Source organism: Pleurodeles waltl, chromosome 2_2 (genome assembly GCF_031143425.1).
Source record: "Pleurodeles waltl isolate 20211129_DDA chromosome 2_2, aPleWal1.hap1.20221129, whole genome shotgun sequence".
Taxonomy (NCBI): Eukaryota; Metazoa; Chordata; class Amphibia; order Caudata; family Salamandridae; genus Pleurodeles; species Pleurodeles waltl.
Window position 1 is genome coordinate 989,721,296 of NC_090439.1, and position 144,179 is coordinate 989,865,474.

Here is a 144,179-nt window from a genome sequence, read left to right on the forward strand (position 1 = left end):
TGAAAGGATGTAAACATTTGGTCCAGAAGGCATGGTTGAGGAAGTGAGTGCAAGAGCTGTTAACGGGGGAGGCAAATGGTGGCATACTAGCAAAGGTGTGCCCGCTCCCAGCATCAAGGATTCCCACGCTAGTTCTAATATTTGCAACAGACACCCCCAAAGAACTAAAGTCTCCCTTATAGGGCACTGGGGGGTCGAAAAGAAAGAATTTCAGATTACGTTAGGAACCAGCTTGGATAAGGGACTATTTCTAATGAATCGCCTCTTTTTAAGTCATCTATTGTTTGCTTTTAGCGCTTACCAGTGTTGTTTGCTTATGTTAGTAATTGCAGTATGGTTGTTATATTTATTTTTTTAATTTAGTGTGTTGTGGAAGGAAGGAAATATGTTATCCTGTGCCAACATGTTGCTCACGCTGCAGCTTACAGTTGGGGTCCGCTGCTCCACTGCCATTTTATGTGACGGAAACTCCCAGTGACTGAACAGAATAAATACTGAGCTTCATACCGCATCCTGTCGGATTTGAATAAGATACACCCCATCTCAAGTACGCGCATACCCCAGTGTTCTATAATTTTCCCATTGGGTTGGTGATGTGTGGACCTTTGCCTGTTTACGGCCCACAAAGAACAGCAGGCCTGTGTCCTGCAGTTGCTCTGTGCCTGGGGAAGATGCGCTCCATGGTGAGCTGAGGGGGAATCAGTCTGCTATTGGCCTGACAAGGCCAGGTGTCTGGTTGTCCAGCGCCGGATATTTCTTTCAGATGAGGATCACTGTATTAACTGGATTACTCACCCCTCCTCCTCCATTTCAAAGGCAATACCATGTCCGGTCTCCCCCGCCTGGCTTGGAGTTGGGAGTTCCACCTCGACTTTGGCTGCAGTGTCCTGTAGTATTCCCAAGGATCAAAGTTAGGGGCTTTGTTTCTCAGTCTCTTGACAAAAACCTTGAGAATCTTGATAGAGAGATTGCCTTACATCAATATACAGAGGACACTCCGGTCAGCCTGAAGATCACCACTATGAAATGACATCTGTATTTTAAACAAGCATTGGCAAAGTCAATAGGTCTCGCCTATCCAAGAGCTATTGGCTGCGCCAATGTGTTTTAGCCATGTTGTACACCGGCATGGATGCTGTTCAGCAAGGCTAAATTTTAGTGATTATAGAGGAGAGTCACATGGATTGTCGTAGAGTCGAGTGGCAAAAAGTGGAGTAGAGTGTTGTAGATTGAAAGTGGCAGAGAGTATCATATATTGGAGTGGCATAATGTGCCATACACCAGAGTGGCATAGAGTAGAGTGGACTAGTGTAAAGTGAATTGGTGTAGAGCACTGCAGAGAATAGTGGCATAACATGCAGTGGCATTGAGTGCAGTGGCATTGAATTCAGCAGCATACAATGCAGCATCATAGAATACAGTGGTGTAGATTAGATTAGTACATAGTAAAGTAGAGTGGCACAGAGTAAAGTGGCATAAAGGACAGTGGCATAGAGTAGAGTGGTGCAGAGTAGAGTGCCATTGATCTGAGTGATGCAGAGGAAAGTGGCACAGAGTAGAGTCGAGTAGCATAGAATGCAGTGGTGTAGAGTGTAGAGTTGATTCAAGTGGCATAGAGTGGTGCAGATTAGAGTAGCCTAGAGTGAGGCAGAGTAGAGTATTGTGTCGTAGAGTGCAGTGGCATAACATGCAGTGGTGTAGAATGCAGTAGCATAGAGTGGAGTAGTGCAGAGTAGAGTGGTGTGGAGTTCAATGGCGGAGAGTGCTGTGTTGCAGAGTGCAGTGGTGTAGAGTGGAGTATAGTGGCATAGAGAGCAGTGGCATAGAGTACAGTGATGCGGAGTAGGGTGCAGTGGCATAGAGAGCAGTGACAGAGTACAGTTGTGTATGGTGAATTGATGTAGAGTGGAGTGGTTAAGAGTAGAGTGGCAGAGAGTGCAGTGACATAGAGTGGAGCAGTGCAGAGTAGGTGTGGCATACAGTGCAGTGCCATAGAGTAGATTGTTTCAGAGTAGAATCAAGTGGCATAGAATGGAATGGTGCAGAGTGCAGTTGTGTAGAGTGGCATAGAGTGTAATGGCGTAAAGTGGTGTAGAGTCGAGTGACATAGAGTGCAGTGGTGCATAGTATATTCGAGGGGCATACAGTGTATTGGCATAGAGTCCAGTGGGATAGATTAAAGTGTTGCAGAGTGGCGTACAGTGGCATAGCGTGGGGTTGTGCAGAGTAGATTGGTGTGCCCTAAACTGGAGTGGTGTAGAGTGCAGTGGTGAAGAGTACAGTGTTGCAGAGTCCCAAACAGTGGATTGGCACAGAGTAGATTGGTACAGAGTTGAGAGGCATAGTGTGAAGTGGCATAGAGTGGAGTGGTGCAGAGTGCAGTGGTGTGAAGTGGTGTAAAGTGGAGTGGTGCAGAATAGCATGCAGTGGTGTGGAGTGGTGCAGAGTAGAGTGGAGTGGCGTAGAGCAGAATATGCATGATATGGTTGCACACTGCCATTACAGACAACACATTTTCAATTGAAATGACCATTACATTTGCACAGCATCTGTATTACTAATAATACTACAAAGTGCACAAATGAAAATGTGTGGAAATTGCATTCACCTAGTGTAATGATTTTCTTTTGATCATATTAAACTACTTGTTTCCAACACACCGGCAATAACAAAAAACGTGCTTCAATTGTGTTCCTATTTCTGATATATTCTGAAATAACTTAAATATTGTCATGTGCTAGAAAACATCTTTCCCACCCCCAGTATAGAGCAAGATTGTCACATAAATCCTTTCACTTTGAAGTCAGAGAAAGAAAAGTAAACAAGTGCCCACAGAGGAGAGCGCCTCACATTTGACCTCGATCTTTGAATGGACAGCAAATGATCTGACAAGATCAGAAGAAGATTTAACAGCCTGTTTACAGAAAGGGAGTTCGTGGAATAATTCAGTTAATCCAGTTTAGGCAACGGGGTAGACAAACTGAGCCTGGGCAGCCTAAAGAAAATAAAGCCAGCAAATAGAAAGCCATAAAATGTGAGTTACAAGCCACAGAGCCAATGGTAATCAACGAGTGATCAACTTTCTAAAAGCCCCCAAGATGTATTTAGCAAACCAGACAGCTATCCTGTCTGATAGGCTGCGACCTAAAAATACCTATCAAATCTACTAGAATGAATGTCATTGAAACTCCTAAAGCAGAACTGAAAGACAACAGGACACATACTGATCAGTCAGCGGCATGAAACTAAAGTTATTAAGTTGATCAATAATGGATCCAAGTTTTCTCTCTTGCTTACCAACACCATGAGTTAAATCTCATGGCATGTTTAAAGCATCACATCTGTTCATGTATCATATTTATCAAGTAGCATGTAAATCCAAGGTCACATTGCATGCAGTCAAAAAAAAATTACTCCCTTTTTAAGGCTAATGATTTTCAGTAGGTTGTGCAGGAATTCATTTGATCTAAAATTCACAATGGAAACTCTACTAACTCCAGTAAAGGCGGCCACACACTCTGCAGCAAGGCCTCTCTCTGCTGCTGAAAAAGTACAACGACATCAGTCTGGTCTTAAAAACCTGCCCTGGCTCCATTGGAAATCAGGATTACGTTTACACTGGCTTGCATACCGTACCAAGCAAAACAACCAGAATACCGCCATTCTGACATTTACTTTTTTTGGTGCGAACAAGAATCGAATGAGCTTGCAATATACTGTACAGAAGACAGATTTTAACTTTTTTTCCTGGTTTGCGCATTTGGAAGGCCCCGCCAGTCAAAAATCACCTTACCAAGTACCTTGTGGCCTCCGGGGATTAAAGCTGAAAATCAAGGTGTTTGAGCTCTAAACAATGTTTCCTCTGGTCTCTTAAGAATACTTTTGGCTGAGCAGCCGAAGATGCTTCACTAGAGCTACCGTCCCCTGAGCGCCGCCCTCCACCCCTGTTTGACCTTGTCACCCCCCTCAGCTCACGCCCCTCACTTTTGTTTGCTCCTCTGAAGCAACTGTGTAATGTTATAAAGTTATTGACGATGATGTATTCGTTTTCTATGTAGATCTTCATTTATTACTTTGCACTGCACGTGCAACCTTTGGGTGGAGAGTGCTTTATAAAAACTAAAAACAAATAATGACGTAATCCTTCATTCCTGGGGCAGGTGCATTGAAGACCTCCTTCCAGCCCCAAATAAAGCCTTCAGGGGTACTTAGCTTACAAGGCACCTGCTGCAGTCCTCAAAAACGAATGGACACATCCATACACACCTTCGGGGAAATAGTCTAACGGAATGAATATAAACATCTTGCAGATAATGTCTGAAATACATGTGTTTAACCCTTTGTTTTAACCAGAACAAACATAAAATAGGTGAATAAAAGGAAGGGTAGATGTGGGAGACACCAAAGGCCTGGCATCGGGAGCATAATAGGGGACATTATAGGGGACATTATAGGGGACATTACAGGGGACATGGCTCATTTGGAGACACAGGCTAGATGGGACGCAGATGATGAAAGGCGTCCAATAGTGCCCGAAAGTGCGACAGACAACATGTGTCAGACATGGGAGGTCAATGGCTCACAAGGCTAGCGTGTTTATTGTCTTACCCCATAAAACATATGATAAAAAGCAATTTATAAATACATCCATCCAATACATCCAACACATATACGCTCAACAATTATATACAATGTGCAAAATATGCGATACACAAGCTGATTTACAGGGAGGGCAACTTGTCAATTAAAAAAGAAGCCCCAATCGTTTCTGATGCATTCATATGGAAAATCAGAATTTGACTAGTCCACACACAATTTCTGTACTTATGTCAGACCTAAGTATTTGTAAAGCTAGTTCGTAGGGCCTTAACCCCAGAATGGACGCATCCATTTCAGTTTTGCTGTTTAATAAATAGGATAAAAGACATATTTGAGGTTTTCCTTTGGATTACCACATGTCTTGCCCCACCTATTGCTACCCATTCCATCCCTCACCTGTCAGTAAAACTATTAAGGAGTAGAGTTCCAAGTCTAAACCTAATGTATGACGTTTTAGCGCTGTGCAGGACTATTTCGTCTAAGTATGTTGCAAAAGAGGGGGCTACTTTAATATCTACAATTATATTCAAGTGGCTACCGGTTTTTGTGTTTATTTGCCATTTTTCCACGACATAGAGCCAGTAGGTAATTTTTATGATATCCTTTCAGCCTGGTTAATAGAACTGCTAATGCAGTTTATAATCCCTAAACCCATCTCCTTCGATCCATTCCTATAGGATCCTAACTCTGTTGTTTACAGCCTGGTTCAATACTGAAAAGACACTCCGGTGTCGTTGCTTGTTCTACAAAATATGCTTTTATTTCCAAGTATAAGTAATACATCCAACCCTGGCAGGCTCCTTCACCAACTGCCCTTCCAACCGCTCCCAACATTCTGAGTCCTTCATCACATCACTAGGCAACAGCTAGTTCCCACATTCTACTACAATACAACACATCTCCCCCTTTTACCCATCACAAAATAACATTAAGCCTAAATGAACTACAATATAATGCATTATGCAAATAAATTTATCATATTAAAAACCTACAAATAATGAGCAAAATAAACTATACAAATTTATCAATTTAACAACCTACAAATAATGACCTAAACCTATTGAATTATAATTATCTATTATCCTTTAATTAAAACACGCCTTTATCATTATTTATTATAAGACCTCTCACGTTACATAGTCATTCAAACGTACTGGTCTTTTCACCAATCTTCTTTTCTTACCTTCCTCTTTATTCACCTCTCCATACGTAGCACCATTCCTCATCCCACACCACTTCCGCACTTCTGCTTCATTACACTTCGTAATCTTACTTGTATTCCATCTCCTCCCGTCCTCCAACTCCACACTATAATTATTCACCTTCACCACACGCTTAGGTGTCGACCATTTGGACAAACCCTTTTTCGCTTTGTCCCACACCCTCGTCCTCACCCAATCCCCGATCTCTAACTTTCCTCTCTTCCAACCTTCCTTGTTCCTCTCATCATATGCTTCCTGCTTTTCCCTCACTCGCCTCAACATTTCTTCTTCATCCACAATTCCTCTTCCCGCTTTGCCCATCCACCCAGGCACAGCTTTGGTACACGGCTTCCTACCCTTCAACAAAACAAATGGGGTCTTCAATGTGAGGGAATGTGGGGTAGTGCGATAATTCCACAAAAGATTCTTTATTTCCTTCCTCCAATTCAAACCATTTTGCATAGACAATTGTATATTCTCATTCAGCACCCTATTGAATCTTTCAACTAATCCATTCTCCCTGGGATGTGCTAAAGCTGTTCTAATATGCCTTACCCCACACTTTTCTACATAATCACCAAACTCACTAGATGTAAACTGTGGACCATTGTCCGTCACAACCACCTCTGGATACCCTTCTCTCCTCCACACTTCTTCGCAAAACTCTACTATCACACTTGACTTTACGTCCTTCACCACACTTACCTCAGGCCACTTGGAATGATAATCTACCATTACTACAACAAAAACCTTGCCTTCCGTGCCTAACAAAAAGGGACCACATATGTCCATCCCCACCTTCTGCCACTGCTTGTCCGGGAATGGAAATGGAACCACAGGTGTCTTTTCTCCCACATGAGATTTATCACTGCATGCACATTCCCCACAGTTCCTAACAAATCTCTCTACATCTCGGTCCATCTCGGGCCACCAAAAATCTTCCCTCACCTTTCTCTTCATTCCAGACATTCCACCATGACCCTCATGCAAAATTCCCAGTAATCTTCCTCTCAATTTGTGCGGAACAATCAATCTGTTACCACGTCTCAACAAACCATCCAGATTAGACAATTCTGACCACACACACTTGAAGTTCGCTATCTGATTTTTATACCCTTCCAACTCGGACCAATGCATTCCCAAATTTTCCTTCAACGCTTGCAATTCCATATCCTCATCAATTGACTTTCGCCATAGTTCCTCATTAATCGCACCCATCCTTACATCTTGGATGCTTGCAATCAACCATTCTTCTTCTTTTTCGTCCGCATGACACTCAATTGGTAATCTGGATAAGCAATCTGCATTCACGTTCTTCACCCCCGGCACATAACACATCGTAAAATCATACTCCTGCAGACTGTATACCCATTTCGCTATTCTGGAAGATGCTCGACACGCACCTTTCATTGTAAATACATCAATCAACGGTTTATGGTCTGTTCTCAGTTCAAATTTCCTTCCCCATACATAGTTCCTAAAGTATCTGACGCACCACCAACAGGCAAGGGCTTCTTTCTCAATAGCAGAGTATGTCGCTTCGGCTCCCTTCAGTGTCCTTGAAGCAAATGCAACTACACGTTCCTTTCCTTTGTGTAATTGTATCAATACTGCTCACAGACCGTGCATACTCGCATCAGTAGATACAATAGTATGATCACTTGTTACAAAAGGTTTCAGTTCTACTGCATTGATGATACACAACTTCAAAGCAGAATACGCTTGTTAACACTCCTTAGACCATTCAAATTTTACATTTTTTTTCATCATATGATGCAATGGTTGAGCAACATCTGTAAAGTTTTTCACAAATTTTGCATAATATTCCGCTAAACCTAGAAAGGATCTTAGCTGGTCTTTGTTCGATGGACTTGGTGCTTTCTCGATTGCTTCCAGTAAGTTCGTTTTTGGTTTTATACCATTCCCCGATACTGTATGACCCAGATACTCAACACTTCTACATTCAAACTTACACTTCTTCATTTCTACTGTTAAACCTGCCTCCTCTAATACGGAACATACCTTCCTCATTTCTACATTATGTTCCTCCACATTTTCTGCCCACACTAATACATCATCTTGGAAGAATTTTACATTATCAATATCTCCTAATAAATTTTGCATGATTCTCTGGAACACCGCCGAAGCCGATGCCAATCCAAATGGCATGCGTATAAATCTGAACGCCCCTTCCGGAGTTATAAAAGATGTTAGATGTCTTGAATCTGGATGTAACATGATCTGGTGGTAAGCATTTGAAAGATCAAGCGTAGAAAAAATCTCGCCACCCTGGATACTAGCCAGCAATTCGTTAATGTTTGGTATTGGGTGCCTATCTATCCAAATGTTTTCATTAAGATCCCTTAAGTCCACACACATACGAATTTTGCCATTCGGTTTGCGTGCCAAAACCACTGGACTCAGCCATTCTGAAGACTCAACTTCTTCTATTGCTCTCATTTCCAACAATCTTTTCAATTCATTCCTCAAAGCTTCCTTTAACACTACAGGAACAGCTCTTACTTAATGCACCTTGGGTACAGCTCCTTCCTTCAGTACAATTTTATGTTGGAATCTTCGCAAACATCCTAATTTCTCACCAAACAACATAGGGAATTCCATCTTCCACTTGTCCGACTTCTCATCTACTCTCTCCACCGTTAACACTTGCTCTTCCGCATTCGGATTTAGTATAATACCCAAAAATTTCTGTTCGCCCCAACCTAATAAACACTTTCCACTTTCCACCACATAAATATCACATGAGATTATTTTCCTTTTGAATTCTATTTCTCCTCGAAAGTAACCAATTACAGGTATTCTGTTTCCTCCAGAACCCATCAAATTCACTTTAGCTTCAAACAATTTCACCTCACCCATTCTCACCCAAGTCATTTTATCAAATAATGTATGCGGGGAACATGAATCCGCCCACATACTTACTGGTATTCCATTCACTTCCACCACACATTTGGGTGGTCTGTAGTCATTACTCCCTAGCATCAACACATCACCATCTTCAGCATCTTCAGCTGTACCATCCAAGGTTACACCTTGCAGCATCAGCACTTCCACCCGTTCGTCTGTGTCGCCTCCCTCCAACGAAATTCCCTCACTCAAACAATTCACAGTCTTCTTGTCCCCTTCTTTCTTTTGATTACATACTTTAGAAAAGTGTCCAATTTTGTTACATCTGAAACATTTGCTGTTCCTAGCTGGACAATTCGTCGCAAATGCTAAATGTTTTATGCTACCACACCTATAACATTTCTTTTTTCCAGCTTTTGTACTATCTCTTTCACACTTAATTTTGTCTACTTCTTGGACAGTTATGCCAGTTTCATCCACATTTCTTTTCTCCAATTCCCTGATGTATTTAGACGTTGCTTCTATACGTCTTGCTGCAGACAATGCCTCATCTAATGATGGATCCCTTAAAGACAATAACTTTTCTTGAATTTTCCTATCCTTAGTACGACTTATTAACTGATCACGTATTATCTCTTCGTGCAAATCCTTAAATCTACACGTGTTGGCCAGTGATCGTAGTGCACATACATACTGATCAATCGTTTCATTTGGCGATTGAATTCTCGAAAAAAATCTATGCCTTTCTACAACTATGCTAAATTTTCTACAGTAATGCTCTTCTAATGCCGTCATAGTTCTTACATAAATATCATCATTTTCATCCTCTTCATCCAAGCCATTACCATTTACCTCCAACCCCTCGTTACTGGGTAATGCTTTCAATACTTTCCTTCCCTCCACACCTAAATTATGTTTAAGTAAAGCTAATTTTCTTTTAGCAGTAAAAATGGCCCCACCCAGCGCTTCCAAATACGTTTCGAATGCTTCACGCCAATCCTCCCAAGGCATACTTGGTTCACCAGGCAAACTCAAAAATGTTGGAGGTGGCATTATTGACTGCATGTTTCTCTCCACACCACTTAACTTTCCTTATTATCACGTTCAAACTGAAACAATAATAAATAAATAAAGTTATATACTGTTCAGTGTCCTTAACATATAACTATATGAAGCACAGTATATGGTTATATCCTTCCTTCTTCTGCCGCGTTTAAAAGAAAGGAAAAATCATTCACATCAGGTTATTTTGATGTGCCTTCTCGAATTTGTTTCTTTACCACTACTCAACGTCCGCTTTCTGCTGATTTTCCCTTTTATTGTTGCCCTGGAAACGCTGGATGCAACATGCCACTCCAAAATCCGCTTTTCCGCTGTATTTCCTTTTACAGTTGTCCTGGAGACGCTGGACGCAGGGGACGCTCACGTGCCGTCTCCTCCCGTTGCCCTGGAAACGCTGTAAATAATACGGCGTGAAGATGCTAGATGAGAGCGCTAACGTGCCCACGTCACCGCGTGCATTCTCACCGGGACAGTTGTCCTGGAAACGCTGAACGCAGGGGCTCACGTGCCGTCTCCTCCCGTTTGCCCTGGAAACTTTACTAAAGAAACCAGGAACGCTGCACTTATGAACAACTTCTTTATTCCAGTTCAGATGTACACATCCAACCCTGGCAGGTCTCAGCAGCAACTGACCCCACCTCACATTCTAACTCAGCATTCTACACGTTGCTAAGCACAAATAGAACCTAACTAAATCCCACTATACAACATGCACGTTTCTGCATTCCGTCATCGATTTGGCACATTTCTGCTTTACCGTACCGTTCCTTCAACTGCTCCGCTCCTCTCCGCCCGAGCCACCCTGTTCACTGTACCTTCAAATAGTTGTTTGGCAGATGAAAAATTGTCCTTCCACACGGCCGGTTCACGTTGAAACGCAGCATAAACAAAATCCAAATTGGTCGTCCACCTACATTCACTACGACACTTCTGCAGCAAGTTTATCAGCACCACCAGGGTTGATTAATTGAGCCATCCTCGTCGCCACTGAAAAGACACTCCGGTGTCGTTGCTTGTTCTACAAAATATGCTTTTATTTCCAAGTATAAGTAATACATCCAACCCTGGCAGGCTCCTTCACCAACTGCCCTTCCAACCGCTCCCAACATTCTGAGTCCTTCATCACATCACTAGGCAACAGCTAGTTCCCACATTCTACTACAATACAACACATACATTAATAGTCTAAGAACTGCCAGCTTCTCTATTCTTTTAACAGAGATGTCAAAATAAAGTGGATCAAACAGGAGTACTCTGCAGCAGGGGCGTAGGAGACAATAAAGTTCTGGGGGGGACAGGGACAGCCTTGGGGACTTTCAATCAACCCTATACAAATCGCTCGTTGTTTACGAACTGCAGGCTCCGATAAATATACACAATCATATATATTGGAAGTGAAATAGGGAGAAAGGAAGGCATGTTTTCACAGTCTGAAAGTATCTTTTATTGCTATTTATATTCACAAAGTAATTAGCTCAAATGTGAAAATAACATGTTGATTAACCTTGCATCTTCATGCACCAAGCAAATCAAGGTAGGAGGGTAAAAAGGAAGAACATACCCTTTGCGCCCCATACCCATCATGCCGTTCGCCTCATGCCAATTGGAACTGCACTGGAGAGATCAAAAGCGATTAGGTACAACAGTTGTAAACTGTGCTCGGAAACCATAGTTCTAATAACACTTCTACTCCTGTGTGTGATCTTGGGCAGCTCAGCTCCACATCAGTCATAACTAGGAGCATTTCAACTGAAGACGCTCTTGGAGTTACAGGCAATATAAACATGGATTCTCTAATCTCTGTATAAACTGCAGTCACTAATTTCTTTGGAAACGGCTGTTTGTGATGCACCAGGTCACAGCGTGTAAAGAAAAGACATTCACTGATTATAAAGAAAAGACATCAGAAAAGGACTATTACAAGGTTATTACAGTCGAGCTCTGACGTCACAATGCCTTCTGTCAGAGCTAGCAGCCAAGGTAGAAGGTAGAACAGGTCACAGAGCATAATTAATAAAGCTGTTTAAAGCAAAAAATGGAATGCTGCTTTTCTTTCTTCTGCTCTACGTTAATAGCTTGGAATGACAGAAGCTATGCACTAAGATTTTAAGTGGTTTGTGGGAAAGTTGGGGGCGTGACCATGTATTATATGGGGTCAAATACCCCCTGTGTACATAAGAATATTACAAGTCATCTTAAAGTTCATACCTTAGAAAAAAAGCATTGGCAAAGCCAATAGGTCTCGCCTTTGCCAATGTGTTTTAGCCATGCTGTACACTAGTGAGACTACTATTCAGCATGGCCCAAAGTTAATGGCATAAAGGAGAATGATGTGTCATCGACTGGTGTGGCATAGTATCATGGATTAAGTAGAGTGTCCTAGAATGGAGCAGTAAACTTAACTTTAAAGGAACAGGGGTCCCTTGAAAAAATGCAACACCACTCCCGTAAACAATGATATTAAAGTAGTATGCAAATGGAATGTTTTATGCATTTATTCAATCAAAATATAAAAGATCAAATGTAGTGGGAAAACATCAACAGGGGAAATCGAGAAAGACTGGTATTCGGGCATTACACAAGTTATCTGGATGACCCAATGTCACCAATTACAAGAAAAATGTAAAAAGTAACCTATATAGTACAGTGGTTTGGAGGAGGCTGGCCTGGTTTGTAGTGGGTACCTATGGTACGTACACCTTATACCACGTCCAGTTATCCCTTATTAGTGAAATGTAGGCAGTGTCTAGACGCCAGGCTCTCTAGGGGTGGCTGTAGCCAAGGCTTATCTAGGAGACATGCAAAGCTCATGCAATACCACTGTAGTCACACAGTACTCACACACATGAAAGAAAATACTCAGTGTTACAAAAATAAAGGTACTTTATTTTAGTGACACAAATGCCAAAAATACCATAGAGACTATACTCCCTTAGGAGGTGAGTAATACACCAATTATATACACTAGTATGCAGCAATAGCAATAAAAACAGTTAGAAAACAGTGCAATTAGTGAAAATCATAATGGTTAGAAATGGGCCTATGGGAAACACAAACTATGTACTATGGAATGTCGGTTTCCCACCTAGGCAAGTGTGGTGTGTAGAGGGGCGCTGGGAGTATTAGAAAACACCAAAGGTAAGTAATAGAACCCACCTCAGAGCCCAGGAAAGCAGGAGTAAAGCACAGTAACTTTCCTAGAACACACAAGAACACGAGAAAGACGATAATGCAAGAACCAGAAGATACTTCAAGACACAAAGGGTGGATTCCTGGACCTAAAGACCTGTGGAAGAATGGGACTAAGTCCAAGAAGCACAGAAGAGTCCAGGGAGGACAGGAGCCCCTGCTAATCCGAATCAAGGTGCAAAAGAAGAACCACTGGTGAAGAACAACAGTCAGTACTGCACCCAAGAAGATGGATGCGGGTTTGTGCAGATGATATCCCACACCGGATGGATGATTGCAGTCTGGTTTGCATCGCTGGATTCCACCAACAAGCCTTGGCACAGGCAAAGCTCATGGTTAGCGGAAAATGGCACTGCCCAGGACCAGGAGGGACCTGGTGGACTCTACCCAGGAGGAGGACTCAGAGGGGGCTCTCAGGAACTCAGAGAGCCCACAGAATACCAGCAAACGCACACAGGAGTCACCCAGCACGGGGACAAAGGAGTTGCAAAAGGAGGCCCACGCAGCAGAAAAACAAAGGATCCCACGCCGCCAGAGAACCACTCAGGAAGCTGTGCATCTCAGGAAGGAGTGCTGGGGGCCGGAGCTACATTGTGCACAAAGGATTTCATAGAAGGATGCCACACGCCTTGGCAACTGAAAAACACATGGTGCACGGGGTACTGTCTTGCGTGAGAAGGCAAGCTCTTACCTCCACCAAAGTTGGAAAGTAGGACGTCAGGACCATCGGGACCACTTCAGTCTACCACCCGTGATGCAGGATGCATGCAACTCGTCAGGAGAGGGGACCCATGCAGATGGTCATCGTTGTAGAGAGGTGCCTGCTGAAGCAGGGGAGTGACTCCTTCACTCCAAGGGAGATTCGTTCATTCTTCTGGTGCAGACTGAAGACAGGCTGTCCTCTGAGGATGCACAACCGGGAAACAGCTGCAGTTGCTGGCAGGAGCTGAAGTTACAATGTTGCAGAAGTCGTCTTTGCTTCGTTGTTGCAGTTTGTGGAGTTCCTGGAGGGTCCAGATGCAGTTTCTTCGGTGAGAAGGTGAAGTAAAGGATGCAGAGATTCCTGCTGGAGTCTTGCAATTTGAATTTGAAGAACCTCCCAAAGGAGAGACCCTAAATAGCCCTGAAAGGGGGATTAGTCAGCTAAACAGGTAAGCACCTATCAGGGAACTGCTCTGATACCACCTGCTGGCACTGGCCACTCAGATGCTCCCAGAGTTCGCTGCCAACTTGGAATCCAAGATGGCAAAACCCAGGGACCCTCTGGAGGAGCTCTGAGCACCACACCTGGGATGGTGATGGACAGGGGAGTGGTCACTCCCCTTCCTTTGTCCAGTTTCGTGCCAGAGCAGGGACTGGGGGAACCTGAACTGGTGTAGACTGGATTATGTAAGGAGGGCACCAAGTTTGCCCTTCAAAGCATTTCCAGTGGCCTGTGGAAGGAAGCTACCCCTTCCAAACCTATTTCCAAAGGGAGAGGATGTAACACCCCTCCCCCAAAGGAAATCCTTTGTTCTGCCTTCCTGGGCTTGAGCTTCTCAAGCAACAGGAGGGCAGAAACCAGTCTGAGAGGTGGCAGCAGCTGGGGCTGCCTGGAAAACCTCAGAAGGCTGGAATGGCAATACTGGGGGTCCTCTAAGGAGCCCCACAGAGTGCATGAAATCATGCAACCAATGCTTGCAAAAGCCTTGGGGTATGATTCCAACATGTTTGATACCAAACATACCTATGTTCGGAGTTACCATTATGTAACTGGGAATAGGGAGTGACCTATTTCCAGCACACGTGTAAAATGGCATCCCAACACTCCTGAAATCTGGGAAAATGGTCCTGGAGTTGGTGGGGGCACCTCTGCTAGTGCAGGGGTGCCCTCACACACAGGTACTCTGCACCCTGCACTCAGGGATGGAGGGCCTGCTATAGGGGTGACTTATAAGTGACCTGGTGCAGTGTAACTGGCAGTGAAAGGGTGCATGCACCTTTTCACGCAGGCTGCAATGGCAGTCCTGCAGAAGCCTTTGCATGGGCTCCCTATGGGTGGCAAAAGAAATGCTGCGGCCCATAGGGAACCCCTGGAACCCCAATGCTCTGGGTACCCAAGTACCATATAATAGGGACTTATAAGGGGGCACCAGTATGCCAATCTTGGGTGAAATACTGGGTTACCAGTATGCAACAACTATAATTTAAGGGAGAGAGCATAACTACTGGGGTCCTGATTAGCATGATCCCAGTAGACACACTCAAACACACTGGCAAACAAGCCAAATGTGGGGGTAACCAAGCTAGAAAGAGGCTACTTTCCTACAAGGTTAGCATCTACAATAATGATTTACATGCTTTTATAAACCGACTTTTACATGAATTACTCAAATAGTGAATCAAGAAGTCATTAGCTCATAGTACCTATGCTTATGCCAACTTATGTACAATATCACAAATTCAAGTCAAGGTACTTTGGCCGACGATATTTCAATCCCCTAGACAAGTATCAGGATCATCCTACGCCTTCGTTAAGCTTGAGTAAAAAAAGGGTTACAGAGTGCTTGTAACCAAAACGGTGAAGATAAATCTGACTCACGTTTCATATGAGTGACAAGGCAATCAATGGAGATCTGAATCTCTAATCAAGCGCCAATGCCATAAAGTATTAGTAGAGTGGAGTAGTGTCACAGTGTAATAGAGTGTCAAAGTGGAGTGGCAGAGTGTCATAGAGTGCAAAGACATAAATAAGAGTGAACTGGAGTATAGTGAAATAAAGTAACATGAACTAGCATAGAGAAAGTTGGGTAGAGTGTTGTTGAGCATAGTATATTGTTGTATAGTGGAGTGGCATAGAGGGTTGTGCAGTGGCATTGAGTAGAGTATCGTAGATTGAAATGGCATAGAGTGGGGTGGAGTGGCGTATAGGGAGTTGTGTAGGGAGTTACAGAGTGGAGAAAATGTTAGAGTTTAATGCAATAGAGTTTCAGAGTCTAGTATCATGGAGTGTAATGTCAGAGTGAAGTGTCATAGAGTGGAGTTGGGTGGTCTAGAGTGAAGTGGCATAGAGTACAGTGGTGCAAAGTAGATTGGTGTAGAGTGTGGTGGTATCGAGTGCATTGGTTTTGAGTAAAGTGGTGTAGAGTGCATTGACGAAGACTGCACTGGTTTAGCGTACAGTGCAGTAGCGTAGAGTGGTGAAGAGTAGAGGGGAGCAGAGTGGAGTGGCACAACATAGATTGCAGTGGTTCAGAGTGATGTGTCATAGAGTGATGCTGTGCATGGCAGAGTGGAGTGGTGCAAAGTAGAGTAGACTGGTGTAGAGTGCAGTGATGCAGAGTAGAGTGGCATAGAGTGTAGTGGCATATAGTACGTTGGTGTAGAGTGCAGTAGAGTGGCATATAGCTGAGCGGTGCAGAGTAGAGAGCCGTGGTGCAGAGTAGAGAGGAGTATAGTTCAGTGGCATAAAGGGCAGTGGTGTAGAGTAGAGTGGCATAGAATGCATTGGTGTAGAGTGCAGTGATGTAGAGTGATGCAGAGTAGAGAAGAGTGGCTTAGAGTACAGTGGTGCAGAGTAGAATAGAGTTGCATAGAGTGCCGTGGCATAGAGTAGATTGCGGCAGAGTGCAGTATAGTGGTGAAGAGTGGATTGTTGCAGAGTGGAGCATAGTGATGTAGAGTGCAGTAGCATAGAGCGGTGCAGAGCAGATTGGAGTGGCGCAGGGTACATTGGAGTGGTGCAGGGTAGATTAGACTGGCATAGCATAGAGTGGAGTTGCGTAGATTGCAGTGGCATAGAGGAGATGCTTTCAAAGTAGAGTGAAGTGCCTACAGTGGAGTGGTGTAGAGTAGAGTAGATTCGAGTGCCGTGGTGCAGAAAAGAGTGCAGTGGGACAGAGTACAGTGGCATTGAATGCAGTGGTCCAGAGTAGAGTGGTGTGGAGTTCAGTGGCAGAGTGCAATGTTGCAGATTAGAGGGTCGCAGAGTACACTGGTGTATTGTAGAGTGGCATAGAGGGCAGTCGCCTAGAGTGCTGTGGCGCAGAGTACAGTGGTATTGAAAGCAGTGGAATAGAGTGCTGTGGTGCAGAGTAGATTGCCATAGAGTGCAGTGGCATAGAGTGCATTGGTTTTGAGTAAAGTGGTGAAGAGTGCACTGGCAGAGTGCAGGGGTGTAGTGTACAATGGTTAGAGTAGAATAGCATAGATTGCAGTGGCGTAGTGTAGAGTGCTGCAGAGTAGAGTGATGTAGAGTGGAGTGGTAAAACATAGATTGCAGTGGCGTAGAATAGCACAGAGTGGAGAAAACTGGTGTAGGGTGCAGTGGCATAGGGTAGATTGTTTCAGAGTACAGTGAAGAAAAGATAGAGAAAAGATAATATACTTCAATATGTTGAAGTATGCAATGATAACAACAACATAAATAATAATGCTAGGCATAATGGCCCAAAATGAAATATGGCTTCTCCCTGTTAGCCATGCTATAATCAAGCCCTTCATTATCTAGATAAAAAAGCATTAAACATAAATCTTAGAAAAATATACCCTTCTAATAGCTAAATTGGTGTGTGAAAAGGTAAAATCCGGGCCCAATTTCGACTTCACTGTTTCACCAACTGGTGTGATCTTAGTCAAATACAAATATTGTATTTCACAGAGTCTCCTTTCTAGCCTGCAGCCATCAGGCTGAGTGGGACTCTGTTTCCTCTTTAGATCTTCCTCATTGTCTTGCAGCTCCTCTTGAAGGCGTCCTGCAGTGCCCCTCTTCAAGGCGGCAGGTGATGCAGACAGTAATTATCCAAAACTTTTCTCCTCCTCGTGCCCTTTGTTCTTATGAGCACCCTTAATGCCCACAGCTGTGAACAGGACAAACAAAAGGCAGAGGGCGCAGGGGGCCTCCTGACTCACCTTCATTCTGTTACCATCAGATTGGAGGATGGTCAGTACAGGGTTATTATAAGTAGCGCTTTTGTGCGCTAATGGCCCTCTGATAATAGATGTAAAAGGGGAAATTATTTTGTCCCCTTGTCCCCCCCACCTTCGTCCCCCGTGTCCCCCACCCTCCAAAATCTGGGGGGGATACATCCCCCACGTCCCCCACACTTCCTACGCCCATGCTCTGCAGTAAAACTAAGTAGGGATCTAACAAAATGTTTTTTTCCTTACGGTGAGCACTTGCCATTGCCCCACAGAGGGCTGCCGATTAAACTCTTGCTCTATAAACCTCAAGTGTTGGAGATATTGATTGAGATGTTGTAGAGCTATACAATCTCATGACGGCAGAGGCTCTATGAAGCATTGTTACACCGCTTCTCTCAACATGGGGAGACTAAGTCAATGCATTGTTGACCCTAATGCCCAAATAATCAAAATTGTAGACTTCTTCAAGCACGATATCCCTAATTCTCAAGATATTATGGAAGGTCTAATCTGGGGCATAACTTCAGAGGGAGGGTGTGTTACACACCCCTAATAAGGAAAATGTCACTTACCAGTAGACATCTGTTCGTGGCATGTAGTGCTGTAGATTCACATGCTGTACATAAGCTTTCCATCTAGTGTTCGGTTCAGAGTGGTACAACTTGCTTTTGTACGAAGAAGCTTTTTGAGTCCCGGATCGAGTGACTCCTCCTCTTGGTAATACTGCACATGGGCATTGAGTCCTTTGTTAGATTTTTTCTCCACAGGCAGGAGAGTGAAGTAGTGAAATAGGGAGTAGAACAGAAAAAATGTCCATGCATTGTATCTACCTATGTACAATATTTACATATTGTAGGAAGCTGGCCTGGTGTGTGGTGGGTACCTATGGTACTTACACCTTATACCAGGTCCAGGTATGCCCTCTCAGTGAAGTGTAGGCAGTATCTAGAAGCCGGACTCTCTAGAGGTAGCTGTGGGTGAACAGCCAAGGTTTATCTAGGAGACATGCAAAGCTCATGCAATACCACTACAGTCACAGACTACTTACACACAAGAAAGAAAATACTTTGAACAAAATTAAAGGTACTTTATTTTTGGAACACAGTATCAGAAAATACTAGAGACGCAACCCTCCAATAGGTAAATACTCTCTCTCTCTCTCTCTATATATATATATATATATATATATATATATATATATATATATATATATATATATATACATATATATATATATATATATATATATATATACACACACACACACTTATAAACAGTAAGAGGCATAAAAAGGTTGGAAAATAGTGTAAAATAGCAATAAGCAATAGTAGCCCTAGGGGGAGCCTAAACCATTTACTAAGAAAGTGGAATGCGAACACAGGGCCCCCTCCTAGGTAAGTAAATCATGTAGAGGGGAGCTGGGAGTACTAGGAAACCACACTGGTAAGGGATGCAGTACTCCCCAGCGACCAGGAATGCAGGAGTAAAACACTGGATTTCCCTAAAACCACCCCAAAGGATGAAAAGAAGAAAAAGAAGACACCCAGAGCAGGCTGCAAGAGATCAGTAATGGATTATTGAAGATGGAGAGAGGGGAACAAGTCCAGAAGTGTCTGTGGAGTCCAGGGGGAGTAGGAGATACTACCCACCCAGAGATACCTTTTGGAGTTGGTCGACGTTAAAGGAAGACAGGTCAGCACTGCAGCACAGAAGCTGGAGAAGAGTTCCTGATGCGTGCAAAAGGGTGTCCCATGCTGGAAGCTGGATTGAAGATGGGTGTCGGATTTCCACCAACAAGCCTTGGCAAAAGGCAAATTCGGGGTTGGAGTAAAAGAGGTGCTGCCGGGGACCAGCAAGATCCAGGAGGACTCTACCCAGGACGGGGAGTCACAAGAGACCCTCCATGTTGCAGAAGGCCCACATGAGCAGAGGCAGCACCCACAGGCGTCCCACAGGACAGAGAGACAGAAGTTGCTGAAGCAACCCATGCAGCACCACAGATGTTGCTCCCACGTTGCTGGAGAATCACACAGAGGCCCAGGAGTTGCAGGAGGGAGTGCTTAGGGCTGGAGCTACACGTTGCCTGAAGTTCCCCTTGGAGGTGAAGTAAACAAGCCTTGGCAGCTGCAAAGGGTGCGTGCATAGGGTACTGTCTTGCGTGGAATGGAAAGGACTTACCACCACCAAAGTGCGACAGCTGGTGGAGAAGATCAAGGGGACCCCTCTGGACCACCACCTGTGATGCAGGACCCACACCACTCAGGATGAGGGGAGATCCACGGAGGCAGTCATCGTTGCAGCCAGGTACCTGCGGATGCAGGGGAGTGATGACTTCCCCCCCAAGGGAGATTACTTCTTCTTCTTCTTCTTGTGCAGGCTGAAGAGTTGCAGTATTCTGAGGATGCACGGCCGGGGAAATGTTGCAAAGCAGGCAGGAATTCTGGATACAATGCTGCAGAAGAGTCTTTCTCATGGATCTGCAGCTTGTAGGTTCCTGGAGGGTCCAGTCCCAGTTTCAAAGGCCAGAAGTCAAAGCAGAGGTTGCAGAAGAGTCCTGCTGGAATCTTGCAAGCTGAATCTGAGGACCCATCCCAGAGGAAGATCTTCTAAAGCCCAAAGAGGAGGCTTGGTCACCTAACCAGGTAACTACCTATCAGAGGGTGCTTCTGATGTCACCTGCCAGGCCTGGCCACTCAGATGCTCACAGAGTTGCCTGCCAACCTCGGAAACAAGATGGCAGAACCCAGGGACCCTCTGGAGGAGCTCTGGGCCCCACCCTTGGGGTGGTGATGGACAGGGGAGTGGTCCCTCCCCTTTCCATTGTCCATTTTCACACCAGTGCTGGGACTGGGTGTCCCTGAACCGGTGTGGACTAGTTTATGCATGGAGGGCACCAAATGTGTCCTTTAGAGCAAACCAGTGGCTTGGGGAGGCTACCTCTCCCAAGCCACTCACACCTATTTCCAAACGGAGAGGGTGTTACCTCCCTCTCGCAAAGTTAATCCTTTATTCTGCCTTCCTGGGCTCGATCAGCTCAAGCAGCAAGAGGGCAGAAAGCTGTCTGAGGGGTGGCAGCAGCTGGGCTGCCTGGAAAACCCTATATGAATGGTGGTAGCAATGCTGGGGGTCCTCTAAGGAGCCCACAGAATGCATGGAATCATACTTCCAATACTTGCAACAGTATTGGGGTATGATTCCAACATGTTTGATACCAAACATGCCCAGGTTCAGAGTTACCATTATGTAGCTGGACATATAAAATGGAATCCCCACACTCACAAAGTCCAGTAAAATGGGACTGGAGTTTGTGGGGTAACCTCTGCTAGTGCAGGGGTGCCCTCACACAAAGGTGCCTGCACCCTGCCTGCTGAGCTGAGAGGGCCTACCATAGGGGTGACTTACAGTGACCTGGTGCAGTGACCTGTAGTGAAACCAGGTTCGTGCACACAGACTGTAATGGCATACCTGCAGAGCCCTTTGCATGGGCTCCCTATGGGTGGCAGAATAATTGCTACAGCCCATAGGGATCTCCTCAAACAACAATGCCCTGGGTACCTAAGTTTCATATACTAGGGACTTATATGGGGGGACCAGTATGCCAATTGTGGGAAGAAAAGGTTACTAGCAACCAAATTTAGAGGAGAGAGCATAATCACTGGGGTCCTGGATAGCAGGATCCCAGTGAACACAGTCAAACACACTGACAAGAGGCAGAAAATTGGGGTAACCATGCCAAGAAAGAGGGCACTTTCCTACACATATTAATAAATTGCAACATCCACACACGTCCGGGGAGGAGGTAGGGCACATGTGAATCTACATCCCTACATGCCACAAACAGATGTCTACTGGTAAATAAAATGTTCTGTTCTATGGCATGTGTGGCTGTAGAAACACATGCTGTGCATAGACTGTAAGGCAGTCCCTCCATGAAGCAGTGCTAGTGTGTAGGAGTTGCAATTGTTTGAAAGAGTGTTTTGAGTACTGCTTGTCCAACGTTTGCTTGTTGATGTGCAAATACATCTACACAATAACGTTTTGTAAAGGTATGTGGTATAGACCATGTGGCTGCTGTACAGATATCTGCTATAGGTATGTTACCTAAAAATGCCATAGATGCACCTTTCTTCCTAGTTGAGTGCGCTCAAGGTGGTACAGGTAATTGTCATATGGCTTTACTATAGCAAGTTTGAATACACTTGACTATTCATCTAGCTATACTTGCTTTAGATATAGGCTCTCCTTTATGGGGCATTGAGAAAGCCACAAAAAGTTGTTTTGTTTTCCTAAAGTATTTGGTTCTATCAATATAATACATAAGAGCTCTTTTAATAGCAAGAGTGTATAGAGCCCTTTCTGCCACAGAATCTGGTTGGAGAAGGAAAACTGATAATTCTAGTGACTGATTGATATGAAATTGTGAAATAACTTTTGGAAGGAATTTTGGATTCTTTCTTAATACAGTTTTTTCCTTATGAATTTGGAAGAAAGGTTCTTCCAAAGTTAAACCCTGGAGCTTCCTAACACATCTAATGGAAGTGATAGCGACTAAAATAGCTACTTTCCATGAGAGGAATTGCAAGGAACAGGAGCGAAGTGGCTCAAAAGGGGAAGCCATGAGCCTTGTGAGGTCAATGTTAAGATTACAGGGTGGCGCTGGAGGAATCCTTGGTGGAATGATTCTTTTAAGTCCTTCCATATATGCTTTGATAACTGGAATTCTAAACAAAGACATATGCTGTCTGTTTTGAAGATATGCAGCTATGGCTGCCAAATGTAGACAAATGGACGTGTAAGCAAGATTTGCTTTTTGTAAAAGTAGTAAATAACAGACACTCTCTGGTACTGTTGGCTTCAAAGGGTCAATGTTTTGAGTCTGGCAATAGCAAGCAAAACGTTTCCATTTTGCCACGTAAAATTGTCTAGTGGTAGGTTTACATGCTTGTTTAAGAATATTCATACATTCTGGTGTTAGTTATAAATACCCAAATTCTGTGACCTCAGAAGCCATATCGCTAGGTTGAGCGATTTGGGATCTGGATGTATTATTTGTCCCTGATTTTGTATTAGAAGGTCTGGTGTGTTGGGGAGCTTCTAATGTGTAACTACTGAGAGTGTTGTGAATCATAATTGACGTGTTCATGTAGGAGCTACCAGGATCATGATGAGGGAAGATTATTTGAGCTTCCGAACCAGAAAAGGAATGAGTGGGAGAGGGGGAAAAGCATAAGCAAATATCCCTGACCATCTCATCCATAGAGCATTGCCTTTGGGCTGAGGGTGCAGATACCTGGAGGCGAAGTTTTGGCATTTTGTGTTTTGAGGTGCAGCAAATAGGGATATTTGAGGTGTTCCTCACCTTTGAAAGTATTGGTGGAGAACTTGTGGGTGGAGTTCCCATTTGTGGTTTGTTGCTGCATCCTGCTGAGTAGGTCTGCAAAGTGAATGTCTATCCCTGGGAGATATTGTGCCACTATGTGAATGTGGTGATGAATTTCCCATTTCCATATTGTTTGTGCAAGATGGGATAGTTGCTGGGATTGTGTCCCCCCCCCGTATTTGAAGATAGTACATGGCAGTCATGTTGTCTCTACGTATCAACACTACCTTGTGGTGCAATTGTTGAAGGAACACTTTCATTGCTAGGAAGACTGCTCGCAGATCCAGGTAACAGATGTGCAAGGACTGCTGAGTGGTGTCCAATAGCCCCTGAACTGTGAGGTTGTGGACATGAGCTCCCCAACCGGTATTTGAGGCGTCTGTCTTGAGAGTGACCATAGGCACTGGGTCTAAAAAGACAGCCCTTTCATAAGGTTTGTGGTATACCACCAACGCAGAGAGCGATAAGTCTGATGTTGTAACATTAGATCTTCCAGTTCACCCTGTGCTTGAGACCATTGACAAAAGAGGCACTGTTGAAGGGGACGCACAAGGAGTCTAGCATGAGGTACGATGGCAAGGCAAGATGCCATCATCCTTAACAATCGCATAACAGTCCTTACTGTGTATGTATGGTTCTCTGTTAATGTAGCAATCATTGTTTGAAAGGCTTGAATTCAGGCTGAGCTGGGAAATGCTAGTACTAATTGTGTATTGAGAATCACTCCTAGGTAGTGCTGTATCTGGAGAGGGTGAAGATGTGATTTGAGGTAATTGATAGTGAACTCAAGAGAGAGTGTAGGAGACAAATTGTGAGTTGAGTGTGTCGTTGACACTGTGTGAGTGAATTGGCTTTGATGAGACAATCATCCAGGTAAGGGAAGACATGAATTTGTTGCTTTCTGAGATGTGCTGCGACTACTGCAAGACATTTTGTGAATACTCTGGGAGTGGTTAAGACACAGAATGGTAATACCTTGAATTGGTAATGTTTTCCTGCAACTACAAATCTTAGGTATTTGCGGTGTGCCGGATGAACGAGAATGTGAAAATAAGTGTCCTTTAGGTCTAACGCTGTCATGAAATTGCCTTGCTGAAGAGGGGGTATAACATCCTGAAGAGTGACCATATGGAAGAGTTCTGAGAGGATGTCATAATTTAAGGGTCTGAGATCTAATATTGGTCTGACAGACCCGTCTTTTTTGGGGATTAGGAAATACAGGGCGTAAACTCCCATATCCTGGTGTTGTAATGGTACTGTTTCTATAGCTCCTTTGAGAAGAACACAGTGTACTTCCTCTTTGAGAAGAGCAAGATGTTCTTGTGAGAGTCTGTGAGTATGAGGGAGTACATTTGGTGGAGTGGAAGTAAGCTCCAAACAGTAACCATTTTGGATAATTGAAAGTGCCCATTGATCTGTCGTAGTTTGAGACCATTGCAGGTAAAAATGTTGTAACCTTGCCCTAGGAGTGGTGTGAGATGGTAGGGTTGGGAGGGAGTCATTGTTTGATGGTGGATAAGGAGCCGCTAGATGGCTTTCCTCTTCCTTTGTTTTTGTTCCCTCAGTAGGAACCTCTAAAATAACCTCTGGTGTATTGAGAGGTGGGCTTCGTTTGAGTAGAAGACTGTTCATTAAATGATGACTGAAAGCCTCTTTAGAATCATGTGTGACGAAACATACCCCTCTGTGTACTGGCTTAAAGTGCCCCCATAGCTTTAGCAGTTTGATTATCTTTGTTTAGCTTTTCAAGTGTGGTATCCACGTGCAAACCAAATAAATGTTCTTTATCAAGGTGCATATTCAACATTGCGTGCTGTACATCAGGTTTAAAGCATGAGCATCCGAGCCAGACATGTCGCCTAGTGATGATGCTGGTAATACTGCTCCCTGATCAGCAGCATTGAGCGCACATCTAATTGAATTATTTGATATTGTTTGTCCCTCAGCTACAATTTTTCCAGGGAGATATTGTAGAAGCTCCTCCATGGCATCCCAGTGAGCTCTATCTTATAGAGATAGTAACGCCTGGGTGTTGGCAATCCACCAGTGATTGTCTACTTGAGATGCCACTCTCTTACCTGCTGCATCTTATTTTTTGTTTTCTTTTCAGGAGGAGCTGTGTCTCCTGTTGATTGGCTATTAGCCCACTTCCGAGCAGTTGAGAAAACTATAGAGTCTGGAGGGATCTGTGCTTTTATAAATAAAGGGTCAGTGGGTGCAGCGTTGTATTTCTCATCCACCCTGGGAGTGATAACTCTTGATCTAACTGGCTCTTTAAAGATTTCTTCTGCGTGCCTCAGCATGCCTGGGAGCATTGGAAGAAATGGATTCTCCTCATGTGTTGTGCCAAGGGTGTTGAATAGAAAATCCTCTTCTATTGGATCCATGTACATGTGGACATTATAAAATGCTGCTGCCCTAGTTATAACCTCTTGATATGAGGTAGAATGTTCAGGTGGTGAAGGTGTAGCTGGGTAGAGATCCGGATCATTAGGTGTAATAGGATCCTGTTTGTATGTATCCCTGGGGTCTGCATCATCTAATGTATCCCCCATATCATGAGCCGCACCAAGTGGCAAATTAGGTGGTGTGAACCTTTGGTGAAGAAGTAGGTGGAGGTGGAGGGGTTGAGGAGGAGGCTAGGAGTCTTTAATTTTGTAATCTTTATTGGAGGCAGAGAGGAGTCAAGCACCTCTTGAAAAGTCAATTTCCTCTTTAAAGGGAAAGGAGGTTCATATAATAATTCCTCTTGCATATGAAGTTGGTGCTGACAAGCGTTCATAACTTCTAAAATTGGCTTCACCAGTGAAGGGATGGTTGGAGACTGTCCAGAATTGAAAGAGGTCTTTTTTAAAGCTTTTTGGTTCCAAAGTTTTTGTATATGGGATATTTTCAGTGCCAAAACTGTGGATGGTTGTTTTTTCTTTTTCGGTGCTGAAGTGGTCGGCATGAAGCACCATGTGTTTTCGGTCATGTCGGAGCCGAAGTTGAGGTGCCTGAGGTCGATGCTGAATATTTATCTTTGTTTGTTTTTGGTGCTGAGCCAGAAGGCAGAGCATCAGCATTAGTTTCTTAACTCAGACCATGGCTGGAAGGCAGTGGTGGACCAGTGACCTCTTTTGATGTAGTTTTGTACAAGGGTGAAGGGGTCTTTTTACTCATGGTTTGGATGGACTGCAACAGTTGACTCTCAATGTCAGATTGTACATCAAAGTCAGAACCTTCAATGAAGAAAGCCTGCTCTTGCTCCAGCTCTTTCTGTGCATGCTTGTCGCTGAAGATGTCTGGTGTGTCATCTGGAGTGCAAGACGCCATTTCCAACTAATGAGGTCTTCGATCTCTGAGTGTCTTTCAATTGAAAGGAATGGCATACTTTACAGGTCTGCTCGTTGTGGTCGGGGAAGAGGCACAAATTACACACCAGGTGGTGGTCAGTGTGTGGAAATTTGGAGTGGCATCGAGGGAAAAACCGAAATGGAGTTCGTTCCATTAGGGCTGCATAGTTAGATAGCACATGTAGGAGGTAGGTCCGAAAAAGGCCTGAGAGGGATGCATCTTCCCCGAAGAGCTGAAAATCAATTCCTGGTGTAGGCTGGAACCAAAGACAAAGTATGGAAGAATACGCAATTGAAACAATACCAACTGTGATAGAAAGACAGAAATAATATTGTTTTGGACTGTATCGAGCCGAGAACCCAGAGCAAGATGAACACACATCCGAACCCTACGGCAGAGAGAAACAATCTAACAAAGGATTCGATGCCCATGCTCAGTATTACCGAGAGGTGTAGTCAGTCGCGCCTGTGACTCGAAAAGCTTCTTAGAAGAAAAACAAGCATATGTATCTACAGCCACACATGCCACCAAACACATTTTAGAGTATAGATTCTTTCAGTCGGGTGGGGTGAGATGTCTGTCGGATTTCACAAGAAAGTTTTACACAGACAAAAACGTACACACACTCTCCCTTTCTTTGAAAGTGTTAAAAAATGTTGGTTATTGTACAAAATGTTTTTTTTCAAATAGTATCCTGCCAATCTGCATTTTTCTCCCTTTCCATTACCCCTTTCATCCCTCTCATGTGCCCTGCTTGTCGTATACTGTATTTTGACATTGTACGCCAGTATGATTGTTGGGAAATCTGAACTCAACCCCACCCCCAGTTTTACTAACAAAGCTTCGCCCCTGGGTCTAAATGCAATAAACTTTGTTTTTGGTTGTTGATCTCATAGCTTCTTGAATTGCAGAAAACTTTGAACTTATTCAGCAGGGGTATCATGTGTGAAACGCAGCCCTGAAATGGGTGTGCCATCGAGTTTGGGGGGAGTGAATATAAGCAGACAGTTGATTAAATGTGTCATTGGTATATAATGAAAAGAGCATAGATGTGAGATTCCATCCTTGATGGCTCTCATGACAGGTATCCTATTGGTTAGCTCACTCAGCTGCTCCATCGCACTTGGGCCTGATTATACTCGTGAAGCCTTATTATAATGTGTATCGACCTATTAAGAACACCCATAGACTTGAGGAAGCCCCAACGTTTTCCCCTAGGGACAAGTTCAAAATCAGCCTCCAAGTCTACAAAAGCCACATAAAGATGTTCTTTATTTAATTTAATATATTTCTTCAAGATCGGAGCTAGTCTAAAGACTTGATCTGTTGTACTAAATTTAGCTCTGAAGCCAGCCTGGAAAGGTGATAAGACCTTAATCTACTGCTGGAGCTTTCCCAAAACCTACCTGCTAAACACCTTCTACAGGTTGTCCAGTGAACTGATAGGCCTATATTTTTTTTTAAAAACTTTATTTATGTATTTTCTTAAAATACAACACAGTTACATCAACATGTGCATTGTATTGAGTGTAAGTAGCAAATCATCCCCCCTCCAATTACAGAAAGCATTAGAACTGTCTCGGTGCATCACATGTGGCAGGTCGACATGGGGAGCACAACCAACGTCGATCAGAGTGAGTCTCACCTGACAGGTCAGCTCTCTCATTTATAAATATGCTATACAACGTCACATCTCTGGATCATCCAGGCCTGCATCCAATTCCAAACCACTGTGCTAATTAAAGGAATCCAGTATTACCCCCGGTTGACAAATCATGGTGTCAGTGGGACCTCAATACCTACTGCTTCGTCAATGTGGGGCACCACCACTTTCTGGAAATCCTGCAACGTCACGCACTGCCACGCCAGATGCAGGAACGTGGCACCCCTTCAAACCCACAGCATGCACAGCCCTGCGACCTGAGACCTGCTGGGATCCATACGATTAAGCCGGGCAAGTGTCAAAAAAGAAGGTGGAGTAATTTGAAACGATTTTCACAGGACACCTTCTTCATCAGACCACATAATCGTGTCCAGCTCGAATCTTCAATGACTTCCCCCAAGTCAAGCTCCCATGCCACCTTCGCATTGTACACATTTTTCACTACGGCTACATGGATTGCGGTATAGAACAGGGAGATGAAGTGACTATCCTCATCCACTGAATCAGCCCCCCCAACACCTGTGAAGGCAGGGGCGCTACTGGGTATGTACACCAGAGTTCCTTCACAGTGTTCTCTATTTTGGCAAACTGTAGAAAGTGACCTTTTCCCACATTAAAAGCATCTTGAGCCTCCCAAAAAAGTGAGGAAAACGTCCCCCCGGTAAACGTCCCCAGTCAAGAGGACTCCCCCCGCCCCCCCCCCCCCTTACTTCCACTTTTCCATGGACATATCAATGTCAATACATCTAAAGGGTTCCAGGTCCCAGGTACGTAATTCCCTGTCAAAGGGGGCTCTGTGTGTCACATTTGTACCACCTATTCCCACATTTGTGCAGAATGGCAGACCAGCTAGGGCGATGTGACATCTGTAGGCCCCCCCTCTCATTAAGATACGTGGCATTGTATTGTTGCCAATCATACCCTGCAGGAGCCGCTTCTCCCAGTTGTCAGTATATGGCAGCCATCGGGTGGCATGCTGCAGGCATACTGCATAATAATAACAGTATATGCCCCGGAGGGCCACGCTTCCCTCCTCCCATCCCCTTTTCAAAACAGGCATCGCTACCCTGCTTCTCCTCCCCACCCATAGCAGCGAGATAAGGAGACTACTGACAGTCTAGAAAAATTTAGCGGGAATAGGGTAGATCGCGTTCTGCACTAGATATAGACACCGGGGGCGAAACACCATCTTAGCAACAGCTGCTTTCCCCATAACCGACAAAGGCAGAGTGTTCCAGAATTTGACCGACCTAGTGAGGCCCCGCACCACCGTGTACACATTAATGCACCAATTATCCTCCGCTGTCCTAATGACCATACTACCAAGATACTGAAAGCTTTGTTGATCCCATCTTATACCCAAATCTGTCAGTTGTCTCAGTGGCAACTCAGCTAGCCCCCCCAAAAGGGTACAGAAGTGTTTTCCTGATGTTTACACGTAAGCCAGACACCTTTCTGAAACTCTCTAGGTGTCTCATCAGTACAGGTAGTGCCTCCGTAGGTGAATGAACGTATATTAATGTATCAGCTGCATACAGCAAGACAATGTGTGAGTCACCCACAGGATTCCCATGGGCTCTAGCTCCCTGTGCAACAGAGCAGCCAGGGGCTAAAATGCCAGGGTGAAGAGTAGCGGTGAGAGGGGGCATCCTTGTATAGTGTCCCTCTCCACCGCCCAGGTTTCTGACACCTCTCCCACCTCTAGAGCAGCTGATCCCATCCCTGGGAGGTGGGTCCAATTCCCATCTCCCTGAGCACCAACCTAAAATAGTTTCACCCAACTGTGTTAAAAGTCTTTTCAATGTCAAGTGACGCGAGAGGCATCTCTTGCTCCGACCCAGCAGTCCCATGTATAATAAGAGTGAGACATCTCAGATTAAGGGAAATGCTGCGCGAGGGCATAAACCCACACTGGTCATCGTGGATCAGACCTCGAATGATACCCTGCAGCTGCTCAGCAAATAATTTTTACATCAGAATTAATCATAGTGAGCGATCTAAGGGATGAAAAATGCTCAGGGTCACCCCCTAACCCCCAGGTTTCAACATAAGACAGAGGACCCCCTGATAGGCTTATAATTACTGCAATTGCTTCTGTCACTTTTTTTTTATTTTTTATGGGAATGCCTTTTTATTCCAGCTTTTAAGGGCAATAATTTGGGAATTGTGTTATCCTCGCACTGTATCTGAGGAAACAATCTCTGAGGAAACAATCTGGGACCATATTTGATAATATTTTCAGGGGGAGTTGGAGATAAACAGAATTTGGAGTATTTGCATCTGCTTTGGTGAGATTCTTGAGATATCTGATTGGTGTTACACTTCAAGTTCACTTCTCCTCTTGTCTTCCATGTTGTCACTTCTCACGAGGGAGAAAGGAAGGATAGCGTCACTTCCTGTGTGATTTCTAGCTCAATTTGCCTTCCGTTCACTTGATGTTTTCTGCGATGACACTGAAATGGTCTAATGGTGTGAAACTGCATTTGTGTGGAGCAACTGCACAACTTCAAGATTATTTTCACGGGAACATAAACACAGCGGAGAAGTTAATTTTAAAAAGTGCTATTTATTGCAAATTGGTGTGAAAAACATTTTACAAAATATTCTGAAATATGTCACAGTCATGTACAAAATGTTCCAATAAGTTTGGTTTTACACTTGCAATAAGGTCTGTACTTAGTTATCCGAAGTGACGAATTTTAAATATATCTGACCATCACAACGTCAGTGCCCAACCAATGTTTAAAAGTGAAAAGGGATTTTCAGTGACACTACATAATTGGACATTTAATGGCCTTGACCAATAATTATGAGATAAAATGTAAGAATTAGGATATATGATCTAAATCCAAGGTTCAGGGAGTCCAATATACCTAAACGTAAGTAAACTAGTCCTCACCTGGCCTCCACACTCCAAGCCCTACCTGTCTTCTACATTTCAAATTTACAACACAATCTACGTTTTTCTCTTTTAACTTTCAGGTATCATTCATACTGCAAGGTGGCAAATAACATATTCCACAAACATTTGCTCTTACATCAATTTTGGACAACTACAGATTCTTAGAATGAGGCTTGTTGAATAACTACTTTGTACATGCCCAAAATTCATTAAGGCCTTTTAGATTATATGACAAAGGAAGTTAGCATATATTATTATTCCACAATTTCAAATTTCATTTCCTTAAAAAAATAAGACAATGATGATTGACACAGAAACCAACTGTCCTGAGCCAACTCATCTTAAGAGAAATTAGGCCATAAATTGTCCAATCCTGTAAGTGTTACATGTAATCAATGCTATCATGCCCTGAACAATGGCAGTGTACAGTTGGTATATTCCTATGTATGTGGGTTACTAACACACAAAGGTTTGAAACCTTATACTGTGAATTATTTGAAAGTCCAGTGCTTTAAAAAAAAACATTTTAAAACTTTACGTAAGGTGCTGAAAAGTGCAGGACATAGCTATATGGAGCATTACTTGGCTTGTGAACTAGTGAAGGAGCAAAATAAGGAGTTTCTGGTCCTTATCAGGTGGGGTGCCAAATATTCTTGCTAGTGTGTGGTAGACGCTAGGAAAAAAATCATCAAGCAACTTGTGCATTTTTAATAAAAGTGTGAAAGCGCATGTGCAAGGAAAAAGCAGACACACCTGACACCTGCCGTAATCAATATTGCACAAAATTAGAAACCATCCTTAAAGCTTTAAATGTACAATACTTATACATATAGTTAGACAGTTAAGGTGCAAATTATGAGCATAAAGAATGGTGTTCAGTCATTTTTGGACTGTTGTGTAAAATGAAAGCAAAAAAGCAATGTAACAAAATTATAAAATTTAAGAAAAGTACACAACCTATCACATATATATTATGATATAACTTTATACAATTATTATCTTAAAAGTGCATATTGTATGCACTACAAGTCTTACCAGAATTATGGGTTTGCATTCAATCCAGTGAAATGGGTTATCACTCCTGGAAAGGTAATCACCTCCATATTGCCCCAATATGTGCTTCAAGATTTAATGAGGCCTTGCATAACAATTCTAACACATGCATTTAATCTAGCACACCGTTACACAGTTATCTGTGAAAGGAGGGACCATAGTTCCCTGCGCAACATTCAAATCCACATCCCTTTAACATGTTGTTTGCTTTTACTGTTCTCCGGATAGGGAGCATCCAACCCATCTAATTGGCTACCCAGACGGTGGTTAACCACACTAGTTTTGGTTCAGTAATGCACTTTTATCTTCAAAAGGAAGCAGGGTGGTTTCCAATTTTCAAGCACTTCAAAAATTACCCTTGTTACATGCCCACCCACCCATCATGCACATAACCTCTGAAGCATTCTCTCTAATGTGCAGCACCTTACACATGCCCAAGAACTTTCTCGCAGTGAATATTTTCCTTGAGTCCAATATAGTTCAACACATGCCTGGTTGAGGTCCAGGCTTTTTTCCCTTCAACCGTGCACTGCAGAAAATCCTGTCAGCATTAGTTGTAGAGTTTCTCTTTTAATATTGCCTGAAGAGCATACCATATAAACAGGTCACCTGGGAGACAACACTCCCCAGAAATAACAATATTTCTACATATTATTGCTAGTATATTCACCAGGCTAAGCCAAGGTTAATGTCATAAGCTTCACCCTTATTGATGACAAAGTTAGGTTTTAAAGCTGCATTGATCAGCCCCTCCCTCCATAGTCGCCAGTAATTTGTTGTTTGACCTTCTGGCCCTTTCAGACATAAGTCCACTTTATCTGTTATTCCAACTGACATGACATATCTGCCCAAGGATTAACTAAGTTTCACACTGTCAATCCTCTATTATGAAACTGTTTAGGATGACGAGCCACTCGTGGTGCCTCTACCTTTTGTAATCTTGGTACCAAAGAAAGGAGCTTGGTGTTGTGGCCCAATAGGTTGCTGGACAATCAAAGACCCAAAATGAATCAATTTAAGTGGACACACTTTGAAGAACACACATGTAAACGGAGGAGTATAACTTTCAGGAATGAGTCGACATATGTATCTGACTGATTGGAAAGTTAAGATATTAGAGCAGAGGCTAAATTGTAATAAGAGCTATGAGTTCCTTAGTGGTTCATCTGTCGCCGAGAATAACTACATAAAGAAATCTACAAGCGCTATTATCCTGCTCATTGTTATCCACCAGCTATGCCTCAGAGCATCTCTTGCATACTCACCCTCACTTCTATCATGAATCAGACTGGTCTGCAAAATATAAAGATTATATACTGCCCTTCATAAAACTCTCTACCCTTAACCTGCTCTCATACATTACTACATTACTGCAGTTCACATTAACTATAATTATTCTGATTGGAAAACTCCGGTGCAATACCTAGCTCAGATACAATAGCAATACCCAAGGATGGTTATTCTCACAGCTACAGAAAAGTCCAATATAAAAATGATTTCTGCTCATCTAAATCACTTTAAGTAGAATTATTCACCCTCTCACCCCTCCCCTTAGCTCCAAAGGGGCACCCGTATTCTTTTGAAAAGTTCACAGTGAAAAGACAGAAAATGGCTGTGGGCCCCATATTGGTAACAGTTTCAGTTTTTCAGGTTGGACCCTCCTATGTTTCTAGAGATGGAATCAGCCTATTTCTTTAGGAAACCATTTGACAAGACGTCCTGAATCTTAGATTCATAACCATATGGAGCTTCAGAAATACCACCTGCCCTTTATTTTAATGGAATAGGCAGAAATTACAATCTAGCAAGAAGAGAAAACATATCATTAAAAAAAAGAAAGATTTGAACATGGGAGACAGCCTACCTTCCTTAAATGGAATATGAAAAAGAAAATATATATATATATATATATACATATATATGTATACACGCACCCACAGCAAGACTGTCCCCTGCAGTAATGAATACTTTTAACAGATTCATTATGAGCTCATCCAATGAGACAAACACCTGTTTATGTTGCTTACACTCACAACCACTCCCGTGCTTCCAATGCTCAGCTAGAAAGTGTTCACAATTCAGTAATGCAAAACACACACATGTAAAAAACTCAAAGGGTCTGTACACGAAATTGGCCTTCCCAGCAAAAAAATAGTTAGATAAAAGTTGTTTATCGGATACAAATCCAAGTTCCCTTTTGTTTATCGGATACAAATCCAAAAGAAAAAAAGGTTTCACAATCCATATGTAAGAACAGTTGGTGAAAAAAAAATCAGTTTAGTATGCTATTGTAGAGGTAGAAAATAGGTGTGGTTTTTCTTAAACTGCGTAGTGAACAACATTCTGAATTTTCCAGAGATCTTAAAAGGGTTCAATCTGGTGAAGTTGATGAATCTAATTTTTCATGGAGATGACTTCGAATTGCAAGTTTTCCAAATGTGATTGTCCATAAACAAAATCCATATCAGGTTTATTCACAATCAGCTTACATGGTTCTAATTTATCCAGAATTTTAAACAGCACGTCTTTGACCACTGGATAGATTCCATTTTAATACTGGATATATTGCTCTCTTTCTTTCTGCGTAAGATTGCCTTACACTTGCACTCAGTCCCGGAACTAATGTTAATTTCCATTGCACATCCTTTTTGTCCCGTCTATCAACTTTCAGGTTCACAGAATTCTCCTTGCTTGTCTCTGACTAGGTTAGAGTTCATTTCTGCTATGTCTTCCACTCAACTCAAGACTCTCCAAATAGCATTCATCAAATGTATTTACATTATTTACAACTGAACACAAAAGCTCAGTCTTGGAATTTTTCCAGGGAACTTTAGTCAACGGTAACTGGATAACTCCACATTTTTCAGAATTTGAACAAGTTTATGAAGTCTTGGGGCATCAGGGAAACAGAACAGCTCTCTGGATTGTTGGCTGTGCATGGGTGCTCTGTGCCCTAAAATCAGTAACACATAAAACAGACGAGTTACACTGTGATCATTTCTTAAAATACAACATTAAAATGTACTTGATGGTTAAAATGACTAACTTTCCGATCAGTGAGCAAAATACTATGGGATCTGATCTGGCAATGTGCTGCCTCATACGTACACACTTACCAAGAAATTTTAAGTCTTTCAAAATGCTTTATTAGATTATAAATATATAATCACAAAAGCTGCAGTATATCAAGCACCTACGTTAATATAAGAACATGTTAATTTTGTGTTGTTATGCAGGAAACTTTAAAAAGCGCAAAAAAAGTCAATTCAGACATTGCACGCAGGCGCAATTTAAAAAAAGAAACATAGAGCAGGTCCACAGCAACGAAAACTGTATCTTTTCAGTTCTGGGATTAAAAATATCTTAGTGAAACACTCACAACATTTACAGAAAAACATAAAATGAAATAAAGTCTGGTCAAAAAATTCACCACATGGACAGCAAGAGACAGAGGCATTGCTAAATTCTCCCAGTGGGAAATTCAGTAAATGAGGTATGGTTTCAAGTCTAAATCACGCCAAAAGGCCTACCTCCCAAACTGCAAAGTCCATAAAATGGTAAGGTTCGATAGGCATAGTAGTCTGGATTGGGGCATAGCTCTTAGCAGTGGAGTTTTGTTTAGTTCTATTTCTTCCTGCAAAACAGGTCTCTTGTCCATAAATTGTTTTTGATCTCAAATTTATCTGCCTTTTGAAAGGTTGAGGGCTTTAAGAATACCTCTGGTCTGTCAACCGCACTCAGGGCAATTTTAACACACTAAAGCCAGGGCATTTGCAAACCATTATCATTGTTCAAGCAATCAATAATAACATCTTTGTTCAGTGAGATTCAAGGGCTATTTGAAATGGACATCCAAATGGAGTAAAGTTTATTAGTGTAGATGATTCACTTGAACCTGCAAGCACTTAATGTTAGTGCACCCCAAAATTCCTGCAAACTAAGCAAGTATCAGGATTTAATACCTATTATGGATCTCCAGTACTGGAACTATAGATCAACTGGAAACCTCATTAGAAACATTAAACAAAGCACCTATTGACTGAGAATTTTAGGAGTCTAACACAAGTACGTGGAGACCACGAGTTTGAATTGTCGAATATAGCTCCTAAATTGAGGTACTGATTCACTTTCTTTGCCCTTGACAAATACTGCTTGTGATCCAGTACTCTTACGGCCACATGACATTACTTGTGACTTTGTGAAATTTGTCACAAGATTAAGGTCACTCATGAAAACTATCAAATACTTTTACTAATGTTTTGAACTACTTGGATGTACAGGCCACCAAGTCTGCGTCATCCCTATACAACAGACCTAAGATAGTCCTTGTGCCACGTTCAGAACATCCTGCCCCAACTTGATCAGAAAATAATTCAGCTTGCTTGATTTCTAAGGAGTTATTGTAGCGCCTGTCAAGTCAAACCTCTGAAGATGCAAGCCATAGGCAGCAATTACGGTCCTCACAGACGCTTTGGTTCAGAAGAAAAGTGATTGAAAAATGGTGGCGATGTATGCCCTACTGCAATTTGCCACCACACCTTTTACAATTTTATTTAAAAAATTCAATTTTGTACAGCCTCTCAGCATTATTACTGCTTCTGCTGCATTTAGACACACCTCATTAAAATAAATGGAAACGTGTATAAATGGAAAAAAAGATGTAGAAGTGACTTGAAATGCAGCACTTTATTTCTTGCGTATTTCAGAAGTATGGGTCAAATGCATGAATATCTGGTCACAAACTGCGACAAGTATTTTTGCAACCAGTAAAGATTTTTAAGAACCACCCGTATTTGATAATAGGCCGGACTTTAAAAAGCTGATGGCAGAGGGTCCGAATCTGACTTAACTGATGACTATTAATGATGGAGATTGCAACCTGTGATTCATGATGACAGGAGGTCATTCCAGAGATGGAGGCCTGCTGTGGCCAGCAGATCACCATGTCGGTGATTGCTTTTAATTAAAGCCAATTTTTAAATGCAGTCCGATTTTCTCAAAAGGAAACATGGCTGTGTCAAAAAAAGCTTTACCTTTAAAAAAAAATGTATCTAAGAGTGTCTACACTTTAAACTTTTTTGCATCCATTTTTTTAACATCCACAAAAATCATTCCCTTTTGTGAATACATCATCACCTCTGTGAGGGATCATTACATTTTCAATGCTTTGCAGCTAGATTTCGGTAGAAAAAAAAATGATACAGTTCTTACATATTGGGTATTTAGAAGGGACATACCGAATCGGTATCCATTTGAAATCCTAGATTAGGGGTCAGAAAAATGTTTCTGACTCCTAAAATGGGACTAGTACATGTGAAAACAATCCTATGGTTGCAAATGCTGATTCAGACCTTTTGCGACCAAAAAGAATGTTTAATACATCTGGCCTTATGGCATTGTTGGGTAACTAAGAGTAATACAGTGGCATAAACTTATTTTAGATATGCCCAAGTCCGATTTTGTCCATGTGAATAAATCCTTACAGTCTAGGCTAGTGTGAACAAACGTCACTCTGCTGAGTACCACTCATTCTTACAAACCCAAAGCGACATGGCCAGTATTCATTTAGCAAACAGAATTTTCAGTGACATGGATTGTCAGATGCTGACTTGTACATTTAGAGGTTTCCAGGCTGTGAAAGACTTCCTAGTAAACCATCTAAACTAAAGGGAGAAACTCTGAAAAATAAAGCTCCTAGAAAATGGACTGCTACCATGCCCGCTGGTGGTAATGGGATCCGTGCATGATTTATATTTTGTATACCTCATGCATTAAATAAACTGATTTGCTCTACTGCGCTTTGATTTCACAATGCTGTCCAGCACCCAAGTTGTGCCCCGGAAGCCTTGTGCAAGATCAGTAAGTGTGTCCTTTTAGAATACTCAACCATTAACCACACAGAGAAACAGACCATACCAATTCATAGTAGATGTTCGTATAGAGGCTATAGCAGGCAACACAAAGGCATGGACAATAGGCTAGGACATGCATATCCAACAATATGCAGACACTCAACGGGAGGATAACCTATACCATAGTTACACATTTGGAGAGCTAACCAAAAGGATCATGGATAGTCGGGCGGTCCAGCCACCCACCCATTGCTGTGGCAGAGGCATCAGTGCTATGGCAGCCTAGTGCATTACCGCGCCCTGAACACCAAATTTTGAGTTCATCACCAGTGCATGAAGTTTTCTCCTGAAGGTTCTCCCATCAGCATGGCAGAAGCCATGATTTGCGGGTGAAAGGGACTTTGTGGGGACTTCTGCTCCTCTGACAGGCCCCTCACCGACGACTCTGCCCCTCATGCCATTTTTTGCATACAGGTCCCCCTGGCACTGCTCCAGCATACAAGACTGATGTGGGTCCTGCACTGTTGTCCTCTGCTGGGAGTCTATTGCTATGATTCCAATATAAAAACTCTGATGAACTGGCAAATTTCTCAGTCATTGAGAACACAACCCTCCACTAACCTCAGGCTTCTCTAAGGGTATGGCCTGTTAACGCCCTCTTCTAAATCATGAATGGAAGCTTCATAGTTCGCTTGCTTACGAAAAGAAAGACAGAATATTTGTTAAGCTCAGTGAACTGACCTTCCAGGACAGTATGTGGCAGTGTCTGCAGAGCTGGAGCGTGCCGCAGTATTGCTCCTTCTTGGGGTAGCATCGTACCAGCTTGAAGTACATTTTCTTCCAATCCAACTGTCCTTTGTCAGACAGAATAAGTCGTTTTCGAATCTACAAAAGTAAACAATGGTTTCTTTAGGCTGTGTTTTATGCTCAAGGTCTTTAAAAACGTGTTTACTAACTACATGGTGTCCCTGTTCTGGCAGGCCCAACAGTGACACTGTTCTAGTTACAGCAGTATATTTTGTCCAGAAGCTATTATTGTGACCAACAGAAATACAATTCCAAGTTTTCAAGCAGCAGAGGTCAGACACAAACATGGGTCTCAACCTACTGACTGGGAATGAGCTGGAAGGCATGACAAAATTCAAAAAGTGGATTTAACAACCCGTACACACAAAAGCTGCAACACACCTCAAAAAATAATAAAATCCAGATTCAGCTCCTCTATCCAATTTAAGTCTGTAAACATTCATGACAGATGTCACTTAATTTGCACCAATAGGTGTTGAAAAATTCGCACCTTTGGATTACATTAATGCACCAACTTACAATCAAGGGTTGAGCTAAGTTAAAGTGCAAAGCTAGTACTTGAATTATGGCTTAACCTGTGTTTTCAAAATGGTTATTTCTGCATCAGGATGCTACACTTGTAATAATTTGGGGAACTACAGACCTACGTAGAAATGACAATAAAGGCATAACATACCTGTCTGTCTGTGAAGTGGTACTGGCAGAGCTTTTTCCACAGAGGTCGGTCCTCGCTCAGCACTTGCAGATCAGAAGATACCTGGCCTAGGCAGACGATGTCCCTGCCGTCTGTTAGCCGCTGCATGATGTTCAGTTGCAAATACAAGGGCAGGTCTGTGAAGATCATCCCTTTGAGGGCAGGCTGGAAGGAAGACATCTTTTAAAGTTAAACCAGGTGCAAAGAGGATAGGGACAAGAATCTGTTCTGTGGCTGCTTAGGTCCAATTTGACAAAGATTACAAACATTCCAAAAAATCAACACACCAACTGGATAGCTAAAGGGAATTTATATCGCAGGCAGAAGAAAACAAACTGATAAAACACATTTCCAAAAATGTAGACTTCAAAAAATAAGACTACCAGATCTGGACTTTGCAAAAAATATCACCAAACAAAAATGTTGATCTGCCTGAATGCCCACCTCAAGCGGTTGCCCTTAAATGCAGTAGGACTGAAACCTTGATAGTTATTTAATGCTCTCAGTCTTAAAATATATGGGAAGTGAGTTTGGGTGAATATAAGAATGAGATATTCTGCAGGGCGTTACATAAGTTAGAAAATCTTTGCACTCTATATTTTAGTGCCTCCGTTTTTGCAAAATAAGCTTTTGCAGTCTGTTTTCAGGTGGAATACGCCATACTCATTGAACCCTGAAACCATCTTCTGTATGTTAGAAGACAATTTCACTTTCTACTTAGATATTTGAAATATAGAACTGAAGATCAAATCAGACAATCACCCTGGCTACATATTTACAATATTATTTGAGAGGATGGGAGGCCAGTGCTACTTCAGTTCACTTCAGGATGTGAATCGTGGATCTACCACAGAGTGTTACAAGCATGAATGCGAAAGAATAGTTTACATCCTTTGTGAAGGTGAAAGAAGTATAGCCCCAATTGTGTACAGATATGTGACAAAAATGTGTCCAAAAATGTTTAGGCTTTATTTGTACCCTTACTCCATACACTTCAAAGTAAAACTGTCACTATACTAAAATTTGACATTTCATCCTAAAATGTCAAACTAATACATTGACTTTGAAGGTTCCGTGAAAAATTAGGTCTTCACAGAAGTAATGGTTTTGGGGCAAATCAAAGTTATGTAGTAAAGCAGAAATGAGTATGTTATGGTGAAACTTGAATACACAAATGAACACCATGAATACAGTAGTAATGCTTCATTAAGCGTGTTAAGATAAAGTGGAATTTATGTTTTACTTATTATGATCTTTTGAAACACTTACACCATCAAGTAAATTTACAGATGGCCTGGCGGGTTAGCGCTTGCTAATGACATCTGATGTGATCTGAAATCACGTTTCAAACCCTATAGAGCCCTCTCAACTTTCGATCCTTCCAAGGTATGTACAGTAAGTGCCAGAAAACTATTTAGTTATTGGTAACACTGGTTATGTACAGGTTTTAAAAATGGCACAAATGTGGTATTAGGAACTAAATAAAAACAGGTTTTATTGGAAATGGGTTCTCTGACTTTTAGAGTAGATCAGGGCTAAAGCACAGGTAGATTTTCATGTATTTCAACTGTGGAACACTTTCAATCTATAACATTGAATACGCATGTAGCGTGGTTTGGCAAGTAGGTAGAAGCACGCCATGTTTAAATTCTACTCCACCATCTAAATAGCTAAACAGCGTCAATCAGTCTGACAAGGAGAATCACTAAAATTGCACCAAGTTATCCCTTCTCATGAACATCTGGCTTTGAAGATTTATAGGCAAGCTGCACTGGCCTTTTAATTTAAATACTCGCTAATCAATTTCCATTAATGAGCAAGTGTTCTTCAAAAAACTACAGACTCTCTCTGAAGGCAAGAATTACTTCCAACCCCCTTGACCAACCTTTAAACGCTTCTTGTTCGTCCTGAACAACAAAACAAATTTACTTCCGACAACCCCAACAAGTACATGTAATATTTTAATCATCTGACACTAACGACACCCACAAGTGCACACGCAGTGGTGCGTGGTACTCCTCCAGGGCACCGCAGACAACATGCACAGACAAAATCCCTCCCTGCTCTCATTCTTCTCAGAAAATGGGCAGTAACACCCCAGATAGACCCAGAAACCTGAGGAATAAGCAGCTGGACTGATGGGGACTCCTGAGACGATCAGGATTGCAATGTAGATGCAATGACGATTCAGTTTCTATTCACTATGCACAGACCGTTCACATACATTAAAACCCACTCTCCATTCAGGCTCCATTCTCACTGCAATGCCATTCAGATTCTTTCACAAAGTACCATGTGGCTTCCATTCATGATGCATGGAAGATTCAGAGGCTCTCAGAGGAAACAAAAGCCAGCTAACGAGAAACATGGAGTCTTCTTACCCGAGTGATCTGGATATTGTTCAGCTGTTGCTGCCAGTGAAGGATGGTCTCCATTCTGTACACCCAGAAATTGATATTTCCAACCAGGACAGACTTGCCCACCCTTTGGACGAGGCAGCACAGGGATGCGTAAAGGGTCTGCAGCAATTCCTTTATTAGTCGAATGTTTTGTTGGTCTTCAAGAACTTGGGGGTGAAAAGAAATTTTGAATGTTGCAAGTCAGATCACCATCTTATCAGAGGAGAAACAGTCATTTTGATCCACATTTAAAAGAAAATTATTTTGTAGTAATTATAAGACTCAAGACCATAGACAGACTTAGGATAAAGTTGCATTTGATGGATTGCAGTTTACTCCGACGGTGTACAAGAACAAATGTACTGTATGTCCCATTATCCTATTAAAATGATTTGGTGAATACACTGACTTACAGTCTATAAATGGTGGCGATTAGGTGGGCCAAGGAGAATCCCCCTGGCTGTTTTAAAAGGCATTGCCTTTCTCAAACAGTCTTAAAACACCACACCAAATTGGGACAAAATTCCACACACATTATGATCTATCTTCCTCTTACCCCCTCAGGAATACAACTTGGTTATTACTTATGCCTCTAAAAACTGTCATGTGTTTCATCTCAGGTCTTCTACTACAAAACATTAGTAGAAATGCACAGCGGTGGCATTTTAAAGTAAACTTCCTGCTCAATTACATAAGATTACACAATGGTCGTGCCTCTCTGGAGTAGAGCATTTCTTAGTATTTTCAGCTACTCATGTGTGACGCATAATAGTACGAACTGAGCAATTACTGGTTGCTTTCACATATTGCCTGGTACCACTGACAGCGAGTCTCTATACGTCTTGCGATTGTTTGGAGGTAGCTCTCTTACCTTTCTGCACAACCTTTTCCAAAATGTTCATGTAGTTTTTCTGTGCGATGCCACTCAAGGAAGTTAGCTGGGACTTTGCTATCAGCTCCAGCAGCTAGAAGGAAAAGAAAAAAAATGTCATTCTTGGAGGCAGCAAAAAGGAGACCCAACAACATTGCCAGTTCTTCTTGGCCAGGTTATTTTCCTTACAAAAATACCAATGGCTTTGGAATATTCTCGACCTGTACTTCTATTTTGAATTCCAGCATACATGTGCAATTTTACCTCTTTGCCCCACAACACATTAAAAAACATGTTTTTCCAGTGCAGACAACAAAATGATCACTGGAACACTTGTTACCACAACACTGGAGTACTCCATGCCTAGAACAGAAGGCTGCATTTCTACATGGATGAAATAAACAGCATCTCGATTTCATTGCCATTAGCTCCCAGCTAAAGAGATGCCAGTTATTTTTTGGATAATAATTTTTTATTGATATTAACAGCAGGAACAACGTACACATGACCATTTCCACATGTCTACACAGTAGGCACAATACATGGGAACATCCATTAGGTCTCCACATCCAGGCCATGGTAGTCCCACCACTTGCCCCAGATCTTCTCATGCTTGCAGGGGCTGCCCCGCACCTCGTAAATTGGCCACTCCTGCCGGGAACACCGTCAGTCCCCCTCCTCCACTCCACCACCGAAGGGGGCCTGGGAATTTCCATTTGTGAGAAGTCACGCTCGGCCACTATTGTTGTCACCTCAGTAAGTGTCCGCTCCATCCTCGGTCCCCTCACTTCCTCCAATAAGCCAAGTAAGGCAATCCTGGGGGTGAGGGTAATTTGGTGGCCTAGAATCACGGCGAGCGTCTCCCTGATCCCCTCCCAAAAGGCCAGGCCATGTGGAAGGGGTCCGCTTCTGCAAGGTATGAGGAGATTGCCATTTTCCTGAGTGCCAATCTTGCCTTAAGCCAATCGAGGTCACCAACTCAGGCCTCCCACCACACGTGTAATCCTGGGAACTGGCCTGCAGCATTAATGATGAGAGTGGTAAATCCAGCAGATGGACACCCACACCCCCAGACATCCCCAAGGTGCATGATAACCATTCTGTCCCACCGGAGGCCTGGCAGTATGGCGTAACCATGTCCTCTGCCACAGCTGGGTCATCCCGGTAAGTCTGCGCTCCTATCCAATGAATCGAAGCACTGCCCCTAGGCACAACAGTGTCGCCCACGTACAGTTGGAGAGTTTGAGGGATCAGGGCCACGGAAAGCAAGCCCAGTAGATCGACCATGCTCAACAGTGCCAATTCCACCCAGTAAGCTGGGTTGTCCCAAACTCCCCCCTCTAAAAAAACAGTTGTGAATCGTCACAAGTTGCACAGCTAAGTAGTTACCATAAAGATCTGCCATTCCCATATCAAGGGATGGCAGTTCTAAGTGATTACCCAAATCTCTGCATATGAAGACACCCAAATAGTGATCACATTTGATTTTCCCTACGAAGAAACCCCTGCATTCCGTGAACACAAATTTGACGTTTATGGCAAGGTCCAAGACGGCTTCCTCCGGCAGCTTATGATGCATATTGGTGTTCTTATTCGAACAACCCTTTCACAAATGCTTTCCAACCCACTTGTCCCCCTTACAGCCCTCTTCTGAGGAAACGTGCAACCAAGACTAACAATAAAATAGAAATATCTCCAGTTTCCACAGGGCATGTTGTGGTAAAATAAAAGAAATAAGTGAAGAGTACGCTGATTTTTATGATGCAAGTTTGAGGATGCAGATGCCAGTCTCAGGTGTCCTTTTATGCAGCTTTATGCTCCATTGCACTAGGAACACCCCTTAGTCTTCCTGGATGGGTGAACGGCCTCATCATGTCCGCCTTCGTTATGTGCAGTATGCAGATTTGGGGGCTCTGGAGTAAGCCATTTGACTATTGTAAATTTCAGTTGCCCTAAACGGTCCCAGATGAGCCGAAAGCAGAATGGTACACTCCAATTACGTTTCTGGACAACTCGTATTTCTAAGATAGTCAATAATACACAACAGTTGCTAATCAGGAGTCAAATAGAGCATTGCTCTGTAACACGTGCCTTAAATGTCTAGCTCACGTCAACACCTGTCTGTGTGCCCATGCTCACCCAGGAGCAGCATTTTAATCACTAGCTTATGTTTCCTCTGGCCCGGGCGACTTGTGATCATTAGCCCGGGGCTGCAGTGAGGACGATGAGTGACTCAGACCAACCAATCCTCCTCTCGCCGCCCTCTTGCAGTCCAACTTGAACATCAGTTGGCTTTCTGACTAAGCAGTCTATTAAAGTCCCACATTAACTCTTCAACCTTGACATCTGCTGAAAGGAAAACAAGCTTGCGGTACCAACATGCCTGCGAAGGGCGCTTTGCTTGGTTGCATGACTCACCAACAGGGCAACAGAACAAACAATACAATACTCACTCATCGGTTGGTTTCAGTTATATTAATACACACAGAGGTTCTTCTTAAAACTGATAATCAACCTGACGTTAGGTATTACAGGAAGAAGGATTTGACATTCAGGGATTTCTTCTACTAGGATACCTCCTGTAGTCAAGGATGTCCGGAGGAGTGAAGACATGAGGATCGCGTTTGACCATTACTGTTGGTGGTAGGTTGGAAAATCTTGATCTGCCAATATAATGTGGGAGTGGGTCAGAGAACCTTCAAGAGGCATTCAAGTAAGGTAAACAAACCATGGTCACCGGAAGTATTCAAAGCTTTTTGTCTTGAAGACATTTTACAGCCTCCCTTTTTAGCTGTTCTGCGCCCTCTTCGGCCTACAACACTTGCATTTGTTGATGAATTCACCCACCAGCAGGGATACTCCTGGTGCTATGCAAGAGTGAGAGGCCAAAGATCGTACCACAACCGTCCATCTCCTGGACCACCTTCATTCTTCCCAGTCCTGGGTACACCTGACGGTGATACCAGCGGGCTCCCAGAGGACATTAGGGCCTGTTGTCGCTCCCGATATGAGTTTATGCTGAGGCACTTGCTCTAATCCGACATCTGGGTCCTTCAGCCGAACCCACAAATGAAACTGAGCGCATCACTGATGAAAAGAGGATCTAAAACCCCCACCTGCATTCTGAGACTGCATCATGTGAGGTCCCAGGTAAATGCAAGGTGCAGCTATTGGCTAGGCGGAGGGACATTGTGGTACACAACTTTCCTTCTTTTTCTTTTATTTACATTTTTTAAAGTCTTTTTTCTTTTCAGTTGCTGTTACTTTTGCATTTTTTATTTAAAGTCATCGATCTGTGAACATTTTCGTGTCTATGCTCGGCTGCCTCCTGCCTATTACTGTGGACGATGTCAGGTGGAGTTTTGAAACCTAGTGTGAGCTAATTCCCCGGATGGCTCCTTTAAGGATGAATGGGTAATGAGCATCAGTATGTTATGTGTAAAGTGCTACGATGCACCTGAAACACAAAGGCAAAGATATAACGTGTTCTACGTAATGAAAGATGTTTAATAAATCTAACTCCGTCCGTAAGGAGTTAAAACCATAACAAAGAAAGGACCCTGTGCTTTATCGTAGGAGAGCCTACAAGCACCTGATGTAAACCGGAAATACATACTCAAGTACAGACCTAAATCATGTCTTCAGTGGGTCTAGTGTTACACGGGACAGCATTTGTTTATTCAAGTGCATGATAAACTACTCTGCGTTGCTCTAGCGCAAAAAAATGTATTTTAGGCGCTTACACAGATAAATAATTGTATTTTAATATTATGATTCCTACTACGCACATAGTGCCGTAAATAATCTGTTGGAACTAACCAAATGATTGCCACTCAATTTATCCACTGCAGAAAAAAGAAGGTTACGCTTGCTTGCCTGGCGCGATGAGAACCTGCAATATGCATTAGGCACTAGGATCCCAGCAGCAAGTGCTTAATCCACTGAGGAATCTGGTGATACTCACTGTATTGAACTGTTGACATGAGAAAATGTCACATGCGTGATGCACACAAACCTCAGTCGCATGTGCTTGACTCACTGAGCCTTCTCCTTGCAGTGCATTAACAAGCATCAAAGTAAGAACACTGCCATCCAAGAACACTCAACCAAAACAATATGTAATGGACAAAGACGTCTGTAACGTGGTTTTAGTTGGTCCTGTGGCTATGTAAATCCTGGCCCACAATCAGGAGCGGCTCGCGTAGCTGGGAGAAGGGTGCAGGGGGAGTGGGGCACAGGAAAAAAACGAAAACAAAAAAAACAAACACAAAACTTACATCTGCCCCCACGCCGCTCCTCTCCGGTTGCTGCTGCAGACACAGGCTCCCAGCCTGTCCTTGCCAATCCTGACGCTGCACAAAGCAGCGTCAGGATTGGCTGGAAGCACCCAGCTCCTGGCAGACTGGGAGCCTGTGCAGGCTCTCTCCAGCCCAGCAACCGGGTGCCTACAGCGCATGTGTGTTTGGCCGGCCCAAGACGACCGGCCAAACACAGATGCGCTCTGAGGGGAGTGCACAGAGCACTCCCCTCTGCTCGTCACCCCCAATGCCTTGAGCTTATTATCCTTTCTGTGTAAAAGGATTTGCAGTGGTTGCTGCTAGCAGCGGGTTCAAGGGGGGAGCAACGCTCCTCTGCCCATATGGAGAAGCCACGTCTGCCCACATTCCCCGAGCAGGATGGAGGGTGGGGTGGAGGCATTCATCCATCTTCGTGCCCTCCGTGCAATGGCGCTTGGATAACACACCCGTGGCAAGACACCTGAAGAGCCCAGGCCCTGATTTGGCCACTGACTGGCAATATATTCCCCACGAGGACAGGCAACAAGTGCGGACTTTCAGGTTTAGGAAGTAATTTCACTTAAGCATTATTACGCTAACCGTTCAGGTTGCGCTTTCAAAGGAACGTGTGTAAAATGTAGCAAAAATGTTAAAATACATAAAATAAGATGGTCGGGGGGTGTGAAAGTAGCCATATTAATGGCAATCACTGGCACAGAAAATAGGTCTGCCTTTATGATGCCTCCACATGTACAAATGTTTTTTCACAAAGGCTGTTACCAATGCTTGTTTTCACTTCAATGCCAGCCCCATTAGCTTTGCCAATGAGATAAAAAAAAGTACAATAAAAGTATTACTTTCGCTATAGAAAGCATATAGGTGATAAAGAACTGAATGTGACGGACAACATGACGGTTAAATGTCCACGTCCTAGAAGGCGGACTGATACACCAAACAGCCAATAGCATAAAGTGAGAAAATACTCCTCTCGTGTAGCCTAAATGCACTCTGGGTACTTTAGAGAAGCAGTACCAGTGTGTTTTACAGAACGCTGAACTGTCAAGTTAGAACAAAAAGGGACTACTTGAACGTGGTGAAAACACAGATGAAGGTTTCTAAAAAAAACTCAGTGCGGTTGTGCCTGATACAGTTAATGACCAGTCGCACAGGGCAAAATAATATGTGCCTAGTTGAGTAAACACTTCCAAAAACCATTTGCTAAAAATTAAAAAAAAAAAGTGAAAAGAAGCACAACTTGTGAATAGAGTCCTTATTAAAACAGACATCTGGAACAGTGAACAAAATGCACAATAGAGCTGGACAATGCCATGGTTGCACAAATGCAAATTTGAAATGCCCAAGCCAACAAGTGACGGTCAAAACTATGGCTGCAATGTTTAGTGAACAGTTGTGGTCTGGAGCAAGGCAGAGCCCTGGGAAAATGAAATGATATCAGGAGTTCTAGGCCAGCCACATGTGTCATGACTGCACGATGTCATATCCAAGCAACAGCCTGAATGGGGCAAGTCATACACAACAAGCAAAGTGAACCCTCACTACCAGGTTTAAGACGGTCAAGGTTCCTACCTGAAAGATGTGTAATGAACCACCCACCCTGCCCCGCACACGACCACCTCTCATGCAATGTTCAAGAAGCATCTTAAAGCCCTTCTTTTCCAATCTAGCTCAAACTGCTCTTTTGGTAAACCTTGCTTACGATTACTTTGTAAGTACCTGCTCAGGCTCCCTACCCTCACTTGTACAGCAGAACCTCTGTCACTTGTATGTACATTTTATCTGCAAGGTTCCTGCGTGGAAAAGAATCGTTTTTATTTATCCTTAATGTCGCCACTTGGTACTCCCAAAAGTAAAGAACTCACAATGGTTCACAATTACGGAGGTGTGAGGGAGTACAAAGATATGGCCAGTCTATATGATCCCCATCACACCACATGCGGGGTGCACCAACTGTGACCAGTTCGAATACAAAAATCAGAGATACTGAATGAGCCCTACAAAGCTACAAGTGACCACACACAAGTATAATACGCGTGCAAGCACAGGCCAATACTGTATGGGGACAGTGTCCACACAGGCCACTGCTAGGCAAGCAACAGGCCTGTAGAATTGGCTTCTGCATGGTCCAAGGTTTAAAAACACAATTTACAGCAAAGGCCCAGCTGTAAAGTCTTGTTGACAAGCTCTATATTAGGAGACAGTGCCTTCGTCTGATTGGTCAGTCTGTATTGGACTAAAGAAACAGTCAAGTCCAAGCAACTGTGCACACCTGTCAGTAAAGCAATCTTTCACATCACTTGACTGAATCACTATGGATCAGTGCTGCAGTATGCTGGTGTTTTGGTTTGTATCTGGTTTCAAGGCAAGAGGTAAATTTGGAGGGATGGGGGATAATGGTGAGAATACACGTCACACACGGAAAGTGGGCATCAATGAACTTGCTGAGCTGTCAGGACAGAATTTCGATCCATCCAGTGCTGGAGAATGGAAGCATCTAACACTCTGGAGTAAATGCTTGCTGAGGTCCCACATAATCCATGGTCAGATGCGAACAGCTCACCAAGTCCTCCGTTTGGCACTCTGTGGCTTGGTGACTAAATCTCAAGACTATAAGAACTATGGAGGTCCCTGTAGGATCAGAGAAGGAGAGTGGACAGCTGTGGATTGGTTGCTGAAGGTCTAAAGTAGCGAGAAGAGCAGGACAAAGAACCAAGGACAAAAGAAAGTAGTGACACAAGAATAAACTGTCTCTGGGGCGAGTGTCTAGGGATAAAGTGATGCACTGAAACAGCACTGACGACACCCAGACTGAAACCATTGTGGACCTGTCCTACCCAAAGATAAGCTTTAAAACTGCTTCGCCACAACCAGTAACAATACATGGCTGAACGTCCCTGGCTGGGATCTGACTTCACTGGTTTTCCAGTAACGCCTTTAGTACGGCTTGGTTTAGAAACATCTCAAAATTGCGTTCTGGGGACATATTTTGGTAATGGCAGGCTATGCGGGCTTGTTGGGCACATCTTTGAGGGACCCGGGCTCTCTGGCAAATCATGAGGTGATGGCACTCTCTGTGGTCACATCATGGGATGATGCAGGCTTTTGGGGCACATCTTGGGGTGATGCTAGTACAGCCATGGGAGATGCAGGCTTTGAGGGCACATGTTTGAGGGATGCAAATTCTCGGGGTGCATGCTCGGTGGATGCATGCTCTGGGAGCACATCTCAGGGGGACAGGCTCCTCGGGCACATCTTGGGGTGACGGCAGAGTCTGCAAGCACAACTTAGAGCCACACACAGGCTGTGGTCGCGTCTCTAGAAGACCAAGAACTGCGCGGGCACATCTATGGCTGACAACACACTCTATCCAGTGTTAAAGGGGTTGTGAAGCAGAGATTTATGTTGTTTTTCTTTTGTGATTTGGACTTTGGAAGCTGTCACACACTCTCCCCCTTGCAGTTCTGTGCTGCTGCCAAATCCTCACAAGATCCTTGTTTTCCAAACGGACATAACAAATTAACTGCCTGGCAGTCGTTACAGACTCCGAAGACCCCACGTGCTCGAGAATCCACTAAAGCGGCATAAATAAGACGCATACGCCAAGGCGCAGGTAAATATTATTACAAACCGAATGGCCCCGGGCAGATGGGGAGGAGTTAAGCGCTTGAATCTGGGGATTGTATTATTTTATTAGACAATGCCAAGTCTTCCCCCTCCCCGAAGGCGGGCGCCTGCCAAGTCGCTTCACAAAGCCTTGCAGCCAGGAGCAGGTTTACTTCTCTTCACCCCCTAGAAGATGTTGAACAGCGGCGCGCGTCTCGACAGCGCAGCAGAACCGGGGCCTGAGTGGCGCGCGCCACGTCAAACGAAGCGCGAGACCGGTCCGGGGCGAGGAGGGGACTCTGGTCTATCCGACCTACCCCGCGCTCCAAGCCTGACGACCTCTGCAGCAATAGTAACCTCTGCAAGCCCTAAGCGGCTCAGCAGGTCAGTCTCAGTGCACAAGGCTGCCGGGCAGCTGTGCGGAAAGGCCGGGGTTCAGCCACTAGCCTCTGGTCGGCGCACTACCCAATGGAAGTACAGAAATCAACACGTTAGGCGGCTGCGCAGAAGAAGGCCAGGCTTCAGCCTCCACCTACCAGTCTGTACAGGGCCTACCGGAAGACAGGAATTCCACAAGTCTGTATGATTCTCATATGTACCAGTAGAGGCCAGCCACAAGTCTGTACGGTTCTCATATATACCAGTAGAGGCCAGCCACAAGTCTGTACGGTTCTCATATATACCAGTAGAGGCCAGCCACAAGTCTGTACGATTCTCATATATACCAGTAGAGGCCAGCCTCCAGCCACAAGTCTGTACTATTCTTATATATACCAGCAGAGGCCAGCCTCCAGCCACAAGTCTGTATGATTTTCATATATAGCAGTAGGGGCCAGCCACAAGTCTGTATGATTCTCATATGTACCAGTAGAGGCCAGCCACAAGTCTGTACGAATCTCATATATACCAGTACAATGATAATCGTAGCAGGTGCCGCAGTTGAAGCTCAGCTTCTGGAGGTGAACTGATGATGTACTGGAGCGTAATCTGTATCTGACTGTGACGCGCGGGTTCTATCTTCCTCTCCGGGAGACACAGAGTAGAAGGTTCTCCCTTCATAAAGCACCTGTAAGCTCCGCCCGCTGAGCGACGCCCCGTCCACCCTCGAAGTAGGTAAAGGAATTCCCGCCTCTTACCAGTATGATGGACAGCTTTCCAAAACGACCCCACTGCGTTTACCGCCAATTTCACGTGGTGCGTTGTTGATGCGCAGAAGCACGAGGACATCTCCACAAAGACGCACTAGTAACAACAACATTGCCAAAGGCACACAAGGTTGCTGGAGACGTTTACCCCATGGCCCATCACGTACCCCTAGTGTACAATATAAACGCAGCAGATACCGCAGTTGAAGCTCACCTTCTGGAAAGGACAAGCCACCCTAACTCTTGGGCTTGGCAAAGATAAAGCAAGGCTGTGCGCTCAGAGATCCCATAGCAGAAAAGATCTAGAATCCTTCCTGGAGGTGAACTGATGATGTACTGGAGCATAATCTGTATCTGACTGAGACGCGCGGGTTCTATCTTCCTCTGCTGGAGACACAGAGTAGAAGGTTCTCCCTTTATAAAGCACCTGAAAGCTCCGCCCGCTGAGCCACACCCCGTCCACCCTCGAAGTAGGTAAAGGAATTCCCGCCTTTTACCAGGATGATGGATGGATGACTAAGTATTTTTTACCCATGATTCTAATTATGTATTGTATGTGCATATGTGTGTGTAGTCATGTGTGTGTGTGTATAAATATATATATATATATGTGTATGTATGTGTATATGTTGTTTCTGTGCCTGGCATGTTTGTGGATCATTGCATGGCTCCTGTTTTTTTTTTTTTTTTTTTTTTTTGGGTTGTTATACTAGATATCTATGAATTTCTGCTCTCTTTTTATCACACTTATCTACTCATCACTCTTATGTCATGTCTCTATCAAACTATCCTCCATTCTCACTCGGACTCATCCCAAATCCCTTCGACCACTTTCATCTCCTAAATATCTCTGCCTAAGCTCTTCCCTCCACCTCCACATCTAACTCACCAAACCTCACTCTACCTCTGTGACCTCCCACACAACCCTACTAAATTCTCCTGCATTCATCTCACCCTGCTACTATGCTCTCCCTAACCCTTCCACATCCTCTTTCCCCTCCGCCCCCCTTTTATTCATCTCAAGCCTTTGGATTGAGTAAATGAAGGATAAACTCCCAATTAACACTTCTGGATTTCTTTCCTCCTCCCTCCACCCCTCCATTACTCCAGTCAATCTAACTAACAAACTCTCATATCCGCAACTCAAATTAACTCATAATAATACTAAAACTGTACTCCTTATTAAATTATACTAATCCATCACTAATTCTTGTTGGGTACCGGAGTAGCGTGCTACTCATCGAAAAGCGCTTCGACGCCTCGTCATGGGTAGTAAGCGCTATATAAATACGATTACAATACAATACAATACAATACAGTAGAGGCCAGCCTCCAGCCATAAGTCTGTACGATTCTCATATATACCAGTAGAGGCCAGCCTCCAGCCACAAGTCTGTACGATTCTCATATATACTAGTAGAGGCCAGCCTCCAGCCACAAGTCTGTACGATTCTCATATATACCAGTAGAGGCCAGCCTCCAACAAGAAGTCGGTACGATTCTCATATATGCCAGATATGTAGAGGCCTGCCTCTAGTCAAAAGTTTGAATGATTCTCATATATAGAAGATATGCAGAGGCCAGCCTCCAGCCACAAATCTGTACAATTCATATATCAGTCCTCGAGCAACGAGTCTGCACGATTCTGCATATAAAGCTACTAAGTAGAGGCCAGCAGCCTCCAGCAACAAGTCTGTACTATTCTCATATATACCAGTAGAGGCCAGCCTCTAGCCAAAAGTCTGAATCAGTGGTTCCCAATCTTTCCAGGCCCCCATAGAAGGTTTCGCGGACGTGGGTCTCATGCTCACTGTGCCACTGGATTCAAGCTAGCCTGGCTGATGAAGGGTGATACCCTGAAACAGATTCCAGGATGCTTGTTTCCAGGCCAGGGAGTACCTAACCTGGCAGTTCGTGCTGGACTGTTCTTATGGGGAACAGGGTCAATACTGATTTGCATAGGGCTGGGTACAAATTGGGGTGGCATGGTGAGAAAAAGAAAGATGGATTAAACCCAGATCTGTGACTGGGGTGAGAGCTTCAGCACTCCATCCATCATCCTTTAATGTTACTAGCAATTTAATGCCCTTGCCATTGTCCCATCAGGCAACATTTTCAAAAAGGTCGTTAACAAGATAAGCCACATGGTAATTTCTGGGCAGTAGTACCAAATGTCCTGAACATGATTTCACTTGGATCTGCCTGCACGTGGTGCAAGCGACACACTCAATGACACTGTTCTGGCAGCGGTCTTGAATCAGTTGACTGGCATTGAAGTTACTGTAAACAACAGAACCTGCCAGTAAAAGCTTAATTTCAGAAGTTGACTCCAAAGCAGCTGCTCGGTCTCATAAGCTGCCGGCTCAACAGTTTACCATAAGAACTAAAGCTGCTGCGGGGAACTGTCCTCTTCAGAAGAAGCTCTATCCAAACTTTTGGCTCCAAGACAGAAAAGAATGTACTTTAGGGTGAAGTAGCAGTGGTGGGTGATCGCATGATGGATATTGGGAAACTGTTCTGAATCTGCTCATCACGAGCTAAAAACAGGTGCACATGTTGCTATTATTACTGCACTCTCACAACACCCAGCCACCCGGCATCCTACAAATAACCCAGTTGCTTGGCAGGATGAACACTCAAAAACATAGAGAATGGACATCAAGAACCTTGCTTCTCTGCGACAAAGGTAGCTTTACTGCTGCACCTTGTAAGCCAGCCGTTGCCCTATGCTCTCTCATCTATCGGGCAAGGGACTTTACGTGTAGGAAGGGACATGCTCTCAAAGTTGTCTTGGAGGGTTTGGGAGAAAGGTCAGCTGCTAGGAGCAGCTCAATAAAGTAATCAGACCCTTTGTTGAAATAGGGTTGCTAGTAGCTAAATGAGATCCAGCTAAACACTGACACGCTGAAGAGGTTCCCGCGACAGTGGAATGGAGTAGAGGCATGGACAACTGTGCCAGGGCAGGAGAAACGGTGTATAGAGCGAGGGGTGGTGTTGAAAACATACCAAGATCTGGGGCAAATGTTGGGTTTCCTCTCAAATTATTGATGTTTGCATTACGCGATATACTGGTAATTGTTCAGCCGCTTCTTTTTCCAATGGTGACGAGCATTCTGGACATTACACCAAGTGGGTAATTATCTGATATAGCATGATGTACTTGGCCTGTGGTTGGTGCATGTTTAAAAAAAATCAATACATAGATGTATATATAGAAAACAATACGTGCTGCAATGCTTGCATCTCTACCAAAAGCAACCTTTCGCGAAAGTGCAAGCCCCATGCTAAGATGCTCCTGGCCACAAGCATGAATCCCACTGTTTGAATGTGGCGTCAACCATAAACTCCTCATGCCTTTCTTAAAGGCAATGCCTGCTCCTTTCGTCCCTTTTAGCAATAACAGTGCATGCTAATGAGGCATGCAGTCCCAGCATCAGGGACGCTACACTCGTGTACACACAAACTGGTAGGATTCTAGGAAGGAAGAGGGCTATCTGAAGGCTCAGCCATAGGAAGAGCAAAGCTGAAGAGTCCTGGACCAATCACAATTCTATTCTAGAAAATCTAAAGGAGTCCCTTCACTGAAATTAAGTACATTATGGCACAACACAGTTCAACAACGTTTACTCTACGTGATGCAGTGTGCTGTGATGCCAGCACCAACAAGACCAGGCTTTTACTTCCTCATTCAATCAATTATATGTTTAGACACCACCATCTCCATGCGGAGGGCTGCGGCAGCTTGTCCATAGGTAAGGACGACTTCCATGACCATAAAAGAGCAGCACCCATCGCATCAGCGAGGGAACCCCAGCTCCGTGCTCTTCACCCATCCAAGGATCTAACCAGCTCAAGGTACTGGCATGCTGTACTCACCCGCACCACGTAGTTGAACCTCCTGGAATCCAAAATAGCACTTGAAAAGTCCAGTCGGTTGAATGCTTCTCCCAGGGTGCAGTAGCCGTGCCGCTAAGAGCAAAAAGAAAAAAATAAACAGAACTGTAAGGAAGGAAATAAAGTCCATATTAAAATCCTGTTGTGGAATCTAAGCAGTTTACTTAAAAATGGGCTATGGACAGTATAACCAAAAAGACAAATATATTTAGCAAAGATAAGTCTGCCCCTTCTGAGATAAGACTCACCAACAGGGGATAGGGCTCAAAACCCCTGGCAGTGGAGAGGGGCTAGGAGACATTCTCCTATAAACATCAGATAAGGGTTTTCTTTTCTCTGAATAGCTGATATTAATAAAACACTGATATACTGTTTAAATGCTTTGGATGCATAATACTTAGAAAAAAGCAACATATAGAAAAATCTTGAATCAACTATTTTTGTTTAACATAGACCACTGGCACGTTTATTAAGGGGCACTGAAACATGGTATATACTCCAGAACAGACTGCCTGTGCATTGAAAAGCCCCTTCCTGTCCTGGAACCCTCTCAGGGCTGCTTGCTGCAGACTGGAAGAGAAGGGGATGAACAGTGGACGAAGAGAAGGGCAAAAGATAGGAAAAGAAAGGTAGATGGGACAGTACATCCATCAGGAGCTGTCTCACTGACTAGTTGGAGCTTTGGTGCCTTCCTAAAGTTCTGGGGGACCCTAGGGTGTAAGATCGTCCTGCCTGTATTGCGGTTGCTTGAATGGATAGTGACAACGGCATACTGGTAAAGGGTAACCAAACTCCTCTTCTCATCTCAATTACTAACACAATGCTTCTGTGGTGCAAAACCACTACTTGGGAGAAGCCTTCAGGTTTTTTAAAATAACAAATTTACTTTTTAATATTCCCTCCCCCATAAACAGCACGGAAAGGGGGTTGCTTTTATCTGGTCCAAATATGGATTCTAAGACGGTCAGAACGAGTTGTGAATAGTGTTGCATCACAACATTGGTTTTCAAGAATTAAATCACAGTTGCTGTGTGCCCGGCTATAGAGAAATGAGCTTGAGGGAAGATGATGTCCTATTGTGCCTAGCACAGTGGGCCGCCTGTAGAGCTGCTGAGGTGACGCGCCCTGTGTCTCAGCCTGAAACGCAGCTGCGAAGGGATAAAGGACCAATTCACCCTGTTCGTTTGCGAAAGAACGGGATGGGCACTTACTTCTTTTGTGCTCCCTTTGTGAACATAGATCCATTTCTCTTGGTGGAAATCTGTGGAGAACAAAGGGATTCATTATTAGAGGAATATTATTTTAGGAGCTTTAAATGGATGCATTGTCTGCTTGGCACACCTTAGTAGTCAGGATCAAATTTAATATTTCACATTGTAACTGAACGTTAATTGCCCCATTTTGTGGAGTGAATACTCAGAACATCCTGAGACGAAGAATATAATGGTACGTACAGGTGGTGCCAGCAACACGGAGTCAAACTACAACACCACGCAGATCATTCATGGTCAAATTCAGGGGGTGGCGAGCAATGTTTATTGCAACATCAGCAGCCACTAAAGAGCCGTAGCGGGCCACCGCACCTATAAACTAGGTCTAACTTCAGCACACTGGAGGCAAAGCGTCAGAACTGAAGTCAACCTTGAACCCTTTCCGAGACAGCTTAACACTTGTTTTTGATCATGGCCTCCTTTGCACCAAGGGCTTGCACCAGCACTTTAAGAAACAATATTCTTGGCCTGAGAACCTTCAACACAAAATCAATCAATTTACATTCAGGCCATCTGAGGCTCTCCACCACGTGAGACTTATTTTAGGCAAGCAGATTTCAACAAGGAATCTGTAAAGCATCCACGCTGCTGAATGAATTTCACCGTCAAACTCACTGACTAGCAGATGCTCAAGCTCGGCTCTACAGCCTTCAGTCCCAGCACGGTTTCCAACTAAATAAACAGCTGTCAGACACTAGGCGCTTTGCATGACCATTCAACAAGGTCTTTCCAGTGATCCACCAACCCAACACGACTGCCCTTCTGCTCTTGCGACAACGGGAGAAGACCCTGCTGGCCGCAGTTTGACTCACTGAAGGTCGGATCTGATATTTTGCCAGGTTTGGATGCTGTTCCACACAGGAAGGGGACGAGTCATCATCAGGATTGGTCACCTGCATGGTCAACAGTGCTAAAAGTGACAGTCCATGACAGGCCAGCAAGCCTTAGAAGAACTACAAGAATATAGGAGCGTGGCCTCCACTCGAGCGAGACGTCATCAGTGTGGATAAACAACAATCATGTCGCTAGCCCCCCTATCAACAGAAGCTCGGTGGCCTGTTAAATATAGATTGTATGCTATACTCCCGAGATTTGTATACTGCTATATTGCCATAAAGTCAAATCTTGCTTGTATGTATTGTAAGCCATAAGCATGTCACTAACATCCCCTAATCCAGCTCACACTGGAGCCCTGCTAACCAGTGACCTTACGTCAAACCTTGCTTTTGTAAATAGTGTTCGTAAACAATACCCATGTTCTTACGTTCTTACTACAAATCTGGCTTTTCTTAAATGATAAGCATGTCACTATGGTCCCCAATTAAACATGATCTTATGCTCAGGTAAAACGGAGATCTTACATCGAATCTCGCTTTTGTTGACAGTTCTTTTGTTAACAAGCTAAGTACATCACTAATGTTGCTAATGTAACAAGCTCTTCTGTCCTGCCATGCAGAAGTCGTCCATGGATGTTGCATTGTTAGCAGTGCACATCTGGGATAAGCTTGCCACAAGCGCCCCTAACAAATCAAGCTACTGCAAACCCCCTTGAAAACAAGCCTCACGTTGAATCTTCGCTTTGTTGTTCAGTAAGTCCTTCTTCCTCTTCTTTGCAGCCACGTCATAGTTGTTGCTGTTGAAAAGGTTCTCCTTATTGAACTCATCCTTCTTGCAGTAACTGCGAACAACAAGAATACACATGCAGTGCTGTGTTAATGTAGTTACACACAGTAATGTGAACTGTACAGCCTATTCCTAGACTCAAGATTGGTCAATTTTCCAAACAATGAAAAACTCACAAAGGCTCTTCTTCAAAAGGCAGAAAGCTAAATTGACTTTGTAACTTCTCCAAAGCTAAAATTTGCTCAGTTCCTGGTATGGGGAACTTGCGCTTTCTATTCCTCTTTGCTACCGTTCTATCTAAAGTTAACAAAAGATGTGCCCACGGGTAGGCATTCATTAGTCACTTTACCTATTTGGTGAAAACAAAAAGCACTCTTTCTTGGAAGCAGCGTGGAGTCAAAAACGTTAACAAACTTTGCAAATGAACAAGTAACTAACAAGCTCCATAAACCCTAGTTGTTCTTTTCTGCTGCAATAGAGCCTCGGGCAAGTGGATTTCTCAGCTAGGCCTCTACCACTGTGGCCATCACCAGTCTGCAGGACAGGACAGCCACTCGTAAGCATTACTGCTCTGGCCATCACCAGCCTGGAGGAGCATTCATCCACTCAGACACTACCTCTGTAGCCATCACCGGCCTGGAGGAAAAGCCATTGACTCAGCCATTATCTCTGTAGCCATCACAGGCCTACAGGAAAAGCCATCCACTCAGCCATTACCTCTATAGCCATCACCGGCCTGGAGGAAAAGCCATCCACTCAGCCATCACCAGCCTGGAGACGCGTCATCCACTCAGCCACTACCTCTAAAGCCATCACCGGCCTGGAGGAAAAGCCATCCACTCAGCCATTACCACTATAGCCATCACCGGCCTGAAGGAAAAGCCATCCACTCAGCCATTACCTCTATAGCCATCACAGGCCTACAGGAAAAGCCATCCACTCAGCCATTACTGCTGTATTCATCGCCGGCCTGCAGGATAAGACTGTAGGAGCTGCCATCCCCTCACACGTCACCACTTTGCATGTGCAGCTCGATAAGACCCCAACCTGCTGATGAAGCGGGTCCAACAGTGTCTCTATCACAATGAGGTACAGGGCTCTGAGAAAGGCAGCCTTTCAAAGTGATAGTATTACAGGGAAACCGTTAGAAGCAAAATACTTGGCACCAACCGGAGGCAACAGCTGGAGCCTCAAATACTTCTTAACATCAACCAGCAGCAGTAGAACAAACCTCAGTACCTTCAACTGGTTGGCATGCAGCAGAGGAGGGGCACAAAGGTTCAGAGTTCATAGGAGTAAACTAGGTATCTTTAACACCGTAATACGGAAGGTAGGGGGCAAGAAGAATGGGGGGTGGGAAGGAGGGAATATTTGTGTGCTTGGGTGTTCCAGGAAAGCCAGTTTTCAAAGCACACAGCTCTTGGCTGCTGCAGGAGGATTTTACTGCCAAAGTCTGTTTCCATGCCTTTACTTATCTTTGCTTCGAGTAAGAACATCGCCTCTGTCCTCTGAACCACTCGCCATCACCAGTACCAAGTACAGTACGATATGTTCTACACTTTAACCTAAGAAGTGTCTTTCACAGCATCTCCTGGTCTTTCAGATGTAAATTGTTGGGCACCATTTCGTCAACTCTTCAAAAGCAAGCACTGACAAAGCAAATAGGTTTCACCTATGTGTAATCTATTGGCTTTGTCAATGTTTCTTTACATATTGCATAGCAAAGAACAACAGTGCGGGAGGAGGGCGGGGATGAATGAAAGGGACTGCATACAAATGCTTTAAGATTGCACGTTAAAAAATTTAAAAAAATAAAAAGAGTGCCTGCAGGAGCCTGCAGCCAGTGGGAAGACACTGGCTGCAGGGAGGAAGCGGTACTCGTTCCATGCTCCATGGCAGGGACAAATGGTGAAGTCCCAGAAGGAAGCTCAGGTGAGGAGGGGCCTCTGACCAATGAGAAGCAAGGAAACACGAGTGATGTGGGAGCCAACCAATGGTAAGTAATGTGTGGGCTCCAAGACATTTTAAAGCTTTTTTTCTAGTTACAAGAGGTTTCCTAAGCATAACGGAAGCAATGTGCAGACAAAACTTAATGAGGCAGTGTAACTCTCTGGGGGGTTCCCCTTCTCCTGTGGAGGATAGTATTGCAGCCGAGGGAACTAGCAGATAAACCATGGTAGGCCTGCCCTCAGTTTTAGCCAGACTCCTATCCTGAGCATCCGTAACTTCTTTCTAGTGCCCAGGGCCAAATCTTGCAGCAAAACATTTAGTGGATCAGGACAGTCAGTGGACAGCAGAAGTCTGTAGGATTCCATCACTCCTCTTGAGACTTGGCTAAAATGTCATAACATCTTGGGAAGTAATGGCAACAGAAACAATATAGTAGTCACAATATTGCTTGCTAAATATCTCCAGCACAAGACACTTGCTGTTATCACAGGGACCTTGTAGCACTGTAGGCTGTCTCAAAGTGCCCCGGTGCGCCATTCCAGGTTTTCCACCGCAGACCTGATTCTAGGATGCTCTACTTATGCGTTCTCGTCAGGCTTTGGCAATGGCAAAAGCGCTTCCTCCACCCCACCCAATACATTGTTTACAGTAGTCTATATAGAAGGATTCTAAGGCCACAACACAAGGGGATAAATAACAAGAGCGTATTAGAAGCAGTAATACAGGAGTACCCCTTTACGTACTCTTTCGTGTCATTGTAAATCAGCCCTGAAATGTCCAACTCCCTATTAGTGAAAGTGCTCTCTATTTGTACATGACTATTTCCTGGAGATTCCCATTTTAGCCTTCCTGGAGACAATTCACAAAGGCATGTAAGAGTACTACAGGAGGCCTACTTTACATACTCTCAAATGCTTTTGTGAACAGACCCCAAGGAGCAGTTTGTAGTAGGAATGATCTTTATGGTCGCATCTCTTTCTTCAATGACACACACCACAGGGGCCCCTGTGTGGCATTCAGGACTGGTCTTAACGATATCATCCCGATGAGCTGTGTGTGGCCTGGACATTACAGGCACACTGCTCTCCGTGTTCTTCTGCAAATGTTCTCACTGATCAGAAACTTGGGGGTCTCTCTACCTCGACAGACGCCCTCTCCTAGGTGTCCTCGGCCCTCTTGTTGTCTGTCCCAGAAGACACAAACTCCCAGATTCACAAAACTCTGCCATTAAAAGACAGACATCTACTCCCTTATGTTTACTCCTACTTATGGTATAGATTTCCTTACCGCATTGGATTCACAAAGAACGGCATCTACTACAGTCCAAGATCGCTAGCACTGTTCCAATTCAATGAAAAAAAATACTCGTGCAAATTTTCCACACAGTTTGGGAAATATGCATGAGTAAATCACGCAAAAATTTGCATTTGCACAATTTACTTTTTGCCACGGGAAAAAAGCTGCGTTCAGATGTAGAAGAAAAAGCCAACATCCGAGTTTTGCCTTTTGATGAAGAATTGCTCTGCAGACAACAGGTATAAAGAAACGTGTCACATTTCGCTCCCAATCAAGAAATAAGATGCTATACGAGACATATTTGCATCAGTTACTCCTCAAGTACCAGAGGGGTCCTTGCTAATGAAGAGGCGCTCTTCGGGCACAAGTTTCAGTATGAGGATGCTCCCTGTGCATACAGTAGAGGAGGGCACTGCAGAGTTGTCCTTCAGCACACCCTGAATGAACAGTGACAGCAGTACATTGTATAAGCGCCTCGCACAAGGATGAATCTGACCTACCTTGTGGAAGGTGGCTTGTTGAGCTGTGCATTACAAAAGCACACCAGCCGTGCGTGTGTGCAGGATTACGAGCGATGGAGCAACAGTGAATTGGGTGGAGCTGTATAAAGACACCCTGGACTGAAATTCACAAAAGTGCTCACATCTTGAAACACGCTCGTGTGCGTGCGTGCGTGATCCATGACGCTGGAGGCAGTTCAGGCGGAAGGCATTAACAGTCACCAACTTATTCCACGAGGGGGGGGGGGGGGGGACTTCAGCACATGCCTGCACACCGAGCCCATGCAAGAATCTTCTGTGACATCTTAATCTCTCTAAAAAACAAGCACTCACAAAGCCAACAGGTGCGTCCTTGGCAGGGTGAAGTGATGGTTGGCGGTTTTCATTTTTTATTGCAAGCACATGCCACACAAAAGGAGAACAGCAAAGAAACTATACCGCCTCGTAAACATGCCGCACTATTGTCCAATCCTATTTTAAATTAAAAAAAAATCAATGAGGTGTCTACCTCTGGTGCGCTGTGTCCCTGCTGACGTGACATCATCTGCTATTATTATGTCTGGGTGGCCTTTCCTGTTTGCACAATGTTAGGTAAATGTTTAGTTTTTCCATAGCTCATGGTCCGATGTCTGATTGGTAAGATGGTGTTCCGCTGGCCAGTAGCACTGCTATGAAGTGATTTGCCGCGGATCACACGGTTACGTTTGTTAGCAAGTGGGACCTGGATCATAACCCAGGTGCCCTCGCATCACAGCTGACAATGTAACCACCAGGCCACATCCTCTGCAAGAAGTGGGAGGCTGCATGTCACATGCCTGTGACAGCGCGTCTGCGTGCGGCCGTCAGAGCCTGCCCAGCTCCAGCCAGCGGCTGAGTCACTGTTTCTAACCTCCCTCACAAAGCAGCTTTCTGGGGATAAACAGAACGTGAGACCGAAGATGCGGATTAACCTCTCCGGCCCAGCTCGGGGTTCTGCACAAGCGGTAAATAACCGCGTACACTCCCTGGACAGGCATATTTACAATTAAAAATGGGCAGTTTTCAGGTTGGCTTGTGGTAAAAAAAAAATCCTTGCAGCTTTGATATCTCGTGTTCGATCAGACATACAGCGGCACGAGGGGAAGACAGAAATAACAAATGCGTCAGAGCATATGCTGTGGCTCGCCAACGAGGCATCAAGGCACGCATGGGGGGGAGAGAGGGAGGGAGACTGTACAGAGAGCGCCACTGAGAAAGCAACTAAGAAAACCAAGCAAACAAGCGGGAAGTGCTTGTCCATGGCGGGTGCTGATGCAGACCTGAAAACATGGACATGGAGGTATGGGTCAAGGTGTATCCGAGAGCAACAGGGCAGGTAGGGTCGCAACCGGACTGGGACAAACCTAGGCCAGGGTACTAAAATAAAAGTGCAAATCAGAAATATAAAAAGGGCCCCAGATTCTGCAAACCAGGGCGGTTTTGAATTAGTAAAGATAAGAAGTGTGTGCGTTTTGTAAGGTTAGGAGACGGCATGCACTGTGTTTGGTGTAATCAATGTTTCTGGTGATATAAGGGAAATCAACAGTAAAAAACAGACCATAAAACAGGCCCCAAAACAGGCAAAAACCTGCCCACACACTGACCTATCAGACGGGCCTTCTGGCCCTGCCACGCTGCCGTTTAGGCCCCGACAACAGGTGCACAGCAGCGAGAAAGAATACCAGGAGTAACGGGGGACAAGGAAGGGGGGACTTGGAAAGTTGACATCGTTATCTCCCGGTCTGTGCAGACTGCCCGGGGGTCTGTGTAAAACCAGGAACAGCCAATCTGCTGCATTCCCGGTTGCATCTCTACAGAGTGGCAATGGCGCCAGCTGGCAATCCAGCCATGATAAGGCCTAAACCCAAACTGAGGACACATGCATTAGCCATCTGTAAACTCGGGTGTTCTCTGCTGTTTGCCCAGCCACTGATCTCTCGCTCTTCTGTGCCAGGTGCAAGTACCTCATCCAGTCCCGGTCCAGCGCTGCATTTACAAGCCCAGAAGTAAAAACACAGGTACCAGAAAGCACAGAAGGATCCATCAGTGATCGTATAAGCTGTCCTCACCGAACATGAGCCCAAGCGAGGCCTCAATCTACAAATTACCAGATGGGGAAGGGAACGGGACACACTTACATCACCCATTCTATTGACGCCACTGCCTCCCATGCTTTGCCAGCGATATCACCACAGGTATTTCGTTATCGGATCGCAAAGACAAAATAAAGTGCTTAGAACCCGAACCTGCTGCGAAGGGGCCCTCGGTTCAGTGCTGCTGGCTGCCACACACTCACCTGCTGAGGTCATTGATATAGTTGACTTTCTCCTCCAAAAATCGTTTCCAGCCGTCATCGGTTTTCACCCAGTTCTGCCCTGGGGACCGCCAGTCCTGCCCTAAGAACGGCATCTTCAGGCCGCTGAGGGAGAGATGAGTGTGCGCGGGAAACTGCGGGCTCCTCTGCCTGGCTCTCGGGGACCTCCGTGCGCTCTGCTGAGGTCTGCTTTTCTGCCCGACTGCTCCCCAAGCTGCATTTATATCAGCTGCCTTTGTTGCCGGAAATGTGAGCTGCTCCGCCCCCGACTCAAGCACGTGGCTTTGTTGATGCACTAATCTTTGTTGCAAAATCCTCCAGTGGAAACTTTGTACCACGTGATCTCTGCTGCTGTTGCTACCCGACTCTGCCTCTCGAGGAGCAGCTGCCCGTCTGCAGCAGGAACCAGTCATGAAACGACCAGACACAAAGCACAGGTAGAAACAGGATCTCCGCAGCCAATCAACCCTCGGTGTAGGGGCGCAGGATACATTATTCGTTATTCTTTCTCGTGCCTGCTATTTGCGCTGCTTCGCGCTGCTTGAAATGTCTACGGTCCCCTTCTCCCTGCCATCTCTAGAGATGTTTTTCTTTTTAACGATCCTCCGGGTGTTTGTTTTGACTGAGCATCCCTGGAGAAACATACACCTTCATGCAGTGTCACTGAAAAACCAAGGACACCCATTCACCAAAATGCCAGGTTTAGCGGAAATGACATCACCTGCTCTTTGACCCTGATGACGTCTCAAGAAGTGACATCATGTGACCCCCACCTTTGATCCTGATGGCATTAACAAAAGTGAATTAAAAAACAAATAGTAATAATAAAAACAAATTAATATGCATTTTTCTGTTCAGTCAAAATTGTAATATCACTGATGTCCTGAAACCTTGAAATCCTTAGCAAACATTAAGAGGCAGCTTTACTAACATTTCATGCAAGTAGCCCACCAGCCAAAGTTGCTCCGCTGCCTTGTGTAAAACAGAGAGCAGGACACCCACCATAGCTACTAGGATGTGGCACTGTTTTCTTCTCTCCCTACGCTGACAGACTTTAAGGTGCAGTGCATCAACGCACACACCCTTGCACAATAAGCAAGCATGTGTGCCTTCTGACAACCATAGGTTTTTGCACTCGAAAGAAGCCCCGCTAGTATAAAATCTATACTTTAATACTTTTCCAACTTAGTGTGTGTTCTAGACACTGCAGCACACATGCAAAATGGTAAAAACGTGGGGAGTGGTTGCTTGGGACCACCCGTGTACCACCCATGATACGCTCCCATGACGCAAAGGTGCTCAAAGCAATACAGAAAGCTATTTTGCTTTACTTTAGGGAAGTTATCAATGCAAATCATGATTTGCATTGGAAAGTAAATCCCACTTTAATGCTTCGCAGCAAGTTTGTATTAGAAAAGAAACGTAAACTCAGCGCAAAGTGTTAATAAACCTAGGCCCACATTTCAAATTAAATTAAGGTGTTCCCAGCAAATCCTACAGTTTCAATAGCAACATTATCAGCCTCATTGGAAATAAATTGCAATTCTTAGTGAAGGCCTTAGAGTCACTTTTAGGTGAGCATGCAGGCACCACAGCTCGCACACTAATTATGAGGCTTTTTTACTCAAATGCGCTCATTTCGTTGCTATCTTTAGCTGCAATCCATTCCAGTCCTTCTTTTTCAATTCAAAATGTATGTTTTCTCTGTAATTCACAGCTTCATAAGTGTCATTAATTTCGCAATTTTGATTGGATAGAAAAATGCACACTCAGTAACATTATATTTTCCTAAAAATGCGTATCCCCAGTCATTAACAGATGAAAAATCAAACATCTGTAATCTTACATTTGCATTTTCATTCTCAAGCCTTTTATGTGTCTCCCTAAGACATACACAGTGATGCAATTAGTGGCTTGTGACGTGACCTCATTCAATTCAAGTCATCACAGACAGATGGCATGACAGGCTCGACAAGCTTCCCTTCCCCAGACAGTGATGTTCCAATGTGAGCTTGCTGAAGTGAACAGTGTGAGCCTTCCCTAACACTTTCCACAACTCTGTTAGCAAATGCCAGGAGATCTGTGCAGAAAGTATTCTTTTCCGGGAAAACTGACAGAAAATAAATAAATCACAAGTGGAATCTGAGACATATATTCAGCTCTGCAGAGCTGCAAACCAATAAAATCAGGGTTTTCCTTGAACATAGGGTTCACAAGCAACCTGCCAGGGCTCGCAAGCTGTGGTCTAGAGGTCACAGTTGTGATCCCTGGCGACCCCAAAATGTAGTTTATGTGAAACACGTTTAAACGGTCTGATATCCCTATAAACACCCACTTTCCCTGACATAATGTAACACACTGATACTGAGAAAAATGTTCAGATATGAACTGATATAACATCTGCTTTTTCCTTTTATGATCCCAAATCACTTTCCCAATCATGTTTATAAAAATTGAAAAATAATGTAGGGTGACTACTACCAGCGTTAATGTATGCCTGCAAGGTCAGCAACTGGCATCATGTGGGGATGATAATGGGCACCTTTCGATGAGCCAAGAAGAAGCAAAGAAAGCTACTGGGACCACATTTTGTGTCAATGGAGAAGCTTTTTTGCATCATAAGCTTAACAGAAGTAGAAAGCAGGACATTACTGTTTGTTAGTGCCCTCTTTTTGAACCACCACAGACCAGGCAGTCTAATGGATTTTTTAATTAATGCATGATGTTTTTCTCAAAGTAGCTATGCAGTAATTGATGTAAAAAACAGAAAAACTACTTTTTAAAACCAGGTCAGAATCATCAGAATTTAAACAAGGGGAACAGTGCAGAACACTCAACAAATAGGAGCAGATGGGCTGAAAAACCCCATACTATAAGATGTTAAAAACATGCTGTGTAATTCATGCAAAACATTCAGGTTTTTAACCCACACACCAGGAGCGGCTCTTTCTCAATGGTGAAGTAGCGTTGCTCCCCTGGTTAAGCACGGAGTTGAAAAATAAAATTATATTTCTTTATCGTTTTATCTTTCAGCTGCTGGTTCAGCCACCAGCATGTGAAGGGAGGGGCGGGTTGGGCCACAGGAGGTAGGAAGGAGGAGGAGGAGAGAGTGCACCTAAGTCCATGTGTGTTTAGCCAGCCCTCTTAGGCCAGCCAAACACACATGCACACTTAAGTTTCTCGAACCTGGCTGTATTGAACAGCCAGGCTGGAGAAACTGCATAGACACCAAGGCAGTGTCTGAGCGGCAGTCAAGCCGCTGAGACCAATCCTGATGCTTCTTTCATGCTAAGTCTTGCATGAAAGCAGCACCATGTCTTGATGGAGAGGAGAACCTGAACCAGAACCTGCAACCTGCCAAGAAGAACTGCCTGGCTGCCCAAAGGACTCACCTGACTGCTTTCTGTGAAGGACTGCTGCCTTGCTGTTGCCCTGCTGCCTTGCTGCTCTCTGGCTGTGCTGAGATGTGCTCTCCAAGGGCTTGGATAGAGCTTGCCTCCTGTTCCCTGAAGTTTCAGGACAAAAAAGACTTCACTCCTGCAAGAAGAACTCTCTGTGCGGTGAAAATCGTGACACAGCCTGCCAGAAACGACGCACAGCCTGCACTGCAGTGAAAAATTCACTGCACGCCAAACCGGAACGACGCAGCCCGACTTCGCAATGAGAAGGTCGATGCATCGCCAGCGTAGCGACTGGAAATTTAACGCACGGCCAAATGGATCGACGCACAGCTGAGCCAGAATGATGCAGCCCGACTTCCAGAGAGGAATTGACGCAGCTCCTGCCGTGCGGTAGAAATTTCCATGCAACACCCACCGGATCGACGCAGCCCCTGTGACTTCGTCCTGTCAGCGCCGGAATTCAACACATCGTCCCCGGGGCATCCGAAAACCCCCTCAACATGAAGAGGATCCAAGACCGAGCGTAGGAAATCGACGCAAAGCTTTTCCTGCATGAAAAATAAATGATGCATCGCCGTGTGCTGCCCGAGAAATCGACGCACACCTCCCTGTGTTCCACGCAACTCCTCCTCTGTGATTCTTTGCAGACATTTTGAATGCAAACCAGTTTGTGCTTGCAAGAGACATTTATTGCTTTTAAGAGACTAAAGACACTTTAAATCATTTCTACAGTGATATTGTCAACATATACTTATTACATTTTAATCGTTTTGACCTGCATCTTATCAGATAAATATTATATATTTTTCTAAACACTGTGTGGTGTATTTTTGTGGTGCTCCTCTGTGTTATTGCATGATTTGTTGCACAAATACTTTACACATTGCCTTCTAAGTTAAGCCTGACTGCTCAGTGCCAAGCTACCAGAGGGTGGGCACAGGATAATTTGGATTGTGTGTGACTCACCCTGACTGCAGTGAGGGTCCTTGCTTGGACAGGGGGTAACCTGACTGCCAACCAAAAACCCCATTTCTAAAACTCATGAATTGGTAAGCTTAAAAGAACTTTAATGAGTTTCGAATTCCCTGCCATTTAATGCCACAGTGTTGCAGGTCCCTGCAAAGCAAAATGCTCACATCCTTACAATTCATCGCTGATGACCCAAACGACAAAACCAGCAGCAAATGAATGATTAATGTACAAAAATAAAACTAGCAACCAATGAATGATTAATGTACAAAACCAGGAAAATCTTTACTTGACTTTAATATTAAATAGACCGAAGAGAACTAATTTGAGGAAAATCAGAGCGCTCGAAGAAACAGATGCAACTATATCTGCACACAATGAAAAAATCAAATACCAGGGACAACCATTCCTGACAACTCCCTCAAGCACTGGCTAGAAAAAGACAGTCATAATTATGATATGATGCAGTGAGCATAAGTGGTGATTTGATAGTGGCATTGTCAGGTAGTTCAGGGATGTCTTTGAAGAAAGACTGGGCCTTTTCAAGGAGTTTGTGCTTAGGATCGTCTTGAATAAGGAATGGTAAATATGTTGATCACATGGTTGGGAGGATGCATCACTGAGTGAAAATTGGGTTTACTGTTGTAGTTGGGGGTCATAGTGAAGTTTGAAGCTTCACAATGGTAAGAGCCAGTGGCCCTGGTCACCAGGATTGGTGATAAGATTAGGATGTGTCTAAAATCTGAAAAGAACCATGTGGATAGACAGCCAGCTATTTACCTAACATATTAAGTCACTGGCTTTGCTCAGTGAAGCTAATCTGTTTAATGTAATGTACTTTTTCTCATTGTTCCACCAGGTACTAAAATCTAAAGGTTAGGATCTAAAATGGTTGACCTTGTTGGTTACACCATTGGGTGTGTACAAGTTTGACCGAATGTAGTTTGGACTAGCCTTGGCTTCTTGTTTTCAGACAAAGGTGCTGAAAGCAGTTGTACGTCTTGTTTTCCAAGATTATATAATAAGTTTGTCTTACTGTTGGTTGATTATATTTCTAGGGGAGTAACTGCTAGACGTGTGGGTTCTGCAAACACCATTGTTATGCTGCAGTTTCTGAAGAACATGCTTGCTTGAGGGAGGATTCCAAAAACGATTGTTACCATGATTAGCTGAGCATATGAATAGGTTGGTTAAGTCTAGCGTGCAAAGAAGAGTTGACCAGCGAGTGACATTTAGGAAGGTTTTATGTGTAACACTATCAAAACAGCAAAGGACTCCAAGGTGTGGCCAAGACCACACCTCATGGCTGAGTAGCGCGTCTAGGTGCTGTGGTACTGGATGCAAGTCAAGATTCACTAGGGGGAGGAAACATCTGAGATGTTACAGAAAGATAGGAGCTGTGACAAGGGAAGAGAGTGGATCGTTGCTGAGGAAGTTTTTGTGAGGAGGTGTGGAATGAGCAAAATGGTGAGATCAAAGTTAAGGAGTCAGAGTTATTGGAGTGAAGGATGCTGTGATTTTGCTAGGGTCCAGGGTTACGTGAAATATGCAGAACACTGCGAAGAGTGCCTGGCTGAAGCAGTCAAATGTTGACTGTAGTAGTGAACCATCTGATAAAAATGCAATCTCACTGCTAGAGGCCTATCTGTCATATAAGGCTGGTGAAGCACAAGAGCAAAAACAAGGCTTTTGTGGCTGAGGAATATGAACTGGAATGATCAGGTCTTTGTCGATTATTATTGGTTTTGCTTCAGTGGAATAATCGTTATTGTGCTTATGAGATTCCAGGGAGCCAATTTGTCAGTTCTGATGGGTGTTATTCCGTTGTAAGTTTTCAGTATCGCTGCATTGTTTCCTAACCTTTCACTTCTAATTTTTTAAGCCTTAAACTCGGTTTTCCATGTGAGTTATCTCCTTGTGATCGAAGGGGAGCATGCCTTGTGGGATTCTTCTGTTTCATACATTCTTGGAATACTATTGTTTCATGCGGAATGCTGGTTGTCTGAGGTTCTGGGCTGCTGCTGCTGACTCGGGACCACTTGCATCTTGGTGACATTCCCCTATATGCTCATATAAATCCTTATAGCCGTTCCCGCTTAGTGGTGCATTGGGCCCCGGAAACAGGGAACAAAAGAGATGAGAACACGGAAGAGAACATGTGGCTTACATAGTGATGAGTAAAGTGTAAGCATTAAGACTACATATGGTCTGACCAGGAACTTCTGGTCAGGCAACACACGAGTTCTTGTGTTAAGAGGAATTCAAAGAACAAAAGCACAGCCGGATGTGCCCAGGTCTTCGGGGAGCTAGCCTCTGCAATGGCCTGGGTTCGTCACTGAGAGGAAGGACTAACCACTCTCTCTACTGCCCCCCACCCAGCAAGATGGGCTCTTGGCGCTTGATTGAGGCTTAGCACCTCAACATGCAATGGTGGACTAATGCCACAATCCCTAACTGCGGCGGCCCCAGCTCCCTTCAACTCATCTCATTCAGTGTGCACTCCTGCTGCCGCCGCGCCTCACTGCACCACCAACTACCGAGTCTCTCTTGCAACCTCCTGATCACCAATAAATCGAGCCTGGAAGGAAACGGGAACCTCCAGATTTAGCTCTAACAGACGGGGAACTGCTGCCTCCTCTTGGAAAAGTGCCCTCTGCAGAGTTTGACCGGACACTACTAAGGACCTGATTTAGATATTGGTAGTGCTTTAAATGGGCCGGTTCTCTCCGGTACTGAGTACCGGCACATCTCAAGAAAACCGTAATACTTTTACTTGGAGAGTACCGGCACTTCTCAGAAAGCACTTTAGTTTTTTCCATTTCAAGAACTGGATATTGGTGCCCGTCCCCAGAAACCTAAATCAGGCCATCAATGTTTTTTTTTAAATGTCTGGCAGCGAATTCTGAAACAGCGGCTTAGCAAGAGTATTTACCGCGCGAAGCTTAATTTGAAAAAGAGTTTAATTTGAAAATTAAATGCGCGGAGGAGCCCAAAGGGTTTATGATGTGCTTGCCAGCCGGGAAGTGAAATGCTGCGGAGCTGGGGTAGGCTGTCTAATGTTGATTCCACGCATGCCTCTTTCTTCCCCCACAATATATTTCTGTCTCTTTATCTCCCTCTAGCTCGTAATCTCTTATTTTCTCCACGTGTCTCTGGTCTCACATCTGTCTCTCGACTTCCTCTCTTGTCTGCATTTCTCTCTCTCTCTAGTCTTCAAAGTATGGCATTGAAACATAATACCCTGCGCACAAAAAACAGACTGCTTGCGTGATCACCGGTACAAATTAAGCACTGGCACCCGGAGCTCTGATGCAAGCAAGGTCAATCCCATAACATTAATCAGACAACTTTAGGTGTCTATGACACAGAAACATATGCAATACATAGATAATGTTTATTTCCCACAGGAGCAGGCCTGAGCCGCCCCTCCCCCGCCAGCAGCACTGCAAGGGAGGGCTTCCGCCCCCGTTTAATCCGGCCTATTCATAGCCCTCGCTCGCCGCGCTCTGGGGGGACAGCCTGCGACGCCCGACACCTTGAGGACTGACAAACACCGCGTCCCTGACAGAGACACTCGTCGAGGGGAGCGGGATAGAAGTAGGTCAGGGAACGAGCATCCCTGTGCGCGGGAACAGCGTGTCAAGAAGACAAATGGAGAGAGGCCTGGCGCGCAGCCCGGAGAGGGGGTGCAGTTACACGGCGGGGCCGCGTGGTAATGGCCACCAGGACTGTGAACGTGCACAACGGAGATCAGCGAACTTCACTGATATAGCTTCCGAACAGCACAGACCTAGCGCCGAGAAGCCGCAGGGCGCTTTAAAGAGAAACGTTTTATACGTAGTAGTGGCGTCTCTAGGGTGACGCACCAGAGACCACAGATGTGCGCACACTAACACATACAAAGTCATTTAAATATCTGAAGTAAACTGAGTTAAAAATAACCAAGGTCTGTGGAAGGGGTAGTGGTCTTTACAGGGTCTCAGTCACTCCAGTTCTCCTCGGCTTTTTTGCTGTATCTTAGACTCTAATGCTATTTTCTCCGGTTATCTTTCTGAAATCCTCCATCTAGGTAACTCTTATTTTATCTTTCCTCTTCAGCACCCTCTTTTCACACTGTCCTGCACATACTTCCTTACATCTCCCTGCCCTCCCCTCCCCCGCACGCAGCTCCCAGTCACCAGTATGCCCTGCTTTTCATACTTATTTCAGCAGTTATGTACCTCCTGGCACACTTCCACATAGAATCGTATTTACAAATGGCAGATCGGGCAATCGCCCTGTGCGCTCTGCAGAGATGCCAAGAATTGGATGAGCATGCATTCTGAACCACTTTATGACACACTGACGGGCATTGAGAAAAATCTGCTCTGTCTTCCACCCAGGGGCGCAGTGACCTTTCCCCCCCTCCCCTTTAGCAGCTACAGTGGGAGTGGAGTTCTTGATTGGCATCTTCTGTCTCCAACTCTGTAGACAATGGATCGTAAATAACCTCAAAGGGTGGATAGTTGGTTGGTTAAGTGAGTGAAAGGAAAGACATATGGATAGGTGTGTGAGTTAAAGGGTGGGTGGGTGAGTGAATGAGTGGGTAAGTGAAAAGATGGAAGAATGGATGGATGAGTGAAAGGATGGATGGATAGATAAAAGGATAAATAAGTGACAGTATGGATGGATGAATGAAAGGGAGGGTGGATGGATGAGTGAAAGGGTGAATGAATATTGAAAAAGGGTTGTATGGGGTGAGTGAAAGGGTGAATAGATGGACACACTGAAAGGATGGATAGATGGATAAACGAATGGATGGATGAGTGAAAGGACCGATGCTGGGGTGTTGTGAGCCCCATCTTCCGGAGCCACAGTGGGATGGAGTTTTTGATGGGCGTCTTCTGTCTGCAACTGAGCAGACAAAGGTGAGACGATGGATGGATGAATGGATGTGTGAGTGAAAGGGTGGATGGAGGAGTGAAAGGGAGAGTGGATGGATGGATGAAAGGATGGCTAAATGAGTGAAAAGGTGGATGGATGAGTGAGTGAAAGAATAGATGGCCGAGTGAAAGGGAGCGTGAATGAATGATGAGAGAAAGGACGGATGGATGGCTGAGTGAAAGGGAAGGTGAATGGATGAAGAGAGAAAGGACAGACGGATGGATGGATGAGTGAGTGAAAGGATGAATGGCCGAGTGAAAGGGAGTGTGGATGGATGATGAGAGAAAGGATGGATGGATGGCTGAGTGAAAGGTAAGCTGAATTGATAATAAGAGAAAGGACAGACGGATGAGTGAGTGAAAAGATAGATAGCTGAGTGAAAGGAAGGGTGGATGGATGATGATCGATAGGACGGATGGATGGCTGAGTGAAAGGGACGGTGAATGGATGAAGAGAGAAAGGGCAGACGGATGTATGAGTGAGTAAAAGGATGGATGGCCGAGAGAAAGTGAGGGTGGATGGATTGATGGATGGGATGAGTGAGAGAGACGATGTGCGGATGGATGGAGTGAAAGGGTGGATGGATAGTGGATAGATTGATGGATGGAGAGAAATGGGAGATGGATGAGTGAAAGGATAAATGAGTGAAATAATGGATGAGAGAATGGATGGATGAAAGGATGAATAAATGAAAAGGAGGATGGAAGGATGGAATGGAGGGATGGTCTGGTGAAGGAATGGATGTGTGAAAGGGAGGGTGGATGAATGAAAGTGTATATGGATGCATGAGTGAAAGAATGGATGGATGGATGAGTGAGAGGAAAGCATGAATGGATGAGTGAGTGGGTGTATGAATGACTGAATGGGTAAATGGATGGATGGGTGAGTGGAAGGGTAGAAGGATGAGTGAAAAGATGGATGCATGTCTGATTGAAAGCATGGATGGATGGAGTGAAAGGTGGATGGATGGCAGCGTAATCTTGAAGTCATCTTGGGCTTCTTTAATCCATTTACAGCCACTCCCTGCCCCTTCAGCTCACTCTTGCAGCTTTCTTTCTCTGTGAAGCTTTTTCGTTTTTCTCTTCCTCTGTCATTCCCATATGTGTCTTTCGCTTTCAGTAAATGCTTGAGGCAGAAAAAATAAGTGCTGGTGCCCACACTGGAAACCACAGGCTCAAATTAAGTACTGCTTTTCCAATTGATATGTGGGGGCCTGGCATACCACGGCACTGCAAACTATGCACCTTTTCCTCACTTGTCTAACAAGGTAGCGAGGTTAGCAGTCCAAGGCTTTTCAGAGAGGCAGTGTAGGGGTAGAGACTCAGAACGTCTGAGTACTCTCAGAACGTAGAGTACTGGCATCGATAAGTACCTCTCAGCTATAAAAATAGAACACTCAGCCCAGGTACATTACTCAAACATAATAGGAGATCTCCATGGAAAATGCCAGCAGCCTCCAAACTCCATTACTGAGGGGGTAGAACAAGATAACAGCATAGGTGAAAGCAGAAGGGCAGAGACCCCAAAGCACATAGGAAGCAAACAAAGTATAAGAACAACCATGTGCGTGGACAACACAATAGCCCCGGTTCCTGCACCCCGGACAAAGGTAAAATATTGCCCTCAGGTTAGCCCTGGAAATTACAATCTCAGTAACCAGTCTGGGTGGATCACTGATTCGCTTGCTCTACCGCGCCCAGCACTGGACCTGGAAACCAAAGGAAAAAGGGATAACTGGCTTCCAAAAAGGCAACCTAATGAAGAACATAGGTACAAAGAGTTGCAACTTGGGAGGGAAAAATGCCAGGTAGAACGATCATTGACTAGTCGGGCTGTTACCACTCATGACAGACAAAATGAAGATAATGAACTCCAAGGAAGACTGTCGCAGGGAGGTGGCGGGCATACTGAGATCTGCACTGAAATAACTAAAGAGCTTGAAGCCATGATCACGTTTATCCCTGAGTACTCTTCAAGAGGAAGTCACGACATCCTGAACAGGTCTAACATCCTACATTTGGTCAACTCCCTGCCAGCCGTACAGAATGTAACATCTAAAGACCTCCTCTCAGTAAGATTCATACCAAAAAAAGAATTAGAGAACGGGGAATCAACCGAAACAGTTTGGGCCTCACCTTGGATAGCAGAACAGATCGTAAAATGTTCTAACATGATGAAGACCTGGGGAATATCCATTGCTATTCCACAAAAGGAACCATATCCAACAATATTTCTCGAAAAAGCTTCAAACCAAAACATGTTGGGTAGGCAAAAGGTAAAAGGCAATCCTGGTTCGATACTCCAGGGAGCAATTAGCTCCAAACAACAACTCCCTGAACGAATAAATCTGAGTAATATGAGGTTCTGCCTGTTGGCTAATTCCCCTAGAAACAGCAGGGGCAATCCTCCACAGCCACAGAATCGCGAAGAGCAACCATCTAGAAGCTTGTAGCAAAAAATGGACGGCTTGAACACAAAAGAAAAAACTAGTCCCAGATTAAAAATTCTAAGCTGGAACATTGCAGGCCTAAAAAACAAAATGGAAGATAAGGACTGGGTTGAATTCATTAAAAAACAAGACATCAGCTGTTTCCAAGAAACTTGGTCTTTTCATGCTATTGACCTAGATGGGTTCTCCACTTTCCACTCACCCGCTATCAAGCAAAAAAAAGGAAGACCATCGGGAGGTCTGATCATTTGGATCAGAACTTCACTACTGGGAAACTCCGTAGTAACTCATGCTGTATTAAGCAAGGAAATCCAGACGCTTGCAGTAAAATATGAGGAGTGGTCACTCGAAATAGTAAACGTGTATTTCCCTCCTATCAGCCGGGTTCAAGTCATGCCAGGTGTGCGGCTCCTTAAGGAACATATCCTAAATAAAAGAACTAAGGGTTGGAGGAACCCAGCACTAGGTCACACGAACAACCGCTCTCCTCAGCCTTGTAAAACAGTTCTACTGATATGCGGTGATTTCAACACTAAACCTCATTCTATCCTCTGGGATGAACAAGTAGTAGAGGAGGACCATGCTTGGAATATTCCAACGCCTCTCACCCAACGTTGTAAAGACTCCAAGAAAGGAGAACTAATCTTTGAAGCATTAATAGAAGGAGGAATCCGCATATTAAATGGAAGAACAAATTCAGATAGAACTTTTAAATCTACCTTTCGATCTGGAAAAAGGCAAAGTATAATCGACTACATGGCAATAAACATCGAAGCCTGGTATTATGTCATCGATATGGAAATAAGGGACAGGATTGAGAGTGATCACGACCCACTGCTAATGGAGATAGTCCATCCGGACACGAGCCCAGGGAAGGCTGAGTCTCCATTCAATGGAAATAGCTTAACAATAACCATGAGACCAAACAGGAAAAACATATTAAGGTCAAATGAGGACGAACCTTATATGAGTGCACCTAGTCAAACCTGGTTGCAATCACTTAGCAGGTTTTTAAACCTACCAGTTAACGAAGCCTCACCCCTCCTGCATAATTTTAATAATTTGCTAGTACAAACAATTAAGGAAAAGACCAAGCATCTTCAAATTAATCCTAAAATGATGGAGGGCTGGTTCGATGAAGAGTGTTTGAAGCTAAAAAAGACCTTATCACAAGCACTAAAGAACCGGCATTTGAACGACTTCAATGAGCAATATTTTCATGACTGCAGGCAACAGTACAAAAAATTACTGAGATACAAAAGGAAGATATTCCCACATAAACTCTGGAAAATTCTACTGCAGGCAATATCGGCAGGGAACTGCAAAAAGTTTTGGGAGATAGTCAGGTGGGGATGCGAAGGTCCTTCGAAAAATCTAGAACTGAATATCAACCCACAACTTTGGGTAAAGCATTTTACCGCCTTGTACCAGGAAGTGGCCAAGACGGCATCCGGGAGCACCAATAACTCAAACACTCTCACTCAAGGGCTGGTAGGCAGAAATCAAAGATCAACTAAGGTATTTCCACCTCAAAAGACTTATGCAGTATCTTCAAATTGGCTTGCTAGATTAGCAAATGAAACCCAGAATGAATTAGTCCCTAACGAATTCCCCAGCACAAATTCCATGCAGGTAGCCTATGCCATTCCGTGTGTAATGGAGCTAATACCGGAATTCAGTGAGAAAGAGATTAAACAAGTTATCCTCCTCCAAAAGCCGCATAAGGCCGCAGGCCCAGACGGCATTCCTTTAGACGCTTACCGTAACCAGCTAGCGTTATGGTTAACTGCTCTAGTCCGTCTATTTAACAGTGTTTGGCACCACGAGGTAATCCCTACCTCTTGGAAGAAATCAATAATTGTTCCAATTCACAAAAAAGGGCCTTGGGATATGGTGAGCAATTACAGGCCTATTTCACTGCTTGATAGTGTTGGAAAGATTTTTGCCAAAATGATTCAGTCGCGCCTAGACCAATGGTTAGAGGATGGAGATCTAATATCAACACACCAAGCTGGTTTTAGGAGAGGCCAAAGTACAACAGATCAACTTTTTAAGCTAAACATGATCTGCGCTAAATATGCCACCCTTAAAGATTGTCCATTATATCTGGTCTTTGTGGATCTTCAAACAGCCTTTGACAGCGTAAATCGCCAAACTCTATGGCAATTATTGACGGAAATGGGCATACAAGGAAAAATTTTAAGGCTGTTAATTCTATTGCATACAGGAAATACTGCCAGGGTCAGATACACCACGAGAAATGATTATACGGCAGAAATTCCAATCGAGCGAGGTGTAAAACAAGGCTGTGTTTTGGCCCCAACCTTATTTAATTGTTATATAAATGAAGTAAGTCAAGTCCTGAGGGAATTAAATCTGGATGTGCCAAAACTAGCCAATGAAAGCATACCTATCCTGCTCTTTGCTGATGACGCTGTACTACTAGCAAGAACGGAGATAGCAATGCATCGACTACTCAGGGGTTTCGAATCATTTTGTACCTCAAGGAGCATGGTAATCAACGAGGGGAAAACAAAGTTTATGATTCTTAACCAAAAACAGACGATGCAATCGACTTTTAGGGCAAACAACAAGCCTTTGGCCCGAGTGGCTACTTATGATTACCTGGGTTGCAGATTAGACGAAAAACAGACATGGAAACCACAAATCTATAAAAGTAGTATTTCCTTGGCCCAACAAGCTGGAGCAGTACTCAGATTTGCAAAAGCTACAGGCAACCATTCTGTGAGTTCTGCACTGCTTGCATATAAAACAAAAGCAAGAGCTGCAGCACTTTACAGCGCAGAGATCTGGGGATTCAGAAAGACGCCAACAATACAAGTAACCGAGAATACATTTTTACGCCAATTACTTTGCTTAGGCAATGCTACACCAATGAATGCAATAAGACTTGATCTTCAAATGAGAAAGGTTGAGGACTACATTGCTCTGGCTCCAGTAAGATACTGGATCCGTGTCTGGTCAAAAGAGGAACTTAAACCATACAGAGACGTACTTAAGGACATCATGAAGCTACAAAGCCATCGGAAATTGCCCTGGTTCAAACATATCTCAACTACCCTGGCTGCTATCGGCCAGGGAGACCTCTGGCTCCATCCAGAAAAAATCAGAAGGCCTAGTTTAGCTGTCATAAAAAAGGCATATTGGGAGCAAAAGACTGAGATTATGTGTGAGTCACCTAGCCCTTTATTTAAGCGCTACATTTTGTTTAACCAAGAACTTAAACCAGCAATATTCATAGACAATATTTTTCCGGAGGAAAAAAGGGTTCTCTATTTTAAATTCTGTATGGGCACACTACCTGTGACGGCGGTGGTAAACAGATGGCAACCCGTTCCTCTGGGTAGATTAGAATGTTGTCCATGTCTTCATGGTGGCCCAGAAACACTTTCCCACTTCCTTTTATTATGTCACTTTACGCTCAAACTACGCAAATTGTATTTACGCCCACTTTTCAGATCTTACGGAGTTAGGAAGTGCAAGGAGGCGGAAGTGTTATGTATGCGATCAGACGAGAAACACATCGTGACAAAGGTTTCAACTTATATCTTGGAAGCATGGAAGTTACGTTCATCAATGCACCCACAGTTGGCACAGGCATAATCGCTTATGTCATCCCATAGCTATCCAGCTTGGGAAATCGGTGCAGGGTGGTGTAAAACTGGGTTAGGCCTCGGGCTTCCATTAAACGTTTGGCAGACACTGCAAGGTCCCAAATGATTTGTGCCAGAACAAGATATTTAAATATTAGATTTATAACGTTTTTAGAATAAGTTAAGTTTTTATGTAAATTATGGTTATATATTATGTTTTATGATAATGTAGGGTAAATCGGATACATTTCGGCACATGTTAAATCAATAACTTAAGCACAGTTTCCTTTTCTACTGAAATGTTTTATTAATGTGATTTTTACCGAGTGTGATGGATTGATATTTATTGTGTGATTATTATTATGGCCGGATAAGCTAACAACAATTAAATAAATGGTCCTCATTGGTCATTGGACTCAGAACGTGAATAATGAAGCAAAAGACACAATAGGTAGTGTTCACCCAGAGTATTTCTTTGTGAAAAGGGAAGTACTTTAATGACACACCAGAACCCAGTTCTACACACAGGGTGTGTTAAAAAGTTCTGTGGTTTCTAAGACAGGAAGTAAAGGGTTCTAAACACACAGAATTACTCAGGTATAAACCTGGCACAGGTGCAAGCTCATTATAGAATGGTGCAAGCAGCTTCCCTTTGACCAGTAGACAAGTCTATATCTCTCACTTCTAAGGTTCTTCAGGGCTTTCCATTCCCACTGGGTTAAATAACTTGTTGGAGCTTTAGCTGGAGGAGGCATGGTTGAGGCAATGTTGAAGTTCATGTGGCTCAAGTTAGCTGGTGCATCAGATGCTTGCAACACACATGCCCGTGGCGGCTATTAACTGGTGCATTGGCCAGTGGTCCTGGCCGTAGCTCCTAGTAGTGCAGGTTGGTGAGCCCCGGCAGTCAGTGTTGTTTGAGTATTGCAGCTCTAGTTGGAATCAGCAGCAACTGAAGGTCCTTTGCTGACAGCAAACCTACCACTGAGGCTTACACCAATTTTATAGCACTGCCTTTTTACATAATGTACATGCAGACCCATTATGAAGAAATGTACTTTAGTTCATTTCCAAAAGCCAGTTTATATTAATAATAAACTACCCCTACCATGTCTTATATTGGCAAGTGAAACTTATCAAGGATGTTCTCTATCCTGATTTTCGCACTACCGATGGAACAATTAGATGATCAATTCATGTTAAGACATTATATAAGGGTTTCCCAAAGAAAAAGGGCAACAAAACCGACCTCTATTTGCATATTAACTTATTTATCTAGTGCAGTAGTTCCCAACCTTTTGACTGCTGTGGACTCCCACTTTATCATCAATGGAACCCAGGGATACCCCACTAAGCCATTACTGGAAGCCAGGGACCCAGGCCTAAAAACAGCTGATGATTTGAAATGCAAAACAATACAGAAGCAAGCATTCCTCAAACACATACACAAATAAGAACACATTTTAATTATTTTGCAAACAAATATAAATGACAAAAATAACTCTAATTTTAATAGGTAGGTTGGAGATTTTCTAAATTCAATTGAAGCCACACATCGTCCATACTATTTTCTGTTTGATGCATCTGCACTGCTTCCACAAACCAATCTGAGGATACTGATTAATTTTTACCCTCCGGTTTCAAATTCTTTGACACTTATAGTACATTTTAAAACTTTCAATTGTACATTCAGCCACTTTATTTATAAACACTTCATTTTCTAAGATCTACATCAGTAGCGAAAACTGGACATCTTTTGCCCTTTAATAATATTTTGTGTCAGAAATTCCATCTACTAATTTCCACCTGAGGTGTTTTGCTTTCCCTGTACCCATGTTTATGTGAGACTCTAGAATAATGTGTGCAACCCATATTGTCAAAGCACCTATATGCGTCTTTATGATGGTTGACCCATTCGCCACAGTGCAGGTACATTGTTACCATTAGTGGAGTCAGGCATGAACAAAGTCTTCCCATATTTTTCTTTAAAGTTCAAAGAGTAAAGTGACCCTTTTTCATTTAGACAGAAGACTGCCAAGGATTTTTGAAAGGAGGCCTAAAGAGAAAGGTTTAATTCCCTTCCATTTGCTTTGATCTAATTCTTGTGCTGGGCTTGCTAGCACAAGGTGCACAGCGAGTTAACAGGAGTTTACCTGATTTAACATCTTAAAGGAAAATAATGTATGTTGTAAGACATCCCTGGTGGCAGGTTTGATCTACACAATTTTGAAAGGTAAATAAGTTTTGATATAAAAAAACTGAAACAGAATTCATATTGGTGAGATAATTATACAAAGGTATATATTAGAAAGAGTTGAAACGCTTACTTTAGGCCATTCATATGGAATTTGTAATTTCTCTGACTGGAGCATTTTTTTAACTAAATCTGTTTATATGATCAGTGACCGCTCAGGGCTGAGATGACCCCCAAGAAGGCTTGGTAAAGTCAGAATGATCTCAAATGTCAACCTCTGTTCTCTGGTGAATGGGGAGCAAACCAGCTACTTCATGTCAGTGGGTAAATCTTTTGTCCTCTTCTGATTGTCTTGTGATACTGCCTTTGAACTCACAGAGCATGGAGGAGAAGCATATTTTTGCTAGAAAGTGAAGCTTGAATCTATTTTTTGGTCTGGCAAGGTATTTTGTGTGAGTTTAGAACTTCTAAACAAAAACTTCTCTATATTTTAGGGATGAAACACTGCTGAAAAGGAGATGCAAACCTTGTTTAGAGTAGATTAGTGTTGGCGTCAAGAGTCATGAAAAATGTACCAATAGAGTTTGGACCTTTCCATAAGGAAAAAGCCATGTTCTACCTAGCATCCTGGTAGTAGCAGTTTAGGAGCAGAAAATACATTTTTAACACCCTGATGACACTGTATAGCTGTTCTCACCTTTGTCAGTGTCCTCAACCATTCAACAAACAGTAGACTACCCTACCGGCTTGTAGGACAGTACCCTCTTTCTTGGCATGGTTACCCCATTTCCTGCCTGTTGTCAGTGTGTTTGACTGTATCCACTGGGCTCCCGCTAACCAGGACCCCCAGTGGGTATGCTCTCTCCCTTAAAACTTAGTAACTGTACCTTTTCCTCCCCACATTTGACATACTGGTCCCCCCATATAAGATCCTAGTATATGGTACGCAGGTACCCAGGGCATTCAGGTACCAGGGGATCCCTATGGGTTGCAACATATATTATGCCCCCATAGGGAGCCCATGCAAAGTGTTCTGCAGGCCTGCTATGTCAGCCCGTGTGAAACGAGTGTATGCACCCATTTTCACTACAGGTTACTGCACCAGGTCGCTGTAAGTCACCCTATGGCGGGCCCTCTCAGCCCATTGGCAGGGTGTAGGTACCTATGTGTGAGGGCACCCCTGCACTAGCAGAGGTGCCCCCATGAACTCCAGCTCCATTTTCCTGGACTTCGTGAGTGCGGGGACACCATTTTACGCGTGTACTGGACATAGGTAATGACCTATGTCCAGCTACATAATGGTAAGTCCGAACTTGGGCACGTTTGTTATCCATCATGTCAGAATCAGACCCCAATACTATTGCAAGTATTGTAAGTATGGTTCAATGCACTCTGGGTGCTCCTTAGAAGACCCCCAGCATTGCTACCACCAGTTTTCTAGGGTTTGTTGGGCAGCCTATGGTGCTGCCGTGCCTCAAACAGGTTTCTGCCCTCCTGCTGCTTGATTAAAGGATTTCCTTTGGGACAGGGAGGTAACACCCTCTCCATTTGGAAATAGGTGTGACTGGCTTGGGAGGGGTAGCCTCCCCAAGCCACTGGTATGCTTTGAAGGGCACATTTGGTGCCCTCCATGCATAACCAGTCCACAGCGGTTCGGGGACCCACAGTCCCTGCTCTGGTGCAAAACTGAGCAGTGGAAAGGGGAGTGACAACTCCCCTGTTGATCACCACCTCCGTGGTGGTGCCCAGAGCTCCTCCAGAGGGTGCCTGGGTTCTGCCATCCTCTATCCCACGTTGGCAGGGAACTCTGGGAGCATCTGAATGGCCAGGCCAGGCAGGTGACATCAGTGCAACACCTGTTAGGTGGTCACCTGGCTATGTGACCAAGGCTCCTCTCAGGGCTATTTAGGGTCTTCCTCTGGGGCGGGTCCTCAGATTCAGATTGAAAGATTCCAGCAGGATTCCTTTGCAACCTCTGCTTCTGGCCTCCGGAACTGTGACTGGAACCTTCAGGACCCAACAAACTGCATCCAAGAAGAAGAACTCTTCTGCAACATTGTTTCCAGGGCTCCTGCCAACTACTGCAACATTGACACCAGCTGTGCATCTACTGAGGGCGGAGTATCTTCAGCCTGCACAAGAAGAAAGAAGGAATCTCCCTTGGAGTGAAGGAGTCACTCCCCTGCATCTGTGGGCACCTGCTGCAACAACGACCGGCTGTGTGGATCATCTCTCATCCTGAGCTGCGTGGATCCTGCATCGCAGGTGGTAGTTCCGAGTAATCCTCTTGGTCCTCTCTGCCAGCTGTCCAACTTTGGTAGAGGTAAGCCCTTGCCTTCCCACACAGGACAGAACTCCTGTGCACCGTGTCTCTTGCAACTGCCAAGACTTGTTTGCATCTCCTCCAAGGGATCTTTAGGCGACGTGTAGCTCCAGCCCCCTAGCACTCCTTCCTGTGAGGCACAGCCCTCTGCGTGGTTCTCCTGTTGTGCTGAGTGGGCTGTTCTGCGACTCCTGTGTCCCCAGCCTGTGGGACTCCTTTGGGCACTGCCTTTGCTCCTGTGGGCTCTCTGTGTCGCTGAGGGTCCCCTCTGACTCTTCCTCCTGGGGTGAGTCCTCCTGGGCCTTGCAGGTACCCCGCAGCTCCACTTTCCGTCAACCGTGACATTTGCATTTGCCAAGGCTTGTTGGTGGAATTCCTGCACCGACCCGACTGCAGTTCTCCTTCCAGCGTGGGACATCGTCTGCATCCCTCAGGATTTCTTCTCCAGCTCCAAAGTTGCAGTGCTGATCTGCTTCTCATCACCGTCTACCAGCTCCTGCAACTACAGCTGGGTGGGTAGTAGCTCCTACTCCTCCTGGACTCCACTGTGACTCTTGGACTTGGTCCCCTCTCTCCACAGGTCTTCCTCCACAGGAATCCACTGTTGGTTTCTTGCAGTCTTGTCTGGGTGTCTTCTTTTCTTCTGTTCCTTTTTTTTGGGTGGATTTACTCCTGCTTTCCTGGTCGTTGGGGGGCACTGTGTTACTTACCTTTGTGGTTCCCTAGTACTCCCAGCTCCCCTCTACGCATTCCACACACCTAGGTGGGGGTCCTGTGTTTGCATTCCCTTTTTTTAGTGTATGGTTTGGAATCCCCCTAGGATCACTATTGTTCATTACCAACTGCACTGTTTTCTAACCTTTTCTATGCCTATTACTCTTTACTAGTGTAGATTATTAGTGTATTACTTACCTCCTATTGGAGGGTTGCCTTTCTAGTATTCTGTGTTATTGTGTGACTAAAAATAAAGCACCTTTATTTTTTTACAACTGAGCGTTTTCTTTCACATGTGTAAGTGCTGTGTGACCACAGTGGTTTTGCATGAGCTTTGCATGTCTCCTAGATAAGCCTTGGCTGCTCATCAACAGCTACGTCTAGAGAGCCTGGCTTCTAGACACTGCCTACACTTTACTAATAGGGGATACCTGGACCTGGTATAAGGTGTAAGTACCTTAGGCACCCACCACAAACCAGACCAGCTTTCTACACTGCGATTGGTATTCAGCCTGCCTGCTGTTAAACGGCTAAGAGGCAAAAACCCTAGAGTGCTAATCAGAGACATAGTCAGGCGTAGTCACAGTGAGCAACTGGCCGGTGCTCCCCACTTCCAAGGAACACTGTGGGAAAGTGAACTTTCTCTCTAGTTTTCTTCTGTGTATTTCTGTATCAATCTTTAAGGGATAATTAAAATATATATTCAGATATTAAGGTCTGAACCAAGTTAATAAAAACTGAAAAATACAATATTAGCTACATACGACAGAGCTATCTAAATATGAAATAGTGTCAACCATTTCAAAATATGTCAGTAGAGAAGGGCACAAAATTCAAACACCAACTCGCCACCGGAGGAAGTCAGATTGGTGTCAGTTATTTTCTCTTGTGAGCCAAGTTACCTCCAGTAAACGGCACAATCGCGTACAATACCGTTTTTGTCACAACTGTATCTGGTAAAGACTCCATGACGTCAGGTAGGCTGATATGGAAGCTGCAATGAATAATGTAAAACCCCTGATATAAATGGCAAGCTGGGAAACGTGTGTCTCAGTGGTCGGTGGTGGCAATTAGGTCATCAGATGTGCTGCGTCAGGGTTGGTAAGCGCTATACTTGGTAAGTTCTTCAAATGAACGTTTTATACTGCTGAATTACTTCAGTGGGTGATGATCCCAGGCTAAGGCCGAATCATCCTCGAATCAGTCTTGTGGAAACTTCTAGTGATGAGGTATTACAAAACAGAAATGCTCTTAGCATGTCAGGTGAGGCCAACACAGTCACTCTATTCATAAAATAGAACCTAAGCTTCAAACTGATCAAATGTAGCGGTCTTTGAATTTTGTAGATATTGATCCCTAAAAGTTGGACAGTGCCCAGAGGTCCCCCCATTCACAGCATCTTCTGTCTGGTCACCATTTAAGCTTATAACTGCACAAATCCTGGCCATCTTCTATTATTGCCCCACATTCATTCTACAGTAAGATACAGACTCTCAACTCCCTCTACCATCCTTCTGGCTCCCTTTGTTCGCCTGATCCCTACAGCTACTAGTACCAGGGTCATCTTAATGGTTTTGGGGAGGCCAGGTAAGAAATATTTTTGAGGCCTTCGTTGAAACAACTTTGAATTTTATTACCCATCGTTTGCTAATTTCAGCCCTATGTTGCCTAACAACATTGAATTGTTGATCACTGATGTGGCTGTATGGAAAGTTCATGGAAATGTTTTTGTGGGAACGCAGCTAAAGCACAGATGAAACTCTGTCACCTTACTCTGCCAATGGGATTTACTACCATTTTCTACATAAAAATGAAGCACGGTTAGATGGATTCAGTGAACTGATTAAACAATAATAAATTCAGAAAAGTACAATAATCAATGTAAAGTCATCGATTAAGAATTAAAATAAAACGTGATCCAGGTAGTCTAAATGCTGATTTATGTATGATAACGAAATCCCTGTGATTCACCTCAATTTCCCAAGGAAGTGCCTCAAACATTATCATCCAACACTTCTCTCCTAGCCCCTAATTCTTCAAGCTCTTCTAAAAATTGTGCTTTACAACGTAACAAATAACATATTCCCATAGCAGTAACATCGGTATCAAGGATGGTCTGCATTGCCAGTAATGTAGCGTTGATGTTCCATTTGTGTAACAGTGAATACACCATCCAAGTAGAAGGACAGCAAATGTGTCATTCTTTCTCTGGTGACATTGATCTCATCCTGACAACGAGTGTGGAGTTGTCTTTATGTTCTCCCTGTGCTCGGTTAGTCATTAAAGATATTGAATTCAATCTGAACCTGTTAGCAGATATCTAATATGCACGTCAGTGAGGACAAATACATACTTCTCAGGACCCAATGAACATTGTATTGGCAAATAAGCCTGGATAGTTTTAAGAACACAGCAAATAAGAGAGAAAAATGGAAACATAAAAGAACCAGAGAAAGTGACTTCACACCTGGAAAGTACTCAACGGGGACACGCTCGAGCAAAGTGATTTGTGTTGCCACCATCACGATATAAGCCTTTTTCGCCATCTTTCTTTTAGAGTCAAAGTTTTTCATATGTTACCAATCTGGGTAGGTTCACACTTCTACGGATTCTGCGGTTTCAGGGGATCCCATGACAGGAGTCCTGCGAGCAAACCATCTCTTTTCTGTTGCTGCGGATGTGCCTAGAGCTGCGGTGTAAGATCTGTCTGAGCTCTGGGGTTAGGGGAGGATTCACTAGTCACTGAGCACTTAATAAAGGTCTGCTGCAGCTGCCTCCGTAGTCCATCCAGCTTCTGTGGTTAGTTATTGAGAATGACTAACGTAAGTAACCAGATCTTGCGTTGCCTTTCGTAAGGTTAACAGTTTTGTGTGTGCATTTTGATTGGTTTGTTGTTTAGTTACAATATATTGTAATTTCTCCAGAAGGATATCATATTATCTTCTATCAAGAATCAAGTAGCCCAAGCGAGGGATTGTTTAGTCAGATAGGATAGACTAAAAGCTACTTTGACCGTCTCCAAGTGGAACTGCATAAGATGGAATAAAAAATGTTAGTTACAATGGGCCAAAAAGGATTTAAAATAATACGAATCTTCTGAAGATTTTTCTGGTACAACCTGGTCTGTAAGTGTTAAGGCTACGATAAGGTTGGCACTGGTATCAGTTACTTCTGTACCTCCGTTAGTCCCTCTTTCAATTGGAGCAGCATAACAGGCACGGGATGTACTACTCTGCCAGGCACCCAGTCTCCAAAACTTGTATGAAGCCTGAGAACACAACTTGGAATTTTAATAGGAAATCATCTTAATTGGATTACGACAGCTTTAGCTGGTGCCAATCCCAGGCTTTTCCTAAGCAGTCCTGCACTGAACTGTTTCATGACTGTGCCATGGTCAAGTTTTAATATTTACTAGAGTATTGATGCTCTGATGCTTCGGTCTGATGTGTCGATGCTCCAATGTTGCTCCAATGCTCCACCCTTCGACCTGCCGCAGGGGAATGCAGCAGTGACTGAAGTCATTTGTGGTCAGCCACAAGAGACTCAGGAGGAGGAGGTTTCAATTGGGATTGGATGATAGAACCTCCTTGTGTTGTAGCTCCTTCTCATTGGTGATTGCTGGTAATCCACCGCCTGCCATGCTGGCCGTTTGCTGCTAATACTCTTGGGCGGAAGAGGATCATCATGCTGTATAGTTGAGTGGTGCATCACTACAGCTTGCTTTCTCTTTTCTGTTGTTTGGGCCTCAGTGCTCCATACTATGGCAGCTGCTATGTGTTGCTGGCTGACGGATGCGAAGACAAAAGAACTGCATGGGTTATGAAATGATCTAAATAAGTAAGAATGCAGTTCCTTTTGGCAACGGGGGACAGCAGAGAACAGTTAAAGAACAACTGCATTGTAGAACGTAAATTTTGATTAACAATGAGTTTTTATATGTAGCCGTTTCTCTGCAAGGTCACTGTGTTTGACTGCTTATTAGTAAAAGCCCGTCTTATGGCATCATCCCTAAGTGAGTCAATTGCTGCTGTGGATTGGCTGATTTCTGCATATGCTTGTAGATCTCTCTACAATTAAGTGATAATCTCATAAGTGGCCAGGAGTGCTTGTGCTAGGTAATTCCTTAATAAGCATTCCACCTCTTTTTGGTTATTCAGCCCGGGGTCCAGCCACCATATATTTTCTGCACCATCGTGGTATCTGAGGCTTCCAGTGTGCCTGATACATTGCATGGTGATGGTGGGCTTCGACAATTTGTGAGGCCTTCTCACTGCTTGTGTGGCGGTGACTTCAGGTGAGTCTTGAGAATTTGAGTGGCAGCCTTAATTAAGAACCAGTACCATTTCCTCCTTAGCTCTGTATTAGGGAAGAAAGGAATTATAATGTTTGAACTTGGAGAGGACACTGAGGTTTTACTTTCCACGATGAAGGCAAGAAAACTGAACTCAGGAAGGTTAATCTTTTCAAGATCATGCCACAAGATGAAATGTGATCATGTGTGAAATGAGGCATTCAATTTAGGTGGTTTGAAAGGCTTAGCCTTGATCCCAGCTTACTTCCTAAAAACTGAGGAAAGCTGTTGTATATATATCAGCATCACAAAGTCATCATCCAGTTGAGGATAAACTGGTCCCAAAATGCAGGAAGCCCTGCAATGAGAGTCGTCTCAGGATCAAAAAATCATCAACAATTCTTTTCTCAGCCTGTGATAGTTCAACTATCCATTGCGGCTTTCTATCTTCCTGATAATGATATTGATATTGTTGCGGTACTGCAAGGTTCAAAAACTAATCAGCACAGTGTAACACCTACAAAATTTAAAAAAACAACCTTGGAATTATTTATTAGTACACCTAGCTCAAAATCAACATCCACTCCAGAGCTATCTGCTGCCTGAACTTCGATTTACAGCCATCCTGTAATCCTCCAGGCAATTACGCACAATACTCTGAATCCCTTTGCTTCTTAGAGAGAGTTTATCTTCTATCTTAACTCTGCCTGAAAAATCAACTAATAATTCTGACCATATACAAGGCACTCTCTGTAGGATTCTCCAAAGCTTGTTGCAAAGGAGAGGAGGACTCCTAATAGGGTTGTAAAGAAATTAAGGCAAACCATGACCAGAGTCCAGGACAAGATGGAATTTCGGGGCAGATGTATCACTTATTGACCCTCCACCCCCTGATCTTTCCCCGTGGCAAAAACTCTGGCCAAAAGTCACAGAAAAAGCAAAAAGTGAAAAGAAAACAATGAAGAATCAATAACAAAAAACGGGTCAATATAATTTCTTCCCATTTGTGAATGCATGCAAAAACATGGTCCCACGCACCACTGCCTACTCTTAAAAAATGAAAATAAAACTTTGAATGTTTCTTTGTTAAACGCATCCCGCTTTCCTCTAAGAAAAACGGACTGCATTAAAAAAAAAGATTGCTTTATTGAAAAGCAATCACAGACATGGTGTTCTGCAGAGCCCTGCAGGCCAACATCCATGTGATTGTAGCCATTCGCAATGGGTCGCAAGTTGAGACCTACCTCATGAATATTAATGTGGTAGGTCCATTTGCGAGCCCTTGCGACTCGCTATATGAAACTCCTGGAGTTTCATACATTCCAACAGCGATGACTTAATTGCGAATCACAAAGAATCGCAATTTGGTAGTTGCTATTGGAAGGAATGATACATCTGGCCCTTCATCACAGAAAGCTCAACTCTTAATGAATGATGGAAATCGTGTCTCCTTTGGTACTTCTGTGTCCCAACCTATACTCGAGACATTGGTGTTGAGGCAGGCCAAAGCTGGTGTAAGAAATATAAGGCAAATGGGAAAACGCGTAGTATATTTCATACTACTCTTTAAAAAATGTGCTTGAGGACCCTACGGAAGGAGCCACATTTAGGGACATATTGTTATCTGGGGCTTTGTTTCCAATCTTTCAGAAAAGGGAGAAGCACATATTGACCCTCCACCCCCTGATCCTCCCCTGTGGCAAAAACTCTGGCCAAAAGTCACAGAAAAAGCAAAAAGTGAAAAGAAAAAAATGAAGAATTATTAACAAAAACGGGTCAATAAAATTAATTTTGCCCCAATATCCGACATTGTCACTGTTCCCTGGCTGTGGCAGAAACCATACGCACATTTATACCTTCTGCTTCTGTGGTTCCTTTTTTGCCTAAATATGTATAATTAATTCAGGTTCCAATTCAATGAGCACTAGTATTAAAAAAATAAGGAAATAAGATCTACCAGCTCTCTCAACCAATATGCCAAGGCAATTTCTATACCATCTACCTATCACTCTTATGATACTCCGTTTCCATTGAAAGATGACAATAGCTATACAATTCTATATATATTACATTCCATTGTGCCTTTTCATGACCAGGTAACATCTTTGAATAGATCATGTATGCTGAAATTTCTATCTGAAATTGAGGTGTCAAAAATGGTAAGGAATAGTGATATTCACACAATGAACCTGAACCTGAAGATGGTGAACCTGAGTCTACAAAATTGTGACTGTTTTTTAGTAGTGGTGTTGATGTCCTTCCTTTTTAGCCTGCTGAAAGAAATATAATCATTTGGTATCAGATTGTGTAGAAGAATAATACTTTGATGGTCAAGTTGATTTTGATGTTTGCTAAGAAGATCTGTTGAGAAAGGGCAAAAACATGGTTGTTTCCTGATGAGTGGATGGTAGATTGATTTCCGAGTAGAACTAAATACCTAGTGATACACCTAGAGATGATGATTTATCACATTGGAATTGGTTGGCTGGCACGCTCAATTGCAAAAACTCTTCAGAAAACACCCCCCTCCAACATGGTCAACAGGGGAATAAGAGTTCTTTCCCAGAGCATGACAGGCTTTTTGCATAAATTGATTTTTTAAACAGTTTAAAAACAGATATTATTTATATCCGGGAAACATAGTTTTCTACAGATTTCCAACTAAATAACTATTAATTGTTTAACTGTCCTGCAAATGCTTCCAGGAAAGGAAACACAAGTATGGGTATAGCAATTCTATTGAACAATCATTACACATGGTCTTACTATTGTTTCATTCAACCCCAACTCTCCAAACCTAGTTCAGTGTATGAAAACTACCAGGAACAATGGCACTAGGTCAGAAGATAACTCCTTTCTTTTTGTGAATGTGTATATACCCCCAGGGTATAGGAATACCTCTCTGACTAAATATTTATTAACATTCATATCCTGCAATATTGAATTGCAGAATTGTCAATACATGGTTATGTTACATGATTCCATAATGTATAGTGTGTCGGATCATACAGTTCAGGTTTTTCTAGATAAAGAAATAGAAGAGGCTTTAAATATGCCGTCCTCAATATTTCTGGTTAAAAACAAAGCTGACAAATGGGGATTAACCAATGTAAGAGTTTCTGAGGGAGAAGGAGTGTCTTTGTGACTGGAAGACTTGAAAGGGATATCCCGGCAAATTATACCTATAGTTTTAGTAAGGGCTTTTCGCCATTAAACTACCTGATTGTTTCTCATCCAACATTTGGGTTGTTAACAGATATTATTATTGATAATTCTTTTACTGATCACAAAATTCTGGCTTCCAATATTGACTACACTTTATATGGAGCACTGCCTTGTCATATTAAGGATGAGTGTGCTATTTAATAAAACTAATGGAAGAATATATTGGAGTACTTGGAAAATAGCTAATCTAAAAGTGTGTTTACAAATAGCAATAACCGATATCCATTCTTCTGAACAAAATGTACTTGTACTAAATGACTTTCACATGAAGTAGTTTCTGGGAGAGGGAAGAAAAGGTTACCCCTAAAAGCAATCTCCAATTCATTGCATTCAGACAAGGGAAATTAATAGACTAATCATTAGGTAATTCTTATATTTCTCTCCAGTAAGAGAAAGGATAATGAGCCATCTGGAAAGGAGAAGAACCAGACAGAAACATGTTCCTAAAAAATGCCTGTCTGATCCTTAATAGATTGAATTTAAGGAAACTATCATTGCACAAAATTCTCAAAAATTCAGTGAAAAAGAATGTGTTTAATATCTCTCTAAATTAAATGTGCCTAACTCTGCTGACTCGGCCCATCTTCTTTTTATTGAATACTGCTCTCCAAACACCAATAGTGTTTATGACCCTCCCACAATTGAACAGATTAGGGGCTTTATCCTTGGAGCTAGATTATCGGGAGCTCTTGGGCCCAATGACATCTATATCTCTATATTAAAAAGAGAAGCACCTTTCTAGTCCTTACTCTTAATTCGTGTTTTTAAACATTGTTATGTATATGGAGTAATTGAACAGCCTTGGACTGGGAGTATTGTATTGCCATACCCGCTCAACGTCTTACAGATAACTTTATTTGTCTCTGTTTGGAAGGTTTTCGCCTTAAGTATCTTGGAGGATTTCCAAAGCATGGTGGTTGACAATGAGATAATTTCTCTAGTCAAGCAGGTTTTAAGGTTAGTAGTTAGACATTGGATAACATTGCAATGCTTCATTTAATTGTGGAAAAATATGTTTCTATCTATTGTCAATTTGTTTGAGTGTTTTTATAGATTTTTCTTCTGCCTCCAACTGCTTGAACAGACCAACATTTTGCAAAAAAATTGCAAACTTTCTGATTGCTTTATAATCTACTTTGATTAATTATTACTTTGAACTCTTCGACCTGGTGTAATTTCCTTTTGGGCAGAGAATGAAGTCTTTCATCCAGAATGTTGACCATAAATGGCTTAAAGTAGGGCTGCTTGCTCACTACTTTATTGTTTTAATTATATATCATGATTTGCCCTTGGCTTTACCTATGTAAGAGGGTGATGCTCCGAGAATAGGGGATTGGATTATCTAATGTCTGTTATATGCAGACGATGCTGTAATTTTAGATCTTACACCGATGGGCCTTAAAAATGTTTAAATAGCCTCCAACAATATGCAGAAGGGCATTTTTTGAAGATAAGTATGTCAAAAAGTAAAATTTTGATTTTTAAGGACCCAAGAATCCAAAAGGATGTAAGATACAAATGATTCCTTGCTAAAGAAATACTGGCTGTTGTGGAAACATATTATTATCTAGCTAAACTCTTTTCCACCGATTTGAATGAAAAGGAACATATTCAGCATTTGATTAGTAAAGCAGCATCTAATGCTAATGGTCTGAGACTGTTTTATAATGCTTTAGGTTTGGGAAAGAGACATTGTTCTTATCTTTTGTTGATATACCCCCAAGCCTTATGTATGCAATGGAGACCATTGATGTATCTAATTGGTCCTTTATGAACATGACAGGGAAACATATTATAGTAACTGTGTAATTGGAATACCCTTGCTGCTTCCCAAGCTATCATACTGGAGCTTGAGCTGAGTAGCACACTTGTGCTGAGACTAGCAGCAGTCATACAGTGGGGTTTTCATCTTATCCATAGTGAAGAGAATGATCTACGAAAACGAATGTCTTTAGAAATCTTTAACAAAAAGAAAGAAAATCGTGTGTTTAACAGATATTTAATCTATGCTCTGGATATATTTCAGATTCAGTGTGATGATTCCGAAGTTAAGTCTACGATGCAGATAAAATCTTTATTAAAACAGCTCTATGTCTGGACTGATGTTAGATTGGACACCGATTAATGCTCTTAAAAGGTCAAATGCAACCCAAGTTGTCTTCTCCTATATTATGAACAAATACAGAACCGTACCTAATATGGAATTTAGATCATGGATTTCATGAATTTCACCACTTAATTCTTTTATTAAGAATGAATATGTTAATATTTAAAAGTGCGAAAAAAATATGAAAGCTAACGACAAGATAAGTGAACTTTGTAATAATGATATATAAGACCTTGACCATGTAATGTTTATCTGTCCAGTATTGCACTTTATATGTCAACCATTCTTGAAGCCTCTTTTTATTTTATCAGATTTATTGTACATTCAGTTGTAAAATATCACCAATTTGTAATGTGTCCTGAAAACAAAATACTATATTTAAAAATGTTTTAACGTGTTTTACATGCATATAAAATGTCAATAATTCTTTTATATGTATGTGAATCTCCTAGTAGATCCACATCTTAAATAATAGAACATCTTGAATCTTAATAAACTGAGTGCGGATAGCCCACATTTTATGGCCCACTTGTTGTTAATTCATTGATGGTTCATCAACTTCCTGTGCCCGTGCCCTCTCCCTCACCTTTTTTATACTAAAGAAATGGTCACAAGACAAGAAACGATGGGAGGTATGCCAGACTTCCTACTGATCTGATCGAGTCTGCTATGTGTGTGCCTGGTGTATTCAGCACTTATGTAGTATCCTCTGTTGGTTGCTTCTTGGAAGTGTGTTTACCACATGGATAAATTAATCAGATACTGCTCGAATAATGTATGTTTGCAGTGAGTGCAAAAAGAGCAATCAATGCATTTTAGAAAGATATATCAGCAACTCCATTTAAGACTTTTCTGTGTGGAAAGTGATTTGAATCTGATCTGCCACCTTGAAGTTATATAAATAGGGGTTTCATTGAGGTCCATAGTTTTTTTTTTTTTCAATTCTATTTTTTTTAATTATTCTCTTTATTGAAAAGTTTGTAAATATACAGTTTGACTAGGCATAGCTATTGACAGGTTATTATAGTTATAAGGTGCAAAGTGTCAATGGTAATAGCGAGTCGGTACAGTGCACGCCAGGGTAATAGGTTGAGCAACAAAGAATTCAACTTCAAGAAGGTCGTGGTTCATAATACAATAAAAGAGGGAAGCAGGCGCCTGTTAGTGCATAAAAATGCATTAACACGACAATGACTGATAAACACGTGGTCAAAAAGACATTTACATATTATTACTGGTTACTTGCATTACATAGTCATCTAAGTATGACATGCACAGCCATCATTCCTCATTTCCCATAGTCGAAACATCCTTGCCCTCGTCTCTCCTGTCTCCTTGCCAACCAAATAGATCTGTTAGGGACCCCAATGAATCCTGGGGCGACTCTGGGATGGGAGTGATTCACTGTATGTGTCGGATTGTGTGTTACAGTATACCATGCCAGCTTGTCAATCCTTGAGGCTTGGCAGTGGGCCGCAAGCCCATCTCATAGCCACCCAACATCTAGCAAGCAGTGAGGTGCATAGTTAAGTACAATGGCTTGTGAGCTACTGTGCTGTCTGTGCCTGAAGCCACAGCACAGAGTGAGGGTGAGGAACCTCAGAGAAATGTTACACAATGTCTCTGTGCCTATTTTTAAAGCTGTACAGTGACCAGCTTCCACCCTCAGTGTACACTTTTAGTGGACTATAGATGCTTGGCTACAATCCCAGTTGGCTGGATTCAATCAGGCAGCGCTCATTGTAACAGTTTCGATAATTAAGATGAAGGTGTAGTGTATTGCAACAGAGGTACAATAGTACCGGACAGAAAAACACAGGCCTTAGTCCTCAGCAATAGTTAAACTGAGAGTCCCTAGAAGCCAAATACTCCGAGGGGTCACATTAGAGATACATTGTGACTCGTGTAGTTAAGCAGTACCTCACATATTGCATCAAGGTGTATAGTCACCCGAAGCCATGGCAGGAGCAACACGTGCTGAGAATGGAACGTGCTGCACTAGGCAACAAGGGACTAGACTGCACCTATTACATAAAAGAAAGCCTCCATTTAGAATTTCATTATAAACCATAGAGATCAGAAAGCTGACTACAGACCTGCCCAAAAAGAATATTGCTTTAACTGGTCGTTCTATACACCCAGCAACCAATTGTTAGATCACTTAAGGACCTGGGTGTTGAACCCTTCATCACTGACTTTAAATCCCCACACAGTGGTGGAGCCAGGGACAAGCGTGCCGAATTCAGTATCTATGTTGAGTAACAGGAAAGCCACCTTCACAATGTAACTACGACTGTAGGTCGGCTATTTTGTTATTTACCAAAGATAAGAGAAGAGAAAAACATATCTTTTGGGGGGAGCTACACACAGCTCCAAATGTTGGTTTAGCACATTTCTTTTATGCGATCTGGCAATGTGTCTTGTTCCCCAACAAATACTCAAAATGATGTTTCCGTACCTTCATAGAGTGTGGCTTGAGTGATGTGTTAGTAAGAGTGATGTGGTAGTTTCAGTGGCACTGGCAACGGTAAGCTTTGGACCCCTGCATTTGGAACAGCGGATTTGAGTCCTTGCCACCCCTGGTGACAGTGAGGATAGCACTAACGAACAACGAACCATTCCAAACTCTTTCTCAGAATGTGTCTGATCCTACAGACTGACAAAAGGATAGGACTAGTTTTCTTATTTCTTTCAAATCTCTTCTTTATCACGCAATAAAGGTTTTCACATCTAATGAATGTAGAACACCGCAGAAACACTGTTGACTGAGACACCTCGCAACAGTGACAACACCCCTACTATGTGCACGACAGGCTTCCATTGACCACAAATCATCGAATTTAGGTTTAAAATAACACATTGTGCAAGGAGCGCAAAAACGAGCAAATCCATTTGGAGATTCACCTTCCTAACTTTAAGAGATGATCACCTCACGCAATACTGCCTGCCCACAGTCGACAATTCTTGTGCAAAAAGCAGATAACATGATATAGTACACCTGGGCACTATAGTGCGATAAGCATAACATTCATTCAAATGTGAATATACTTCAAAAAGTAATTAGGAGACCTGCCCCATTCCTGGTCTGAACCACGTGTAAAATCCTCCCATCCGAAGCCCCCAGGTTAGTATAGGATTCTGGTCTGTAAAAAGTCTTGGGTCCATAAACATCTGTGAGGCTGCCGGGGTCACTCAAGGGTGGTGCGAGAAAGAAACTGCAAGGGGCTAGTGGGAAAATACCTCAGGGGTGACTCAACAATTCACCAGAATTGTTTCCAGCTGGACAAAGCGGAGCTGGTATTTTGCTAATTATTTAAATAGGAGTCAGAAATGTTGTACAGTAGTTTGATGTTAAACGATTGCATAATCTACTGTCTGGATGCAGCATGCCGCCTCTCTCAGCCTCGCATACTTGTATAAGGTCACCAGGTTGTGCAACACCGCACCATGTTTACAGCAGAGCCAGCCTGGTAACTTCTCCTGTGGGTGGCAAAGTTAGTTAATCATTAAGCAGGGCGGGTTTATTTATAAGCCAAAGAGACTCAAGCCCAACCAGTTCATAAAGTGCACACACTGTGGTGACCTCCCAAGAGCGGCCCTGTAGGTGGTAGCTGTGACCAGCATGTGGGGCTCCAGTGACAGCCCCCTCGTGTTTTTAGAAGATAAGTTGCAGTGACTAAGGTGCTGTGGGAGCACATGACAATTATGAAACCGTGAATAGCTCACAGCTGACTGAACAGCTGAAGCTCTGAGCCCCATCTCCCAGTGACAACAGGTTATTTACATCAGCCTCGAGTCGGTTTTACCAGCCTCTGACTTGCATGTGCACTTGTTACGACTCTTTTACAGTTTAACCACGAGGAAGAAGTCAGGGGTAACTTAGATTTTATACAGTGCCTGCTAAAATCGACTTTACGGCTTCCTAGAACTGTAAATAACAGGCTTGACAATTACCCAATTTCAATGGTATTTACCTTACAGCTTATTAAAATGATTATAAACTTTGGTGGCCTCACCGGAAATGTAACCTGAGCCTTTTGGGTTACAAAACGTTTTGCAGTAAATAGGTTGGGGCAGCTGCACCAGGGTCCATGTATCTCGGTTAGAGTGAATACCCTGAGTAAAATCAGTATTATGGTTCTTAAATCTCGTCTAAAAGTATCCAATCCTTCTGATGGTAAAGCATACATTACCTCTACCTTCTTGCTAGCATTCCATAGCCAAAGGAGATTTTGACTCCAATCAGACCTTTTCCAATAGTCCTTGGCTTTCAAATTCTTCTTTGTGTATAAAAGGACCCACGCCATATCCTATCTGTCAGACAGTGAGTTCTTTGTGCATTGGCTTATTCCTTCTTTATTTGAAGCTGAGCCAGAAAGTGAAGTAGCATAAAATGTAGGAGGTCCTGTTTGGCAGACAGTGAGTTCTTTGGTATGGAATTATCCTGACGTCATTTGAGGCCGAGCCTGAAAGTATGATTGTTTTTTTTGGTCGACACTTGTTTTCCTGATAGGACTGTATGGTGCCAGAATAGGTGGTGGGCCTAGCTGTCGTGACTGTAGTGAGTCTTGGAAGTTTTGCCATCACCGAGAAGTCAAACAGGTGTTGGACGGTCATCAGTGGCTCTCCAGCCTAAGGTGGATTCTGGGCCACTTTGATTCTAGGTCTGAGGCATAACTCACTAGGTGAGGGGTGCTTCATTAATCTGTTCCTTAGCTAGGTAAAAAATGCATTCTATGCCACAGCACTGCTCTGTTGTATACTCTTTATCTGGATGGTGCTTGCCCCTGCTGAAGTCTTATGGCAAATCAAGAAACTTTCAGAGGAGGAGGGCTTGCTCACTATCCGCATTTAGATATCAAAACCACTCTTGTACTCCAAAGGACACATCCCTGAAGCTCTTGAACAAATGGATCCATTGTCTACTCTTCAAGATTGTTACCTTCCAGGTCGTAATACCGATGACCCATTCTGGAGACAAACTAGCATTTTTGGATCTTCATGATGCTTACCTCCATGTTCCCATACACAGGACGTGCTGGCAGACCCTTCGTTGGGGATCTATGAATAGTCCCTTCTGATCCCCACTCCTCTTCATATGCAAAGGCACTGGTGCCTCCACATGTTCAATTATTTCAAGGTCTGGCATGGTCACCGGTTCTGATTATGCAGTGCTCTTAGGTGGGGGGAGGGGGCAATGTTGTGTTCTGAGAAACCTTGCGGTCGAGGGTCCTTGTTTGAGTTTTTAATCCAACTGGAGAGAGTAGGAAAACATTTGGAGGCGCCCACAGGCATTCTCCTTGCTCCTTTGCGTCATGGACATGAACTTGCAGACACCGTTTCCAAGGCATATGCCAATAGAGGAGGGGGAGAGGTCGTTGGGATTTCCAGTGGGTGCAGCTTCATCTTTCCTGCTTCTTGGCAATTAATATCAAGGTGGTGATCTTACAGGCAAACCACCTCAATCTGGTATTTTCATCCTACCAGGACCACTGCATTTCTAGAAGGGTTGTCTGCATTGATTGCCAGATGTGTGGGTCATTCTTCCTGGATCTATTCACGTCTAGGTACAAATCGCGTAATTCCCTATTTCTAATCAAGGTTCTGCTGCACTCTGGCCTGGTGCATTGATGCTCTGTTGCTTCTATATCAGAAGGCTTTACTGTGGCCATTTCCTCCTTTGTCCCTCTATTGAAAGCCTTAGTTTCTTCCTGGAACTCTTCAGGGTCCTCCTTTTGAGTCCTTTCATGGCATTTCCTTAGACATTCTTACGCTTAAGGTGGTGCTTTTAGTGGAAATCACTTCATTGAGACCTCTGTATAATCCCGGTCTCAGCCATACACCTCTTTTGCTTGAGACCATACCAAATGCATTTATCTGGCGACCTGGTCCTTTCTTTTGGGCTAAAGGCTTGTCCTTCTTTAGGTTTCCTCTGATTGGGGATGGAGTTTCTTTCCAACTGTTTGGGTGTCCGTAAGTCAATGTTGCTTTATTTGGAATGCACTGCTGAACTTTGTAGGTGTGACTATCTCATTTGGAGCTATTGAGCTTTGACTGAAGCCCTCCACGACTAGTCTCAATTGTTAAGTTTGTTCTCTTATTGTGTGAGGTGGCAGGGGTTGCCAAGACACTGTTTTTTCAAGGACGTTTAATAAGGGCGTTGTTGCCTAGTGGGCTCTGCCCTCTTGTGTTCCTTCCCTCGTTGTATATAGGGCAGAGTCTTGGGCCCTCCCTTATACTTTCCTTGTGCACTACCACTTGCAAACTTCTGGTGGTTCCGCTGTGGCTGTAGGTTGATCTGTTGTTGTGCTTTTGCTTTGGTCTACGTACAGTTGTTTTTGAGTGGCTGAGGTGTCTCTCTAGTCAATTTTCCACTGCCGTTGCACATGACTTCTGATATGGTATGTTTTATTTATTTTTTTATCTCATTGATCCTCCTTCAGGCTGTTGGCTTGGGTATGTTCTCCTTTGGGTGAGAAATGTTTTGAGTGGTAATGCCTCATTTAGATAGGGAATGGTATGAGGAAGATTGGAAAGGGAGCATTAGAGATTCTTTTAAGGAACGGAGGCTTCTGACTATGCTTTCTCCATCTTTACTGCTACTAACAGCAGTGAGTAAAATACAGTAAAACACAAGCAAAACACCACATTTCCCAACCACACCTCATCCATTGCGCACCAATCATGTATAGTCCCCATATACAAAACAGAGAGACACCATTTTGACTGCCTCTTTCTTTGCTGCTCCGCAGTCAAGAGAACTGCCTCTCTGTTTTGTATTATACAGTGCTTATTACACTGATGTTTATTGATTGTTAATGATTGTTTTTCCATATATTTTCATAGTACACGCACCTCATGCTGTTATCCCGACAGGTTTTGTTGCTTTTTTTTCTCTCATAAGTAGCCTTTAGGTTTGTAATACCTTGGGGTGATCGCGCCTGCTAAATGGTGTGTTTTTTTCTCTCCCCTTTCTGTTTTCTATAAAGTACATGTTGCACTGGTTTCTTCTTCCTTCCCCATGTCAGTCACTTTCTCCACAAGTCTCCTGTACACACTACGGCGCAGCCGCTTGGGCGGTGACCTCTCCTGGAAGCGAGGACGCACAGATAGCCTAATTGGGCTATTCGCGCATAGCCTCTAGAAAGTTTGCTGATGCGCCACACTCGCGCTTGGAAGATTGGAAACTGCAACCTTTGGATGGTGTTGACTTCCCCAGGCTGTCATAGCAGGGGTGGACTCAATATTTTCCAGGCACTTTACTTGGATCTCTGATTAATCAGAGTTAACATTGGTGGACAGTATACGATTAGTTTTTGGAACTGTTCTTACCTATTTACCATCCTTTTTGCTCCCACTGACACCCTGATTGGGCTGCAATAATTTGAATTATTGGGTTTTCTTCCTTGTTTTTTGTCTGTTGACCCTTGCTTCCCTCTGGGGAATTTAGATTGAGGCCCAGCTCCTCATCTTCAAGATGTCAGGCTGTGAACCTCTGGAACAAGGATATGAGGCCTACGGGCCTGCAGAAGATGAAGATTATTTCATAATGATGTCCTGGTAGAACTGATTGATCATTCGGTTCAAAACTCACTAGATAAGGCACTTTCCTCAGCCCTGTAGCCTATTACTAAGGACCTTGTAGAACTTTCTGGCTGTCCTTCTGCCTGTTACCATACCCCTCCCCCGCCTTCAGGACCTTCTTAGCCTCCTGATCCCAAACCCACCCAGCGGCTCCATTCTGCTGCCATCTACAAATTTTCTTAAGGTATTCTTGGGGAGCATACGTGTAGCCCTAACAAACGTCTGAGTTCTCAGACGCATGATTCTTCTCCAGATTCTGGTACTGATTCCTCTGCTTCTCCTCTGTCAGATAATTAGAGACACCCCAACCCCAAGAAGAGGAAAAGTTCTTCCCCCGACCATCCAAGCTCTTCACTCTTCCTCCCTCAGGCTCCCTTTACCTTTGAATCTGATGATATTGGTTCTCTGATTGGGTCCCAGCCCCAGTAGTAGCGGAGTATATGAAGACTCACTTCTACAAGAGCTTTAAGAAGAAAGCGTAATCCAGAATGAGAGCAGAGTGTCCTAGGCCAGACCTTCTCAATATAACGGTGAAAACTCCAGACATTGAGCCAAGTATGCTGACTTTCTTGAAAGAATATGCCAGAGATCCGAAAAAGGGCATAGATATAGCCCTCAAGGCGTGTCAAGACAAATTGTTGGATGTGTCTGGGACCCTGGCAAAAATCTAAGAGTTGGCCCTTAATACGCAAGATTCTGGCACCCCTATAAATCCTGACATCTTAGCGGGGTGGGCCCAACAGGTAGTTTGTCTACTTGGCAATGCCAGTTGTGCTTTGACTTCATGGTCACGCAAGCGGGTGCTCATGCTCATCCTAAATTAGTGGATTTGACTACGTCTGGAGCCAGTCTTCTGGCTGAAAGAAAGTTATTTGGAGACCGGTTTGTCAATGACATTGGCAAGTTTGTGAACACCTTTGCCTCATTAGATAAGGCCCAAACTTTTTGGAAGAAAGTCTTTAACCCCCTTTTTGGATGGGCCAGTCATGGCCGAGGACGACTGGTCAGCTGTTTCAACCCTCCAGGTCCTCAACAAAGGCTTCATACTTCACCGCAGATGGCAAGACACCTCTCAATCAGGTTTCTTCCTCTCCAGATCAAAGATTTTCAGAGGTCGCTACAATAAAGACATCAGAGGCAACCATGCCTTCAACGCCCAATCGGCAGGTGACTCCTCTCTTTTCTGGCATTCCTTTTGGGGGCAGGGGCAGACTGCGTCACTTTGTTCACAATTGGGCCAACATTTCTTCAGATGCATGGGTATTGGACACTGTCAAAGGTTATCACATTGAATTTACCCTAGTCCTAGTCCAACCTACCTGCCTCTCCCCTCTCCGTTTTCCCTACAAGACATGTATTTTATAGATGCAGAAATTCATGAACTCGTGATGAAACAGACTGTTGCCCCTGTGCTTCCTCACCCCAAGGGCTTTTGCAGCAATGTATTTCTGGTACAAAAGAAGTGTGGAGGTGAGAGGCTAGTTCTCAACCTGAGGCAATTCAACCAGTGGGTAGTTTACTGCCATTTCAAGATGAAAGGTATTCACCTTCTTCAGGATCTACTCCAGGATAACAATTGGATGGTGCGTCTGGATCTCAAAGATGCCTATCTCCAGTTTCCATTTTTCCCCCTCATTAGCTATATCTTCAGTTCCAATGGTGGAGCCAATGGATTGAATATCTGTGTCTCCCTTTTGGCCTTTCCTCAGCTCCTTGGGCGTTCTTGAAGCATCTCAAGCCAGTTGTCGAACAACTCAGGGAAATGAGTGTTCGGATGATCACCTATGTGGGCGATATGAATTTGATGGTGTAAGAGAAGGATTTGCTTCTCACTCATCTTCTTGTACAACAAGTTTACTTCAACAGCTAGGTTTTTTATCAACACCAAAAACATCAGTGATGACTCTGACCCAACAAATGGAATTCCTAGGATTTCAAGTCTAATTCAATCAAACACAGTTGCTTCTTCTGACTTCAAAAATAAAGTCCTTCAAGTGGGAATTGAAGACAGCATTGTGCAAACAGACAATATTTTTGAGATCCTTAGCTCGGATTATGGGTCTGTTAGCCTCTTCTATCTATGTGATTTTCCTGGGCCAGCTGGAATACAGGGCCCTGCAGAGATTGAGAATTAATTATCTTCAGAAAGGTCTGATTTATAATTATTTGGTTCCCTTATCCCTTGAGGCACATGGAAGCATGGAATGGCAGAGCCATTTTTGGGGCCATTTCCGGATATCGTCATCAAATCTGATGCCAGTTTTTGGGGCTAGCGAGCAAACTTTTCTACCGGAGGTTGATGGTCCTCAGAAGAACTTGGTCTGCACATAAATTGCTTGGAGCTTCTCGCTGAGCCCTTTCGAAAAAAGTCCCTCTTCCCCAAGAAAAGCAACAGTTGCATCCTCCTCCGGATGGACAATGTGTCCCCAGTCAGGTACATCAACCGAATGAGAGGGACCAGATTGTGTCTTCTGGCAAATATCATCAGGAAATGTTGGGATTTCTGTCTTTGTCAAAAGATCACAGTGATGACGAAATATCTTCTGGGCAAAGAAACAATTGTGGCGGATTGGAATCCCATATTCCTGGTGGATGACAGCGACTGGAAACTCCATTCTAGAGTTTTGCATATGATTCTTTGATATTTTGGCCCATGAAAAGTGGATCTCTTTGCATCCAGACTGAATTGTCATTTGAGCAAGGTTTACAGCTTGAGACGAGATCCAGCGGGACTGGCTACGGTGCTTTTCTGCAGGATTGGTCCAGGCACATGAATTATGCCTTCCATCTCTACGCTATGATCTACAGAGTTGCGGATTAAGTCCGGAGACAACTGGTGATAGTGCTTGGGCTCCATTTACCCACAAATAATATTCTTCTGCTTGGAAAAAGTGGGTAGATTGCTGCCATCAACAGGATGTGGAACCCATGGGCTCAGCTCTGAAGGACGTACTGAACTCCTTTTCCAACTGTTCGGCTTCCTGATTGTGTTACAGTTTAGTGATCAGGTCAGCTTTATCAGCAGGTCATGAATATATTGATGGCAAACCAGTCTGTATGCATCCTTTAGTGTGCAAATGGCTCAAAGACATTAGAGTTGCTAACCCTCCTAAACTGAAGTACGCTCAGTTATAGGACGTAAATTATGTTCTGTCCCTTTTTGATATGTGGCCGAATAATGCAGATTTATTAATGAAACAACTTTCTGCTAAACTGACCACACTCCTTTGCTTAGTCTCCTGTCGGAGGGTATCAGATGTGAAGGCTCTGTACTTAGCAGGTAGGTTATTTTCTTCTGAAGGTGTTTCTTCTGTCATATCTAAGAGGTGAAAGACTATGGGGGTCATTATGACCCCAGCGGGAGGTGGTAATGTGGCAGTAGTACTGCCAACAGGCTGGCGGTACATACTGCCACATTATGACATTGGCGGGTTGGCTGCAGCCAACCCGCCAGTTTACCATTCCTACCGCCATGGCGGTAGCAGCCACCGGGCCGGAGATAACAATCTCCAGCCCGGTCACCGCTATTGTACCGCCGGCGGCATTTTAAGCCAGCCTACACACACACAACACCCTCCTCCCCTGTCGGAAGCCCAATTTACCTTCATCCAGCTGGTCTACCACTAGCAGCACCCGTCAGCAGAACACCGCCAGGCCGAATCATATGTCATCATTCGGCTGGCGGCGGTCTACTGGTGTGGCGGTGCTGGTGGTAGCAGCGCCACCTTACCACCATCTGCCAGCATGGCCACGGCCGGATTTCCTCCCTCTTCTTCTGGCGGAAGTCCGGCTGTGGTCATTATCTGGTGGACGGATGGTAGCCACGGTGATGGTATTTTGGTGGCCATCACCACAGCGGTAGGCGGTTTTTACCACCATTGTCAAAATGAGGGCCTAGGTCAAGGTCTATTAATTACCCAGCTTTTCTTTATTAAGAAATCATGTGTGGTCAAATGTTTAAAAATGTATGAAGAACGTACATTGTCTTGTTGAGCAGATCCGTTGGGCCGTCTGCTTATAACCCTTCAGAACCCTTTCATGCTGGTCTCAGCAGTGACCCTGGCTCGTTGGGTCATGGCTGAAGCTGGTATTGATGTTACTATGTATGGCGCTCATTCTGCTCGGGTAGGTATGGCCTCTAAAGCTTTTGTGTTAGGATCCATATTAGGGGATATATTACATGCAGCTGATTGGTCTTCTAACTCTGTATTTAAAGCATTTTACTATAAATCTATTTGTACATGCTTCTTCTGTTTTGATAAGTCAACTTTGAACTAGCATAATCAGAAGCCAGCGATCCTGTCAAAGAATATAACATTTTCTAGCATTTGCAACAAGAATTTTAGATTCTTTTAAGGAATCCCACCCATTGGGACAGGTAACTGATGTGTCAACTTTTGTTATGTTGAGGTTATGATTCATGATTGTATATCTATCACGTTTTTTGCCAACCCTTATTGCTTTTTCAGTGTTATTGAAACTGGGTTCATATTTCCTATTTCATTTTAGGCTCCGATCCGAAACAAGAATGAAGTCTTGAGGGGTGATACTTTTATGCTGGTACCTGTTGGTCTCCAGAGTTGTGAGACGTTTTGTTGATCCGACCCATGATCCAGTTGCTGAGTTCCTGTGGTTCATTGACTTCTTGTTCTGGTTGTAGGTTTGGACTGTTGATCTTGCAAAGAAAGAGCCAGTCAAGATGGTGTCTCCCTGTTTTGTATATGGGGACTATACATGATTGGTGCGTGATGGATGAGGCCTGGTTCAAAGCCTCTCGGAAATGTGTTTTTTTGTTTGTGTTTTAGTGTATTTTTATTGGCTGCTGCTTGGGGTAGTAAAGCTGGAGAATGCATAATCCTCGCCTCCCTGTCCTTAATAGAATCTAAAATTCTTGGTGCAAATGCTAAAAAACGTTCTATTCCCACAAGTACTTCATGCATTGGGTATTGCCAGGCTTTCCGTAGGCAAGTTTTGTCCAATCTTTATTTAGGTTATTAGTTTGGGCGCGCGTCCTGTTTTTGTATTGTAAACCCGATTGATGCCTTTTGTGAAGTCTGTAAAGACCATGCTGACTACCATTCCCCTGTAACCCGATGCGCACCAGCCTTTTCTTGCAACTTTGCGGAAGTGCTACCTATTTTGTGCTTAACCAGACGTGCAAAGACATTTCTAACATTTTCTTGGGGAAAGATTTTACAGCTGAAACCCGGATGGATGCCATTTTTTTTGCGAGAGTTTACTGTAACGGGAACAGAATTCCACCGAAGGCGGGGGTGTTTGAACATTTTCTCATGACTGACTGAAGCTGGATGGATGCATGAGACCTTTTGCTGGACGCTTTACATTTTTTTTTATAAATTACATTTTCATCTGAATTTTCCCAAGCACAACATTAAACAAAGAAATTACCATCGCAAACCATGGTTTGCAAACTTCAGTTATTACAAATCATACAGCGACTTTTTAAAACCATTTCAGAGGGTTTCACCCGGAGGTCAGCAGAGAGGCGCAGGCACTGTACCGACTGCAAGGGCAGTGCCAGCTTCCTCTTCCTGACTTGTGGCTTGTCCTTGTTGATTTGGCCACCCTCTGAACCGCAGCAAAGGATGCCAGGCTCACAGCAGTCTTTGTCAGAAGCAAGTCTGAGGCACACCCACTCGAATGGATTAATCAAATAAAGACTACTTACCATACGGAGACTTTCCTCTCCCAAAGTGAGGTATTCTCTTGTCGATGTCACTTATAGGCGAATATGTAAATGGAACAAATACAAGTATAAATCATGTCTTAGCTATAGAAAAAAAGGAAAACAATACATTTGATCTGTGGAGCACACAGCTGTTCATCTAATTAGGGAGTATGGAATATCTGTATAACACACAGACAAACATCTAGATGAGGAGCACCAAAACACCTCTATAATTTAGGCATACATGGGGTTGTATTGTTCCCCTTCTGCTGTTCTAGCCACGACAGAATCATTTATGTGTTATCTGTCCAGCAAACACAGCACATGAGAGTAATGTATATGTCCCTTATATAATGTCTCTGCTGCATGACTATCGCTTGACAAACACGACGTCATAGATTCATAGCTAGATACCAATGCAACTGTTTCCCAAGCCCAATTGAGTGAGGATCAGCTCTTATATTTGTTGGAAAATAAATTGCATCAATCTTTAAAAAGAACTGGTGCATGTATTTGCATCTAGGCATCTTTCAAGGCTGCAGGGTTCGGTGGACATCACCACAGTGGTCTTCTCTGGCTCAGTTCAGGGGCAGTGTTGCAGAGAGCCAGAGAACTTAGAGCTAGGTCTTGATGGCCTTCTGTGTCCTGCCTACTGGCACCAGTGTGCCCATGCGTATGCGTACTCTGACACTATCATGTGCCATGTCGCATAACACGCTAGTGGCCTGCTGTGTGGGTACTCAGCTAGTTCTTACCTCTGTGAAAACGCATGCAACACAGCAGATTTGCAAGTGTAGATGTACATAAATGTGTACTTTAGGTCTCCTCCACTTTTGGGGAGGAGCCTGAGAACCAACGCAGGGGACCCCATTGTCCTTGCTGGGGTTTTAAAATCCTCTGCCACCTCAATGGCAGGAAGCAATGAGTGTACCCCATCCTTGGTGTCCAACAGCCCTGACAGGTTCTATGCATATGCCTGGTGACTTTGGAAGGAGACCAGGGCATCACTCACTGGAGTATAGGGTGCCCGGGACAGACCATGCTCCTTGACAAAGTTTCCCTGGGGTTAGTTTGAGAAATGTTGCCACCACACTGGTGCTGGCCATTAAGCATCTACCTCACAAGCCTGTTTTCTGTGATCCTGCATTCATACATGGGCACTTAGGGTCTGATTTAGAACTCAGCGGACGGGTTATTCCATCACAACAGTGATGGATATCCCGTCTGCCCAGTTCTAAATCAGGCCCTTAGCCTTTTCAGTTATAATTTCCGTTTGAAAAGTTTGATTTCTTCTTAAAGTCATCCAATTATCTTGTTTTCTGTTGATGTTGGTTTTTATAAGGAAGGTCTTTTCCACTGAAGGGTCCGCACTGCCACAGACATATGAGGGCCTGGCCATAATTTAAGCTAGTATCACTTTGAGTGTACCTCCTTCACTTTGAGGGTACCTCACTCACTGGAAGGGAGCTTTGCTTATGTGATGGCTGTCACAGTGTGGCCTGCTGTATCAGGAACAAGAGACTCTCATACCTTGAATTCAACATTTTCCATAGAAATATAGGTGGTCATTATGACATTGGCGGTGTACTGACCGCCACTGTTAAAGTGGAGGTAATACTGCCAACAACCTGGTGGTAATTACCGCCAAATTATGACCATTGCGGTGAGACCTCCCACGGCGGTAACACCACTGACCACGGCTGTAGCCACCTACAGCCAGGCGGAAGTCAAGGTACCATCCACCATATTATGACGTACTAAACAGCCAGGATTTCCGGGACTGTACCAACGCCATCAAAAGCCTGGCAGAAATACATTACAGAAAACGAAAGACTCACCATCAGGGACACAGAGGACTCAGCGGCCACCATGGAACTGGAACTCCAAGTCTTCCAGATGCTCTACCACGCCATGGCCGTCCTGGAGCACCAACGCCGACGAAGACGACAACAGTGAGAACAGCCGACTAGCACACAAGGGAGGGAGGGAGGAAAAGGAGAGTGACACACACATGTACAACACACACCATACACATACACACCACATACACAGAACCTGCTGCACAGTTAATCGACTGTCATAGGACCCACAAGCAAATAATGCAAGGACAATAATTCTGAAGTACGATGAAATCAAAATGTAGACATCAATGTACAGATTGGGCCAATGGCCAGTCCAAAGTACCAAAGGCCACATGGAAACAGGGCATAGCCCAAGCCCCAACTTGACTCCTGACAACATCCGGACTCCACTGTTCAGGGACATCATGTTGGAAATGGGCAGGCACCTAAGGGGGAAGGAGAGGTTGGTGGGCATCTCAGCTAGAGATGGTTTTATGCCCACTGGTTCTGGAGGGGGTTCCTTGCCCAATTGTCTCTGGAGGGGAGTGAAAGGCCACAGTCTCTGGAGTGGGTATCATGCCTACTGGCTCTGCAGGGGGCACCTTGCCCAATATTCTCTAGAGGAGAGTGAAAGACCACAGTCTCTGGAGTGGGTATCATGCCCACTGGTTCTGGAGGGGGCTCCTTGCCCAATAGTCTCTAGAGGGGAGTGAAAGGCCACAGTCTCCGGAGGGTGGGCTACATGCCCTCAGATGGTAGAGGGGGCTCCTTGCCCTCAGATGGTGGAAGGGGGTCCTTGCCCTCAGATGGCGGCGGTGGCTCCTTGGGTTCCTTTGGTGGTGGAGGGGGCTCCTTGCCTTCAGATGGTGGAGGGGGCTCCTTGGGTTCCTTTGGTGGTGGAGGGGGCTCCTTGTTCCTTTGGTGGTGGAGGGGGCTGCATGCCCTCAGATGGTGGAGGGGGCTCCTTGGGTTCCTTTGGTGGTGGAGGTGGCTCCTTGCCCTCAGATGGTGGAGGGGACTCCTTGGGTTCCTTTGATGGTGGAGGGGGCTCCTTGGGTTCCTTTGGTGGTGGAGGGGGTATCCTTGGGTTCCCTCTTGTAACAGGCCCCCTTAGCCTTTGTCATGTGACGTGTGTTTGCCTCCAGGTCTAGGAGGTGCCTCCACTGATCCCGTCCTCTGTCCCTTAGGTTTCACCACCCTAGATCACAGTTTTTGAGGCGGAGGTGTGGAGTTACTGGGAGTGGCTGCCATCACACTCAGGGGCCCCTTAGTGCCAGCAGCAGATTTCTCGGTGGGAGCAGTGGCAGACTGTTTGGCTTAGGTACTGGGCTGGTTCGCTGGGACACTGCACTTATGGGCAGGATGGGGGGAGGAAGAGGATTAGAAGAGCAAGGAAAAGCCTCTTAGGGACATTTTGGCAGGATGTGGGAGGAGGGATGGGAGTAGTGGTAGAGGTAGTGGTTGTAGGGGGTGTATGTTTGCTAGAATTGGGTGCAGGTGCATGGACAGTGTGCATGTGTGAGGTGAATGGCTGTTGAGTGTCTGAGTGCGAACATTTGTGTCTCTTAGGAGGGGGGCAGGCAGGGTAGGAGAGGACAAACAGGACGGGTAGATGGATGTTGTGATGGTGTCTGCAAGTGAGTTGGGTGTACTGCATGATGTCGTGATGGTGGTGGTGGCAGTTGATGCAGTGCATGCAGGTGTGAGTGCGGATGTGACTGTGAGGGAGGGGGAGACAGTGGAGGCAGTGGATGTTGTTGTGTGTGCAACTATTGTTCCCGTATCTGACCGCGGCTGTACCGCCGCGGTCAGAATGCCCATGGGAGCACCGCCAGCCTGTTGGCGGTGCTCCCGCGGTCGTTGGCCCTGGCGGTCCATGACCGCCAGGGTCAGAATGACCCCCAATGTGTGGTCAAATGTTTAAAAATGTATGAAGAACGTACATTGTCTTGTTGAGCAGATCCGTTGGGCCGTCTGCTTATAACCCTTCAGAACCCTTTCATGCTGGTCTCAGCAGTGACCCTGGCTCGTTGGGTCATGGCTGAAGCTGGTATTGATGTTACTATGTATGGCGCTCATTCTGCACGGGTAGGTATGGCCTCTAAAGCTTTTGTGTTAGGATCCATATTAGGAGATATATTACATGCAGCCGATTGGTCTTCTGACTCTGTATTTAAAGCATTTTACTATAAATCTATTTGTACATGCTTCTTCTGTTTTGATAAGTCAGCTTTGAACTAGCATAATCAGAAGCCAGCGATCCTGTCAAAGAATATAACATTTTCTAGCATTTGCAACAAGAATTTTAGGTTCTTTTAAGGACACGGATTGTCCCACCCATTGGGACAGGTAACTGATGTGTCAACTTTTGTTATGTTGAGGTTATGATTCATGATTGTATATCTATCACGTTTTTTGCCAACCCTTATTACTTTTTCAGTGTTATTGAAACTGGGTTCATATTTCCTATTTCATTTTAGGCTCCGATCCGAAACAAGAATGAAGTCTTGTGGGGTGATACTTTTATGCTGGTACCTGTTGGCCTCCAGAGTTATGAGACGTTTTGTTGATCCGACCCATGATCCAGTTGTTGAGTTCCTGTTGTTCATTGACTTCTTGTTCTGGTTGTAGGTTTGGACTGTTGATCTTGCAAAGAAAGAGACAGTCAAGATGGTGTCTCCCTGTTTTGTATATGGGGACTATACATGATTGGTGCGTGATGGATGAGGCCTGGTTCAAAGCCTCTCGGAAATGTGTTTTTTTGTTTGTGTTTTAGTGTATTTTTATTGGCTGCTGCTTGGGGTAGTAAAGCTGGAGAATGCATAATCCTCTCCTCCCTGTCCTTAATAGAATCTAAAATTCTTGGTGCAAATGCTAAAAAATGTTCTATTCCCACAAGTACTTCATGCATTGGGTATTGCCAGGCTTTCCGTGAGTAAGTTTTGTCCAATCTTTATTTAGGTTATTAGTTTGGACGCGCGTCCTGTTTTTGTATTGTAAACCCGATTGATGCCTTCTGTGAAGTCTGTAAAGTCCATGCTGACTACCATTCCCCTGTAACCCGATGCGCACCCGCCTATTCTTGCAACTTTGCGGAAGTGCTACCTATTTTGTGCCTAACCAGACGTGCAAAGACATTTCTAAAATTTTCTAAGATTTTACAGCTGAAACCCGGATGGATGCCATTTTTTTGCGAGAGTTTACTGTAACGGGAACAGAATTCCACCGAAGGCGGGGGTGTTTGAACATTTTCTCATGACTGACTGAAGCTGGATGGATGCATGAGACCTTTTGCTGGACGCTTTACATTTTTTTTTATAAATTACATTTTCATCTGAATTTTCCCAAGCACAACATTAAACAAAGAAATTACCATCGCAAACCATGGTTTGTAAACTTCAGTTATTACAAATCATACAGCGACTTTTTAAAACCGTTTCAGAGGTTTTCACCCGGAGGTCAGCAGAGAGGCGCAGGCACTGTACCGACTGCAAGGGCAGTGCCAGCTTCCTCTTCCTGACTTGTGGCTTGTCCTTGTTGATTTGGCCACCCTCTGAACCGCAGCAAAGGATGCCAGGCTCACAGCAGTCTTTGTCAGAAGCAAGTCTGAGGCACACCCACTCGAATGGATTAATCAAATAAAGACTACTTACCATACGGAGACTTTCCTCTCCCAAAGTGAGGTATTCTCTTGTCGATATCGCTTATAGGCGAATATGTAAATGGAACAAATACAATTATAGATTATGTGTTAGCTATAGAAAAAAAGGAAAACAATACATTTGATCTGTGGAGCACACAGCTGTTCATCTAATTAGGGAGTATGGAATATCTGTATAACATACAGACAAACATCTAGACGAGGAGCCCCAAAACACCTCTATCATTTAGGCATATATGGGGTTGTATTGTTCCCCTTCTGCTGTTCTAGCCACGACAGAATCATTTATGTGTTATCTGTCCAGCAAACACAGCACACGGGAGTAATGTATATGTCCCTTATATAATGTCTCTACTGCATGTCTATCGCTTGACAAACACGACTTCATAGATTCATAGCTAGATACCAATGCAACTGTTTCCCAAGCCCAATTGAGTGAGGGTCAGCTCTTATATTTGTTGAAAAATAAATTGCATCAATCTTTAAAAAGAACTGGTGCATGTATTTGCATACAGGCATCTTTCAAGGCTGTAGGGTTCGGAGGACATCACCACACTGGACTTCTAGGGCTCAGTTCAGAGGCAGTTTTGCAGAGAGCCAGAGAACTTAGAGCTAGGTCTTGATGGCCTTCTGTGTCCTGCCTACTGGCACCAGTGTGCCCAGGCGTATGCGTACTCTGACACTATCATGTGCCATGTCGCATAACACACTAGTGGCCTGCTGTGTGGGTACTCAGCTAGTTCTTACCTGTGTGAAAAAGCATGCAACACAGCAGATTTGCAAGTGTAGATGTACATAAATGTGTACTTTAGGTCTCCTCCACTTTTGGGGAGGAGCCTGAGAACCAACGCAGGGGACCCCATTGTCCTTGCTGGGGTTTTAAAATCCTCTGCCACCTCAATGGCAGGAAGCAAATGAGTGTACCCCATCCTTGGTGTCCAACAGCCCTGACAGGTTCTATGCATATGCCTGGTGACTTTGGAAGGAGACCAGGGCATCACTCACTGGAGTTTAGGGTGCCCGGGACTGACCATGCTCCTTGACAAAGTTTCCCTGGGGGTAGTTTGAGAAATGTTGCCACCACACTGGTGCTGGCCATTAAGCATCTACCTCACAAGCCTGTGTTCTGTGATCCTGCATTCATACATGGGCACTTAGGGTCTGATTTAGAACTCGGCGGACGGGTTATTCCATCACAACAGTGATGGATATCCCGTCTGCCCAGTTCTAAATCAGGCCCTTAGCCTTTTCAGTTATAATTTCCATTTGAATCATTTGATTTCTTCTTAAAGTCATCCAATTATCTTGTTTTCTGTTGATGTTGGTTTTTATAAGGAAGGTCTTTGGTTTGCCACTGAAGGGTTCCGCACTGCCACAGACATATGAGGGCCTGGCCATAATTTAAGCTAGTATCACTTTGAGTGTACCTCCTTCATTTTGAGGGTACCTCACTCATTGGAAGGGAGCTATGCTTATGAGATGGCTGTCACAGTGTGGCCTGCTGTATAAGGAACAAGAGACTCTCATACCTTGAATTCAACATGTCCATAGAAATATAGGTGGTCATTATGACATTGGCGGTGTACTCACCACCACTGTTAAAGTGGAGGTAATACTACCAACAACCTGGTGGTAATTACCGCCAAATTATGACCATTGCGGTGAGACCTCCCACGGCGGTAACACCACTGACCACGGCTGTAGCCAACTACAGCCAGGCGAAGTCAAGGTACTGTCCACCATATTATGACGTAGTAAACCAACGCCATCAAAAGCCTGGCAGAAATACATTACAGAAAACGAAAGACTCACCATCAGGGACACAGAGGACTCAGCGGCCACCATGGAACCGGAACTCCAAGGCTTCCAGATGCTGTACCACGCCATGGCCGTCCTGGAGCACCAACGCTGACGAAGACGACAACAGTGAGAACAGCCGACTAGCACAGAAGGGAGGGAGGGAGGACAAGGAGAGTGACACACACATATACAACACACGATACACACACACCACATACACAGAACCTGCTGCACAGTAAATCGACTGTCATAGGACCCACGAGCAAATAATGCAAGGACAACAATTCTGAAGTACGATGAAATTAAAATGTAGACATCAATGTACAGATTGGGCCAATGGCCAGTCCAAAGTACCAAAGGCCACATGGAAACAGGGCATAGCCCAAGCCCCAACTTGACTCCTGACAACATCTGGACTCCACTGTTCAGGGACATCGTGTTGAAAATGGGCAGGCACCTAAGGGGGAAGGAGAGGTTGGTGGGCATCTCAGCTAGAGATGGTTTCATGCCCACTGGTTCTGGAGGGGGTTCCTTGCCCAATTGTCTCTGGAGGGGAGTGAAAGGCCACAGTCTCTGGAGTGGGTATCATGCCTACTGGCTCTGCAGGGGGCACCTTGCCCAATATTCTCTAGAGGAGAGTGAAAGACCACAGTCTCTGGAGTGGGTATCATGCCCACTGGTTCTGGAGGGGGCTCCTTGCCCAATAGTCTCTAGAGAGGAGTGAAAGGCCACAGTCTCCGGAGGGTGGGCTACATGCCCTCAGATGGTAGAGGGGGCTCCTTGCCCTCAGATGGTGGAAGGGGGTCCTTGCCCTCAGATGGCGGTGGTGGCTCCTTGGGCTCCTTTGGTGGTGGAGGGGGCTCCTTGCCTTCAGATGGTGGAGGGGGCTCCTTGGGTTCCTTTGGTGGTGGAGGGGGTATCCTTGGGTTCCCTCTTGTGACAGCCCCCCTTAGCCTTTGTCATGTGACGGTTGTTTGCCTCCAGGTCTAGGAGGTGCCTCCACTGATCCCGTCCTCTGTCCCTTAGGTTTCACCACCCTAGATCTTGAGGCGGAGGTGTGGACTTACTGGGCGTGGCTGCCATCACACTCAGGGGCCCCTTAGTGCCAGCAGCAGATTTCTCGTTGGGAGCAGTGGCAGACTGTTTGGCTTAGGTACTGGGCTGGTTCGCTGGGACCCTGCGCTTATGGACAGGACGGGGGGGAGGAAGAGGGAAGAGGTTAAGAAGAGCAAGGAAAAGCCTCTTAGGGACATTTTGGCAGGATGTGGGAGGAGGGATGGGAGTAGTGGTAGAGGTAGTGGTTGTAGGCGGTGTATGTTTGCTGGAATTGGGTGCAGGTGCATGGACAGTGTGCATGTGTGAGGTGAATGGCTGTTGAGTGTCTGAGTGCGAGCATTTGTGTCTCTTAGGAGGGGGGCAGGCAGGGTGGGAGAGGACTAACAGGACGGGTAGATGGATGTTGTGATGGTGTCTGCAAGTGAGTTGGGTGTGCTGCATGATGTTGTGATGGTGGTGGTGGCTGTTGATGCAGTGTATGCAGGTGTGAGTGCGGATGTGACTGTGAGGGAGGACGAGGGGGAGACAGTGGAGGCAGTGGATGTTGTTGTGTGTGCAACTATTTGTTGTTTGTGTGAGTACTTGTGGCTTGCAGTTTGCTGCCTGTGTTTGTCTGTGCCACTCTTGTGTGATGTTTTGTGGGCATGCTTGTCTGTATGTGTGCATGGAATGGGTTGGGGTTGAGGAGACTGGTACCGGAAAGTGGTAGTTGGAGGGGGGACGGTAGGACCAGGGACACTGGTTGTCATCAAAGAGGAGGCCAGAGCCTGAAATGATCTCTGTATGGCCGCCAACCCCCGTGGATGCCCTCCGGGTAGGCATTGAATTGCTGCTTCTTGGATGCCAGCCCCTGGATGGCAATCACTATGGATGACTGCCCTACAGAGATGGATCTCAGGAGGTCAATAGCCTCCTCACTGAGGGCAGCAGGGCTCACTGGGGCAGGGCCTGAGGGGCCTGGGGCTACGGAAATGCCCACCCTCCTGTGTGAGTAGGCACGGTAACTCGGTTGGGGCTGCTGGGAGGGCGGTGCTGGTACAGGCCGTGGCGGCTCTACCTGTAGCTGGTGTGGTTCTAGAGGTGTCCGCCACTACCAGGGAGCTCCCATCAGAGGAGGATTCAGAGTCAGTGTGTTACCTCCTGTCCTCGCTGTGGTGCTCCCCTCGCCCTCCGTCCCACTGGTCTCCTCGATGTCGGTGGACTGTGCCTCCTGGGTCCCGTGCGTTGCAGCTCCCTCACTCGCCGGTGCTCCTCCCCCAGATGATGCTAATGCACACATGGACAGGATGACAGAAGAAAATAGGGGAGAGAGAGCGAAAGGGAGCACTGGGTCAATTACAGCACCAACAACACAGATGGCATCACCATCGCACACAGGGACCAAGATTGAGAAGTATGCACCACACTGACATTCCATTGGCTAGTTACCACAGCAAGATGAGAGCCAACCAGCAACATTTGCACCCCTCCTGGGACCTACTAAGCCCTGTCGGACATGGAATGCCACCTAGCTAGCTACATAATTTTGCCATTCACCCATTTGCCCAGAGCTGGACCACGCAGCAATGTATGATCTGGCATTAAGGGGCACCCATTGACTGAAACAGACCACCAGGACCCTATGCCAGGATCCTGTGCCAGATGGCTGTTACACACACTGTACTCTCCCTCTTCTGGCTGCTGTGATGCCCTCAAGTGCCCATCCAGCTCTGGGTAGGCCACCGCCAGTATGCAGGCCATCAGGGGGGTCAGGTTCCGACGGGCACCCCTCCCTCGTTGGGAGGCTATCCCCAGCTGGGCTTCCGCAGTCTTCCGGGCCCAGCGTCTCAGGGCCTTCAACCGTTTCCTGCAGTGTGCTCCGTCTGGGTCTGCATGTCCTTGGCGATGGCACACCACAATCCCTTCTTCTGATGGGTGCTGACCAGCAGAGGAAACATAGACAGGAGGACACCATTAACCATACAATCCAGCCTGTCACACATATGGCCCACAAAAAACATTTCCCCTCATCAGGCACACACATCACCCATACCACCAGCCATACCCCCCACCCAAATGACACACTGCCAGCAAATACACATCTCCATGCAACCTTGCCGCATGCATCATCCCCGTGATGTACTCACCTGTTGGTCTGGAGGCCCATACAGCTGTCCATACAGGGGTAAGACCTCATCCACCAGGTGCTCCAACCCCTCCAAAGTGAAAGCAGGGCCCGTTTCCCCTATCACACGGGCCATGGCAGGTTCCAGACACAGGCCACAGCAGCACATGCAGTGTAGGTGTTGTCCTGTAGAAAGTCAGGAATCAAGTGAGGTTATAGTCAGACAATGACAGTCATGTCTGCGGTGGTGTACACCGTCACCGCTGCAGGTGATCCTCATTGGACAGGGAGCCCTATTTTAGCCAATGAGGATTAGCATGGTGGTGCAAGACCAATTTCCTCCATGATGCCCAATGCCGGCGGAGTTACATCACTTCCACCTGTCCCTACATACAGGACAGATGGTCGCCGTTTTATGTTGCTGGTACACATTCTGAAATTGAAAACTGCATCATTGCTGCCAATTGTACATACATTGCCATTTACACAGTCCAGTAACATACATGGTCAATGTACACTGAAGTGGTGGTTCCATTGTTCAGTTTGTTACTCCCTTCTCACTCTTGTGTCCCTTAGGTACCTACCACTGCGAAGGAATAGGAAGAGGAGGCAAGCCCCCGTGTACAGACCCCTTGTGGACTTGGCTACACTGGAGGACAGGCACATTATACTCACCTATAGACTGGACAGGGCTACAATCACAAAGCTGTGTGCACAATTGGAGCCTGATCTGATATCTGATATCCGTCAACCTACTGGGGTTCCCCCTCTTGTGCAGGTCCTATTAGTGCTCCATTTCCTGGCAACTGGCTCTTTCCAAGTGACAGTGGGCTTGGCTGCAGGAATGTCACAGCCAATGTTCTCAATAGTGCTGGCAAGGGTCTTGGCTGCCCTGCTCAAACACATGTGCAGCTACATCGCTTTCCCCCAAGTGGATGATTTGGCCAATGTGAAGGCTGGTTTATTGGGGCCATTGATGGAACACATATAGCATTTTTCCCTCTTGGGCCAATGAACATGTGTTCAGGAATTGGAAGAGTTTCCACTCACTCAATGTGCAAATGGTGTGCCTGGCTGACCAGTACATCTCCCACGTCACTGCCATGTATCCTGGTTCAGTGCATGACACCTTTGTCTTCAGGAATAGCAGCATCCCACATGTGATGGCACAGCTACAGAGGCACAGGGTGTAGCTTATAGGTGAGCCTGAGTCCCCACCCAATGCAAGTCAGTGTATGGCTTCAGGAGTCATGCCCCATGCCATTGTGCAAGGCTAATGTTTGTCCCTCACTTCTTGCAGGTGACTCTGGCTACCCAAACCTGTCCTGGCTCTTGACATCTATAAGGAATCTGAGGACAGGGGCTGAGAATAGGAATAATGATGCTCCTGGGCGAACCAGGATAATAATTGAGAGGACCTTCAGTCTCCTGAAGGCCAGGTTCAGATGCCTCCATCTGACAGGTGGTTCCCTCTGCTACTCCCCTGAGAAGGTCTGCCAGATAGCTGTTGTATGCTGCATGTTGCACAACCTGGCCATCAGACGACATGTGCCCTATCTGCAGGAGGAGAAGGGTGAAAATGCTCCTGTGGCAGCAGTGGACCTTGAGGACAGTGAGGATGAGGAGGCAGAGGATGAGGATGTGGACAACAGGACATCAGTTACACGGCAGTACTTCCAATGACACACAGGTAAGACAGTGGAACTGACCATGCCTCTGATTATTTATTTTTCTGTGTGGCTGTAGCATGATGGCATTCACTTCCTTAGCATCCCAACAGACTGTCACCTATGCCTTCGAATGTTATTATAGTTACAACTGTGTACTGATGTGATGACTACAAACTGTAACAGGCCATTTTTGGGATGGAATCACAAAGTTCAGGACAATTGCACAAGATGAAACAGTTCAAAACATTGCACTTTTTTGTCAGATGAAGCACTATCGCTCAAGTTGTGTTCAAGGGTCTTCATTGAAGTGAAAATTTAGAAGGAATAGTGCAATGGAATGTGGTGATGGTAGAGGTAAGTCCAGGATATTGGTCCAGTCTGTTTGTAGCACAGGTCCAGTATCCAAAGGGGCCATAGGAAGGGGAGCAATGGCAGTTCAAAGTGGACAAGGTGGCAGAGTGGAACAAATGGGGACATTCAGGAGCATCTCATTTCCTGGCGGTGGTCTTTGTCTTAGCAAGAGCAAGTGTCTCTGGTGTCTGTCTGGGTCGCAGGGAACGTTTGTGGGGTGGTTTACCTTCTGCAGGGGGATGGGTGCTAGTGACCTGTGGGTCCTGTGGCAGGGCCACCTGTACACTGGATGCAGCAGATGTGGAGTAGTGTTTAGTTGACTGGCTAGTGGTAGGGACCCACTGGTGTGCTGTGTAGTCCCTCATTATGTTGGCCATATCACCCAGCACCTCTGCTATGGAGACCATGGTGGTGTTGAGGGCCTGCAATTCTTTCCTGATCTCCTGGTGGTGTTCCTCCTGCAGCCGCTGGTTCTCCTGCATGATGTCTATCACCTGACCCATCTTGTCTTGGGATTGTTGGTAAGCCCCCAGGACATTGGTGAGTGCCTCCTGGGCAGTCGGGTTCCCTGAGCCTGTCCCCCCCCGGTGCACAGCTGTCCTCCGTGTGTCCCTGTCCCCCTGTACCTGTGTCCCCTGAACGGTGTGCCCACTGCCACTGACCCCAGGACCCTGATTGTCTTGCCTGTGAGGTGTGGACTGGGGTCCCTGTACAGGTGGGTGCACTGCTGAGTGACGTGTCCTGGGGACAGAGGTGTGGGTACATTGGGGGGCTGCTGTGGTGTTGGATCCTGATGGGGGAGGCTCTGTGGTGGACTGGCTGTGGGCTGGAGCATCCGACTGACCACTGGTCCCTGATGGGCCTGGGAGTTCATCCAGATCCAGAAGTCCAGAGTTGCTGTCACCACTGGGGCATCTTCTGGTGGGGAACTGGGTAGCCATGGCACCTCTGCGCTGCTGAGGTTAGCTGGGGCACCTGTGGGGATGTAAGTTGTGTATTATGTTGCATGTCTGTGACATATTCTGTATCCCTAGCTTCCCCTCTGTTGTTGCTGTTGCCCTGCCACCTTTGTTTGTGTTTGGTGATGTATTGTGGGATTGTTAGTTTGCCATGCTGTGCATGCATTGGTGGTGGGTGTACATGCAGGGCTGGGAGGGATGTGCATGCAGTGGGTATGGCATACAGGGCTTGGCATTTAGGATTGTTGTTTGTGTTGGTGAACTGTGTGGGATGGAGTGGAGTGATGGGTGTCAGGGTGAGGGGTGGTGGTGGCATGCAGGCATGGGGGGATAGGTAGTAAATATTGACTCACCAGTGTCCAGTCCTCGGGCAACTCCAGTGAGTTCCTCAGGATGCAGCATTGCCAAGACTTGCTCCTCCCATGCTGTCAGCTGTGAGGGAGGAGGTGGGGGTCCACCGCCAGTCCTCTGACTAGAGAACTGGTGCCTTGTTGCCATGGAACGTACCTTCCCCCATAGGTCACTCCACCTCTTCCTGATGTTGTCCATTGTTCATGGATGCTGTCCTACGGCATGCGCCTGATCCACAATTCTCCGCCATAGCTCCATCTTCCTTGCAATGGAGATTTGCTGTACCTGTGCTCCAAACAGCTGTGGCTCTACCCTGCCTATTTACTCCACCATGACCTGCAACTCCTCATGAGTGAAACGGGGGTGCCTTTGTGGGGACATGGATGTTGTGTGGTGTGTGTTGCGCAGTTGGTGTTGAGTATTGTGGTGGGGTGTGGGGTGCGTGACGGATGAATGGGTGTTTGTGGTGTGTGTGTAGTTGTTCCTATGATTTGCGTGGCTATCTCTTGGCTATTTTTCATGTTAGGAAAGGGTTGTGGGTAATGTGGGTGTGTGTTTTATAGTGCTGTGGGTGGGTGGGTGTGGTGTGTGTATCAGTATCAGGTGAGTGTTTTTAGTATTGGCCAATGTTGTGTTGTTTTATATTTGCATGGCCATTCTGACCGCGCCGGTGTATACCGCCAGTGGTTTACTGCTGTGGAATGTCTGCTGCGGTGATTCATGGGTCAAAATGTGGAGGGCATTGTTTTGTTGGCATAAAGGTATGGGTGTTCGTAAAGACACTTTAACACTAACCTTGGGTCTGGCGGATATGTGTTTGTGGCAGTATTCTGTTGGTTTGGTGTGTGTGTCATAATATGGCGGTATGTTGGCGGACGTCACCGCAGTGGTAAGCAGGATTTATTGTCAAAGTCATAATGAGGGCCATAATGTTTTGGGCCTCACTCATAAATGTATCAGCCAACAATCCAAAGACCACCTGGATCTGTTGCTGAGGGAGGAAGAATGTCAATAATGGTGCAAACGTTACAGGAAGTAACATAAGCCCTTTGGGCCAGAAAACATGATCTCCCACCAAAATTGTTTCTTTGCTATTCCACTGACCACCAACCTCTCCTATCACTTGTTGACTTTATGCTGGACTTTTACCATGTACAGAGCTCCACTGCCTTTTGGCTAAGTTTGCGCTATAGAAATACTACATTTGCTACATTCTTACACATGCCAAGATGGCCTACAAAAGCAGAATCATACCATCTGATGGTCATATCATATAGGGTTTGTTTAGGTTGACAAGGTATGTTGTTAGGGGCTATTGTTTAACTGTAGGGAGTCAGGATTTGGGATATCTAGGAACTGGTTTCAAGTTAATCATGCTGTGCTTATATAGAGATTGAAGTTTAATTTGTTAAGAGCAAACCTTCAACCCAAAAGATATCTTGGTGCTAAAGAAAAACAAATAGACTAGTGACAGAGTAAATACCACAATATCAGTGGGACAATTAACACAATAAAAATATCTTTAACACCTTTCTAAAAGACATGTGCGAACAATGGATATAATCTCCAGTGGAAGTTTATTCCAAAGTTCAGGTCCTAGATAGAAGAAGTCACAACCTCCAACCCTTGTCTTCTTCACAAGGGATAAAGCGAATAACCTTTGGGGATTGGAGTACTGTGCGAAAGGCAAGGATTTCCCTGTGCCATTGCAAATCATGTACATCAAGCACAACGTTTTAAAAGTGATCCTTTCTTTGCTTAGTTAAAAATTAGTTTAGTGTGACTTTCGCTTGAGACACATGATCATACTTCAATCCAAATTGTTAACTCCAATCGCAAAGTTCTGAATTCTCTACAAAGCTTTCACTGGGGCCACAGGAAGTCCTAGGTTGAATGGGTTACAATATTCGACTTTAGAAAGAACATATGCAGAAACACAGGACTGGGGAATTAAAGCGGCCAGGCAAAAATTGTCAAATCAGCCTTCTCCCTTCACCCCCTCATGCAAGCCCTCCCTCTTTCTATCTGTCCAGTCTCTCTCGCTTTCCTTTTCTCCACTCCCTCTCTGATCATTTTCTTTCTACCTTCCACCTCATCCCTTTCTCTCTCTTTCTGTCTCTCTTGAAAGCTCCCTTGTCTTCTGGAGTTACCTTTTGGGAGCTGGGGAAAGTTATTAAGTTATTAGTAATGGCCCTTTGGGCTACAAGCTGTCCTTCAGGGGCTCCAACCCACTGGGGAAATGCCCGGAGTAATAAAAGGCATGTCTGGCCCTGCAGAAGCCAGCAGAGTATTCCTTATCACCCTAAGATGAACAGAATATGATGTTTTGATCTGGTGTTCTATTGAAAGAGGGGTCTCAAGATAGAACCCAAACGACATAACCTTTGAAAAGGGAGATGAAGCGTGGTTTAATGACATGGGCTAAACAGACTCATGCCTCGTGGTAGCATGATTTCCTACTAATAAGATCTCTGTCTTGTTAGAATTCTGTTGGAGAACTTTAAAAAACATCCAAGACTAAACTGCTGATAGAATGTACATTTTTTCACTCTTGTAAGGTTTTCTGAGCTACCCTAAAAATCTCCTGTGCTTAAAAATCACCTGTGTGCATTCAACAGATCGAATGGGTAAGATCAGACGTTGAATAGATATACTATACAGTGTTGGCGAGAGAGAAGTTTCCTGAGGCACTCTGCAACTCACTTCACTAATAGAAGAACAGAATTGAGGAAGCACAGCTGATTATGGACAGTGGTTTTAACAGAGGGCTAAACCAAGCCAAGACGGTTCCTCTCCAACCCAAGTCCACAGGAAGATATCCAAGGTATATCAGGATCCCTTGCTTCGAATCCCACAGACACATCCAGTAAGAGGAGTGTAGTCATGGTCCCCTAAGAGAAAATACAGCAAAGGTCATCTAATGCAATAGCTGCTGCTGCCCCTTTAGACTGCAAAAAGTTCAGGGGCCAATTGTCTAGACAGTCCTCTTTCAACAACAAGGTCAGTTGTTTAGAAACTACCCTTTCAATAATTTTCCCCATTACAGACAAAAGTCCAATGGGCCCATAATTATACATACTGGACCTATTTTGACTTTCTCTCTTTCAAAAGAGGTTTACAACACCTTTCTTCCAATCTTTTGGAAGCCATATATAACAACAAATTAATAATCTCTGCTATGGCTGCAACCATGACTGGAATACAGTTCTGGAAATAGGAAACCAGGCGACAAATCATCCAAAGAGCCAATCATGATCTTTCATCCGGGGTGGCTCTAATTGCCGCTTTCTTTACTGGCATAAAATGGGACCAATTTAAAAGAAGAGCAGAAGGGGAACCAAGACAATGGTTTTTGCCCTGTTTGGCTCTAGCCAGCGTAATTTCCTCATATATATTTAAAATTTTCGATGAAAATGCTGAGCCAAATTGTCACAGAAATCTTGAGAGGGATCTAGATTTGATTTAGTGTTAGCAGTAGTATTATAACTGAGTGCCGTACCAGATGTCAAAGGGCCCTGCGTAAGTTAAAGGCATAAGCGCCTGTTATAGGAGTTGCCATCTTGTGCAGAGAAAATAATAGTTTGCTTTACCCCGCTGTGCATCTGTAACAATCACCAAATATAGACCTTCTAGAATGTTGCTTTCTTTGATGATGTCTGCTGGAGGTTTAGACCCAGTTCACTGGCTAATCTTTTTAATGACTGGTATAGTTTGCAGCAGAAGGGGTACTCTGCAGTTAAAATATTCCTCACATTGAAAGTTGAATATTCTAATTCAAACAGAAACACACTGTTAGAAATGGGGTTTCTGGTTGGCTAGGGTATGCACCTAATCCAGGCAGAACTCACCACTCTAATCAGGACAAGTAAGTTACAAACCAAAGATAACCCGTGTTCACTCCCTGGTAGCCTGGCACAGAGCTGTCAGACGTATCCCCAGAGGCAAGATGTAAAGCCTTTGCACAACATTAGACCAAAAGGGACATTCATTATAAATATTGCGTAGGGAATGTGATTACTGTCATATGGCTAAGTATTTTGGTAATGCAATGCACGGCGTCACACAACCTGCGTTAAAGGGCATGAATATGTAACAGTTTAGAGGCAAGCATATACCTTATCACCTGCGTGCTTGTATTGTAATGGCATTTTAGGGGTGTGACATGTACCTTCCTGAAAACATAAGGCCTGGAGCACCCAGGGCTCCTAGTAATCCTCTTACAGTAAGCAGGCCCCACGTGGGTCCAAAGGTGCCTAGGCATCTATAACTTATGATAAGGTAGTTCCTGGAAGCGCTGAGCTCATGATAGACGGTAGCCGGCAAAAAACTCTTCATAAATACTATGGCCCTCATTATGTCCCTGGTGGTCTTCTGACTGCCAGGATAATATGGTGACATTACCACCAACAGGCTGGCGGTACATACTGCCACATTATGAAATTGTTGAGTTCGCCAGTTCTCTACTCATACCGCCATGGCGGTATGAGACGCCGGGCCAGAGATGTCTATCTCCAGCCCGGCAGCTGACATAGTAGCGCCCATGGCATTATGAGCCGGCCTACCACCATGGTATAATGGTTAGCAACGCCACGAAAACCATAGCGGTAAGCCCTACCGGTGACAGGGAATTCACCAGTAGGGCTCCCCCACCCCCCCAACACTCACCTGATGCCCCCCTCCATCCAAACTCACCCCCATCCCCTCCGATTCACTCACTCACTCCCCTACCCCTATACAAGCACGCACCCGCAGACACGCACACACCATACAACTGACCACACCCCCTACAGCCACACAAGCACACATCACCCTCCTCCCACCACCCCCACTACAGTCATAGCACCCCTCACCCCACACCTCCTCTCCCCGTATACACAGACACCCACGCGCACGACGCATACACCCATTCACTTACACTGGCATACAACCATTCATACACACACTGGCATACACCCATTCATACACATACTGGCATACATGTATTAATACACACGCATACAACCACGCATACAACAGTACACTCACGGATGCATTCACACACACACTCACACATTCATGCACACAATCAGACTCACACACAACACCCACCACCCTCCCAACCCTCTCCCCTGTTGAAAGCCTGACTTACCTTGTCCGGCGAGGTGGCCGTCTGGCAGGGCAGGGGTGCTGCTACTGCCAGCAGCGCCCTGCCAGCAGAACATAGTCAGGCGGTTTTACTGGTCATAATACGTCTGGCGGCGTTCAGCTGGCGTGACGGTGCTGGTGGTAGCAGCGCCAGATTACCACCTTTCGCCACAATGAACACTGCTGTATTTCCGCCCTTATTGTGGTGGAAGTCAGGCAGTGCTCATAATATGGCAGACGGATGGTAGCCGCGGTGGCGGTATATTGGCGGCCGTCACCGTGGCAGTAGGCGGTATTTACCACCAATGTTGAAATGAGGGCCTATGTCCTCTACAGGAGTGTGGGGGGGATGGACAAGGTACCAAATCCATGGGGGGACCTCTCTGGGTCCCACACATGTGAGATTGATGCAAGTGCTCAGGGCAGCTGCTGTTGTTACGGGGTGCATGGTCACAGTGTGGTGTGGGAGACCTCTCCTGGTCTCTCCTGGCAACCACACACTGCTGCTGGGGGTTTGCACACCGCAGAAGTACCGGCGGGCCTTGGGAGTGGAGCCCATCTTCTCCATTCCAAGGTGGGTGCAGCTGCACCCCATACAGTGGATTTCTTGGCAGGGAATCCCTCAGGGCAGGAGAGGAGGCTGTCAGCTTTGGCAGGGCTGGAGGCTCTGTGGCGTTCCCGGCGGCAATGACAGTGCTTGAAGGAGAGCGCGTGCCTCAGCATGACACCCTACTCCGGACTGCTGCAAATTGCAATTTTAGTTGTGGGAGGGGCTGCCCGGGGGGAAAACACCAGCCACTGTCGCTACAGTGAGAAGCGCTTGACACTCACTAACCAGTACAATGAATTAGTGTTCGCTCTGCGGTAGGAAAAGATTGTTGACGGCTGGACTCACAAGTCCCACAGCCGATTTCCTGGGTGTTTGGCGGACTTCTGGTGAATTCTTGGCAGCTCCCTCACAAGAGCAGGGAAGGGAGCAAGCCAACCAGTCCCAGAGAGCAATGTTGGTCAACGCAAGGCGGTAGAAGTTGGCAGGTAGACAAGCACAGCCAAACCAGCCATTCGAGGTGCGATCTCCCCTGGCAGTCCTACAGACCAAGTGCAACCAAAGTCAGGGAGGCAGGTAGCAGCAGGGCAACAAGCAGAAAAGCAATTCAGTGAATCCTTTAGGCCACCCAACAAGTAGCAGGCAGCAGGGCAACAGCTGAAGAGGAGGCCTTTGTGTGGTGCAGCAGTCCTTCTGACAGAGGTTCAGGCTCAGTCCAAATTCGCTCTCCAAACATGGGGTCAGAGCTCCCGCACTTATATTAAAAAATGTCTTGTTCAAGGGGTGACTTCAAAGGAACCCTTTCAACCAAGCTTTGGAGATAAAATCAGCCCTTTTGTGAAAACAGGAACCAACCTATTGACCTGTAAAGGGTGAACAACCTCTCCCTCTCCCAGCCCAGGAATGTAGATGGATGCAGAGGGCTTTCCTGTCACGCCCAGCCCCTGTGTTGTGGCTGTCTGGAAAGTATGCACAAAGTGTAACTGTCATTCTGCCCTAGACGTGGATTGGAGACAGGCTGAAAAGCACTAGAGCTACAAGCACAGAGAAATGCCCACTTTCTAAAAATGGCACTATTAAAATAATAATGTAAGGTTCTGCAGCACCAGTAAGTGGGATTTCTCACTACCATTCGAAACATACCAAATATGGCAATGCTACTCCCCCTTTCAGATCAGAAATTACCACTGAAAAGTATATGAGGGAATTCCCAATTCTAATCTATGAGGGCGCAGCCCTCACAATAGTGAAAAACAAAATAGGGTTTTTGTCACTAATAGGACATATAAATCATCAAATTACATGTCCTACCTTTTATCTACACAGTGCCCTGCCCATATGGCTACCTAGGGCATACCTTAGGGGTGACATAGGTGTGGTAAAAGAGTATTTGAGGCCTTGGCAAGTAGTTTGAAATGGCAATTCAATGTGGCAGTAAATTGTGCACACAGGCACAACAGTGGCAAGCCTGAGACAAGTTTGAAAGGCTACTTCAGGGATTTACAGGTAAATCAAATATGCCAAACAGGTGTAAGCCAATCATACTAAGTTTTAGGGGAGAGAGAACATGCACTTTAGCACTGATTAGCAGTGGTAACATACCTAGAGTCCTAAAGCCAATGAAAAGAGGGTCAGAAAAATAGGTAAACATTTGGGGATAACCCTGCAGAAAGGGCCATTTCCAACAGACACAGAAAGACAAGCTTTGGAATATTGGAGTAAAAGGCCTATAGCAGCATTTGTTGGTCTTGTATGTGTAGACCTAAAAACGGCAAGGTCAGGTTTTTGCCAGTTCATGTTCAACCCCTTGGGTGCCTTGGACGAGCGTTGTGGCCGAGGACGTCACCAGCTCGTCCTGCACCCGGCCCACAGGGGAGAGCTCTAGCGCTCCCCGGGGGCCTCCCCCCACTTTCCCTGGGCAGGGATGGGAGGGGAATCGCTTCCCCTTCCACCCTCAACCACCCCCCAGACCCGCCCAATGACGTCTGATGACATTAGTGCGCAATTGCGTGCTGAACTCATCAGAGGTCGCTCCATCGCGGTGGAAGCATGGCTTCCAGCGCGATCTGAGGAGAAACTGATTTGTTTCTCCTCAGTATGGGGGCAGGGGAGGACAGGGAGGCATGGAAAGGAAAGGCTTTCACTTTCCTTTTCATGTTGCTCTGAGCATTCCTGCAGCACGATCGCATAGGGATCGTGCTGCAGGAATGCCCACTAGACACAAGGGACTTTGTTTACTTGTAGTAAACAAATAATGGGAGTGGCCCCCCAAGGGAGGAAATTTATTTTATGCTATTTATGCCCCCCTTGGGGGCAGATCAACCTATTTTAATTAGGGTGATCTGCCCCCAAGGGGGGCAGAAACCACTGGACACCAGGGATTGTTTTTTAACGCCAATTTCACACAAGGGGCGCAACCCCTTAGGCAAGGGTCACTCCCTTGGGGACAAATTCATTTTAGGCCATTTAATTAGGCTGATCTAGCCCAAAGGGGAGCGGAAACCACTAGGTACCAGGGATCTTTTTATTTTTTACAGATGGGGATAATTTTGATGTGTCCACATAGTGTTTTGGGTCATTTCCTGTCGTGGGCACTAGGCCTACCAACACAAGTGAGGTACCATGTTTATTGGCAGTTGTGGGGGAATGCTGGGTAGAAGGACGTTTGTGGCTCCCCTCAGACTCCAGAACTTTGCAGCACCAACATGTGAGGAAAAAGAGTTTTTTTTGCCAAATTTTGAGGTTTGCAAAGGATTCTGGGTAACAGAACCTTATGTGAGCACCACAAGTAACCTCATCCTAGGTTTCCCTAGGTGTCTAGTGTAGGAAGTTGGCTCTGTATATATTATCTCAAAGTAAGAGATAATGTGCACGGAGTCCAAGGGTTCCCCTTAGAGGTAAGATAGTGGCAAAATTAGATCATTCTAATGCTCTATTTTGTGGTAGTGTGGTCGAGCAGTAGGCTTATCAGAGGGTAGTTTTAAGCATTTGTTGTACACACCCAGGCAATAAATGAGGAACACAAACTCAAAGACTTAACTCCAGGCCAATATTTTTTATTTAGAATAATATATTTTTTAAATTTATTTTAGAACCACAAGTTTCAAGATTTGAAGTGAATACATAAAATGCAAGGTACTCCACACAGGTAAGTTCGGAACTTTGAATTAGAGCAGTAACATACACAGTTTTAGTTAAAATGGCAATAAGCTATTTTGAAAGTGGACACTGCAAAAATCAACAGTTCCTGGAGGAGGTAGGTATTGGTTAGTTTTTCAGGTAATTAAAGCACTTACAAGTTCAAGTTCCTGGGCATAGGCAGCCCACCGTTGGGGGTTGAAGGCAACCCCAAAGTCACCGCTCCAGCAACACAGGGCCGGTCAGGTGCAGAGGTCAAAGGAGGGCCCAAAACATATAGGCGCCTATGAAGAACAGGGGTACCCCGGTTCCAGTCTGCCAACAGGTAAGTACCTGCATCCTCGGAGGGCAGACCAGGGGGGTTTTGTAGAGCACTGGCGGGGGACACAAGTAGGCACACAAAACACACCCTCAGTGGCACAGGGGGAGCCGGGTGCAGTGTGCAAAGCAGGCGTCGGGTTTGTAATAGAGATCAATGGAGGGACCCAGGGGTCATTCTAGGGTGCAAGCAGGGTACGGTGGGCTTCTCGGTCCAGCCACTGACTGGGCTAGGTAGAGGGTCGCCTGATGGTCAATCCTGCACTGAAGTTCGGTTCCTTCTGGTCCTGGGGGTTGCAGGTGCAGTGCTTGGTCCAGGCATCGGGTTCCTTGTTACAGACAGTCGCGGTCAGGGGGAGCCTCTGGGTTCTCTCTGCACGCGTCGCTGTGGGGGCCCAGGGGAGATCGTCTTGGGCTACTCACGAGGTAGCAGTCGCCAAGGAGTCCTCCCTGTAGTGTGGGTTCTCTGGAGCTCGAGCCGGGGGTGTCGGGTGCAGAGGGTGAAGTCTCACGCTTCCGGCGGGAAGAGTGAGTTCTTTAAAAGTTGCTTCTTTATTGCAAAAATGTTGTTGTGGGTGAACTGTGCTGCTGTTCTCTGGAGTTTCTTGGTCCTTCGGAATTCAGGGCAGTCCTCTGAGGCTTCAGAGGTTGCTGGTCCCTGTCGGATGCGTCGCTGTGCAATTTTATTTGAGTCTGGAGACAGGCCGGTAGGGCTGGGGCCAAAGCAGTTGTCGTCTCCCTCGTCTCTGCAGGGCTTTCAGGTCAGCAGTCCTTCTTCTTTGTGTAGGTTGCAGGAATCTGATTTCCTGGGTTCTGGGGTGCCCCTAAATACTGAATTTAGGGGTTTGTTTAGGTCAGGAGGGCAGTAGCCAATGGCTACTGTCCTGGAGGGTGGCTACACCCTCTTTGTGCCTCCTCCCTGAGGGGAGAGGGGCACATCCCTAATCCTATTGGGGAAATCCTCCAATCTCAAGATGGAGGATTTCTAAAGGCAGTGATCACTTCAGCTCAGGACACCCTAGGGGATGTCTTGACTGGTGGGTGACTCCTCCTTGTTTTTCTCATTATCTCCTCCAGCCTTGCCACCAAAAGTGGGGGCACTGGCCGGAGGGGCGGGCATCTCCACTAGGTAAGATGCCCTGGGGTGCTGTAACAAAAGGCATGAGACTTTGAGGATCACCGCCAGGTGTTACAGTTCCTACAGGGGGAGGTGAGAAGCACCTCCACCCAGTACAGGCTTTGTTCCTGGCCACAGAGTGACAAAGGCACTCTCCCCATGTGGCCAGCAACTCGTCTGGTTGTGGCAGGCTGGCAGAAACTGGTCAGCCTAGCACTAGGAGTCGGACTGGTATTCAGGGGGCATCTCTAAGATGCCCTGTAGGTGCATTGTATAATAAATTCCACACTGGCATCAGTGTGCATTTAGTGTGCTGAGGAGTTTGATACCAAACTTCCCAGATTTCAGTGTAGCCATCATGGAACTGTGGAGTTCATGTTTGACAAATTCCCAGACCATATACTCTTAATGGCTACCCTGCACTTACAATGTCTAAGGTTTTGCTTAGACACTGTAGGGGCATAGTGCTCATGCACATATGCCCTCACCTGTGGTATAGTGCACCCTGCCTTAGGGCTGTAAGGCCTGCTAGAGGGGTGACTTACCTATGCCACAGGCAGTGTGAGGTGGGCATGGCACTCTGAGGGGAGTGCCATGTCAACTTAGTCATTTTCTCCCCACCAGCACACACAAGCTGTGAGATAGTGTGCAAGTGCTGAGTGAGGGGACACCAGTGTGGCATAAGACATGCTGCAGCCCTTAGAGACCTTCCCTAGCATCAGGGTACCATTTACAAGGGACTTATCTGAGTGCCAGGGCTGTGCCAATTGTGGGAACAAAGGTACAGTTTAGGGAAAGAACACTGGTGCTGGGGCCTGGTTAGCAGGGTCCCAGTACACCTTCAGTCATAGCTGGCATCAACAAAAGGCAAAAGGTCAGGGGGTAACCATGCCAAGGAGGTATGTCCTTACATCTAGTTTTCAGAAATGTACAGGTTTGCTAGGTTTTCCTTGGTGCAGGGTGAGCTAGAGGCCAAAATCCACAGCTAGGCACTTTGCAAAAAAACAGGTCAGTTTTCATAAAAAAACTTTGATGAGTCCATGTTTTGTTTTGTGGCATTTCCTGTAGCAGGCACTAGGCCTACCCACACAAGTAAGGTACCATTTGTATTGAGAGACTTGGAGGAATGCTGGGTAGAAGGACATTTGTGGCTCCTCTCAGATTCCAGAACTTTCCATCACAGAAATGTGAGGAAAAAGTGTTTTTTTTGCCAAATTTTGGGGTTTGCAAAGGATTCTGGGTAAGAGAACCTGGCGAGAGCCCCTCAGGTCACCCCATTCTGAATTTCCCTAGGTGTCTAGTTTTAAAAAATGGTTAGGTTCTGAATTCTTTTTTTTTTGCCAAATTCTGAGGTTTGCAAAAGATTCTGGGTAACAGAACCTGATGAGAGCACCACAAGTTACCTAACCCTGGGTTCCCCTAAGTGTCTAGTTTCCCACAAAAGTTTGGTAAGTTTTCCTAAGTGGCGGTAGAGGCAGAGACCAAAATCCACAGCTAGGCACTTTCCAAAAAACACGTCAGTTTTAAATGCAAAAATTTGATGTGTCCATGTTGCGTTTTGGGGAGTTTCCTGTCACGGGCACTAGGCTTAACAAGGTACCATTTTTATCAGGAGACTTTGGGGAATGCTGGGTGGAACGAAACTTGTGGGTCCTCTCAGACTCCAGAACTTTCTATCACCGAAATGTGAGGAAAAAGTGTTTTTTGGGCCAACGTTTGCAAAGGATTCTGGGTAACAGAACCTGGTGAGAGCCCCACAAGTCACCCCATCCTGGATTCCCCTAGGTGTCTAGTTATCAAGAATACACAGATTTTGCAGGTTTCCCTAGGTGCCGTCTGAGCTAGAGGCCAAAATCCACGGCTAGGCATTTCCAAAAAACACATCAGATTTCAATGTAAAAATGTGAGATGTCCATGTTGCGTTTCCTGTTGCAGACACTAAGCCTACCCACACAAGTGAGGTACCATTTGTATCGGGAGACTTTCGGGAACATAGAATAGAAGACCAAGTGTTATTGCCCTTTGTCTTTCTCTACGTTTTTTTCCTTCCAAATGTAAGACAGTGTGTACAAAAGAAGTCTATATGAGAAATGTCCTGTAATTCACATGCTAGTATGGGGACCGCGGAATTCAGAGATGTGCAAATAACCACTGCTTCTCAACCCCCTTATCTTGTGCCCATTTTTTAAATACAAAGGTTTCCTTGATACCTATTTTTCACTCTTTATATTTCACCGAATGAATTGCTGTATACCCGGTACACAATGAAAACCCATTGCAAGGAGCAGCTCATTTATTGGCTCTGGGTACCTAGGGTTCTTGATGAACCTACAAGCCCTATATATCCCCACAACCAGAAGAGTTCAGCAGATGTAACAGTATATTGCTTTCAAAAATCTGCCATAGCTGAAAAAAGTTATAGAAGAAAACGTGGACAGAAATGGCTCTTTTTGCACCTCAATTTCAATATTATTTTATTTTAGCCATTGCTTTCTGTAGGAAAACCTTGAAGGATCTACACAAATGATCCCTTGCTGAATTCAGAATTTTGTCTAATTTTCAGAAATGTTTAACTGTCTGGGATCCAGCATTGGTTTCACACCCATTTGTATCACTAACTGGAAGGAGGCTGAAAGCACAAAAAATAGTAAAAATGGGGTATGTCCCAGTAAAATGCCAAAATTGTGTTGAGAAATGTGGTTTTCTGATTCTAGTCTGCCTGTTCCTGAAAGCTGGGAAGATGGTGATTTTAGCACTGCAAACCCTTTGTTGATGCCATTTTCAGGGGTAAAAAAATATGCTTTCTTCTACAGTACTTTTTCCCCATTTGTTTAAAAAAAACAAAATTTTGGCTGTGTTTTGGCTAATTTCTTTGTCTCTTCCAGGGGAACCCACAAACTCTGGGTACCTCTAGAATCCCTAGGACGTTGGAAAAAAAACAGTTCTTTCCACTTCAACTCACCAGTCCATCAAAGAAGGTCATAACTAACTTTTCAAACAGGGCAGATTTTGTCTTATTCCTTCAGTTGCCACCCTCCCTTTTCCTTACAAAATACAAGTCACTCCTTAAGTCTAGTTTCATAAGGACGGTTATCATATGACAATAATCTCATCGGACATGTGAGTTATACCTACCTTAGAGCATGAGTTATAGTTACTTGAAAGAATTCTATCAACTAGAACTGCTGAATTTCAATGGTTTTGTATGAGTAAATTAGATTAGATTTGGGATTCTACTTTCATTGGACTGAACGTAAATGTATGATTCTCAATAGCAACGTGGGAAGTAGATCTAAGGAGATCTAAGTTAGCCAGACTGCACTGGGAGAAGAGAGGCCATTCTCCCCATTTCTTTTCGAGTGTTCAGATATTATTCTTTCTGAACTGCATGAAGAGACTTTGCTTTCTTGAACTTTAATGCTGAATTCCGATGCCTTGCTGACCGAACCAATGTCCAGTTGACGAAGACTGTCACTGTTTGCTGAACCATACTGAGGCAAGGTATGAGGCTATGTTACTGATTGTTATGTCTATTTGCTTTTGTCCCTAGGTACCAACCGCTAATTTTGATAGAGCCATAGTTAGGTGTTTTTCAAGATTTGTGTTGACTTAATTTATTTGCATGAAGCCCAAACATGCTATACTAATCTGAAAATTAGTTAGGGTATTCACTGATGATACAAGCTACAAGTAATAACAGTTGGTGTCTTTTCTTTGTTGACTCTAAATGTATATCATTTCTTTTGCGCAGTTATTCTTGCAACTGATTTGTACTGTAACCTTAGAATGTGTAGTGGTCCAAGCTTTGATTAAATTGCGATTCTTTAGGTGATTCGGGCAGCCAGTATTGTTGCATGCTTACCATTTGATTTTGAGACTAAGGCCCTTATTATGACATTAGTGGTAAGTACCACTTATTGCCATGCCGACTGCCGCTAACATACCGCGGCGGCGGCAGACTACTGCTACCCAATTAAGACACACACATTGCAATCCGCCACTATACAGCCACACACACAAATCCGCCAGCCTAAAGGTCGTGATAAGCTTGCGGTATCCAAACCCACACCCTTACACCAACAGAACTACGCCCACAACATCATGACCCCCGAATCACCACAGCGGACATTCAATGGCAGTGAACCATTGGCGGTACATACCGCCGAGCTCAAAATACACACCCACTAACAAAACAACACCACATTGGACAATTCAAACTACACACACCTGACACACATACACACACCACACAACTATAAAACACACACCCACATTACCCACAACCCTTTACGACTAAAAACAAGTGCCACACGAGAGATAGCAAGACCACAGACAAGACCACAGCCACACACCACCATCACCTATACACCATCCACGCACCTTACATCACACACCCCAACACATCACCCTACACACCCACACCACTCACACTACACCCATGGCATCACAACAACAACTCCCCAAGTTCTCAGAGGAGGAGCTAAGGATCATGGTGGAGGAAATAATCTGGGTAGATACACAGCTATTCGGATCACAGGTGCAGCAGACATTCATTGCTAGGAAGATGACGCTATGGCGGAGAATCGTGGAGAGGGCTAACGCTGTGGGACAGAACCCCAGAACAAGGGAGGACATCAGGAAGAGGTGGAACGACCTACGGGGGAAAGTGCATTCCGTGGCAGCAAGACACCAAATAGCTGTACCGAGGACTGGTGGTGGACCCCCACCTCCTCCCCCACAACTAACAACATCGGAGGAGCAAGTCTTGGCAATCATGCATCCTGAAGGCCTGGCAGGAGTAGGAGGAGGACTGGACTCTGGTAAGTCAAATCTCTATTACTATCACCCCCCCCTACCTGCTTGCCATCACATACCCTCACCCTTACCCTCACTCTCATCACCCCACCACCTCCCACACACCCCACCCATCCCAATTCCAAGCCCTGCATGCAACACCAATGCATGGACACCCATCACAGACCTGCATGGACACCTATCACTAAAGCATGCACACTAGAGGGAAACAGCTAGCCCACTAAATAACACAAGTCATAGCTGCCAGGGCAAAAACAGCCATACAGGGCAACACACCCATGCACAGAAACAATAACACTGCATTAACATCCCCACGGGTCCCCCACACAACGTCACTGGAGAGGAGGTGCCAGCAACATCCAGTCCCCCCCGAGAAGAGGCCCACATTGATGACAGCAGCTCTGGATGCCTGGATCTGGATGACCAACCTGGCCCATCAAGGATCTCCGACAGTCGGTTACCCAACCACAGTCCCATACCACCACAGAGCCTCCTCCTCCCTCAGGAAACACCAGCACAGTACCCACCCAGCGGACCCATACCTCTGTCCCCATGACACGTCAATCAGCAGTGTGTCCACCACTACAGGGACCCCAGGCCACCCCACAAACACAGGACGATGAGGGACCTAGGGTCAGTGGCAGTGGGCACACAGTTCAGGGAACAGAGGCACAAGACAACAGGGAAGTTGGGAGGACTGCTGTGCGATGGGGGGAGGACAGGCCTAGAGAATGGACTCTCCAGGAGGCACTCACCGCGATCCTGGGAGCATACCACGATTCCCAGGAGACGATGGGCCAGATACTGGACAAGATGCAGGAGAACCAGCGGCTGCAGGAGGGACAGTACCTGGGGATCAGGGAGGACCTGAAGGACATCAACACCACCCTGGTCACCATTGCAGGGGTGCTGGCAGTCATGGCCAACTCTATGAGGGAGGCAGTGGCACACCACTGGGCCCCTACCACTATCCAAACCGATGAACAGCCCTCCACCTCCGCTGCCACTAGTGGACAGGACCAACAGGCCACCAGCACCCCTCCCCCTGCAGAAAGAAAACTACCCCACAAATGTTCCCTGCAATCCAGGCAGAAGCCAGAGACTATTGCCAAGACCCCCACCAGGAAATACGACTCTCCTGAATGTCACCCTTGTGTCCAACCCTGTCACCCTGTCCATCTTGAACTGCCATTGCTCCCCTTTCTATGCCCCCTGGGACAATGCACCTGTGATCCACATAGACTGGATGCTATCCTGGACTTTCCTCCACCATCACCCCTGCCCATTGCAAATCCCCCTCTACTTATTAGCACTTAAATAAACAACCTTTGAAAAAATACAAGTATGGACTATGTCAAATGATTCAACTATGTATTCGTTTAACAAGGTTTAAACACTGCAATGCAATTGTACAGTAGTGCATACATAGGAATGACCTTAAGTTGGCTGCAGTCAACACACCAGGAGCGATGGTGGGGCACAAATATCTGCAAATAGAGATGCCAAAGGGTACAGTGAGTGGCCATAGAAGTGGGAGAAACAGCCTACCAGTGACAATGTCAAACACAAAACTGTCAATTAAAAGTGAAGTTACACTGTCTTACCTGTGTGTCATTGGAAGTATTGCCGAATTATTGCACTTCTGTTGTCCTCATCCTCTGCCTCCTCATCTCCACTGTCTACAGGGACCACTGCTGCCATACGCCCATCTCCAGCCTCATCCTCCTGCAGAAAAGGCACCTGGCCGACGTAAGACAAGGCTGTGCAACATACAGCATGCCACGATGATCTGGCAGACCTTCTTGGGTAAGCAGCACAGGGAACCACCTGTGAGATGGAGGCAGCAAAACCTAGCCTTCAGGAGGCTGAATGTCCTCTCTATAATTCTTCTTGTTCACCCATGTGCCTCATTGTAACGTTCCTCTGCCCTTGTCCTGGGATTCTTCACAGGGTTCAGTAGCCATGAGAGGTTGGGGTAACCAGAGTCACCTGCAAATATTGAGGGACACCTGTTAGACACACACTAACCCTTAGGGCCCACACCATACCCATACACCAACATCCACTGGGTGGGAACCAGGGCTCACCTAGTAGCCACACCCAGTGCCTCTGGAGTTGAGCCATCACATATGGGATGCTGGTATTCCTCAGGATAAAGGCATCATGCACAGACCCAGGATACCTTGCATTGACATGGGAGATGTACTGGTCTGCCAGGCACACTATCTGCACATTCATGCATTTCAATTTCTGAACACCTGTTCATTTATCTGGGGTGGGGTGGGGGGGGGGGGAAGTGCTATATGTGTACCATCAGTTGCCCCAATAATGTTGGGGATATGTCCCATTGCATAGAAATCAGCTTTCAATGTGGCCAAATCCTCCACCTGGGGGAAAACGATGTAGCTGCGCATGTGTTTAATCAGGGAATACAACGCTCTGGTCAGCACTATTGAGAACATTGGCTGAGACATTCCTGCTGCCAAGCCCACTGTCACTTGGAAGGAGCCAGTTGCCAGGAAATTGAGCACAGATAGGACGTGCACAAGAGGGGGGATCCCGGTGGGGTGACGGATAGCAGATATCAGGTCAGGCTCCAATTGGGCACACAGCTCTGTGATTGTGGCCCTGTCCAGTCTATAGGTGAGGATATTGTGCCTGCCCTCCATTGTTGCCAAGTCCACCAGGAGTCTGTAAATGGGGGGATGTCTTTATCTCCTAATCATCCGCAGCGGTTGCAATCTATAGGGCAAAATGGTGAGCAGCTGGTCAGTATCTCATATTTCCAGACACTACACTTCATTGAATGTTGTGATTGTAACAGTATATTGTTTTATAGTTCCAAACGGTGCTTATGTGTACTGTGACGCAGTTAGGTGCCATGGCCTGCCCCCCCTGAAATGGTGTCTGCCTGTCCTGTATGGAGGGACATGTGGAAATTAGGTAATTCCACTGACGTTGTGCGCCATTGCCTATGGGTTACAGTGGCCAATGGTGATGTACGCTGGCGGATGTGACCGCCATTTTCTATCTGTTCACTCACTTGCTACCTGACCTTCACCAGGAGAGGACCTACACTGCATGTACTGCTGTGACCTGTGCCTGGAACCAACCATGGCTCGCGTGACTGGGGAAAGGGCTCCTGCCTTCACCTCGGCGGAGTTGGAGAGACTGGTGGATGGGGTTTTACCCCTGTACCGAATACTGTATGGGCCTCCAGACCAACAGGTGAGTACACTGTGAGCACGATGCATGGGGCATGAATGCATGGAGTGCTGTGTGTGAAGGCCTCGCGTAGGGGGGGTTGGTGGATGGGCCCTGGGCAATGTGCTGCATGTATGTTTGGCCATGTCTGTGTGTGAGGGGATGTGAAGGGCTATGGTGGGCCAAGAGTGTAACAGGCAGGATGGTCTGACTGATACCTTTTCCTGTGTGTATTTCTCTGCAGGTCAGCGCCCATCAGAAAAAGGGTATATGGCGTGCCATCGCCAAGGACGTGTGGACCATGGGGGTCTACGGCAAGCGGAGCACCCACTGTCGGAAACGGTGGGAGGACCTGAGACGCTTGGCATGGAAGACGGCGGAGGCCCAGCTGGGGATGGCCTCCCAACGAGGAAGGGGTGCCCGTCGAACCCTAACCCCCTGATGGCCCGCATAGTGATGTGGCCTATTCGGACCTCGATGGGCGCTTGGGGGCATCACAGCAGCCACAAGGGGGTGAGTACAGTGCCCCAATATACTACTTGCGCGTGGTGGGGTGGTATTCGGGTGAGGAAGTGGGCCTGTGGGTGCCCCTAGGCCAGGCTGGACATTGCAGGGTAGGTCCCATGTTGGGCAGGGTCTGATGTAAACTTCCTCCAACCAAGCTAGTAGCCATCCACTACTGGGCAGGGGTCTGTGGGTCTCAGGTATGCTGCAATTGGCGTTAGGTGTCCATGTCCATGGGCTGGTGACTAGCATTATGACTGGTAGTGCATTGCCTAGTGCGTAGGACTGTTCCCTGTGTGTGTGTATATGTTGTGTACGCCAACAGTGTTGTTGTTGCCACCATTGATCAAGTGTATCCTTTGTCTCTTCCCCCCCTTTTTATTTTGTCACCCTGTCCTTATGTGCATTAGCATCATCTGGCAGAGGAGCAGAGGCACCGGCGACGGAGAGAGCTGCATCCCACAGGGCCGAATCCACCGACGGTGAGGGCACCAGTGGGACGGAGGGCGAGGGGAGCACTGCAGCGTAGACTGGAGGGGACCGATCGGACAGTGATACCTCCTCCGACGGAAGCTCCCCGGTGGTGGCTGACACCTGTGTGCCCACCCCATCTACAGCTACAGCTGCCACCCCTGTACCAGCACCACCCTCCCAGAGGCCCGTCAGCGTGATTCCTGTGCCCGCTCACCCAGGACGGTGGACATCTCCTTCGCCCCAGGCACCTCAGGCCCTGCCCCAGTTAGCCCTGCTGCCCCTGAGGAGTCTATTGACCTCCTGCGAGCCATCTCTTTTGGGCAGTCAACCATTGTGAATGCCATCCAGGGGCTGGCAGCCCAATTGCAGCAGACAAATGCATTCCTGGAGGGCATTCACACTGGCATGGCGGCCCAACAGAGATCAATGCAGGCTCTGGCCTCCTCTCTGATGGCAGCCATTGTCCCTGTTTCTAGCCTCCCCCTCCAACTTCCTCTACCCAATCCCATTCCCCTTAACCCCTACCTATCCCAAGCACACAGGCAGGCCAGCACGCACACAAGACAACACACAGGAGTGGTTCAGGCAAACACAATCACCACACATCATCCCACAGGCACTCACACAAACACTATCCAGATGCAAACATACCAACATCCACTGCCTCCACTGTGTCCCCCTCCTCCTCCTCGTCCACCTCCCTCCTGGTTGCATCTGCACTCACACCTGCATGCACTACATCCTCATCGACTACCACCATCAACATCACACCTATCACTACACGCCCCTCACTGGCAGTCACCACCCCCACATCCATGCACACATCCCCTGTGTCCTCTCCCACTGTGTCCGTTCACCCTCCTTCCAAAGTACACAAAAGCAAGCATTCAGACACCTAACAGCCATCCACCTCACAACAGCATCCAACCAATGCACCTGCACCCAAACACAGTAGACAGACACCTCCTACAACCACTTCCTCTTCTTCCACTCCCAAACCTTCACCCTCTTCCTATCCCAATGTCCCTAAAAAGCTTTTCCTCTCCACCGCTGACCTCTTCCCTACCGCTCCCCCCTCCCCACATCCTTAACATCAGGCCAGGATGTTCAGAACCCGGGCGAGCACCTCAGCCACCCAGACCACGGCCACAGTAGTGTCGACAGCTACTCCAGGTGGGAGAGGATACCGGGCACCAGGCAGCCACACTGAAAGGGTGCCTGCACCAGGTGCTGCAAGGAAGGCCAAGGAGGCACCACCAGCTGCCTCAAGGAAGGCCAAGGAGGCACCCTCAGCTGCTACAGGGACGGGCAAGGAGCAATCCCCGGCTGCTGACAGGAAGGGCAAGGGGCCTGCACCAGCAGGCAGGAAGGACAGGAGGCCTGGTGCTGGGACTCATTCGGAGCTCCCACCACAAACCATGGTGGTTCAGCTGTCCGAGGCTGCAGGGGAAGGGCTGGAGCGTCCCCCCACCACTGCCAGCACCGCCACCAGCGCCGCGACCAACACCGCCACCAGCACCGCTGCCAGCAGCAGCAGCCCCAGTGGGCAGCTGTCCGAGGCTGCAGGAGATGGGCTGGAGCCTCCCCCCACCACTGCAAGCACTGCCACCAACACCACTACCAGCAGCAGCAGCCCCAGTGGGCAGTCATCCGAGGCTGCAGGGGATGGACTGGAGCCTCCCCCCACCACTGCAAGCACCATCACCAGCATCACTGCCACCACTAAGCAGCTGTCACCGCTGGGGGAAAGTGTGTAATCCTGCATCCATGGGCTGTTGTATGGCCTGGCCCCTGCAAATCCTGTGGGTCTGGCACCCAGGTGAGAGACTGTGACCTTGCACTCCCCAAGATCTGCATCACAGGGCACAATGCCCTGGACCAGGCAGTGGACAAAACACCCACTTGAGAGACTGTGGCCTTGTACTCCCCAGGACCAAGCAGTGGGCAAATCACCCACGTGAGAGACTGTGGCCTTGCACTCCCCAGGACCAAGCAGTGGGCAAACCACCCACTTGAGAGACTGTGGCCTTGCACTCCCCAGGACAGCGCACAGGGCATGTTGCCCCCTCCAGGACCAGTGGTGTTGTAACATCTTCTGGCTGAGGTGCCCCCCCATTCTTCGTCCCCCTGAGGTGCCTGGCTATTTTTTACCTGATGCCCCTGCAGTGTTTTCTCCGTGTTGTTGCAGAAGTGAGGACCTATGTGTTGTGGCCCTGAGGCCCACAGACATTGAAGACTGGGCAGTGTCCCTACATTTGTAAATATCTGTATCCGTTTGAATTTTGCTGCACTTATTCATAGTATTTTATCGTATTAAACTCACTTTCTTCAAATAGTTTTGGCCTTGCATTATTTCTGAGGAGTACGGGGGAAATATGTTATGCTGCTGCATCTGGTTGGGTGTATGGTGTTGGGAGTGGGGGGGTTTGTGTTGCATGTGTGTGTCACTCTCTTTTTCCTCCTGCCTAACTTGTGTGCTAGGCAGAAGTACTCACAGTGGTCGTCTTCGCCGACGTTGGTGTTCATAATGAACCAGAAGGTAGACGAATATGGGGAAGACATGCAGCTCGGGCTCCATGGCGTCATGGTTGTTCCCTGAGCCTCCACAGGTGAGTCCTTTGACTTCTGAGATCTGTTTCCGCCAGGCTTTTTATGTCGTTGGTACTGCCCTGGAAAAGGTGGCGGATAGGCTGGTCATAATAGAGTGGGTGGTACATTGTCTTCCACCTGGCTTTTGGCGGTTACCGCCGTGGTGCTTGTTGATTCCACCCTTTCGGTCGGTGTGTTAAAGTGGCTGTCTGTCTGAGCGGTTTCCGCCGTGGTCATGATTCCATTTTTGTTACCACCGGCATGTTGGGGTTATAACCGCCGCTTTATCGCCGACCGCCAGGGTTGTAATGAGGGCCTAAGTGACTTTATCATTGTTAGTATAGGGAATGACTATTCTAACTTTTACACAAAGGTGTGGTTATTCATG

At 45.1% G+C, this 144,179-nt stretch overlaps 1 protein-coding gene and 1 long non-coding RNA gene across 2 annotated transcripts; one reads left to right on the forward strand and one right to left on the reverse strand.

Moving 5' to 3' along the window:
* Positions 1 to 30,747: 30,747 nt before the first annotated feature.
* FBXO32 (F-box protein 32) lies at positions 30,748 to 64,903 on the reverse strand. The gene is made up of 9 exons (XM_069220709.1): positions 64,671 to 64,903; positions 58,553 to 58,665; positions 56,928 to 56,977; positions 55,699 to 55,791; positions 42,780 to 42,873; positions 41,891 to 42,075; positions 39,492 to 39,674; positions 38,750 to 38,893; positions 30,748 to 35,109 (listed from the first exon to the last, which is right to left on the reverse strand). Exons 1-9 carry the CDS (start codon positions 64,781 to 64,783, stop codon positions 35,020 to 35,022), a joined length of 1,065 nt encoding a protein of 354 aa, XP_069076810.1. The 5' UTR covers positions 64,784 to 64,903; the 3' UTR covers positions 30,748 to 35,019.
* A 70-nt stretch (positions 64,904 to 64,973) lies between these two features.
* LOC138282802 (uncharacterized) lies at positions 64,974 to 95,402 on the forward strand. Its single transcript, XR_011201002.1, has 3 exons — positions 64,974 to 65,125; positions 93,663 to 93,745; positions 94,815 to 95,402. It is a non-coding gene; the product is annotated as an uncharacterized lncRNA (long non-coding RNA).
* The last annotated feature ends 48,777 nt before the right edge of the window (positions 95,403 to 144,179 follow it).

Bases quoted from the DNA above. Each gene is read 5' to 3' on its own strand.
- FBXO32 (XM_069220709.1), bottom strand. From the start codon at position 64,783: ATGCCGTTCTTAGGGCAGGACTGGCGGTCCCCAGGGCAGAACTGGGTG. The intron at 55,792-56,927 runs GTAAGTGCCCAT...TTTTGCTCTTAG, and splicing joins ACAAAGGGAGCACAAAAGAA to CGGCACGGCTACTGCACCCT. The intron at 42,874-55,698 runs GTGAGTACAGCA...TTTTCCTTCTAG, and splicing joins GGTTCAACTACGTGGTGCGG to CTGCTGGAGCTGATAGCAAA.